At 33.3% G+C, this 102447-nt stretch overlaps 3 protein-coding genes across 5 annotated transcripts; all 3 read left to right on the top strand.

Annotated features, from left to right (window-relative positions):
• The first annotated feature begins 2185 nt into the window (after positions 1-2185).
• LOC139488934 (uncharacterized) lies at positions 2186-18012 on the top strand. The gene is made up of 5 exons (XM_071274916.1): positions 2186-2337; positions 8175-8412; positions 12784-12920; positions 13639-13756; positions 17792-18012. Exons 1-5 carry the CDS (start codon positions 2298-2300, stop codon positions 17934-17936), a joined length of 678 nt encoding a protein of 225 aa, XP_071131017.1. The 5' UTR covers positions 2186-2297; the 3' UTR covers positions 17937-18012.
• Positions 18013-27767: 9755 nt separating this feature from the next.
• On the top strand, positions 27768-55834 carry LOC139488933 (uncharacterized). The gene is made up of 10 exons (XM_071274915.1): positions 27768-28012; positions 30601-30813; positions 34156-34286; positions 36572-36740; positions 37583-37720; positions 40494-40649; positions 43044-43157; positions 45210-45242; positions 53110-53194; positions 55441-55834. The coding sequence occupies exons 1-10, from the start codon at positions 27943-27945 to the stop codon at positions 55793-55795; spliced, it is 1464 nt and encodes a 487-aa protein (XP_071131016.1). The 5' UTR covers positions 27768-27942; the 3' UTR covers positions 55796-55834.
• Positions 55835-72868: 17034 nt separating this feature from the next.
• On the top strand, positions 72869-97855 carry LOC139488932 (uncharacterized). 3 transcript variants are annotated; one of them, XM_071274911.1, is made up of 11 exons: positions 72869-73088; positions 74271-74351; positions 82329-82490; positions 83619-83697; positions 85892-86052; positions 88314-88490; positions 90040-90158; positions 91005-91176; positions 92676-92843; positions 96699-96774; positions 97146-97855. In XM_071274911.1, the coding sequence occupies exons 1-11, from the start codon at positions 73028-73030 to the stop codon at positions 97417-97419; spliced, it is 1530 nt and encodes a 509-aa protein (XP_071131012.1). In that variant the 5' UTR covers positions 72869-73027; the 3' UTR covers positions 97420-97855. The 3 variants fall into 3 exon arrangements, with proteins under 3 accessions (XP_071131012.1, XP_071131014.1, XP_071131013.1); XM_071274913.1 differs by lacking the exon at positions 82329-82490; XM_071274912.1 differs by lacking the exons at positions 72869-73088; positions 74271-74351 and adding an exon at positions 80827-81018.
• Positions 97856-102447: the final 4592 nt, after the last annotated feature.

Here is a 102447-nt window from a genome sequence, read left to right as displayed (position 1 = left end):
AAGAAAGAAAAAAAGCATGGCACTGGACAGGCATACAAAAAAAAAATCCACACACAGACACGTACTACACGGAAAACTAAATATTGTGCAAAACGGAACCTCAAATCATATATTGGAACCAAAGGCTTTGTTTTAATTCGGCTTGCTTCGATGACCAACAAATACGTACATGTTTTAAATATTATTAAAGTATTCAAGAAATACAGTGACCCCCCCCCCCCCCGCCCGCAAAGAGTCGTAGCAGATTTTTGGCAAAATATCCACATGCCTACACCAAGGATTTGTATAGTCTTTCTATACAAATCCTTGCCTACACTATTTGTTTTTGACCATTTTTTTTTTTTATTAAAACATAATGACAACGTTTTCTGTCTATTATACTTATATTGAAATTAAAAAAAAAAATGCAACTTACTTTGGTTCAGATCATTCCAATTTCTACCAACAATTTCTTGAATGAATTTTAACATACTCAGATACTCAAAACCCAGTCATTTTATTAATTATTAGTTACATTACATGATTTGTGTATTAGGTGTTATTTAGTCGACTTTTCTCTAGCTTTTTACTTAGTTTTCATCCGACCTTCATGAAACACTTGCAAAAAGTGGTGCGTCACTGATGAACAAGTGCGCATCCAAGTCCGGTTACAATGCGGACATTAAATCAGATGCCTTGTTTAGAGAGAATGCCACGCTTTCTGTACGTCAATAGATATAAGAATATGCGATATGAATTTCAATGGGACAACTCTCCATCCAGGTCACAATTTAGAAAGGTAAAAAAGTGAGAATGGAAATGGGGAATTTGTCTAACAGACAACAACCCGACCATATAACAGACAACAGCAGTAAACCATTATAGGTCAAAGTACGGTCCGCAACACTTGAAACAACTCTTTGAGGGGTCTGTAGATGGTTCTGTTGAAAAGGGAAAATGATTGTCCCTGTCCAAAAAAAACCGATTTTCAAATGGCATTCCAAATTACTAGACCTTCATCCTGGAAGACTCCCGTTACAAGACTTACCTGTTGAATTTATTGTACAAAGTTTAATTGTGTGGTAAAACATGAATGAACTGTTTGCCACTGGAAATTTAGCAAATAATCAACCAATCAACTAGCTTTTAGATCCGGCTACATAGTTATTTGAATTCCTAGTATGAGCAGTACCAAACTTTTCGAAACGAAATGTGTGTGTAGATAAAAAAAATACCTATAGATTGACGATTATAAAATGCGGTACTTTATCAGTGAGGTGTATATATAATTGTCAAATTATTAAAATTGTTCGATCTTTTCTTTGTGTATAATAAATGTTAATCTTTTTGAAGTTAAAATACAATATTTAGAAAAAAAAATTATGCTTAAAACCGTTTTTCGTCGGGCAAAGTCACCATGTACCCCTACCCAGTATCGGCCTAAAGTGATTCCGTATTATATACCAGCCACTGGAACCGCAATTAGGGCCAATACTTTGTTGGATACCTTATACGTATCTACGTACAGAACACTAGCATGCACATTTTTTTTGGGGGGGGGGGGGGGGGGGGGGCACTGACTATCTAAGAGGAGGACCGCTCAAGTCAAAACTATCAGAAATATATGATTAGGTCAAAAAAGTTTCCATAACTTCTTCGTCTGTCATTTTTCTTGGAATTCCCGGCTGTTTTTATCAACCAAATTTTCTCTTTTGTCACCTTGGTATGAATTCCACTCTTACATTACAGACGGCCATAACTTCACATAAAAATCATACAATATGGGAAAAGATTACATTTTTACCTAAGCAATATAAGAAAAGGTATACATACATTTTTAAAATCTAAACAATATGAAAAGGGCGGGGCAACAGAATCCTAGCGGCACCCCTATCAATTAAGTATTTATTCTACATATGGAGGGAAACACACAGTGCTAATTAAGTTTGGGGCAATATATTTTGTAAACATGACTTTACGGAACAACCATTTAAAACTTCAAGAAGGGGACGGGGGTATGATTTTTCTTAAAAAAATATATTCTGCTCTCCAATTTGATGAATAAAAAAATAACTAAACATGTCCTTAATCAGACAAATACCCCCATACGCCTATCTTTATTATCAAGTTCAATAATTACTCCCTGAGTGGTACACCGCCATTATTTTTTTACGTACATGAACGTCGTTCCGTGACGTTTTTTCTTTTTCTGAAAACCACAAGATTTGCAACGTCATAATCAAAATACGCCACAAACAAAAGAAACAAGGAAAATAGCTGACCACGCACCTTCATTTCAACCATAAGCTGATCTAAGAATGTTGTTGTTATTGGTATTATCACTTTTGCTATTGGAAGGTAAGTAGATTTATTTATTGAAATGCATTTACATGTACTAATTCATGTAATTCTCTTGATTCTTGTCTAACATATCATATGACAAATCAAGTTGGTGTTCACTGACTTGACTTAATTGTGTGCACTTGTCTACTTTCTAGGAGAAGAATGTGTACATAAAGTTCAAATAATTATGACGTCTTGAAAGGCTATTATATTTTGTTTGTTTGACGCCTTACATCAAGGGGTCACATTATAGACAACATGAACCGATCATACACATTCTGATGGGGTCACTGATTTACCATTCTTTCGCGGATAAAGAAATTGGCCGCAAATCTGATTGTTACCTTCCGTCTAAATTCTGATATATACAAACTAATAATTTTATGAAATAAAAGTTTGTTATGAATGTATTCACACAATATTATCCAATGATTGGTTTTATCAGTTGAATGAAGTGAAGTCAAAAGTCTTAAGGTGCGCGGATACACCGGACTGCCCCGTAAAGAAAATATTTCAACTCTCACACTCCCACATTGGCATCGACTCCCTTTGTCTTTATCTTGTTGAACTAAATTCAGATGATCATGAAACGATATTTTATGACATTGAAGTTTATCGTTAGAAACATCGAACTACACAAAACGTGTGTGCAGGTGTTTGAAAACCAATGCGTGTGCAACAACAAGCTTGTGTGGATTACTTTTCCCTTTGTAGAGTTACTGAAACAAAGGTTCACACCCTACTCCAGGCATTGATCCAGCCATTTAAAAAAAAAAGAGTGGAGGTCCTACCAAAGAATAATAGGATCAAATAATGTCCCCATTCAAATGGATTGATCGTCCAAAACAAAAAAGAACGACTTTTAACCACCGGACCCACCACCCTGGACCCACCACTGCTTTATCAGTGCTCAATTGTAATAACCCTTGTTATTTTCTATACACCGGTTTTCCGTTTATAGGACGTATTATCTGTCCGTCACCAATTATCATGAAACCGTAGTGACTTGCTTATATCTATTGACGTAAGCGAGGACATATGCCCCTATTCGATTTTTGAAAAAAATCTATTCGAAATTTCTAAGTTATGAGATTGTATTCGTATTTGAATGGAGAATGTGTTAATGGACGAAGATGAAGCCCAAGCTTGCATTAACGTTGTAAAAGGACGTAACTCAAGAACAGTAACTAAGTGAAGCCAACAATTCGAATTTGATCCGAAATTTGTGGTCATAAGCATTATTTATAAGATTAAACACATTTAAGTTAGAGAATAGAAACCAGTTTCGGGACATACATGTACGTACAGACTTAGAATTTATCGTCATATCGAGCATACAGACGGACAGACGACATACGCATAGACATACATATGACATCATATCTCTTTTACATCATATCTAATTTTATAGTATATACTTAATTCATATTTAATTTTAGATTTTCATTATTGGTTCATGGAAATAAAGTTTGAGTTTGTTTTTCCATTTGAACAGAAATGGTTTAACTAGTAAGAAGTATTTCATAAACAAATGAATTCTTGGGCTTCTTTGATATGCTGATTCTATCAAACTTTTATTTTGGATATTGGACCATAATAGGTAAATGTTCCATTTCAAATTTTTCGACCACATTTATTTCGTGTCACAAACCCATGATATATAAAAAATTCAATCAAAATTCAAATGCAGAGCTGTTTTAATCTTAAATATGTTGTCTATACTTGCTCAACTGTTCAGGGTTCGACCTCTGCAGGAAAATCCGATTTGCTGTCTCTCTGACAACCTCTTGTTAATTGTTTGCCTTTGAACCCATAAGGAACAAAATTAAAACATCTCAATGGTTTCCTATCATTTTTTATTTGAGGAAATCATCATTTTCATCTTTGTTTACATATACATGTATTCTATGATCACTAGCACCAGTCATGACAAAATCACCAGCACAGAACTTTCCCTCGCAAACCAACCTTACCCCCGTCCCGTGAATTAGTAACTACTATGAAAGTGATATACACGGGGACTGATAGTCCGCTGAAAAAAGTTTCGGCCCTGCTGCCGGTGGTAGTTACATAATGTTTTGTTCTTTTGTTGGTTTTTTCTGTATGATGTATTGTAAAATTATTATGTTGATTTATGTATGTCTTCAACCCATTATTCGATGCCTTTTATTGCAGCGGATATATTAATTGATTGATTACTGGATTTTTAAAAGTTCAGTGGCAAATATTTCATGCTCGTTCAGGACGACAAGTAATCAATAAAAATGTCCTTTAATAGGGGCCGTTCCGGAATGAATGACTGGAAATTTATACTGCCACTGTAAAATGAGGATACGTTCTTTGCAAAAGATCACCTTGGGACCAATCAAAGTGTTTTAACGTGTGGAGTGCATTTCATAAATTCGACATGAGGCATCAGAAATTTACGTCCCTATTATAAACTGATGTGACTGCGTATTTATACATCTCGCAAGCCAACACGGACCCCAACTTTGGCAAGGTTTTTACTGCCGGTAGGAAAATGACCAAGGATATAAAAAAAAAAAGAAGATATGGTATGATTGCCAATGAGACAACTCTCCACAACTTGCAAGAGACCAAAATAACACAGAAATTAACAACTAATAGGTCACCGTGTTTCCGTATTTTTATTCTCCTCTCTGACACCCTTATGATGTTTTGTGTGTGTGTGTGTAAAAAAATAAGGGGAGGGCAGATATAACAAGGTTAATAAAAACATATATAGAAGAGAGCATACATGATACAGAAAGAATAAGAAATCTTGGAATGAAAGAGATGCTTCTTCATAAAAATGAGGAAGAGATCGGTCACTATCATGTTTAACCCTGCTACATTCTGAGTAACCCCAAGGGTGACTGGGGTATAGAAATATGGTCACTTGGTCTTCTCCCGACCGGCAGTAAAACGCTTGCTGAAGTGGGGCGTCCGTTTGGCTGTGCGGGATGTATTAAGTTCGCAGTCACGTCCGTCAGAAGGGGACGTTAAATCCGATGCCTCGTGTAAAGAGAGTGTCACGCTCTTTGCACGTTAAGAACCCATGCAACAACTCTTTGAGGGGTCCGTAGGTGGCCTGTTGCAAGGCAAAATTTCTGTCCCTATCCAATATACCCTCATTTTCCAGTGGCAGTCCAAATTTCCCCGACCATCATCCTAGATGGCCTCTATTACAACAACCTACCTATTGTATTTATTGTGAACTTGTTCTCGTCCTGAATATGCATGAAATATTTGCCACTGGACGTTAAGCAACCAACAATCAATCAATCAATCAATCATTCTGAGTAAGCGAGATTTTCCCAAGTCAGGAGACTGTAATTTAGTGGTTATCGTTAGCTCTCTCAATGCGTTTAACATTGTTGAAGGCCACAAAAAGACATGTAGTTGCTTAAATTTACGTTTTTTGGTCTCTGGTGAATAGTAGTCTCGTGGGCAAACATACCACACGCGACATATCAGAAACAGGAGCGATGAGAGATCGGTTTTTAATTAGATTGGAGGGACGAAAGATACCTAAGGGACAGTCAAACTCATAAATCTAAAACAAACTGACAACGCCATGGCTAAAAATGAAAAAGACAAACAGAAAAACAATAGTAAACATGACACAACATAGAAAACTAAAGCATAAACAACACGAACCCCACCAAAAACTAGGGGTGATCTCAGGTGCTCCGGAAGGGTAAGCATATCCTGCTCCACATGTGGCACCCGTCGTGTTGCTTATGTGATTACAAATCCGGTAAATAGTCTAATTCGGTAGGTCACATTCATGAAAGGGAAGGGGGTTTTAGTTACGACGTAAGGAACATATCCGATATCATTTGTGAAACGGTTATTCCATAACGTTCAACCAACTCGTGATGGCGTCCGTAATAAAAATAGACGGCCACTGTAAATGTGTAAACAATCTAAATTGGGCTTATCAAATCTGTGTTGGAAATATTGGAAAAGTTTTGTGCAAATTGTTTCATCTGCATACCATATTTTAGTCGTCTATTGAGGTATGGTGGTGAAAAAAAAATGATGTATCACTAGCATGTTCGTTGTTATTAATATTTATATAAAATCTTTTTTTAATCAAAATCTGCAGCTATCATCCTTGAATGAAGTATTTTACAGTTACGATTTTTTTTTAAGTGATTTGTCCACAAGTTACCATTATCTTTTTTTAGGTTTTTAGGAGTTGGGTTTTATCTTCCTTAAATTTTCGATGATTAGTATTTCGATAACGAGATCATATATGATATTGACAAGAAACACGCACAACAAACCAATTACAGATAAACCCAGCGGCTGAGTAATTCTTGAAGCAATACGTTTACACGGAGAAATGTATAGCAGACAACGATTTTATCTATTTCTACCTCCGCCATATTTGGATCGTGGTAACTGTGTAGTGATTTCAGCTTAAACTTTTATTAACAAATCATTTTCAAATCATTCCATGCAAAATTCTAAGTAAACCATTCATTAAGAAATTACGTTAGACATACAAATAAATTGCTCAAAAATCATACAATGGAAGTAAATCCCAAAGAAATCAGTTTTGGAGAATTTCGTGAATTTTGATTTGTATATATATGATTTTTTTAAACAATTGTAATCAGTAGTGTTTTGAAAAACGTAGTTAGTAAATATGCAATTTTTGTTGAACAAAATTATGAACAGAAATTTCGTTCATTACTTCATTGTTTGGATAAAATTGCAGTTCGAAAGATGAATTGATAACGTCATTTTTTAAAAGTGTTCAAATCATGTTGTATACACTGAAATCCTGGTTTTCCCCTTTACCAATGGATGATTGCCTTTAACCAACGCAAAAAAAGAAAGGTCAACCAACTCTGTTTGGCATGTTTTGCACCTTTTGATTTTGCCTTTGTTCCAACCATAACAGTGTGTTTTGGCAATTATGCGAGTGACACTTTTATATTTTTTCTGTAGCCGATTATTTGGCTTTTAAGTTTATGGTTAACATTTATGGCATGCATCTATGTGCAATAGCATTCGGCATTTTGATTGACAGTTGCCATTGAGGTCGTAAACATGTCTCGCAAATGACGTTGCGTTATCAAATTTATTCTAATATTGACGTTGCATTGACACTACATTTTGATCTACCTGGTCATTGATGGTCAGCAACAAATCCCGTATGCCGGTATCGTTGTCGGGGGACAGTAAGATGAGTTTTATCGTCAAATTGTCAGGTTGCAGCACGTTCACGTTTTCCTATTTGCAAAATTCTTATGCGCTAATTCATTTTTTTATTCCTCAGTCTTGTCTATATGGAGAGGCAACATGGTTTAACCGATTTACGTGTGGCCATGGATTGAAAGAACTGTTTCACGGAGAGAGAAAAAACAAAAAAACATATTTTATGCCTTGGGTTCAAAATTTCTTGCGACTTCAATAATCCGCTATGATAAATAACCACAGAATAGTCACATGTTCATTTTATAAAGTGGAAGAAGTGTGGTAAGCATGAATAATAGTGGTATGAGGATCAATCGTGATTTGGTAAAAAAAATTTAAAAAAAAAACGAGTGATGCGTTTTTTAAGTCAGTCAGTATATATCATTATGTCGAACCTAGGACTGGTTGAGTGGTCTCGTGCGCCGGACAAAGTACCTGGCGATTGGGTGCCACGATATCTTAGTGTCAGTGGCATGAGTTCGAATTCCGGCCAGGGAAGAACAAAAATGGCCATACACTTCTGTATATATAAACACACGTTGTTCATAGGTTACTTAAATTGACTTTTTTTTATTTTGATATCATAGTATACATTTATGTCCATTTCTGGATAAAGTATAATAGAATTGCTTTTATTGTAGGGCAAGCAAGAAGCCCAATGAGTGCAAGATATTTTAATGATGGTATCCCATCATTTCCGAATCCAGAAAAATGTGAAATATATTTGAATAAAGCTTTCGAATGTAAGGAGCGACCTTCAATAGGAAAGTACATAAACACTCAGGGTGCGAATGGTGAAAAATTGGGAACTACATTCCTGGATCTTGTCAATGCTCGAAAAACTACCATAGAAAAAGCAATTGTAGCAGATATGTGCAGGTATGGAATTCCACATTTTAGAGGATTTCCGACTTTTGACTCCGGAATGTATATTTTTCGACAGGTTAGCTTCTTTGTGGTTAGACATCCTGGTACTCGGTTAAGCAAGAGAAATGTAAATAAGTAAATTCAAGATTTTCATTGGTACCATTTTGAAGGAAGATTACTATCTAACACTTTCTATAAATGACTTAGAATCATTCGAAAGCCTTTAGGTTTTAACTTTCCCGCCAAATTGTACCGTTTATATTTTTGATGTTACTTCTTTTGGTTGCACGTAGTTGACCGATTTCCAGGATGTTTTACCACAGAGTATGTAACCTGTCGAGAAAATATAGAACCCGGAGTCAAAAGTTGATTATATGAAAATAGACTATTTTAATAGTTATCAGATAGGACAGAGCTGGAGGCTGTTTATTCCTTAAAATATCTAAGAAATAATACTAACATGCTATGCTCTATAGATATTATACGTTTGCTTTGTGTAGAATATCAACAAATATATTTCTAAGAGTGTTAAGATAAATATTTAGCATGGCATTATAAAATTATTTCGATTCTGATAGGAAAATTTTCGCGATTTTATAATTATTGCCTTTCAGTTGAAAGGTTTGATTTGGATTCGCGTGTATTTTTTTTTCGCGATAATAAACCAACAGCGAAATTCGTGAAAATAAGTACAATTACAGTATACGGTTCGCTACTAACCCCCTACGGATCTATAGACGGTTAGTACAATCCATAGGGGTGATGCCGGAGGCCGAATCCCCTATGGATTTTATTCACCCTCTATGGATCCGTAGTGGTCAGTTAGTCAGTAGTTAACCGTATAACGAATTTATCATATATACTTAGACTAAATAACATATGATTTTTACCATATGATTAGATAATAGCATTAAAATTACGTAAATTCCATATTTTTCGAATTGGTGCCTAGCGGGCTGATATGAAAAGTTGATCATATGCTTCGACTTTTATCACATGCCTTTCCGTAACGTTATTGCATGGCATTCTGGTAATACTCGGCAAATTCCGGACAATACACCTCAATGGTACGTTTTCAGTGTAAAGCATTACAAGGTAGGGTACAAAACAATTATTTGGATACTGGAAAGTATATTGTGTAAAATGAAGAAAAAAAAACCCCACAAAAAACAAACAAATGATAAAATAAATGCATTTTTAAAAGTTTCAAACAGAAAGTTACTTTAAAAATGTTGACTTTTCCAAACAGTGAGTGTTCATTATGCATGTTGTTGAATTATTTTTTTTATCGTTCTTATTAAAAACTATATTACTGCTGTTTTTCTTCTCTGTTCGTGAACTTTTCACTCTTTGAACTTCTATTTGAGAACCACGTAAAAAGATATGAAATTAAACATTAATCTGCTATTTTTCTTCAATAATGAAGCATAATTATGCGGCTCTTGGACTGATAGCGAACCTAGGGTTGATACATGTAAAACATGCGATATGAAAAATGCCATGTTATAGTCTGATAATATTATGTATTATGTTAAACTTATTAAACGATTTATTTTAATTTCCTAGCGTCTAGTGAGCAACATCAACGAAAGTGTTCATCTCCGGCGGTAAAAAAAAACCCCAACTTGGTGACGCGAATCACGAGCAACCAATGTTTTATTGTTAGACGAATTTGTTTCCAAAGTGGAAGAAGTCTTCTTCGAACTCCCATACAATGTATCAGAATTTCCGTCCAAATACAAAATAAATAGATAATTATATAATTTATAGATCTATCATTTATGTTTTTTTTAAACCAGATGCATTTTCTCATTCTCATCTCATCGGAGAGATGAGACGAGAACGAGAAAAAACACAGTGTTTTAAAAACAAATGATATATTTATCGCAATTGTGTGTATTTTCATACAAATTACAGCAAACAATATATCTTATACATAATTGAATGCATTTTCTTCCTTTTTTGACACTTTTTTTCGAGCAGGCTTTATATAAATTTTACATATAATAAGTCACATAAAGACTTTCACAGATTTGAAAATGGCTTTTGAAGTGATCATCTCAGGAGTCGATTCAGCCATTTAAAAAAAAGGGGGGAGGGGTCCAACCATATGTCCACATTCAAATGCATTGATCATCCAAAAAAAAGCAGGTGGGTAACCGTTTTAATCGAATCGAGTCGAGTGAGAATGAAAATTATCACATAAAAAGATCAAAGGAAAAATACACATAATGATGCTATTAAGGAGGTTTGCTATTTCATTTTCAAAATAACAAGCTTTTTCAGAACACTAGTATATATATTGATAGGGGATTAATAAAGTAACCGAAAAAGCAAAGAAAAATATATAGGTCAATGTACTTGTTTTCGCGATATTAGCCATTGAAATTTTGCTAGGAAAATGTTCTCTCTTGATTTTTCATAGATTTATCATTGACAAGTTTAAGTTCTCAAAAACTATTAAAAAATAACAAGGATTAAAAAATTAGAAAATACAAGTAAAAGATATATAAACAGAAAAATGTGGATCAATGGACAAAAATTGTTAAGGCATTCAAATGGATAAAACCAGAGGATTCCGAAAATCTGACAAATCATAAAACATGACAAGCATACATCCTTAAAAGTACTATTATATCATATATATCTATTATTTGTATTTAGCAAATTCATATAATAATACAAAGTTATATGAGAATACACATATTGAGGTGTTGGTCAAAGAAACACCAAACCCAAGTCACAAAATCATATGTTCTTTGCCCAGATTTAGAGTGAATATAAATGTTAAAATTTATAAGAATATCTAGTTTTAACAATATGCTTGCAGGGTCAGTAAATGCCATATGGCGGTGAGAGCCAGCGAAACTCAGGCCAATCATGCGTTTATTTATGCTGAAACCGTATATATTTACTGCACACTTTGGAAGATAATATTAGTTGCATAGTGTGCCAATCTAATTAAAAACCAATCTCTCATCGCTCCCGTTTTCTGATATGTCGCGTGGGAGATCTAACGAAACCCGTTTTGAGGTCACATGTGAGTGACCTCGTAGGTGTGTCTTTTTCGACCAATGAAAATGAGTCTTCCACGATTTTGGAAGTTTATCGTGAGGTAAAGGGATGTAACTCATTTTATTTACGAAGAAACCGTCAGTCAAAAGCATTCATAAACTTTTTTGATTGGCTTATTGATAGGTCGTCAACTCATTTGCATATCATTATAAATTCATAACTTCTAGTTCACTCACATGTGACCTCAAAGCGGGTTTCGTTAGATCTCCCACGCGGCATATCAGAAAACGGGAGCGATGAGAGATCGGTTTTTAATTAGATTGATAGTGTGCTAGTGACCTAATACGGTATATAAGAGGTCAGTAAATTCCATATGTCAGGATTGAGAGCAAAACTCGAATCCACATATGGAATTTACTGACCCCCTATATATACCGTATTACGTCACTAGCACACTATGTAACGAATTTATCTTACCGACTATTTTAACGTGTATAATTTAGACTGGTGACCTATCAAAATGAGCAAGTCTTCACTGTTAGCATTAGGAAACTACTTCTATTGATGCTACACAAACAGATACCAACAATAACAACTTGTTAGGTTTAAATGTGTTTTGTGAATTTATATCCATCTTAATCATCATTTTCTTCGTCTGTTGAAACCTTTAAAAAAAATTCTCAGTACCGTTTTGTTTTTATAAAGGGACGTAACACCACTACTAACTGTGTGTGAAATAAGCCACGCCTCCCTTAATTCTTACCTTATTTGGGATATAAAGGGAAGTAACACCACTACTAACCGTGTATGAAATAAGCCCCGCCTCCCTACTAACCTAATATGAAATATACACAGTCTCCACGCGGACGCTTTTAACCAATCATACTCCTAGAAATGTATAGGAGGTAAGATTATTGTTCTTACCTGATTATCTTTTAGTAATTTAAACGTAGTTGTAAAAAAAAATCAGTTGTTGTTGTAATAATTAATAGGTGTCAAAACCAGTACATGATTTTGTTTAAAAGCTTGAAGATTGGAATATAAAATTCGTATGTTTACAATTCGTATGCTAAGACCAACACCGTGTTATTTCTGTAAAGGAACGTAACTCTAGACTAAGTTACTAACTTCCTTTTTTTTTTACCACGAATCTAACATTTGAAATAAACCACGCACACTGACCTAATATTACATTTACACGGTTCCGATTTTGTAAACTTTTAACCAATGATTTTCCTAGAAGTGTCTAGTAGGGAAGATAAAATCGAATATCCGTGTTCATCTATATCTCCGCTCAACTCACAACTGTTTTTCCCGGCTCTAACAAAACTTGTATTACTATGTTTAAAATCATTATTTGTCTTGCAGTTACTATGTTGGTGTGTCTGCTTGTATGAAGGCTACCATTTATAATTATATTGGAAAATATTGCCCAGCAGCGCGCTATCAGGTTGCAAAGTCATATCAGATCGTTTCCTCGGCGGTTTGTTCCAAAATAGCAGAAGGTAAGCCAATAGAATAATTATAATAAGATTTTATTTCTAGATTAATTTAAAAAAAAAAAGGCCAGAGTCAAGCGCAAAAAAAAAGCGACGGGGTTAAACATGAATACTACTAGTCTATATAGATGTGCGTTTTTTCTTCAAAATACTCATTTGTGGCGCTTAAATACGTAAACTTTACAAAACTTGTGTAGATTTTTTTTGATTTTTTTTTGTTAAATTGGCATTTTAAGGGGAGGTAACTCTAAAACATGAATCTACATGGAACTTTCCTATTTTGTATTTTAGACGGAAAAAACGTACGGTGACCCTATCTATTCATTTGATATTCTCAAAGCATTGTCTGAGAGCTATCTTTTCTTAAAATATGCAAATATTTGTACTTTTTTCACCTCCTTTATAGGAGTACGATGTTTAATATTTAGCCTGGGGTCCTGGCTAATCTTGTCGACACACAGCTAGATTGGACCGGGATGCTCTGACGTCCCACGGCCCCAGCTTGTCTGGCAAAACAGCCGTTGGACGTCAGAGTTATCTGGAACTACCATGTGTGATTACGTCAAATAAATCAAAAAAAAATACTACGTTTTGGCAAAGTACTATGAACGAATTCTATCATTTTTATTTTAGACTCCCATTCCACCTTAATATTAATTACAAATAGCATTCATGTTGCATCTTAGCAGATCTATGTTATTTTGGTGAATCTGGTTCTTTACAGATCTTGAAGAGATGGTTCAATGTGCCAACCACGATAATGGCATTTTAGTTACGTTCGCAAGCTGCATGTATGGAGCATATAGTTTTATAAAGGCACATCCAGGAAGACATCCTGCCAGGTATGAATTTAAAGATTTTACCATATCCTTATCTGATTATAAATTTTTTTTTGTGTACACGAACAAGGCTATATCAAGGTGTTTATCGATAGTTATAGGATTTATAAGAGTGTTGGGCCTGCTCTAAAGATTTTTATCTTAGTAAAAAATCAAACCTTACTCAATAGAGGTTTCATCTACATCATAGAACATGTCTTTGAGGTGTGAAAGTACACCCTAGTTTTCTAATCGTGTTTTACTATGAAGCATTTTATATTTTGTTAATTAAGGTAGTTCAGGGGTATTACCGCAATCTTGAATTGTACAATCACAGTAAATAATCGGTCTAGTTCTTTGCCCAAAGCTGCAAATTTCGATTTTTACTTGTAGCAAGAAAACAAGTTCGGTGACACCATTTCTTATTTTTATTTTCTTAAAATATATTATTAAAATCCGATCTCCTCAATTTTTATTTCAAAATTTTGTCTCAATGATTTCTTTTTATGCACAAAGAGGTGTTTTTCATGAACAATCTTAGCAAATTTTGGCAATTTTGAACGACTCGTACCTTAAAAATAGCGCGGTGAATCATACTTTTTATCATTTAAAAAAAAAAAAAAGCATATGGTAAAATCTTTATTTTGGCAAAGTATAAGAATATTCTGTATTTTTTTTTCTATATCCTTGAACTACCTTGGGTTAAGTAATGTAATCGAGTATCTTTTGTGGATAAGTGATAGTGATTAGTGGAACAGTCATGATGAAGGCAATTTTGGGAAAAAGAGATATATACGTATAGATTAATACATGGCCTTTTCTATATCGCTCCGGTTACCGTATCATCATTAGACCCCCATATCAGCCCGAGGTTTTAGCCGAAGGATGCAACCAGGACCGATAAAATGAAAAGGACATTATATAATCCTTTTATATTCACTACCGATGCACAAACGCACCCAGGCTGATAATCCCATATCAGCCCGACCACGTGGATGTGATTGCATGGCAAGTTTACTTCCCTTTAAATCCACAAATTTCTACACAAAATGTCTGTTCAAGTCAGGAATATGACAGCTTTTTTTCAATTCATCCATTGATACATGTATGTTTAACTTTTTATTTTGCCATTAACAAAATGTCTGTTCAAATCAGGAATAAGACAGCTTTTTTTCAATTCATCCATTGATACATGTATGTTTAACTTTTTATTTTGCCATTAACAAAATGTCTGTTCAAATCAGGAATAAGACAGCTTTTTTTCAATTCATCCATTGATACATATATGTTTAACTTTTTATTTTGCCATTTGATAAAGGCATTTCCGTTTTAAATTTTCATTAGAGTTCGATATTTTTTTTTATATTTTACCTTTTTTGTATATATCTAAATAAACCCACCATAGACACCACGAATTAAATTGTGTATATATAGCATTTGAGATTTCAATATTTTCGTTCCAAAATTAGTATTGAACAGCATGCAGAGATTCATGTATTTATTACATTGGTTGCAATGAATTACATTGATTTCCCAGTTAAATAAAAACCGATAATTTCACATGTGAAATAAACGTGGTTATTTCACTCTCTGAAGTAATGCATCAAAAGGCGTTGTCAAGACGTCGATAACGGCGGAGCAAAACAAATTGTGATTGCGTAGAAAAAGATATAGTTTCTTAGATGTTTTACATTAATTTCTTTAAAAGAAGCCATTTGCCAATGTAATAAGAAAATTACTAATTAAAGAATTCAAATATCGAAAAATATTCAACTCGTGACCGAACAACACTGATAATATACTCATGTCATGCGCTACGCGCATTCACGAATTAATGTGTTGTTCGGTCACTCGTTGAATCATTTTCTCTATTTGAATTCATCAATTTAGTTATTAAATAAATAGTAATCTTTATTACAAAATTACATCCATAAGGGTAAAGCAGTGCAACATGTACAAACAAACAATTATACAATTAAATACAATACAACACAAGACAATACAATGTAGTAAATATATTTTAAGAATTTTATTATCAAATTTATATCATCAAAAAGTCAATTTATTCCTTTCACTGGATTATAGATATAGACGTTTATTATAAAAGTAATATTTCAACTGCAGGAAACAAATAGGAAGTTGAATTGGCAATTTTTTTAACTGTAATTTCATATATATTTGCTCAAAATAAACATGCCGATGAAATAATTGTCTTTCTTTTTTGGCCCAAAGGACTTTTTGATATAAATAATATGTATACTTTCCCTGTTCAATTACTGCATGTCAGGGGCGTAGCTAGAAAGAAACGATGTGGAAGCAACTACCGCCGAGCCTATAATGCAGATTTTTTTTTCGGTTTTCGGTCATAGGACGGTTAAAAGAGGAGCTATATGTAGATAAAAATTTATGAATGTAAAACTATTAAAAAATCTTCTGAATATAGTAATACATAAACAACACATATTTGTGATACAGAATTTACTCAAAATTGTCCAAAACTCTGCTCTTCGGGTCTGGGCAGAAACAAACTTCTCTATTACTTTGTCAACATTCACACTCAAATCCCGATGAATATGCAGTAATGCTATGTAACTTTCGTTGTTCATTGTTGATCGTACATTTGTTTTCAATTACATACGTAGTAAGTTTACCGTGACTGATAGATCTCAGGGCCATCATGGCATGGTAGCACTCGCGAGATGTTATAAACCAGCGTACGTGTTCGGCATCGAGCGACCTCCCAATTGAATTCGTTAAAATTACATGCTAGGTCAGTTTCGTATGTTTCAGACAATATTGAGATTTGTTCGTTTGTGATATTTCCTACAACACGATGAAGCAGGTACAGCACAAAGAAGCGATTTTCTGATATAAACTTGACGCGACTCCACTGTCCAGTTGCCTTATCAAATGGTATATGAACGCAAAAAATAATTAGACTTTCCAATACTGTTTTGGCGTGGTTGCAGGGTGATTGTCTCCGGTAGTCTGTCAACCACATCGCCTCGACATATTTTCAACGATATCGAAGGGATCTGATAATTAATGCCGATTGGTACATCTCATTCCCAACTGATGAACTGTACACTGTAAAATGTGCTCCAAAACTTCATATCTTTATTCTTAGACTGAGTATTACAAATTCAAAAGTAAAAATCTTGTAAAAGATACAAGTAACCTTCCGATTTTGTCATAATCTCAACAAAAAAAAAAATATTTTGAAACCAAATGTCGTTATTTAATGATATTTCATCAATTAAAAAAAAGTGACGACATAGGTGTTTCCTTTAACATTCAATTTATAAATTTTTATTTTGCCATTTCTTTTTTTTGAATACCGAATCAATGTGAACGCAACTTCGGAGCTACGATCTTTTTCTGAATGAACAGCTTCATCAACACTTGTAACTAGGTTGTCAAACTAATATCCGGGATAGACGGAAAAGACACCAACAGTCTCCGATTCCGATTGACCAACTCATCCTTCTCTCTTCTGCTTTTTTTTGTTTTTTTTGTTTGTTTTGTGAAAACGACGTGGATGCACGTACTGTCGTGCCTCCGGGTAGCTACACCCCTGCATGTGACCCTGTGTAGTGTGAATATAACATATCTCGATATTATATGTCAACCATGTTTTCAGGGAACAAAAACATTGTGCACTTATATATATACATCTTTGTGGGATATTCTTCGATGAGATATTCCGAAATACCGTAATCACAACAGTAACCTATACTATTCACTATCTTATTAACAAAATGATTTCACAAGCGACACAGCATTACAATAACCTAATTGGTACTCATAAAATCCATGTTAAACCCATTGTTATACTGTATATTAGTAGATGGTTACAAAAATGTAAAAGTTGTCTCCCTTTGACCATAAAAAAAACCTCAGAATCCAATGAATATTTGATTTTCCTTATACAATGTTGAAGAAAACCTCTGAATGTTCAACCATGTTACATTTAAACACCAAGTTAAATGAGTTATTGTATATATAAGGCCTAATAAAACAACAAAAACATAATATCATTCTGGATTTTTTTATTTACAGTATGATTGATCGGTATCGGGATTGTTTCTACCAGTTTGAAAGCTGTCCAAAGCAGATGATGACATGGGATACGATTAACATGTTTAATGAATACCATAATGATATTAGTTTTTTGTTGAGCGCCGGTTTGGGAATACAAATATGAATATAAATATAATAATCAAAATATCAATTGTATCCACCATATTTTAGTTATTGGTATTACAATGAAATACACTGCTGTTTTGAATTTTTTTCTACTTGTAAAGTTGATGAATGTTTATCAACTGTTTATGTTATTTTTATGCAGTGCAACATGTACAAACAAACAATTATACAATTAAATACAATACAACACAAGACAATACAATGTAGTAAAATATATTTTAAGAATTTTATTATCAAATTTATATCATCAAAAAGTCAATTTATTCCTTTCACTGGATTATAGATATAGACGTTTATTATAAAAGTAATATTTCAACTGCAGGAAACAAATAGGAAGTTGAATTGGCAATTTTTTTAACTGTAATTTCATATATATTTGCTCAAAATAAACATGCCGATGAAATAATTGTCTTTTTTTTTTGGCCCAAAGGACTTTTTGATATAAATAATATGTATACTTTCCCTGTTCAATTACTGCATGTGACCCTGTGTAGTGTGAATATATTAACATATCTCGATATAATATATGTCAACCATGTTTTCAGGGAACAAAAACATTGTGCACTTATATATATACATCTTTGTGGGATATTCTTCGATGAGATATTCCGAAATACCGTAATCACAACAGTAACCTATACTATTCACTATCTTATTAACAAAATGATTTCACAAGCGACACAGCATTACAATAACCTTATTGGTACTCATAAAATCCATGTTAAACCTATTGTTATACTGTATATTAGTAGAGGGTTACAAAAATGTAAAAGTTGTCTCCCTTTGACCATAAAAAAACCCTCAGAATCCAATGAATATTTGATTTTCCTTATGCAATGTTGAAGAAAACCTCTGAATGTTCAACCATGTCACATTTAAACACCAAGTTAAATGAGTTATTGTATAAATAAAGGCTTATAAAACAACAAAAACATTATACTATCATTCTTGATTTTTTTATTTACAGTATGATTGATCGGTATCGGGATTGTTTCTACCAGTTTGAAAGCTGTCCAAAGCAGATGATGACATGGGATACGATTAACATGTTTAATGAATACCATAATGATATTAGTTTTTTGTTGAGCGCCGGTTTGGGAATACAAATATGAATTTAAATATAATAATCAAAATATCAATTGTATCCACCATATTTTAGTTATTGGTATTACAATGAAATACACTGCTGTTTTGAATTTTTTTCTACTTGTAAAGTTGATAAATATTCATCAACTGTTTATGTTATTAAATACACAAAATTAAGAAATATATGCTATTTACATGATATACATTTATAGTATAAGCCACAGCTTGTAGCTATTTCAAGACTGTTAATCTGATCAAACAAAATATAGCTTTTAGTAGATCGCAGTATGTTAATAATCAATAAAAGATAAAATCTAACGTGCTTTTTAAGCCAGAGTTTATTCTGAGTGTGTATCGCAACAATTAAAATGATCACTGCTGAGTGAAAGACAATGAACATAATGAACATAAAAAGATGTTTACAAACAACTTGTCCTGGGTACACAAACATTGATTACGTTTTTGACAATTAAAACTATAAATATGTAAATCTTTTCTATACAGTTATACAACTAAACATGAACACTTTCTGTTGATACAATGCAATTTATATTTTGGCATTGCAAAAGGCCAAGGTTTTTTTACATACAGTTGATGACATCTTAATAATAAATCTGTTTTGTTGTGTACTGATCATTGAAATACACATGTATGAAAGTCTAGGTACTTCAATCTTGTTACTCAGGATTTTTTTCAGTTTTCATTTGTAGTTTCGATAACTACGAGTTTATATCGGTATTTCATGTCTTTGTCTTTTGTTATTTGTTTTTTAAGCTACACAGAAAATGCGTGATATGGAATTGAAATTTACGGTGTATTTAAACACAGATGAAAAACCAATACAATATGGTTCTTTGAAGAAAAAAAATATGTAAAATATTCTCGGATACAAATTTCAAAAAGCGGAAGTCAATAAAAAATCAATTGTAAAAAAAAAAAAAAAAAAAAGTTCTTTGACTTGGGTGTGTTTTGTGTCTGGGAAACAACAGATGTTATCATTCTAGGCATGCGCTGAAATATCACTCGAAGTGCGCATTTTCCACACACATTTTGCAAATGTAAAGATTCATTTTTTTTCAAGTGGACATTTTTAACAAGTCTCAATACATTTGACGCACAGTACTTTTCTATTTGATGGAAAGTCCATAAGCAAATGACAATACCAAAAGCTCTAACACATCAAACGACTGGATAACAACTGTCAAGCCTGAAAGTTGTTATCCAGTCGTTTGATGTGTAAGAGCCATTATACATGCATGTTTTTGTATGAAGAAAATGGTGGATTAAACCTTGTTTATATCACTAGTAGCAAGTTTTAATACCTCTAAATAATCCGATTCTCAACAACTTGAATCTCCCTTCTGTGTTACTGAATTCTCCATGAAAAGCTTTAGCAGCAATCTCATTCCCTACAAACTATTGAAAGCCTAACACTCTTTATTTCCTGTGAACTTTTGAAAGCGTAAAGACTTCGGCGCTAACATAGTGTTTTTGGCAACCCAATGTATCTGTAGAATCTGTAACATTAGTCAGAATGCTTTGGTCTTATAAATATCGGTCTCGAACTTAATTGTGCGTATTAATATTTTTCTGTTAGTTTAGTTATTCCACACGGGCTTGCGTATTGCTGTTAGGTTGGTTAATCCACATGGGTTAGCGTATTGCTTTAAATGTACATTTAGTTATTTCACATGGGTTAGCGTATTGCTGTTAGTTTCGTTATTTCACATGGGTTAGCGTATTGCTGTTATTTTCGTTATTTCACATGGGTAAGCGTATTGCTGTTAGTTTCGTTATTTCACATGGGCTAGCGTATTGCTGTTAGTTTCGTTATTTCACATGGGCTAGCATATTGCTGTTGGTCTTTGTTAGCTTTGCATGTTTTTTTTCAATTCTGGTTCATTAATATGTTTGGAAGTGTAGTGTGACGTCAATTTTTTCTAAGTTACTATACATTATTGTTTAGGGGCAGCTCAAGCCGTTGCCGGTTGTGGTCTGAACAGATGGCTCATATTTAGGTATTTCAAAATTTCAGTGCTTCTTTATTTAGGGTATATACGGATGTTTATGTACTAGTATACGTTTTCTGAAAGGACCGGAAAAATGTCTGGAAGCAGAAACTTTAAAAAAAGGAAAAAATAGTTTTGGTAAAAGTTCAAGTATTGTTTGCTCTATGGTCGGGTTGTTGTCGCTTTGACATATTCACAATTTCCTTTCTCAATTTTATTATAAGACTTGTTCTGTATAAAACATTATACACTTATATATAACGATATGATAGATGTGTGGTATACATATTTGAGATAGCAACACGACAAAATGCAATCAGCAATCATCAGGTGAATGCTACTCTTCTTCAATGAAGGTACGGAATCGGCCGAGTTGTGACGAATGCGACAAAATGTTCATCTTCTTTTACGATATCTTAAAAAACTATGTTTTGTATAAATAAAAAGATGCAGTATGAGTGTCAATGGGAAGACTTTTCATCTAAGTCACAATAGAAAGAGAACAATTATACATCAAAGTGCGGCCTTCAACATGGAGCACTGTTTTATACAGAACAAGCTATAAACTTTTAAGGCACCCTTAAAAAAGAGGAAACAAATCAAACAGGAAAACCAACGTGCTGCATGGTATAAAATACAAGAAACTAGAAACTCCAAAAAACCACACCAACAAACGACAACTACTGAACAACCAGCTCTTGATCTATATATCTAAAATTATAAGAGACTATTAAAATGCATAGATATAATACACAATATGAAATAAAATACTATTTACAAAATATAAAATTTCTACGCCTTTTTAAAATCAAATGACAGGTTTTGGCACACACACGTATCATTTTTATATCTGAGAATAAAAACACTAACTTTTGGTTATCATCTAAAGTATTAAAACTATCTGTTAGTTTCAGCAACATAATATAAATGGTTTCTAAAATCGTCATAAAGAGGACATCTTAAGGGCATACGATACAGTTTTGAACCTGTATTTACAAGTTGATGAAAATTTGCATATAGGCTATTATTTATCTGATTAAATCAAATATGTAATAAAAAATATACCTTCATGTGCTACTTTTTGAGTAAAATGAGGTCGAAATTTTGTATATTTGCTCAAAAAATTTCTTTTTCGAAAGAAAGACAGAACTTTTTTGTTTTAAAAGATAAACACAAATTGTTTTTTGTTAAATAATCGGTAATTTCTGTATTTTATAAGTATCATTAAAAATTATGCTATTTTTATTCCGAGATAACTCTATATTTATCAAATCTTCATGAATAGAGGAAAAAACGTAATTTTTTGCTGCATGTTTATCAAAATTAAAAAAAATGCGCTATTTACAGTTTTATAAAATTTGGGTCACATAATCTCCTTGCAAAATGAAACAAATTGCTATTTTAAAAAATAGGGGTCCATGCAATCGTTTTCAAATTAAAACAGTTTGAATGATGAAAATCAGTCGAAATATGCATCTTTTCCCGATATGTCATAGTTTGACGTCGCGAAAATAACATTTTACGTCTCCCTGTTTCAATCTTAGCGGAGCAACACCACATTTAAATTTGGCGAAAGAACTTCTGTGACTGAAGAGTAAAGCTATTTTGCAGTATTCTTCCGGTTCAAAATTTTCTTTAAGCAGTCTGTACGTTCGTAGCTTATTGCCACCTCTACCCGATATAGATTTATCAGAATGTAAAACAGCATGCCAATCAGGGGCGTAGCTAGCATGTGAATGAAGTGGAAGCACAAACCGAAGGGCGAGGGGTCTGGGGGCCGCTAAAGGCCCCCAGTGGGTCAAGGGCAAAGCCCTGGTAGGGGGGCCGGGGGGCGAAGCCCCCCTGACGCTCCGCAGATTTAGCGTTTTAAAACAGTAATGACCTTATTAAAATTTGTATACTTTTGTTGTGTTTTTTTTGGTCAATTATTTATTTAACTTCGAAATGTTCGAATCAAATGAACACTTTACACGTTTTTTTGTACGCCGTGAGATCTTTTAAAAATCACGGAGGTTTGTTCCATATATATATATGTATTTGGATATTTGTATTTGTATTGAGCAAAGAAGATATAAAAATAAGGAGGTGTGGTATGATTGCCGAGGAGACAACTATCCACCAAAGTTTAAATGAAGTGTATGTAAGTGAATATGTATATAAAAAAAACAATAATGAAAAACATAAACACAAACACAATACTACATTTGTATATTATGTGGAGTTTCTGTTAGACATATCAAAACAATTATTCAATCTTTTGAATTTTTAACTTCAAGTCAAATTAATTTTGGTCGGAAAAAAGGAATCCCAAACGACGTTTCTTCTTTACAGCAAATGTGTCAATGACTTTTTCAGTATCAATTTCCCAATGTTTGTATGCATGCAGTATGGAGAGACTAGAAAGTCTTTCTGTATGCATTGTAGAGCGGACATAAGTTTTCACTCTTCTCATAACGCTAAAACTCCTCTCTGCTGTTGCTGTTGTCACCGGCATTGTCACTAGAATAAGCAGACAAATGTAAATGTTTGGGTATAGGTCACAGTTTGTCACTGGCAGAGTTTCCGAAAGAGTGGATGGCTTTGGGTCCGCTGCTATATCCCACCTAACAATCCATCGTTCAACTTCCTCGCGAAATTGTGCAACATCGTTAATATCAAGGTCATCTCTAAATGTCTCAAATAAAGTATTGATAACTTCTTGATTAATCCCATTTAGCTTTGTTGGTATCAAATACTGGGCAGAAAACCGATCTTCGTTGGAAACCAATCTGCGTGTAAGTTCTTATATCAGGTGATCAAGAAATGGCAGAAACATTGCACGTTTCCAGTACTGACTGGGCGTTTCAGCTGGTACATTTACGCGATGACGCTGTCTACCGGCAGCTCTCGGCATGGTAGGAACCTCCTCCACGGTATCGGCTACTTGTACTGCTTTCTCAAACAACTCATCCCAGGCTTCTATGCTGTTCCGTTTTCTGTTCAACTGTTCTATTACAACTTTACTCTCAGACACAGCTTCAATGAGATCAACAGATTTCCTTTGTAACATTTCAGAAAGGGGAACTAAGGGTTGCAAAATAGACTGTGCCGCAACCAAAGTGATAATAAAGTCAAATTTCTTGATTGAACAAGCATAGCTACGAGCTTTTGAGTCACCATGTTGCTCTAGGTTCTCTAGGGAATCAACTATAACTTTAAACGCAGTAAGAAAAGTATATAACGATTCTGATCGACTGGCCCAACGGGTTTCACAAAGGGTTTTCAGTTTCTGACGTCTATCCATTTCTTCTCTTACTACTGCATTATGTTCCAGGCTTTCTTTAAAAAAGAGGACTCTTTTTGCTGAGTAATCGAATGCGAAAGCAATAGCCTGTACAGTGTTCATAAGATTTCTAATTAATGGTTCTTCACTAGCATGTACTATTGACAAATTCAGGTTATGGGCTTTGCAATGTATGTAACTTGCTCCAGGTCACGGGGGGGTAAGTTCCTATTATTTGGTATACGGGGATGTGCCAAAAATATGGGTCATAATTTTGCGAGATTTTATATAAAAATGACCCTCCTTTTTAATGACATCCTATATTAAAATGCATTTACGTTTGATAACTGTATATTGATTTGGGGTATGATCTACATATCATATATAAATATGCTATTGAGAATCCATGCGTATATATAACGATAAAATATATGTGCACCAAACGATGTCAATTCATATATAAAAACTTAAGGGTAGCTTGTATATTTATGAATTATGAGTGATGATGAGTTAGTGCTTATATAAGCATGGGTCATATTTTAAATATTGTATATAAGTATAGGTCATTCTTTCTTAAATATTTATATAACTATAGGTACTGAATTTCAGTGAATGTTATATTAAAATGGGTACGTTTTTAAACGCAAAAATGGCACACCCCTACCAAAAAAATATTGAAGTTACCCCCCCGTGCTCCAGGTATTCTTTCTTTTATTCTCGATTGGACGTCTCTATGTATACCAGACATATTAGCAGCCCCGTCGTAACCCTGAGCACGCATATGATCAACATCGATCCCTTTCAATTCTAGTTGTTCCAGAAAAAGTTCAGCCAATGCCTCTCCTGTTGTTCGGGATGCTTCCGCGAAGCCAAGAAATTCCTCTCGAATTGACTTTGTCGTCTTGTCAAAAAATCTTACACAGATAGACGCCTGTTCTTTGGTTGCACAGTCAGTCGCCTCGTCGGACATGAAACCAAAATATTTTGAATCATTACAATCCTGGACCAATGTCGAAATAATCTGATCTGCACATATTTCAATGAGTTCATTCTGGATATCTGGTGATGTATACTTTTTCTGTGGATCAGCAAAAGCAAGATGATCTGCAAGTACGATGTTATCCTTGGCTCTCATGTGAAGGAGAGCAATTAAATTGCTATGTTTTTCCTCGTGACCTCTGATTGCAAGATTTTGTTTACCGCATAACAAAATAGCGTCAATAATACAAGAAAGAACTTCTCGGTTTCTCTTGATTCTAGCATTGAAACTCTCCGACATTGACTCCAATATATCGGACTTTTCTCCGGATTTTATCCGAAGAAATTCAGTTGCTGCAAGCACGTTGTCGTGATGCTTACTTTTTTCATTAATATGCCGTGAGACGCATCGACTAAGATTTCCCCAATCTGTGACGGGAGATGACAGTGAAAAAGTCTTTTCCTTTGTATCTTGTCTCTGTGGCCCAAACAAAACACAAGGTGCACAATAGACAGCATCATTCACAACAGAATACCTCATCCAAGAGTATTTTTCAAGCCAACTCCACTGCAGCGATCTGTTGACATTTCTAATGGTCCTACAAATTAAATATTAATACAATATTTTTTCCTATTTTGAAACGATTTCTAGGTGAATTTTAGAGATATAACAAAAAAAACCACTTGAAAATAATTAAAGAAGGTGCCTGGGGACATGAATGTGCCTGAGGAAACGAATGCCCCCGCTCAAGCCTTGCAATTTTCCAAGATATAAAGGGGCATTACTTTAAATGAATCACTGTCTAAATTCAAATGTGTGTTTCGGTCGAGGGTAACTTAATTTTCCATTCGACTAGCGGCAGGGGCATTCAAATGTGTCTCATCAAATCGATAACCCATACTTTGTCTTTTTATTTTTTAGCCATTGTGTTGTCAGTTTATTTGCAATCTATCCCTATGGTATACAAAATCGACAACTGTGAGCTATTGCTAATAGCTATGAATTTATGAAATATTGAAATAAGAAGATGTATCATTGCCAATGAGACATATCTCCAAAAATGCCACCACATCTTCCATGTCTGACCATAAGTACGAAATAAAAAAAGGTCGTGAAACAGGAGGAGTAATTTGCTGTGATGAATAGATTAGTTGCTGAGAAAAATGATTGTTGTTACGGACGGACGCACGGACAGTCAGAGGTACACATGAACCAGTTTACAACGTACTCAATTGGGCAAGGAACGGGAGGATAAATAAGTGCAGTATGTGGCAATTAAACCAGCCTTTACCGTTTTTACAGGTGGTGGGCTGGCTTATCTTTTTACGTAATAAATACATTCGGCATATATATTGTTCAATTTCTAAATAATAATTTTTAATTTCTTTTGTTTGCAAAATTATGAATTACCTCAAAGGAAACTTGTATTTAGCAACATGTTCCCAAGATGTATTTGTCAGCAAATCTAGTTTCACTCTGTCTTGTTGTGAACATTCTATGGTGATATTACCAATATCTGGATAAGGAGGGTGGTTAGATGAAGACGGAGTCAACGAGTCAGTTAGTGACGGTGTTGGGGGATCATCAATCTTTGTGGAGGTGTGATCATCTGAGCCTGTTCCTTCAGGACGCGAATCAGATGAGTTTGGGTTCGGTTTGAAATAAGAAAATATCTTTTTCTGCATGACAGCTTCATCAACACTAATCTTGTAACTATGTTGTCAAACTAATATCCGGGAAAGACGGAAAAGATACCAACAGTCTCCGAACGTTAAACAAATATCATAATCATATTAGTCTTAGATGATTATACATGCATCACTCTGTTCTGTCGATTCGTATTGAGCAATTCATCTCTCTCGCTCTCTCTCATTATGTTTTTTTTTTTTTTTTTTTTTTTTTTTTTGGTGAAAACGACGTGGATGCACGTGCTGTCGTGCCTCCGGGTAGCTACGCCCCTGCCAATTATGTATCATTAAGACAAAATCAGGTTTTGAATCTAAAATGGTCTAGTACATTCAAATAGATATCATCATTTGAAACTTGATCTTAAGTGTATCATATAGTCTAGTAAAATATTTTTTTTTATAATCAAAGGTGATCGTGAAGGATCAGGCAACGCTTTAATTTTGATCGTGAATGACAAGGCGTGATCAGACTAATTGATAAAAAATACAATAATTTACCAATTGGTATACGCTTTATTGGTGATAGCCTGTAATTACTTACAAAAAACGTATATCTAATAATGCTTTCATTTTTGCTTGTTTGTGATATATACATATTCTGTGATGTATATAATACATAATTTACGTGATTTTCAACGCAAGTTTTGAAAATATTTCAATAAAATATTTGTTTCATTTGTGAGAAAAATAGGCCACTCATTGTATAAGTTTTTATAAAGGATGAATCATTTATCGTAATTTTTAATTTCCCACGACTACTTTGTATTGTTACCAAATATCCTCGATCAGATGGCGAATTTAAAGTGCCTTTTAAAACACTTCCTGATAGGATAGAAATAAGACACTTAGGAGTAGTGACAAGTTAAATATATAATGTATATACATAGATACATGATACACTGTGTGAGTGTACATGTGTGTTTCAGAAAGATAGATTCATCGCATATATATGATTAATATGAGTGTTATTTAAACTTAAAATGAATTATATTAATTTATTACATTTGATATTGTTTATTATGACAACATGGACAAGGGATGCATCAACTGGTAAGTAAAATTTTAAATTATTATTGAATTTATTATTTTGTAAACTAATAAGAAATAATTTCTAGTATTTATTCAATTTCGTCCCTTGTAATCTGTACGCACCTGGGTAGGGGGTTGGAGGTACTTGGGGACAGTATAATGCCTTCTTATATGATAAAGTATAGACAGACGATCCCCCGGATTAAATTACTTATTCATTATATATCTGTAATATATCTATATGGTGTAGTTTCACCAAGGTTTCTATATATAAATGTGTTATGAATTTTCATCTTCCAATTATACATATATGTAGTACATACTTTTATTGAGACTTCTAAAATAATATTAAGGCAATAATTGTTGTCAAAGATTGTTTATGGGTCAATATTTTGTAAATGTATATGGCTCGAAATTTTACTCACGCGTATGACAAAAGTGTAGTGTTAAAATTTGTTGATTACATTATTAATTGTTCACATTTTAGAGAAGAGAGAAGAGAGAAGTAAATTTATAAATCGAAATTTTAGTATAAGGCCAAATATTTTATTATTTACTGAAATTATGTCGTCTACAAATAGGACAGATCTCATTAATTTATGTAAGTTTATACGAATTATAAACAAGCGAGTGTGTCCTCCTGAATAAGTTCTTTTTGTCTTTGTTGTTGTTGTATATATTGTATATTTATGTTTATGTAGTTAATATTATATTGTATTATACATGCATGTCTTCTCTGTACCTATGTATTTGGTGATGAGAATAAAGATATATATATGTCTGACTAAATCAATTTGATCGAATTTCATCAATATTATATATAGGATAGAATTTGATAATATGTTTTTCTGTGCGGAATCTGTTGAAGTTTAAACCGATGAAGTGTGAAGTGCATGTAGTGAAAGGGGGGGGGGGGGCACGGGGGTTCCAATAACAACAAAACAGTAAATTGATTTGGCTTAATACAGATGATAAGGAATTGAAAAGGGAAAATAACAGATAACAGTAAATGAAATCTTAAAATACAGTAGATCTTATTATATGACTGGTTGTATTGACCTACCTAGGCATTAAAAAGATTATAATAATTGACACACACATATATATATATATATATACATTTTAATTATGATCCTCATCAGGTATCCTTGGCCATATGTTTTCCTTTTTGTTATTTTAATAATTGATTTGAATTTCATATACAGGTACGCCTGGGGGTACAAAATACATTATCCCCATATATACGTAAAATTGAAATTCGAACAACTCTCACGAAAAAGGAAAACATATGGCTAGGATAAGCCTAGGTCCATACGACCTTAACAGAAACACCTTTTATATATATTGTGTACAAGTTTTGATTTTATACAAATTTAATATGATTTGTACCAAAAAAATGTACAAATTATAATTTGTATTTTTACTTTATACAAATTGTAATTCATACACAAAATGCATGAACGAATTTAATTTTTGTGGTTTTCTTTTTTTCTTCTTTAATTTTCAAGAAAAAAGAAGCCAGTGATATAATTTATTTGATATTTATATAAAACTTTTTTCTTCTTCTGAAAAGCAATTTTCTCGTATTGAGTCTGTTATAAAAAAACATTGATGCACTATAGAATTTTTATCCAATGGCCACATAATAAACCTTACTTATAAAATACAACAATACCTAGCTGGAAACAGGAAATATAATTGATACATGCATACAGTAAATTATGATAATATAATAGAAATTGGCCCGATGTATAATTTGGATTACACCAAGTGTAAGAAAAATCATGCATCCTATGTGAAAGTATTGACTATTTGTTGTTATGTACTGTTATACCACTGTCCCTGGTTGAGGAGAGGGTTGGGAACCCGCTTTCATGTTTAACCCCCCAAATGATGTATGTACTTGCCCGTCTCAAGTCAGGAGCCTGTAATTCAGTGGTTGTTTGATAGCCTGATAGTGCTTTCTTAGAACATTACACACAAAGGAGATGTGGTATCATTGCCAATGAGACAAATCTCCCAAAGAGACCAAAATGACACAGAAATGTACATTTATTGGTCATCGTACGGCCTTGAACTATAATCAAAAACTATACTGCATAGTCATCTATACAAGGTACCGATATCACAAAAGTAAAACAATTCAAACGAGACATTTAACGGCCTGATCAATTTACCAAAAAAATATCGAAAATCAAATATGTAACACAGCAATAAACCACAACAACTGAATTACATGTACAGGCTCCTGACTTAGGATAAGCAGTGTAAAGCACATACATACAGAATGTGGCGGGGTTAAACATGTTAGCGGGATCTTCCTTAACCTGGAACAGTGGCGTAACAGTAAAACATAAGAACGAACAATAAAATCATTTGAAAAATACATATACGTACTTTCTACGATTATGCCTGATGATATAATTTCACTCCAAGCCATCCGTTCTTTTGTAATAACATAAACGTATGGGTATCATTTCATTGAAATTCGCTGTATTTGAAATTTGAAATTACGAGATGTATTTCTCGTATTTTGAAGATATCCGAAAATTCATCAAATATCAATATTTATACTTCAGAAACATCACAGCATGTTAATTTCTTTTTAGATTCATTGATTGCACACTCCAAGAGGACAACATGGCTAGAATCTTTTGAATCTTGCAGAGACGGATTTGGCGGTTCTGCAATTTTCGAACACTGTCAACCGAGTACCTGCAATGCATCTAATGCTATTGGCAAAATAGCAAATATATCATCAAACAAGGATGAGTACTGGATAAATGGTTTTGTGCAGAGGTCACCTGTTGTAGTTTACGAAGGTAAGATCATAATGATAAAAAAAACATCGATAGGTACATGTTTACAATATGAGGTCAATGTCAGAATCCAATACACATTTTTCGTTAGGATAAAGAAACAGGCGAAGGGCGAGGTTCGAGCCCTTCATAAGATTTTTTCCGAATACAAAAAAGTAAACGTTTTTTATGACATTGACCTTACATTGTATTTATACATGTACTGCAACTTTAATCAATAATATACGGCTATTTAAATTGTATTCTATATTTTAAACTTATTTCCATCCTTTAATGGGAAAACAAAGTTATTTGAATTGTTTTACATTGTCTTATCGGGGCCTTTTATAGCAGACTATGCGGTATGGGCTTTGCTCATTGTTGAAGGCCGTACGGTGACCCATAGTTGTAAATGTCTGTGTCAATTTGGTCTCTTGTGGACAGTTGTCTTATTGGCAATCATACCACATCTTCTTTTTTATATTACATTGCACAAACTATAGCTGTATTGCTATATTCAAGAAATAAACACATCTAATTTCAATATAATATGTAATAATTTAAGTGGCAAATAATAACAGGTATCAACCATGGTTAACGCTTTACTTTTTTCGTATAAAAGTATTTGTCAAATGTATTGCCAATAGAGTTGTTTCTTCGTCGCATGGTAAATGTAGCTGGTGATTTTGTTTGTCCTCTGCGAGTTTATTTGAAGAGTGGTGTGTTTTACGATGTTTTTGGACAATGGAATTAATATAAAATAATGAAGTATACCGTATATGATTGCCGATGAGACACAGATCCTCAGTTGACCATAAATAATGTAAAACATATCATTTATCGGTCAACGTGCGTCAATTTGGAGATTGTTTGTTTTTCGTCTGAAGACTATGCATTGTCATATCAGCAGGCGCTTAATTCAAAGTTTTAACAGTCCGTCTTTATCTAAGTTTCAACCCACCATTTTTTTCTTAAAGTATCCTGTGCCCAGTCAGGAACATGGCCATTGTTATATTATAGTTCGTTGCTGTGTGTGTTACATTTTAATGTTGTGTTTCTGTTGTGTCGTAGTTTTCCTCTTATATTTGATGCTTTTCGCTCAGTTTTAGTTTGTAATTGTTTTTTTTGTCAATCGATTTAGGAATTTCGAACAGCGGTATACTACTGTTTTAAGTACTATATCTATGTTAATGTAGATTATATATTAGTATTAGAAAGAACTTCAAATATACAGTGTATGATGGATGTCTAGAATATTGCTGTTTGTATTGCAATACCAAAGACTTACAGTTAAGGACATCATATTAAATAAATGCTTAACACTGAACACTTTTTTTTTCATTCCATGATTCTACCTTATGATGTTAAGAGTCATTCGAAAAACTCCTCAGTACACTTTATTAAAAAAAACCATTCATGTATGGACATTAACTTCTAAGGCTTAACCAAAGCATGTGGGACATGATATCAGACGTGGTATGATTGCCAATAAGACAACTCTTCAAAAGAGATCTAGACCAACATGACACATATATCAAAACAAATATAGGTCACCATACGGCCTTAAACAATGAATTAAGTCCATACAGCATGTTCAGCTATAGATTTCAAATATATTGTATCTAATGATTTAAACGAAATAAACAACGGCCTACTATATGAACGAAAATCAAATATGCAATTCAGCAACAAGCGACAACCACTGCATTACAGACTCTTGACATGGGACAGACCCATACACGATGTGACGGGTTAAATTAGCTTGAAGGCGTCACCCCTTCCTCTGACCTTGGACATTGGTGTAACAGTACATGTATGTCATGAACAAAATATACATATTAAATAAAAATGGCTTAACTCATCAGATGGATACATCTAACAAAAAAAAAAAAATACCGAGTGGACGTGGCCAGGTGAATGTACATCCCAAAAAAACCAAAATGAAACCAAACACAAATCTGAGAGTACTGGCATTTACAGACGGCAGTAAGTAAGTAATTTTTATTGGTTTAAAATCCAAAATTACTGGATTGATACCAAGACAATACACATTGGTTATACGCCAACATATATAGCATACCAAATTCATAAACATTATATGAGGAGGTGGTACCACAAAGTTATTTTGTACTTCTAGAAATGTACATGTCGCTTATAAATTTAAAAATAATTCTAATTATAATAGTCTCACCACACGTATACAAAAATGTAAATCTTGCTTCATTAGTCATATTTAAAAAAGAGGGAACTATTTTACTAATTTTGGAAAACAGTTGGTCTCTAATTATATTTAGTTTTTTACATTTTAAAGTGAAATGAAATTCATCTTCTACTTCTAAGAGACACAAAGGACAAATTCTTTCTTCTACAGGGGTTTTAGTGTGACGCCCTTGTTCAATTATAAGAACACTATTACTAATGCAGTATACAAATGTGTACAGTATACTATTCTATATAAATCTTTAAACATAAATTATTATTTCTCTTTGTAAAAACGATAATGATTTTTCTATCAAATCCTATATAAAGAAAAAGAAATGAGCGAATATTTCATGTGTTTCAACTACAAAAAAATTGTAGTATTTAATGACTACTAACTTTTTGTAAAAGAGGGGCGAATGATACCGATTAGACAGTCAAACTCATAGATAAAAAATAAACTGACAACGCCATGGCTAGAAAATATATAGACAAACACAACATCGAAAACTAAAGACTAAATGAGTAATTATTGATAGAAGGTAAATTCAATGAGAAAACAACGGAATATATCTACCGAAAATAACCACAAGACATCAAGAAGTAACGGTTCAGTATTACCTAATAGACAGCCTGTATCTTAAGGTTTATTCTAATTAAACATACATATATGTACATAGCTAATAATAATGGTGCTGTATACGGTGCAGGAAGTGTTTTCCCTTCCGGATCACCTGATTTCACTCCCGGGTTTTAGTGGAGTTCGTGTTGTTTCTCATTTATTATGTATATCTGTTGATGTAAATGTCCTTTGGTTTTTTGAGTCTTTGTTTACTCCTTGGTTTTGATTGTTATTGTCTGATATTTCAATTAGGTCTTAACGAAAAGAAACTAAATAAAATGAGATTAGATATTTACTGAGATCACCCCTAGTTTTTGGTGGGGTTCGTGTTGTTTATTCTTTAGTTTTCTATGTTGTGTCATGTGTACTATTGTTTTTCTGTTTGTCTTTTTCATTTTTAGCCATGGCGTTGTCAGTTTGTTTTAGATTTATGACTTTGACTGTCCCTTTGGTATCTTTCGTCCCTCTTTTAAGGTGCATGGTATTTCTATCTGATATTTCACAGGCTACATGTATAATTATGTTTTGTTTCATTTCTATTTTAGGTTGTTATTATATACAAACAGCTACCGTAAACAAAATTGATCGTGGACAATTTAGTTTGTCTGAAAACTCAGTATTTTCATGTTCCCATAGGTGTCCTTCTCTTACTCAAGGAAGCTTCATATTTATGAACGTAAGTCTACGAAACTGCATGGAATGTCAACCTGCATAAATAATTATAAATATAAAGATGAATTTCTCAAACTATGCCAGGGCAATTATAAAATGTCTAACTTGTACTTTAAAAGTTATTAGTTCTTAATATAGTCATGGGACAAAAGTGAGTTCTCACTAAAATAATTTCCTATCATTTCAACTAAAATCGATATTTTTCAAAAAAATATTACCAAGTAACTGTATGAACGATTTTTGTAAAATAGATACCAAAAGATGTAACATGTATATTAATATGGATACGTCGATAAAGATAAAACTTGGTCGTTCTCTTTGTAAGCTGAATGCTCTAGCTTAAACGTATTCAGATGTTTTCGAAAAGCGTATTCCGATCAGAGTATGTTTTTTTTTCATACTTTTTGTATATTTTACATTTTAAATTGGAATTCAGTTGGATCCAGAAATTAAATTGAACTTTCAGTATCTATTTGTAGAATTTAAAATTATGTTTAAGCTTTTTAAAATTAAATACAGATTAAAAGTCCGACAATGACAATCCAATAAAAATGAAAATTCAGATAATAAAAAACCCCAAAAATAATAATTTGGAAATTATGTATTATATATCTACTACCAGAAGTTGGGATATCAAAATTGTACATGAAGATAAATTATTACATGTATTAAGAGACAAACAAATAGAACTATTTTGATTTCCTTCTAAATGATATATAAGCACAATTTCAAAATTGGAAGGTTGTAACAACATTTTAGTGTATTCTGAAACAACAATTTCATCCCATAATAATGAATAAGTGGTTTGAAATTTGATTTTGATGACATTGTGTGAAATTATTCAAAAACAATTAAGAAAACTTAAAACAAAACAAAATTGTCCATATATTTTTATAATATGTATATACAACTCGTCTAAACATCAACCCAACAATGTTAGATCTGTAAATTTGCTTTCTCAAATTTTTGGTTCTTCCCTCGCCGGGATTCGAACCCATGCTACTGTGATATCGTGACACCAAATCGCCTGCACTGCAGCCGTCCCGCTAGACCACACGACCACCTGGGCTCTCAATAAAAAGAGCTTTCGCTGGCCGTGTGTTACCTTTCCACGTCAGTTTTAATCTAGCGGCGTACTGCAGTACATGATATATAAGGCATGAAGATGTTATTGTTACAGATCAGCTAAATTATCTATAGTAAAGGATCCTACAAATGAATGTAAGATACAGTCACAGAAAAAAATTATATTTATAAGTACGTCTGAGTCAGTGACAACCCTACAACAGATGTATCCATCGGATCGCCATCAATATATATATATATTCATTCACATAATTATGTTACATTATTTTGCTAATAATGTTATAACTTTGATATTGTCATCAACAGCAACATAGGTTGTTGAAGTAAACGAGTCATTAGCAAACTTGTCCTATGTATTCAGGACGTTAACGTATAGGCAAATGATACGATACTAGGCAGGTTCGTCCAACATAATCAAATAATGTGGCTGATATGGAGGGCTTATAATAATTAAGACTGCTCTGGAAATTGTTTAACGACCACATAAACAAAAAATTAAAGGTTCTTAAACAAATTTAGTACATGAAAATACACTTGTCATAGATACCAGGATTACATTTTGTAATAACGCCTACAAAAGATTCACCAGTGACGCCCGAATCCAATAAAGTTAAAAGGGCAAAATAAAGTAAATACACGATTCACGATTTTCCTTTTTAACTTGACCTGACTTATAAGTTAATTAATACTAAACACAGAAAAAGTTACTTAGCACTTTAACACGATTTGTTTTCTCAATATTTGGTAAATAGGCCAAAAAAAACCCAGCATTTTTTATTTAACAGCAGCAATCGACTGATTACAGTTTGGCGAATTTCAAAACTTCCATCATCGATATATATATATACTGAGGCAAAAAAGTTTAGCAACACTTTTATTTTAATTTTTTTGTTGTTGTTTCTGGAAAAAAAAAATATTCAAACATCATTGATATAATCCTTAGTTTTACCTGTAATTTAAAACAGACGTACTTTTTTCCTGGTGATTGATTTCGCGCCATTTCAGCTTTGCACGTGTAATTGACGTTTTAGTTATCAAAAGTACCAGGATTATAATTTAGTACGCCAGACGCGCGTTTCGTCTACATAAGACTCATCAGTGACGCTCAAATCGAAATATTTATAAAAGTACAAAGTATAATATACATGTACATGTTCATCCGAATTTCCAGTCGCGAACACTAACTTTTATGTTATTATTTAGAATGTAGATTGTCTGTGTGTGCCAAAAGAGAAATATACTACGATTAACAAAAGCTCGCGATTATCAGTCAAACATTGCAAAAATGTGTGTCCTGGAAATAAAAAAGACTTCTGTGGAGGAAAACGAACAAGCAACGTTACTTTTTTCAGTGGATATATGATCCAAGTGGGTAAGTTTAAGATAACAGTCCTTCGATTATAAGAGAGTGAACCGTGGAAAGATAACGTTTAAATGTTTTTTAAACAGGTTGTCTGTAAAATATTTCCTACATTTGAGACGTTTGCAATCCCTATTCTGTTCATATAAACTGATGTGACAAGGAGTGTTACTTGGATAATTTACAGGTTTATTTTCAATCTATGAGTTTGACTGTCCCTCATGTATCTGTACGAAAATAATAATTAATCACGAATTAAAATATGATACTTAATTATAGGAAAATTTAATGACTTGACCATGAATTAACAAAAGAGATTCATTTTCCTTACATTTTTCTCGGTGGGCATATTGCATTTGCATTAAACTGTATAATAAACTAGCGAACTCTCACCTAACTTGACATTTTCATGTTTTTGTTTAATATTAACATATTCAACAAGTTCTTGATCACAAGTGCGCATCAATTTAATAAGGTTTGGTAAAGAACTTAATATCAAGACTGGTCATTACGACATTTAAGTTTTGATATGGGAATGAATTAATAGGCGATCTTTTTAAAATCATTTCGATAGCGAATCACTTCTTACTGATTGTAATCCTAATCCTCAAACAGTGGTTACATGTACGTCGTTTCTGCTGCGATGCGTAGACTTAGCAAAGCAACACAAACGCTGTTGCGGAGATTATCATAGATACAGATGTATTTTTTAGTGTTCATATACCAACATTACCTTGAAACTCTCATGCAAAGTATCAGTTTTTGCGATTATCCTAAAAGTTTAAAGATTTGTTTTGTTGTTAGATGAGACTGCTTCAGTACTAGTACCGTTAGTTAGTGTTTGTTTTATTTAGCTGACCAGTCAAGTGACCAGTTCAAAAATGACATTGGAAGGACTTGTGGTACAACTAGAAATGGAAAACTCATTTATGATTTCTGCTATAAAAGGAACAAGGCTGTGTGCGCAGACATCAACGCGATCAATGAAACAGGTGAGTCAGTTTAATCATGATATGAGTCGGGGGTTACCTGTGAAATATGACAAATCCGCATATATTATTATTAGAATGCATTTCAGCAAATTTTAACCTCTGTTGATAAAAAAAAACCATTTCGGTCCTGAGTGTTGTTTTTTTTTTAAAGAAGTTTAGTTTTTGCCGTCATTTTTAAATTTAACAAAGAAACATCATCATCAGGTAACGTTTTTTTTTTAAAATAAACGAATTATTTAATTAGAAATGTTATCATTTGACGGAGATTCGACATAGGTGAAGTCTGAATGGATATTACAGAGTAAAGGGAATGATGGGCAAAATGTGTAAAATGAGTAAAGGGCTAAAAAATAAAGAATATAACAATTTGGGCAAAAAAAAAAGGTGAATAATGGAGGACTGAAATATAAAGAATCGAGCATTACAGGCAAGATTTATATTAGTACAGGAAAAGCATACAATATTAAAAAAACAGAAATGAAGGACACCAACTCACACCCTCAAAGTTAGCTTGTTATCTCATCAGCTACTTATATCTCATTTATCTGACTGGTTGATTATTTTTCAAAAGAGAAGACATTTTGTTTGTTATGAAATCGAAAGTTTGTTAAGCTCTAGACTCATCGTTTTAAAAATGAAGGAACTAATTTTAATTCAAATTTCAAATATTAACTGCACATAGTCTTTCAGTTATCAAAAAAAAAAAAAAAATTTGGGAAACAATAATGATGCTATTTTCTATTTTTTACACAACGTCCCATAACCAACGAGACACGAAGGGAGAATCTATACCGAGAAGAATTCTGTGCAAATGCAAGAAACTGCTAAAAAATGTTTCCACATAATAATACGAAATCATCTAAATGAAATTTATTTTTTTAGAAGCAAATTACGTTTTTTTGGTTACGATGCAATTTTTACCGGATCCTGAGTATTTGCAAATCTCTGTTATTCAGTGTTCTATGTTGAACTAAGTTGAACAATGTAATTGATGAAATACAAACACAAAAACTGTTTGTTTTTTTTTATTATTTGTTTTATGATAATTTGTTCTTTTCCGAAAAAAATTAAACAACACTTTATAAATGTCATAGTATACGCGGTGTGGTTGGTTCTTGTTTTTGACTAATCAATATATATATATATATATATAAATATATATATAAGTTTTCAACTAACTAATATTTTAGAAGGGAACTTTATTCAGGTAATCATGTACGATTAGATGAGAAACTATGTATATAGTGAAGTGTTTTTTTAATATTTTTGGTTGTTTTATTTCTACGCGAGACGTAAAGTTTTCAAAACCAAACTATGCAAGACTAGCCGAGTGTTTCAAATATTAAAATTTTTACTGTCGATAGTGAGGAGATATCGTATTTGACGATATTTGGTGGAAGAAACTGATCTGCTGATGGTCAGACGAAATCTAAACAAATGAGTCCTTCTTCATTGATCTGCCAAAGAATATGTTCTTTCTTCGTTATGTCATTAGATGTGGTCATCTTTTTGTGGCATCGGAATAGAAAGTCAAAAGAGGACAGGGACATATTAGTTTAATTTTTACCAATGTATAAATCAGTACAAATTAAACGAACCACAGGTTGATCTAATACCAAAAACCAACAGGTTAGGAAAAAAATTAGGATGAGAGAAATGTATATTACAGTGAAATTGGTTTATTCAAATTCAAGAACAGTATGAACACTTTTCAGTCTCTGTTAAAGACAAATATGTATGAGCACCTAATAATAACAAAAAGACAACTTTGTAATACATTACATACAGAACGTAAGAAACATATATCATATTGCTATGCATAAACTTGTTATGCTTCTAATTACTGACAGCTTAACTGACAAACATATGTTTTAAATTGTGCTTTACAGTAATTAATTAGTGGCGAATATAATCCATCGTAGAATATAATTTGTATATTGCACTGGTAAACATATCCTTTACAAAACAATTATATTATGTGGTAGCAGCACTTTATATTCGTATACTATACAGAGTTCCAAAGTCTGCTTCCTCAATCTACCTCGGATATACAAAAGAACAGATATAAACCTGGACGTTTCCCTTTAACAAAAAACGTTTATCCAATGGATGTGAAATATACAGTTATGTTATGCTATTTTGTTTGTGGTTCTTTCTTAAATATCCGTTTGTTTTTATTGTGATTAAGATTATACCACAATGTTGACCGTTGTACCCTTATTTTTGATGTTTTAGCATTTTTTGTATGCTTGTTTTGTTCTCGCATCTTTGTCAATATAATGAAATTTGATGCGTCAGTCATACAATTCAGAGGTTCATCTACCTTTAAAACCAAGTTCAATCCACCAGTTTCTACATACGAAAATGCCTGTATCATGTCAGGAATATGACAGTAGTTATCCATTCGTTTAATGCGTATGACCTTTTGATTTTGCTATTTGATTAGGTTCCTTTCCGTTTTTAAATTTTCCTCGTAGTTCAGTATTTTTAATGATTTCACATTTTATATTCATATCCTTTTTTTCTCTTCATCGATTATGTTATTGCCAAATGCGACTAAGTCGCATGATATGAGTAAAATCACGGATGAAACCAGACGCATAGGAACTACTCTCGCTTTATGAGCACTTGCTTCCATTTCCACGTTTTGTTGGGGTTAGTGTTTCTCAGTTAACAGTTTTCCATGTAGTGATTTGTTTATGTTGTTGTTTTGACTTATTTTCTTTTAAACAATGGCGTTGTCTATTTTATTGTCCAATGTTATCAATTTTAGAATCGTGTATTGGCTCTGAGTATTCTTGGTTCGATTCCCAGATGGCGTGTATAAATGAAGATAGAGTTCTTTCATCAACCATAGGAACACATACTTGTACGAACGATAGTGTTTGGAATGGGAAGCATTCCGCAGAGGTTATTACATGGGGAAATTGTGAGTATGAATAAATTTGAGACATGTGTCAACTAATTGACCGTCACTATTAGAATATGTTTATTAAACTCTGTTTTCATTTTATTTGAAAGGAACTCATGTAAACCTAACATGTACTGCTCATTTAGTTTTTTTAAGAACAATGTTTGAGTTCTTACACAATTATATATTTTGTCTGCAACAAGACGTCACCAGATCTCATTCATTAGTGTGAAACTTTTCCATTGTGTTGTCATTTATAAAAGATATTCGGCCCTGCGTACAATAATGACATTATTGAAATTGATGAAATCATTTCCCATCATTCATGTCATTATTTGCTTTTGAATTGAGTGGATGTCGGAAAAGTTAAAAGACTGTTCGAATTTATATTATTGAAATTTTATATGTGAACTCGTCTGTCTTTGTTACAAATTAATTATACATTTACTATCCTAACACCTACCACTTTCAAATTGATAATCAAATATATATATACATGTTTATATATTGTGTTTCTAAGAATAGCATTCAATCTTTTTAGGCGTGGTTCTACTTGTGAAAATAAACTGATAGAGTTACTGAATTGAAATTATATAAATGTCTTTGAATATAACTTAAGGTAAATTCATGGTATACCGCCATCTTGGATTGTACTATCGCAGTACACAATAAGTCTAGTTATCTGCCAAAATCTGCAAATTTGCAGACCGAATGCAATTTTATTGGTTAAACTGTTTATTTACATGAAGAAAACTTGCTGATTTATCGTATTATCCAAAATATTTAAACAAATACCAACATTTATGTTTTAGAATATTTTTTTCAACGAAGCTATTTAAGGGGAAATAACTCTTTAAGTCAAAAACTGGATTGATAGGGAATTTTTTTATTTTCATTTGTAGCAAGATAACATTTTCGGTAACACCATATTTTGCTTTTTATTTTCTAAAAACATATTATAAAACCGGTCTTCTCACAATTCATTTCAAAATTCTATATCATAGATTTCTTGTTATGCACAAAAATGTGTATTTGCATGACCATTCTAAGCAAATTTAGGCAATTTTCAACGACTCATAGCTTGAAAAATAGCACGGTGACCCATCCTTTTTTTTTTATATTTTTGGAAAGAGCATACCAACATCTTCATTTTAGCAAAGTATAAAAAAAATCGATATCGGGAAAGTTATACTTATATTTCACCTAAACAAGCTGATTGATTCATAAAAAAACGTTCTATAAATTTCTAATTAGAAATACGCAATATTTCGCTGGACAAACTAGATTCATGAGGCGTGTGCATCTGTCAAGATGAAATCGGATGCATAACAACAACCGTTTTTGTAGCTTAAACTACACAAAGTTTGGGTAAGAGTTTAACATATCAATTGATGTTCTATACAAAACTAATTATATATTTTAATAGCTTTAACTACGCAAGATTGAGGGACAGTTTAACATATTTATTGATGTTCTATAAATTGTATGAATATCAAGATTACTGTTTTGATTTGTTTTTTTAAATCGTTTTTCGCTTCTCTCATTAAATCCATCAGATTCAAAGTTGGTAACTGGTGCATCCAAAATCTCATGACATACACTTAACCCTCTAGACATCCTTTTCACTAATGATAGGTGGATAATAAATCTATACTTTCATAAGTACCTATTAATGACAACAGTTTTAAATCAAAAATTCAACAGAGAGAAAACAATAGGTTCTTCGACCATTAAAAAAACGAAAGAAAAATACTAAACTCTTCTATGTAAAGAGTAAAAAGATAAAATTGATATAATACACGAGAAATTTCACCATAAAAGGCCGACCAATACGCAGCAATCAAAATAAGGCATGTAAACCTAAGAAGATGTTAAATCACACTGTAATATGGCAATACAAAAACACCTTGATTCTAGACGAATTATAGAGAGTTGATCAGATATATATTAATATACTGCAAACATTTTTCAATTGTCAATATGATATTCAATAACATATTTACTCTACCAGATAAAAATTAAAACAATTTGTGTATTTTGAGTGATTCCCATGACTGATACATTACATTGTCCAAATACAAATTGTCGACAAAATTTTTTTTAAAAATAAAAGGGAAAGAAAAATTTATCTCAAATTGTAAAGACATTCACACTTTCTTATTAAGTTTAACAGTGTAAATTAATCATCTGCATATATGTATGTTTTTTTGTATGTCTTCTATAAAGTTGAAAGTCTGAATTTATCGGTGCTCAAAATCTCAAGCTTTCTAACAATGTCTAATGTCACTGCAGTATAGAATAGAATACGACCACATATAATTGGTATGGTTTTGTTTGTAGGTTAGGTACTGGACTTCAGTAACTGATATCAAAATTAAAGATACTAGTATATATATTTAGCTTATTTTTCAGTTAACGAATTGTCCAATCCCGAACTTTGTTTAAGAGTAGAGGTATGGGGAACTACAAAGATACAATATAGATTAAAAGCTGGGGATTGTAGTGAAAAACTACAACCTATATGTGGTAAGATTATCTTGTTAAACTTATGAGACAATCGAAATACATACATTTATCAACTTTTTATTCGGGCTTCGGTTGTGTATCTTTCGTAGACTTCTACCGTACTCAAATTGTCAGATTGTTTTCCCTTGTAGCCATGGCGTGGCCAGTTTATTTTCATTGGGGTATCTAGTTTGAAAAATGTGTCCGGTGACCCGGCCAACCAACCAAGATGGCCGCCATGGCTAAAAATAGAACATAGGAGTTAAATGCAGTTTTTGGCTTATAACTCAAAAACCAAAGCATTTAGAGCAAATCTGACATGGGTAAAATTGTTTATCAGGTCAAGATCTATCTGCCCTGAAATTTTCAGACGAATCAAACAACCCGTTGTTAAAATAGTAAAACAATTATCCCCCTCTCTGTCAAATTATGTGTTGTGTCGTATCGTTTTTAGTCCAAATACTTAGAAAATTGCCTCATATTACTGTCTTTGTTATATTCTCGACTGCTATACTGAATTTGATAGACTGTGTTGTTTTTCGTTGATTGGATATGTTCGTTGTTGTACTATGGTTTGCATGAAGTATCGACTAATAATGTTTGTTTGTGCGTTTCGCTGATCTGAATGGTCTTGCATATGCTTGTGCTGTATTCATGTCACGTTGTGTTCAAGCGATATTTTTTAAACATTGTTATAAAATGTGTAACACGGGATGTTTTGCATGCCATTAAACCAAGTTCAACCAATATTTTTTTCTTGAAATGTCCAGTACCAAGTCTCGAATGCGGCAGTTGTTATCCAATTGTTCGTTTTTATTTGTGTTAGTGTTTTTTTTTGTTGCACTTTGGTGTTCCTGTTGTTCCTTTATTTTTCTCTTTTTTGGTTGGTAGTCCGGATTTGTTTTCTGTCAATCGATTTTCGAATTTCGAACACCGATATACTACTGTTACCTTTATTTAAGATGTCTCATTTGCAGTCATAACTAATTTTCTTATTTATCGAGATTTTTGGCGAATGTACAAACATGATATTAATAATTGCAAATTTAGAAAAATCTGAAGTAAAAGCTGTACAAGTCTATCTTATAAGACATCATGAAATGGAATCGAAAGATGATAATTTTATGTAGTTTAATAAAACTCACGTCTCTATATGCAAAATATTATATTATATTAACAAGTTCTTATCGGTCGGAACAGTATATTGATCTATCCAATATATGGTACAAAAAAATGTACATGCATTTTTTTAAGTATGTGTATGAAAAAAATCTCCATTTTTATTATTTTTTTCGTCGGTTTGCGTTATTTTCGAATTATAAGGTCTAATTGTACAGAAGACACATATTGTATAATATTCGAAATTGCTTGTCGTATACAATTTCATTATATTGGCATCAATATATGAACAAAATAAAAAGACTTATATAGCTGACATTGCGGTATTGGCTTTGCTCATTGTTGAAGCCGTACGGTGACCTATAGTTGTTAATTTGTTTGCCATTTTGGTCTCACATTGTTCCTGAAAAAGCTAAACTCAATAGACAACATTCGAGTTCGATGCATTTCCGTCAAAAACTTGGGTTTTAATGAACATTATTCGTGCTTTTAGGGGCGTCGTCACTTCCGTTCCAAGGTTGAGCGAATGGTTGGAAACTATACAGCTATATTGCACGAATTATTCGGCAAATTCAATTCTCATAATTGTCTTTCAGCACTGCTGTCATTATGGAATTGTGATTTAGGACCTACAGATCAAATATTATTTCTAGTTAATCCTGCACAATGACGATCACTAAGACGCTTGATGCACGTTAAGAGTGTAGGGATGCAGACGATCCCCTCTATTTGGTAAATGACGTCATAAAAGCGCATAATTGACAAGTTTTTTTTCTGGTGACGGACAAACTCGAAAGTGGTCTGTTGTTTTACATTATCATTCCTTTTATAGCTGACTATGCGGTATTACATTCAAAGAGAAATTAAAAGACACTTTATTGACACTATAGTTTATATAGTGTACTACATATCATCATTATCCTTAAAAGCAATTATAATATTACATATTTGTAGTGCTAAAAGACGAAGCTAGCAATACACGCACATGTAAGTATTGAATAAACACAGTTACTGTAATGATTGCTATTTTCCATCAACAAATAATTTAGATAGTGATTTAAGGTATTGCAATCGATTTACGACACTCTGTATATACAAATAAAATAAAAGATATATGGAAAAATATTGAATCCATAAAATTTGTGTAAACCTCACTTATTATCTTATTTCATTTTTAGCTCACCTGGCCCGAAGGGCCAAGTGAGCTTTTCTCACCACTTGGCGTCCGTCGTCCGTCGTCGTCGTCCGTCGTCCGTCGTCGTCCGTCGTCGTCGTCGTTAACAATTTACATTTTGAACTTCTTCTAGAGAACCACTGAATGGAATGGAACCAAACATGGCATGAATGTTCCTTATGAGGTGCTGACCAAGTGTTGTTACTTTGTAGCCGATCCATAATCCAAGATGGCCGCCAGCGGGGGACTTAGTTTAACATAGGACCCTATGGGAAATGCATACAAATGACTTCTTTTAGAGAACCACTGAATGGAATGAAACCAAACATGGCATGAATGTTCCTTATGAGGTACTGACCAAGTGTTGTTACTTTGTTGCCGATCCATCATCCAAGATGGCTGCTAGCCGGGGACTTAGTTTAACATAGGACCCTATGGGAAATGCATACAAATGACTTCTTTTAGAGAACCACTGAATGGAATAAAACCAAACATAGCATGAATGTTCCTTATGAGGTGCTGACCAAGTGTTGTTACTTTGTAGCCGATCCATCATCCAAGATGGCCGCCAGCAGGGGACTTAGTTTAACATAGGACCCTATGGGAAATGCATACAAATGACTTCTTTTAGAGAACCACTGAATTGAATGAAACCAAACATGGCATGAATGTTCCTTATGAGGTGCTGACCAAGTGTTGTTACTTTATTGCCGATCCATCATCCAAGATGGCCGCCAGCGGGGGACTTAGTTTAACATAGGACCCTATGGGAAATGCATACAAATGACTTCCTCTAGAGAACCACTGAATGGAATGAAACCAAACATGGCATGAATGTTCCTTATGAGGTGCTGACCAAGTGTTGTTACTTTGTTGCCGATCCATCATCCAAGATGGCCGCCAGCCGGGAACTTAGTTTAACATAGGACCCTATGGGAAATGCATACAAATGACTTCTTTTAGAGAACCACTGAATGGAATAAAACCAAACATAGCATGAATGTTCCTTATGGGGTGCTGACCAAGTGTTGTTACTTTGTAGCCGATCCATCATCCAAGATGGCCGCCAGCGGGGGACTTAGTTTAACATAGGACCCTATGGGAAATGCATACAAATGACTTCTTCTAGAGAACCACTAAATGGAATGAAACCAAACATAGCATGAATGTTCCTTATGGAGTGCTGACCAAGTGTTGTTACTTTGTAGCCGATCCATCATCCAAGATGGCCGCCAGCGGGGGACTTAGTTTAACATAGGACCCAAAGGGAAATGCATACAAATGACTTCTTCTAGAGAACCACTAAATGGAATGAAACCAAACATAGCATGAATGTTCCTTATGGAGTGCTGACCAAGTGTTGTTACTTTGTAGCCAATCCATCATCCAAGATGGCCGCCAGCAGGGGACTTAGTTTAACATAGGACCCTATGGGAAATGCATACAAATGACTTCTTTTAGAGAACCACTGAATGGAATGAAATCAACATGGCATGAATGTTCCTAATGTGGTGCTGACCAAGTGTTGTTACTTTGTAGCCGATCCAATATCCAAGATGGACGCCAGCGGGGGACTTAGTTTAACATAGGACCCTATGGGAAATGCATACAAATAACTTCTTTTAGAGAACAACTGAATGGAATGAAACCAAACATTGCATGAATGTTCCTTATGCCGTGCTGACCATGTGTTGTTTCTTTGTAGCCCATCCATCATCCAAGATGGCCGCCAGCATGGGACTTAGTTTAACATAGGACCCTATGGGAAATGCATACAAATGACTTCTTTTAGAGAACCACTGAATGGAATGAAATCAAACATGGCATGAATGTTCCTAATGTGGTGCTGACCAAGTGTTGTTACTTTGTAGCCCATCCATCATCCAAGATGGCCGCCAGCATGGGACTTAGTTTAACATAGGACCCTATGGGAAATGCATACAAATGACTTCTTTTAGAGAACCACTGAATGGAATGAAATCAAACATGGCATGAATGTTCCTAATGTGGTGCTGACCAAGTGTTGTTACTTTGTAGCCGATCCATTATCCAAGATGGCCGCCAGCATGGGACTTAGTTTAACATAGGACCCTATGGGAAATGCATACAAATGACTTCTTTTAGAGAACCACTGAATGGAATGAAATCAAACATGGCATGAATGTTCCTAATGTGGTGCTGACCAAGTGTTGTTACTTTGTAGCCGATCCATTATCCAAGATGGCCGCCAGCATGGGACTTAGTTTAACATAGGACCCTATGGGAAATGCATACAAATGACTTCTTTTAGAGAACCACTGAATGGAATGAAATCAACATGGCATGAATGTTCCTAATGTGGTGCTGACCAAGTGTTGTTACTTTGTAGCCGATCCAATATCCAAGATGGACGCCAGCGGGGGACTTAGTTTAACATAGGACCCTATGGGAAATGCATACAAATAACTTCTTTTAGAGAACAACTGAATGGAATGAAACCAAACATTGCATGAATGTTCCTTATGCCGTGCTGACCATGTGTTGTTTCTTTGTAGCCCATCCATCATCCAAGATGGCCGCCAGCATGGGACTTAGTTTAACATAGGACCCTATGGGAAATGCATACAAATGACTTCTTTTAGAGAACCACTGAATGGAATGAAATCAAACATGGCATGAATGTTCCTAATGTGGTGCTGACCAAGTGTTGTTACTTTGTAGCCCATCCATCATCCAAGATGGCCGCCAGCATGGGACTTAGTTTAACATAGGACCCTATGGGAAATGCATACAAATGACTTCTTTTAGAGAACCACTGAATGGAATGAAATCAAACATGGCATGAATGTTCCTAATGTGGTGCTGACCAAGTGTTGTTACTTTGTAGCCGATCCATTATCCAAGATGGCCGCCAGCATGGGACTTAGTTTAACATAGGACCCTATGGGAAATGCATACAAATGACTTCTTTTAGAGAACAACTGAATGGAATGAAACCAAACATTGCATGAATGTTCCTTATGCCGTGCTGACCATGTGTTGTTTCTTTGTAGCCCATCCATCATCCAAGATGGCCGCCAGCATGGGACTTAGTTTAACATAGGACCCTATGGGAAATGCATACAAATGACTTCTTTTAGAGAAGCACTGAATGGAATAAAACTAAACATTGCATGAATGTTCCTTATGAGGTGCTGACCAAGTGTTGTTACTTTGTAGCAGATCCATCATCCAAGATGGCCACCAGCAGGGGACTTAGTTTAACATAGAACCCTATGGGAAATGCATATAAATGACTTCTTTTAGAGAACCACTGAATGGAATAAAACCAAACATGGCATGAATGTTCCTTATGAGGTGCTGACCAAGTGTTGTTACTTCGTAGCCGATCCGCCATCCAATATGGCCGCCAGTGGGGGACTTTTGAATGAAATTAAACATGTTCCTTTCCTGATCAATGAGGTTGTGTTGTCACTTTTAGCCAAATTTTATATTTTTATGCCCCACCTACGATAGTAGAGGGGCATTATGTTTTCTGGTCTGTGCGTCCGTTAGTTCGTCCGTTCGTTCCTTCGTCCGTTCGTTCCTTCGTTCGTTCGTCCGTCTGTCCCGCTTCAGGTTAAAGTTTTAGTTCGAGGTAGTTTTTGATGAAGTTCCCTATGATATGATCGTTCTAATTTTAATACCAAATTAGAGATTTTACCCCAATTTCACGGTCCACTGAACATAGAAAATGATAGTGCGAGTGGGGCATTCGTGTACTGAGGACACATTCTTGTTTCATATGATTTCAAAAACCCAAGTAGAATCAGGTGAGCGATACAGGCTCTTGAGAGCCTCTAGTTAATATACAATATAATTTGTTTTGCTTTGAGACGCTTGAGACACATTTACATGCATAACAAGAGGCAAAATGTGTAATGGTTGCTAAAGAACAATGGTAACATGATCAATATAATTGAGAGTATAAATTCCACATTTTGACTAATTGCGTTATAAAAAGTTCATAACTTTGATATTGTAAAATGAATGAAGCCCGTCCATTTTTTCGACACACGAATACCTGTTGTAATATTCTGATATATGCTTGTTTCATATATTTAACAAAAACATATTCGCACCCAAATAGATATATTTTGTAGTGAAATGCATTTCCAACTAACAAGCAGCAGAAATGTCACCATCTTTCATTTCAAGGAGTCTCATACACACGGGTAGTAAGGTCGTCATATCGAGGAGCGTTTAGTACAGTGATTTTGTCATAGTTTGGATAAGTTTGACATGACGGTGTTAAGTCTTTTTGATGACAATCAATGCAAAAATGTAAACATTGGGATATTTTGTAAACGGAGCTTCTGATCATTAATTCAAGCTGGAAAGTACTTTTGTATAAAGTAAATATGTTAGTACATCACAAGTTTTATCATATGGTTAATGATTTAACACAGAACAAAGCTTGCGTATGTCAAAATTTAAAAGTTGCTAATTGGTTTATTATGCATAAAAAACGTTATTTTCTTACAGACTGTTACATCACATATATCTTCGTGATATAACACTGTGGTCAATTATTCTGAAAAATACCTACTTTTACAACCAATTCAAAATTACTGAAATATCTGTGTCATGGTTTGGTTCATTCATGTCATGGTTAAGTTTATGTTCGACATGGTTCAGTTATGTAATTCTTGTCTTGTATAATGAAGAGTTACTATCAAAATTAACAAAAATCGTTCCATTTGAAACACAAAAGGACATAAAAACGCACATACAATGTAGTAATATGTTTATATAAGTAGATGCATATGATTGCCAATGAGATAACTATCCACCTGAGATCAAATGACGTAGATGTTAGCAGCTTTTTGTCATCAAAAGGCCTTCAACATTCAACAATGAGCAAAACCATATTTCTTAGCAAGATATAAAAGGCTGCGACAAAATTCAATGTATAGAATTCCAATTAGAAAATCATCAGCCTAATTTCTGTCCAAAATAAAAAGCAAAATATGATACACAGTCACATACGATATTCATGGCATTACAGACACTTAACTTGAGACAGTATATACACAATACTGCGTAGTAAAACATGTTTGATGGCTCCCCAACCTCCTCTTCGCCTTAACCATGCAACACATGTAAACTCACCAGATCGGGTTTAAACAAGAAAATCAAGTAACAGAAACTCTAAAGACACAAATAAAGTACTGATATTTAGTGGGACCTAGTTTTAAACAAATAACAAATGATAAAAAGTCATGATTCTAAGATAGCTTCTTTTAAATTTCAGGATGTAATTCTGCTGCCAATATTTACGCTATACTGAGAATAGTTTGATGGTTTCGGATCTCTGGTTGTCTCTGTTCAATTTATTTACCCATTTTATAGAAACCAGCAGATATAGAGTTTTGCCTATTTAATTCATCCTATTGTTGAAGAATTCATGTTTGTGTTGTTGGTTTGCTGTCTCATTTATGTATTACCCACGTCATCTTACATTTGATATTACCTAGTAAATTGAAAATCAAATAAGCAAAAATGATAAACGGCAAATATAGATAGCACAAAAATATCATTGAATGTTCTAAGAAGTTGAAATGAAGTGTACTTGTAATATATATCAACGAACTTACCATCTGTTTTATCTTCGTCCATCTTATAATGCGTTCTGTCCTATTACAAACGATGATTTCTTGTCTATCCAGGTCAAAATTAGGGTCGTACACGGTTTAAGGGGACGACCATTTGATATTCGGGGGAGGGGGCGGGCAAGAGGATTTTGAAAATAAAAAACTCAGCCTTGATAATCACAAAAATAAATGGTTTGTTCTGTGGTAGTTTGAAAATAGATTACCTGACTTGCAATGTATTGAAAATAAATAACTCAGCCGGTCTAATCGAAAGCATGAGATAGCACCAGATTCTTCATAAGTTCATCTTTTTCCCAAAAAAAGACGGGAAACACTTCCCAAATTTTTAATAATAACATCATAAATGTTATTTAAATATACTTGAAATGTCTGAAAATTGGGTTCATTGAACTTGAGGTATATTGTCTCAGGAAACCTTACCTCACATTTATTTTAACAGGGCCTTAACTTCATTGAGGCAAATGCCTCATGTAGGAAATTTCAAAACCAAACGTCTTTCTCCATATCTAATTGTGTTCAAAGCGAGTGCCTTGCAAGAAGTAAGTTCTGATTTCCCTCATACGTAGCCCTGATTTTTTTTGTCTTTTGTTCATTGATTGCCCTTCTGTATTCTGTTAGTGTTGCATTCACTTTGTAATCTAGTAATTTTGTTATGAACTTGATCTTGAGTTTACAAAAAACAGCATCCACAGACTTAACTATGTGAATTCCAATTTTGCTTTATCATGCACATTGGTCTTTTGATATTGTCCCTAGAAACTTAAGTCTTGCACTGAATTTATACATTTTGCTTCGAGACCAAAATATTGTCAAAAAATTATTAAAACAAAACTTGCATTTCCAGATTATTAAAGGGTCTTTGGAACACCCAGAAAGCATGATTTTGCATCATTTGTTCTATAGCTTCTTGGGCCTTCAGTGGCTCCAAAACCCTTCAAAAAAAAAAAGTTTGCCTCGCTCCGCTCGGCAAAATTTGTTAGCCAATATTTTTAATAGAGTCAAGTTACAACCAAACTTTGATACTATGTATGTATGCAGTTGGGAATATAAAAGATTCATTTCTGCAAAGGATGATGAATAATTATGATTAAATGGTACATAATGACTTGACTATACATGTATTATTTATAATAAACAAATCATCTAAAAATTGTATGTTTTTGAATATCATAAATATAGTTGTGAAAATGAATAATCAGTCTCTTGCTTTAATGAAAATCAAAAATCTTGCTTCAACAGTGCACAAAATGAATAATCTGTCCTCTTAGTTTACAAAAATAAATAACCGATCAAAAACAAATCCTCTTGTGATACCGCTTATGATATCCCCGGTATTATAGAGTCAATATATATGGAGAAAAGATTATATGTGAAACATAAGTAACGCTTTGTCTTTTTTTTTTGTAAAATTATATCGAAAGGTAATTTAAAAGAGCAGTGACTTTTAAATTGATAATGTAGAAAACTTAAGAAAAGTAACATGACATGTTTAACTTACGCTTTGACGATTACACCCGCTATATTTGGTTAAACAGGCTTTTTTTTCTTCTCAGGCAGTTAATATATAGTGTAACTTCGTTCAATAACAGGCGCTATCAATCAAATTTTCAGTATTAAAGTGAAACACATATATTTTTATTTCGATCTAAACCATGACAATCTTGACCAAAACCATGACGAATTTCTATACTCTTAACCGAACCATGTCAATCGCTTAACCAAACCATAGCAATTCCGATATCTTGCTTATTCTGCGTTAATTTCGTGAAACAACAATTCCAATATAGATCGTTTGACCTCCAATACAGATTCAAGCATTTTATTTGCTTTTTATCAGCTCGTGTGAATAGAACTGAGGCAAAAATTTAGGGAAGCAACATAAATTAACCATGTCAAACTTATCCAAACTATGACAAAATCACTGTACTAAACGCTCCTCGATATGACGACCTTACTACCCGGATACATACTTCCTGTTTCTATTTGGATTTTGTTTATCATTAATCATTAATAATAGTTAATAACATTAATCTTTTGTGTATTCCAGATGATATTTTGTATGGGTCAATTGGTGGAATTGTAGGATTTTTAGCTGTTTTAGCAATAGTCGTTATAGTAGTCATATTGCGATAGTAAGTATCAATTTATGAATGTTTGGTTTAAATTTTGTCATATTATATATCAATTTTATTCAAATCAAATATAATGCCATTACACTACATATGTGTATAGTATCTGACACAACATAACAAAATAAAAACAATCAGTATTATCAAGATCATTAATCTTCATGATATACATCATAAAAGTAAATATTTCGAGAATCCCCTGATATCATTTGTATAGACTGTTCGAGAAAGGATTCGTGGGTTTTTAACTGAATCTGAGATCTTGGATTGAGTATATAATGTAATAGTATCAACTATTTCGTTTAAATTTGTAAAGTGCATATTATCATCTATAAAAATTTCAAAAAAGACTTTCTTTTGATATTGTTACTATCACAATATAAAAAGAAATTAAATTCTTCAATTGTCCTTATGCCATAACAACAATACCCTTCCCTTTTCGAGAATGTATTCTACCGAATTAGACTAATAACCGGATTTGAATAACATAGGCAACACGACGGATGCCTCATGTGGAGCAGAAACTGCTTACCCTTTCGGAGCACATGAGATCACTCCCAGTTTTTGATGGGGTTCGTGTTGCTTAGGCTTTGGTTTTCAATGTTGTGTCTTCTGTACTGTTGTTTGTCTGTTTGTCTCTTTATTTTTAGCCATGGCGTTGTCAGTTTGTTTTCAATCTATGAGTTTGACTGTCCCTCTGGTACTGTTCGTTCCTCTTTTTTGGTCTCTTGACGACAGTTGTCTTTTTGGAAATCATACCAAATCTTCTTTTTGATATTTCATGTTAGTGTTTTTAGGTTGAAAGTGTTAATTTGATGTCTGTTCTTGTATCTTCAGTGTAAATGTGATCTTCAATATTCTCCAAATTTGGACATTCGGACATCCAACCCACGTCAATAAACTATTTTATCAAGTTCTTTCTAAGACAAAGAATATATCCTTGAGCATTGTAGACTGATATTTTATTCTTCCAATCTATTTATTTTGCACATTGCTAAATAAAAATACTCATTAAAGATTCACGAGATCATTCGATTTTGCTTATGACGTATGTATGGTAAATCGTTTGCATGTGTACTGATTTATAATTTAGTCTGGAGAACATAATTGGTTTAATATTTATTGTGATTGGCTATGGACTAGCTTTCAATAACTGCAAGTACTCTCTTGGGTCGTTTTGTTAGTTGCTTTGTGTCTGGTACCGATCCTTTTGGTTGAACCAATTGAAACTGCTTTTCACAGTTTCTTTTTATGTCGTCCTGTTACACTACTATCCCGAATTTGGAGAGGTTTGAGTGCTCACACATATGGCTTCAAGATTTAATTTCGCCACATTTTGTATATGACTCCCAATTTATTAACCTTTAGTTTAGTGGTTGATATTTTCTTTGTCTATCATTGTTATTTGGTAAATGTTTTTCTATAAGTAAGGCCGGTAGTTTTCTAATTTAAATAGTTCACATTTTCCTGTCGGGTCTTTTATAGCTAACAATACGGTATCTCTCATTGTTGAAGGCGGTACATTTGCCTGTAACATCTTATATCTACTTCATGTATTCCTTACTGGATAGTTGTTTTATTGGCTAGCATACCAAGTCTTTTTTTTGACAAAGTTCAAAGAAAAGGCGGAAGAAGAACCTAAGTATTTCTAGTAATCCAACATTTACATTATATAAGCAGAAACGACCTTGATAATCAAAAGTTTCGATTGCACACACTTTAAAACACTTTTGGAAGAACGTGTCCTGTTTTTAAATTGCTGAGCTATAAACAGTTTTATATTATAACCAACAGGTAAATGTAAATTCAGTGGCATTCGGTTTACGATGTGAAATCTTATCTTATTCTTTTAATGATATAAAGAAAATAAGTCTTTCAATTTTATATCTTGATGATTCATTTCTTCTAATATTAAATGTACCTGATATCATCCCCAACCTCAATATTTTTCAGTCATTAGTTTTAGACAAATGTATCTAGTGCTTTGTGAACTGATTTAACATTTTCTAATTTCTGCCATGACATTGTTATTTTATCTCGGTTTATGAGTTTTTAGAGAAGAGAAACCAAAGGAACATGTATTCAAACTCATACGTCAAAAACAAACTGACAACGCCATGGCAAAAAGAACAACAAAAAAGACAAGGCAAACCACACTAGACAAAACACAATCCAGAAAACTAAAGACTAAACAATTCAATACTTTTTTTAAAACAAATTAGCGATCGTATATTTGCTTTTGTTTTCAGCAAATCAAAGATATCAAAGACTTTACAGAAACGACCTGGGTACTATTCAGAACCAACTGTGCCGAATTTTCCTAAAGAGACACATTCATTGGTTAACGTCACCGAAGAGGGTGTTTATAACCACTTAGGTGATACGCACGAGAAGTTTACCACAAAAAGTTCAGGCCCTGTGTATGACGTTTTTGGTAATGTGGATGTTTTATATGACGTTAGCATAACAAATAACAGGAATCAGGAAAACATTGGGGATCTCTATGACTCCTCGCGTGCTGTCGAAGTGTATGATACGATACACGGCCGGGAAATCAAAACACGTTCAGAATCAGACACATATAATATAGTCAGCACACGGTGATTAAGATGAATAATTATTAAAGGAACTTTAAACAATTGTCTTTAGAATTTTATTTGCTAAATATTTTACCTCGAGAAAAGGCTTGAAGGAATTTAAAGAATGTTAAAGGGTTGTCATATCCGTTTTTGACGATTTAGATTGTATAATTAGTTATCAAAGGTACCCGGATTATCTAGTTATAAACACACAATCACATATTAATGATAATATATTTGGTTTGTTTCATGTGGTCAACCGGCGTACAAAACTTCTATGACAAAATAAGACGTGATAATAACATGAATAAGTTAACTATCCCCCAAAGACCAAATGACGTACATTAAAGCAACCATAGGTCACAATACGGCCTTTTATAACTAGCGAACCCACTCGATCTTTGTTAAAACCAAGAACCACAAGTCAAGTTATTACTTTTGAATGTTTCTTCCACCAGAGTTTAACAAACCCAGTTAGATATCTTGTACTCCAAAAAATATAATTATTACAATCATTTCCTGTAAATACTGTCATTAAGCCTTAGATAAACTTGATGTGAAAGCCCTGGAAAAGATGGCTTAATGTTAAGTCTGGTATCTTAAATTACGGCAAATTCATTTACTTACCATCAATTTAAGTTATATCACGCGTCGTACTTGTTACACTCCAAATACACAAACGAATAATATAAGTGTATATAGTACACGATTAGTCACCGGGCTTCCTTTTTGAAATAAATTTGGCAAAATATGACATTTTGACTGAGTGTGAACTTGCATGTCGGGGTGATGCTACATGTCTGGTGAAGGTGATGTTCACCCTACTTAACATGTTCCGCAAATTCCTGTCTGACCCTAGATTAGTATCGGCCTTATCGATTAACAAGACTTGAAACCTCTAGAACTACTTTCGTCTGAAAGTATAGTAATGCTTGTGGTCATTAAAACCATAGCACACTATAAAATTCATAAAGTAACCCCCCATAAAAGGAGCTAAAATCCGAAATGAAAACATCAAAGACTGATGTTATTCTGACACAAGAGAAATATCAACAGACTAGGGTAATACGTGGGAAACATTTATTTAATGGACGGAAAACTCGGGAAAACAATTGATTGATAATGATTTATGTAATGATAATACATGCATATGAGATACAGTGCTTATTTTAGCATTTCAACATGTCGGTTAAACTTAAGATTGTGTTGATGAGGCGTAACAAGCGATAACAGAGAATTTACATCCATGCCAACAAATGATTATAGAATAAATAAGAACTATATAAATAATAGATAAACAAAACATATGAACAGAGGGACAAAGATCATGAATTTTATATCTGTCTCCCTGAACAACATCACTGGAGAGAAAACTATATAAATATCGATACACGGCTCATAAGGCAAACTATTACATTACTTTAGAACAAATAAAGAAACACAGTCATAAAGCTGACGTATTCTGTTTTCATTTCATTACTACCCCTCCGAAATTACCAAAATATTTCGTATCACGCTGAAGACACCTAACATCCTTTCATTCGAATATCCATTCAGATTCTGAATACAAAAAAAAACACCTTATTTTGAAATTCCATATACATGATATACATAGCATTAAGATGTAATTTCTATATGACGTTCTTCAAACGAATATATTGTTTGAACTGTTCCGATCAGTCTCCCACGTCGTTTCCTTGTTTTAATGATCGAGCTGCCTGACATTGGGGGATGTCGTATGGATAAGCATTTTACAAAAAAGTGCACGATTATGAAACCGAAAATCATGACAACAAAGAAACGTAATTAAACAATAATAAATTAAGTTATAGTTATCATTTACAAGAAAAGACCATATTTTTCTTTACCTAGAGCAATCTGATTAAAAAGAATTACTGTAATTTTGTACTATTATACTAGATATAAAACATGGGGACTTGAATGTATACTGATATTGTGTTGCTCGTGGTAAAATATTTGTCATAAAGGACCAATCATTGGCAAAATCTGTATAATTCAAGCCCCTATGAAACAATTATTAATTATATTATACTTAGTTATTAAGGTTATAATTTAGTACGCCAGACGCGCGTATCGTTTACATAAGACTCATCAGTGACGCTCATATACATGTTATAATATAATGATAAAATGATGAATTACTAGAATTTTTATTGTTTACATCAATTCTACACTGGTTTAGTGTTTCTGCGTTTTGTATTATATTCTCACTATATAGTTACAAAACTGTTGTCAGGTCAGTATTTTTGCTTGAATATAGATTCACTTATATGATCATTTCATCTGAAATAAACATATAAGTTTTTTAAAACCAGTTGTTGGTAAGATACCGGTTATGTTCTTCACATATTTTTTATGATGGTATGATACTTAACTCCTAATGAAAGGGATTGTGCTTGATATTCATATAACGAAGACATAATATTTCAATCAGCTTAGATGAGGTCTGAAGCTGGTATGTCAGTAGCTGATAGTAGTTCTTTATTAAAAATGGAGGGGGAAAATGATACTAGAGTGTCAGTCAAACTCATAGATCCAAAATAAACTGACATCGCCAAGGCTAAAAATAACAAGGCAAATAGACAAACAAATAGTACACTAGACACAACATATGTATCATTTTCATTTTGTTTAGTTTCGTTTGTTACCTATTCTGACCTCGGACTCGGACTTAAACTGAGTTTAACTATCTATCTTTATGTGTGAATGTTTTTTCTACAGTGGCTAAAGGTATATGGGGAGGGTTGAGACCTTAAATAACCCCGCTGTATTTAAGCACTGTCCTAAGTCAAGTGCCCCTGGCTTTTCTTTTATTTGTATTATTTTTAATTTTAGTTAATTTATATATTTAGGAGTTTAGTTTGACATCCATTTTCACTGAACTAGTACACAATTTTATTTAGGTGCCAGCTAAGGACACCCCCGGGTAAAGGATTTTCTCGCTGCGTTGAAGACCCATTGGTGGCCTTTGGCTGTTGTCGATCGGTTGTCGGGTTGTTGACTCTTTTACATATTGCCATTTTCATTCTCAATTTACATTCCTTAATCTTCGTCGTACAAGCTGACATAGTAGACACGTGTTTGCAAAATTCATGAAGGGCGAGGTCATCAGATACACCAGAACTACAAATAATCATGATAATTTAAACCTTTGTCGTGACCGTCCAGATTTAACTTAAACAAAAGAGGATATAAAGTGATTGAAATCCAACAGTACATAAATGAGACATTATTAAGTGATCTACTTGATTTAATTAAAAAGGGGCCAAAACACATACGAGGAAATTCCACTAGTATTATTAATACTAAACATGATAAAGTTTGGTAAAACCAATAACAGCTTATAAAAAGCATATATAGCTTGATTGAACGATATAAATATATGTAGGAAGATTTATGAGTTCAAATGAAACTACTCTTCATCCAAGTTACAATGAATATAAGGTTGACTATTGTAGGTCCAACTACTGACTTCAGCACGGGGCCTTTGCTCACACATAATTGTAAGATAAAACAGTCGTCTAAGAAAGACTAGACGACTTGTGTAAAAAGTAAAATCACAAAAATACTGACCTCCGAGGAAAATTCAAAACGGATAATCCCTAATCAAATGGCAAAACCAAAAAGCACAAACATCAAACAAATCGATAACAACTGTTATAATCCTGAATTGGTACAGACATTTTTTTATGTAGAAAATGATGGATTGAATTTAAAATGAATTGTACTTGAACTGCAAAATTTGATCTGTAAAACTTGAACTGCAAAATTTGAACTGTAAAACTTGAACTGAAAACAATTTAAACAAAAGAGAAACGCGAAACAGCAATGAACCACGTCAACTTACGACAACCACTCAACAATCGGCTTCTAATTTGGGACAGGTGCAGAAGTTCTAGTTACAGTCACTGTTAATATAAAAATTGAATTATGTGACTTTGCAAGATTATTTTAATTTTCTGTTTGGATTCTGCTTCGTATGAACACAAACAATAAATCGGGTTATGGGGTGAATACTAACTATTGATTAGAATAACGACTGGCGGATGACATATCAATCAATCTAATTCACCAAATGCGTATTCAATCAAAAGGTCCAGGAATTTAATTAAATCAACTTCGATATTGTTATAATCAGTGTAAATCTTTGCCAGCTTGTTTTTGCATTACCTATATTTCTGAAAGCCATCTTCCACGCTAGAAATATTTTTTTCGCGCCCGCTATTAGGTTGTTTAGGTATCCCGTATAAGTACAGGATATTTTAAATGTCCTATTCTTAAGTCATTTACAAAGAAAGACGAAAGATACCGAAAATATTTTTAAATTTCAAGTCGAAGTTTAACTGACACCGCAAATGTATAACAGAAAATACATACAAAAAACAAAAAACAAAAAACAAAGCTAATGAAACGAACCCGACCAAAATCGGAGATTATCATAAGACATCGAAAATGAGGCTAAATGCGGCGGATACTCATGATATGTTGTGACTTCTGTTTTCAAAACTACATAAACGATCGTGTTTCAAAGAGTTTATCTTCAGTTGAATACACTTGCCAAGAAGTATTACAAAAGGTAAAAATCTGCAGTAATACTATTTACTGAGTATTTAGGTGCATGATCTCAACAATACAGTCATCTCTTTGTTGTTCAACGTAGGGCATAACATGTATCTGTAATGTATTATTGGAATTAACTGAAATATCTTGACGATCTATATATCTGTTTATTAACATGATTTAAGTAAAGGGAGTGAACAGATTTTTTTTTATATTGATGAGGTAACGGATCTTCAAATATCTCTACAAGAAGGATTTCAGTTTGAGTACGAAAACAGAATAAGTCAATCTATATTTGTAAAGATAAAAGAAAACTGTGTTGTACAAATAATGACTGAGGCAATTGTACGTTTTTGCAGCCAAACTGTTTATCAACTGAAAAATGAGAGTCCCACTTCTAATCGAGGTAATTCGGGTGCTTTACAACGATAAAACTATATAATAGTAACACGTTAAATTCTAAAGTACGCGATGTAAGGTCTTTTATGAAAAAAATCACAAAGATTGGACATTGTTTCGACAACAAACAGAGGATCGAGTGTATGATGAGGTAAATGTACTAGTGAAGTTTTATCACTCAATCTCTCTCAGCCAATGAATATATTGTATGTAAAGATTCAGCCCTATGGTTTGGCGCCTACAGAAAATATCTCGTTCATTAGAAACCTTTCAGAAGATCTTACAGATTAAACTAATTTAACTTTTTCATTGTGTAGTACGATGCTGTGATTTTGAAAACTATCCGTTTACAACATAGGTGTATGAACCTAAGGTTTGATCCTTGTCATCGTTTTGTTTTAAAAAAAAAAGCATGTAAGTTATTCAGAGAATCAATTTGTCATTATGGATTTTTACGGGTTTTTTTTCTTAATTTCTATGGTTTTGTTATTTTGTGCTAATGCATATGTGTTGGGCAAATTCATATGATGAATATTAAAATGGTCCTATAAAGCTTACAACGATTAAGTCATGAAGTCCTTTAAAAATAATTTGCCAGTAGGAATTAAAATATTATTTTTTAATAATTTATAAATCTATGAATTGAAATTTTAGAAAAGTAAGTTAGAAATTTCATACGAACCTTATGAGATACATTTACACTTTCTGAGTGATCTTGTACAACAAATAACTTGTTTTGCAGAAGAAGGATGTGATGTACTCGTAACTTCTTCGTTTTATTTTTAAAATGAACGTGTCCTCCTGAGATGTCCGTAAAGTTCTCAATGATTCGTGCGGAGACATTGGTTATTATTATTTTGTACTCAGTTAAAATAAATTGTAAGTATATATACTCAGTATTTTTTCCCGACTGAAATCGACGCTGCGTATATGTTATGATCATAATCAGCCTCCTGTTCACACATATGATGTGTTTGTGTAATACCAAATCATAAATCACACTAGGTTTATCATTTACAACGCCAGCCACTTGTGTTGTTCAAAAAAGACTTCACTGTGACTTGATATTAATAAAAACAACAGGAAGGTTCTTGAGCAGCCGGTATGTAAATATTTACACCGTAAAACATGAAAGGACGACATACTAAAGTATTTTTCTTGGTCATTTATTTACAAAATGACAAGGTCAAAGCAAATAACAAATTAAAAACCCAATTTGAAATGTGGTCCCTCTAAACTATATGAAAGCAATTGGATAACAAACATATAGTAAGTGCCTTTTTTTTAAAATTCCATTTAAGATTAATTTCCATCATCAAATCATTGGAAATGTGTTGAATAATTTAAAGCACATACAAAGTGCTTAATCCTCTGTGTGTACTAGCTCACTTACATATTCATTACTTTCTTTGCTTTGAAGCTTTTGCATTTTCAACGGACGTGGCTGAGTTTGAGAATGCTAAAACACTGTGTTCTTCCGACTACCAAGTTGCAGGTAAAGATCTTTTTAACAGCTGTCAACCTGAAAATTGTTGAAAAATAGATTTAAAGGTGCATACAATCAACCGCTCCATGTTTGATGACACAACGAAAATTTTATGGATTAACGCATACGTGGTACGTTCACCAGTTATGGAATATAAAGGTAAATATGATTACCAACATTGTAGTGATTTAATTAGGGGACACGTAATTTATCTATTTCTTGCGATTTTAAAAACAGGAAACAGAGTTTGCCTGTAACGTTTCCTATTTTCGATACACCAAGGAAGAGTTATTTTAAATAAAGTTGTTAAACAAGCCGCTCGTATACTCAGTCGCACGGTAAAACGCTAAATATAATAATTCCAATAAAAAAATCAATAAAGATATAAAACTATCAAACACGAGTTTTGTCTACATAATACTCATAAACAGCGGACGTATATGTAACAGTATGTTTAACGGGGCCACATGTTGAGCAGGATCTGCTTACCCTTCCGGAGCATCTGAGATCACCCCTAGTTTTGGTGGGGTTCGTGTTATTTATTCTTTAGTTTTTTATGTAGTGTCATGTGCACTATTGTTTGTCTGTTTGTCTTTTTCATTTTTAGCCATGGTGTGTCAGTTTATTTTCGATTTATGAGGTTGACTGTCCCTCTGGTATCTTTCGTCCCTCTTTTGGATTGATAAAAACAAAGAAATTCACCCGAAGATGTATATATGCTATATATACTCTCTAAAAGAACCATTCACCCCTCTTTATGTCATATTAAGTGGTATGGTCCAATGCAGTGAAATGAAAAAAAAAAACCGGTCTGTATATTTGTTCCAATAACTTAGCTAAGTGTGGTCTTAGTTTTGCGTCAATAGTCTATTTGTCACTTCGCGTCATTGACTCTGTATGTAGATATTTATTTTTAGTTGTCCCCTTCTAAAGGGACATACTTTTTATTTGACAAACTTTTAGCAAGGTACCAGATACATGAAATAATTCTGCATTATATGTGTAACCTTTAAGTTAACTTATTTTCTATTTAAGAATGCACTTAGGTGAAAGAAAAACAATCAAGAATTTAAAATTGAACTATAAGTCAGAAGATCATTAATTAGTTAAGGAACAAAATAAGCTAAAAATATTGATAGTTCATGGAGCACCTTTTTGAGATATTCGATTTTTAAAATATGCGGGAAAAAGCTGACTCGGACTTTTACCTTGTACTACCAACGTAAATATTTGGGTCTCAAATCCCCCAAAAAATGAAGAATTTGCTAAAATCTTGACAAATAACCTTTCATTAGCCATTAAAGAAAAGGGACGAAAGATACCAAAGGGGAAGTCAAACTCAGAAATCTAAAATAAACTGACAACGCCATGGCTAAAAATGAAACAGACAAAAAGACAACCAATAGTACACATGACACAACATAGAAAACTAAAGAATAAACAACACGAACCCCACCAAAAACTAATGGTGATCTCAGGTGCTCCGGAAGGGTAAGCAGATTCTGCTCCACATGTGGCACCCGTCGTGTTGCTTATGTGATAACAAATCCGATAAATAGTCTAATTCGGTAGGTCACATTCATGAAAGGGAAGAGGATTGTAGTTACGACGTAAGGAACATATCCGATATCATTTGTGAAACGGTTATTCCATGACGGTCAACCAACTGTTGATGGCGTCCGTAAAATTTACGAAGGGATGATTTCAACTTCACCATTTGGAACTCTTGATTTAATAGCTTCATTGTGAGCCGCAACCCTCTATCAAGAAAATCATGATAGGAAATGCAAGCACGGAAAAATCCTATCAATTGGGAGATATATATCCCGTATGCAGGTTGCTACTTAGAAATGGAAAGTTCACAATTGGAAAGCTGAATTTATCTTTTTTGTCGGAAAGTTTTGTTTTCAACCGACCCTCATTGTCAATTTCTAGATGTAGGTCAAGATAAAGATAAATTGTTGTTATTAGGCAAAATATTTTTTATTGAATTGTATGGAAAAAAGCCAAGAATCTGTACATCTGACATAAATTCCAAAACCTCACCTAATTAACATGTCTAATAACTTTTAATTTTTGATAAGCATAAAAAACCGTGGTAATTTCTGCAAAAATTTGTCTGAGACGTTTTGTTATCTTTTTTTAATTTTTTTACTAAATATAAAAATTCTTTATTCTTCAAATTGCTTGTTTCAGTTTTACTTCATTGTCCAAACATCAATAACGTATCCCTGTGAAATACTTTCTGAGTATCCAGGAAAATACACATAATATAATGAAATGTAAACATTATTTTTTTTCCATCAATTAGATCAATCTTTTTAACTTTATAAAAAATACATTTTGAGATACTGTTTTGTTCTCATTCAGACGTTTTTTTTTATCACTTTCAACATATCATGCTTTGCATGGCAGAAACCCATTCTAGTGCGGTATAGAATCAGTCTACAATTGACAAAAAAGAGTTTTATAAAATATGTTTAATAAAAGGATCAAATCGTTAAAAGAAATTGAAGAACATTAATAAACCTAAACCTGTTAAAAATACATTTTCAATTCATTTTTGAATATCAAAACAGCAAATGCTTATTGATATGGCTTTAGACTAAACATGTTTTTATTGTTGTATCAATAAAAAAAAAAGTAGCGTAGATTGATTTAACTTTTCATTTCGTAGTTAATATAAGTAAATACAATACTGCCAAACGTTAGGCTAGCTATTAATTACTTGAGAAGATATGATTATGTCAGATGTTAAATTAACTATCAAAACATTGAGCTGATTGGTTAATAAGTCATCATAGACATTTGTCTTTCATAAAATAGTAAAAAAATTCTAGACCAGTCATATCTATTAATCTAGCTATGATGTTGATAGTGCTTAATCCTTGTACTTAAATTATTAACAAAATTTCTAGCAATACGTTGTTCTTTTGAAACTGATCACTATAACAGTGACGTTATTGTTTCCGACCTAATTTCCTATCAAGTTATATAAAATATTTTTTTATTAAAGTTGTTATCCAGTTTTTTTACTGAAGTCCCGGTCACAACAGATCGTACGTTTTTTTGTCGTGGAAGATTTGTAAAATAGTTTTCGTGGCGCTGCCATCGAAAAAGTATAAAAAAAATTCATTCACATCAGATACGACATGTCCACGATGGTTCGACGATGGTTACAAGACAGAACAAAACAATTTAATTGTATTGTCGTGTGTGTGTCGCAAGTCGGTCGTGTGTCAGTCGTGTGATAATCGTACAACAATCGTGAGTTGTTTTGAGCTATTTTTCAAGTTTTCATGTCATGGGATGCGCGTGTTACAGTTCTATCACTATCGTGCTACTGACGAACGACTGTCGTGCCACTGTGATGCGACTCTCAACAAAATCTCTTGAAACATGCAAGGCTATATACGAATGAATCCAACGAAATTGCCGGCAGATTCCAGCTCTTACTCCTACATCAGTGTACTATTCTATCCAAACATCAGGCGACGTTCGATCAATGGCCTAACCCACCAACGTCGGGCGTTTCGCTGGTTCCTATATTGTTCACGGGCTCAAGTCAACTCTAACAGGACCAAAATTTTCTCTTGTTGTAGTCCGCCAAGGCGCCTATTCAGCAGGGCGAATCATAGTTGTCGTCTTGTTTAAATGGTAGACGGTACGATTTTCCAAACATTCATTCCCGTAGAATTTTGCTCTTCTAAATACAACGAAAACATGTTGCACGACGAACCTACCACTGTCGTACGACAGACAATCAATGTTGTGCGATCATCGTTCGAAATTTGTTATTCGTAAGACAATCGTGAGACTGTATCACGAGTGTCTTGTGACAGTCGTGAGATTGTCGTTCGACAGCCATGCGACGATTGTTTGATTAAAATCCATTAAATTGATACCCACGACAATGTGTTTATCGCACTACGATTGTAAGACACCTTCACGACAGCTACCAGACAGTGTCCGATAAAAAATCGTAGAGCAAAAAAGGTGCATGTCCAATTTTCGTCCCAAGACACACGCCAGCGCCACGATGCTCAAAATATCGTGCGACTGTCGTCCGATTGTCTTACGACGACCACAGATGACTAACGATTTGACCAAATTTCATGTCGTGGCGCTGTATAGATGTGTCGTAGGTTCGTTGTGACCAGGCCTTAAGTATCTATTTAAATATGACCCTATATCCAAGACGATTTCTTCTTGGACTACAATTATAACATTTGTATTAAAGATCGAGCCAACAATTTAATTAGGGCCTCGCCTTTAGGCGGGTCGCCCTATAGTAATCAGTCTGTCCGTCCGTCCGTCCATAACACTTTAACTTTGTGTCCGCTCCATATCTAGAGAACCATTATGATTTCATTCTTTATACTTTACATGTTTATTAACCACCACCAGAGGGCGTGTCATGATGTATGTACAACTTCCTAGGTCAAAGGTCAAGGTAAAAAAAACTTTGGATTCAGTTGACCACCCTGTGTACTGTGGTGAAGATCGTGTCCGCTCTATATCTTGAGAACCGTTATGATTTCAAAGTTTATACTTGACATCCGTTTTAACCAACACCAGAGGGTGTGTCATGATGTGTGTACAACTTCCTAGGTCAAAGTTCAAGGTCAAAAACTTTGGTTTCAGTTGACAACCCCGTGTCCTGTGGTGAAGATCGTGTCCGCTCCATATCTAGATAACCATTATGATTTTATACTTAATACTTAACATGTGTATTAACCAACACCAGAGGGTGTGTCATGATGTATGTAAAACTTCCTAGGTCAAAGGTCAAGGTCAAAAACTTTGGTTTCAGTTGACAACCCCGTGTCCTGTGGTGAAGATCGTGTCCGCTCCATATCTAGATAACCGTTATGATTTCAAAGTTTATACTTGACATCCATTTTAACCACCACCAGAGGGCGTGTCATGATGTATGTACAACTTCCTAGGTCAAAGGTCAAGGTAAAAAAAACTTTGATTTCAGTTGACAACCCCGTGTCCTGTGGTGAAGATCATGTCCGCTCTATATCTTGAGAACCGTTATGATTTCAAATATTATACTTGACATCCATTTTAACAAACACCAGAGGGTGTGTCATGATGTATGTACAACTTCCTAGGTCAAAGGTCTGTCTGTCTGATGTAATAACTTCAAATAATGCTTCATATCAGATTATCCATACAACTTATTTACCCCACGTTATTGACAGCGGGGCCCACAGAGATGGCTCCCATCTGAATGGTATCTAGTTTATACAACACATACATGAAAAAGCAAGGATCAGTTCAATTTCATCCAAAGTATAAAGGAACGTTTCCTATTCAATGGAAATGTGAGCTCAGAAACAAGTGTTTATGCAAACGTTTTTCTAAAGAAAAACCAATTTCTGTGTTTCTTGCAGTTATTTGTAATATGTGTTTTTCATATCATGAAGCAAACTAAACGGAGAATCACAAAAAAATGAAACAGGATCAAATGATTAAAAATTTGATAGATTCGGAAAAGTGTTATTGTATATTTCTAGTTTATAAAATCCTAAATATTGTTTTTGTTTAAGTCGATGATTGTTTAATGCTGTTATTTTAAGACACATCCAAATGTAGAAAAAAATATATTTTAAATATAAATTTCATTTTCAGCTCAAAAACTGTTTTACTAAATGGAATCGTATTATGGTTCCAAAATTTCGATCTTGACCTGGACTCTGTTAAGTCATGTTTGGTTACCGTAAACTAAATATAACGCTACACCAGCTTAAAAAGTTCGGGTTACAACAAGTAAACAAAAGCGAATCCTTTATAATGAGATGATCTAAGGTATCTTAGAAAAAATAAATGGTACTGATAAACAATTAAAAAAAAACGAAATTGTATATAAATATCACTAAATGGACTTAAGGAATTCGAAACATTCTTTACTATTGAAATCAAATCAAATCTGTTTATTATGCTTTTGAACAAAAACACACCTTTCATTCAACGAAAACGAATCGGAGGCCATTTTACATGTTGTTATTTTGAATTTTGGTTTAAAAATACCATTGGAATGTTTTAGGTTGTTATAAAGTAAAAGTACCAACTAAAACCATCCACAAGCTGAACCAACAGCAGATTGATACATATAATGATGTACCGAAATGTTCAAGGTTTTGTAAAAGTAAAGGTTGTGTACAAAGAGGATATGATATTTTACTTCAGGTAAATATTTTGTTCCTACATTTCAAAACCTACGAATCATATTGTAATGAAAGTCTTCCGATAATTAGTACATATTTCCGAATTGATATTCCCGGGCTTGTTTTTCTAGCATGATTTCATTGATAGAGGATTGCTACAAGGATCGAAGCTATAAAAAAAATATTTCCAAATTGTAAAGTTGAAATCATCTTTTCGTAAATTTTACGGACGCCATCACGAGTTGTTCCTTATTTCGTAACAACAATACCCTTCCCTTTTCACGAGTGTGACCTACGGAATTAGACCCGATTTGTAATAACATAAGCAACACGACGGAGCACACTACAAACTGCTCAGGGTCTGAATTGACCAGTTTTTGTGCTCGACCAGTGAAACTGAGCACACATTGTCTCGACTGTACTTAATTGTACTTAAGTGTACTCGACTAGGTCTCGACTTTACGTAATAAGTCTGATTCAATACTTAATTATCTTTGTGTAATCTGAAATGGTCTTGACAAGGCTGTCTCGACCTGTCTTGACTAGTCTCGACCTGTCTCGATTAGTCTTGACCTTCAAATTAGTTTTGACTGGTGTAAATCAGCCCATCTAACTAACTTAAATATTGATCTTACAAAATTCAAGCTTATTAGGTAGTTTGATTTATTGCTGTGAAATGAATGAATTTAATTTTACAATAGGTAAAAATAAAAATTATTATAAAAATTCAGATAGGCATCTTTATTTTGTTTATAACTTTTCCAAATCAACTTGGATTTTCATCACACTATGCAGTTATTTTAGATATATATTAAGCTTACTGAATCCCATGTCATTCAGTTTTTTTGTTGTATTGCTGCAAAATTTAAGAATTAAAGTAATCTTGGTAAAAAAGCTAGGATTTGCAATTCGGACAAAATAGAGATTGTACACCTTAATCTTTTAAACATCTTTTTCAAATCAACTTGGATTTTCATCAAATTGTGCAGATATAAATTAAGCTTACTGAATCGCAGGTCATTTTGATTTTTGTTGTATTGCTGTCAAATTCAGAGAATTAAATTAATCTAGGTAAAAAAAGCGAGAATTTGTAGTTCGAACAAAATAGAGATAGTACACTTTAAATTTTTAATAACTTTTTCAAATCAACTTGGATTTTCATCAAACTATACAGCTACCTTGGTGATGTATTAATTTTACTGAATCTCAGGTTGTTATGAAGTTTGGTGTATTGCTGTTATATTTAAGAAATAATTTAATCTAGGTAAAAAAAGCTAGGATTTGCAGTTTTGCCAAAATAGAGATAATACACTTTAATTTTTTTTCAAATCCTTTTCAACTCAACTTAGATTTTTATCAAACTCTACCTATCTTTTAAATATATTGATCTTACTGAATCATAGGTAGTTATTTAGTTTGGTGTATTTCTGTCAAATTTAAGAATTTAATTAATCTAGGTTAAAAAAGCTACGATATTAGAAATATATCTTTTCTCATTATTTGGGAAAAAGTATATATAAAATAGTTATATAATTCCTTCAAAAATTAATGTTTTATTCCTTTTGATATATATTATATAAATATATCAAAAAGGGATGAAACACTAAAGAAATTATTAAAATAGTTCTTCAGATTTGTGGTGATTTATAAAGCAATACCTTCTGCTTGGGGCAAACTTATTAAAAGATCACATCTACCAGAGAGTTTTAAATTCTAAATAACATTTATTCAAAGTTACAACATCCTCTTAAATCTAAATCGCAAGGCTTTTTTAATTCACTAGATAAGTAATACACGAGTTTAAGAAAAGTAGGGTTTCTTTCTACCTGTAAAACTCATGTGTACTGATCATGCTGATGTAATTAAACCATTTATAGTGCCATGTCATTAAATTTGACAAAAAACCCCACTTTTCTTTTTTTTAAAGGTTATCAAGGATTGTTATGAAAGTTCATGAAATTAAATTTTTGTTTTCACAAAAAAGGTGTATATTTTGTTAAAGCTGAGTTGAAAAAGTTATGAAATTTTAAAAAAAGACACCGTTTTTTTTGTTAATACAATCATTTGATATTTGAGGAAAGATATATTTCTAATATCGTAGCTTTTTGACCTGGATAAATTAAATTCTTAAATGTGACAGAAATACACCAAACTAAATAGCAACATATGATTCAGTAAGATCCATATATTGCAAAGATAGTGGTAGAGTTTGAAGAAAATTTAAGATGATTTTAAAAAGATATGAAAACATTAAAGCGTACTATCTCTATTTTGTCAAAACTGCAAAACCTAGCTTTTTTTTTACCTAGATTAAATTAATTCTTAAATTTGACAGAAATACACCAAACTTCATAACAACCTGGGATTCAGTAAGAGTAATACATCTCCAAGGTCGCTGTATAGTTGAAGAAAATCCAAGTTGATTTGAAAAAGTTTAAAAAAAAATTATAGTGTACTATCTCTATTTTGTTCGAACTGCAAATTCTAGCTTTTTTTACCTAGATTAATTTAATTCTTAAATATGACAGATATATAACAAAAAATAAAACAACCTGGGATTTAGTTAGCTTTATGTATATCTAAGATAGCTTTATAGTTTGATGACAATCCAAGTTGATTTGAAAAAGTTCTTAAAAAAAGCAAAGTGTACTATCTCTATTTTGTCCGAATTGCAAATCCTAGCTTTTTTTTTTACCACGATTACTTCAATTCTTAAATTTGACAGCAATACAACAATACACAAAATGACCTAGGATTCAGTCAGCTTAATATTTATACTTAATTAAGATGCTGCATAGTTTGATAAAATCAAAGTTGATTTGAAAAAGTTATTTGAAAAATTAAGGATGCCTATCTGAATTTATATAATAATTTTTATTTTTACCTATTGTAAAATTAAATTCTTTCATTTCACGCCAACAAATCAAACTTCCTAATAAGCTTGAATTTTGTAAGATCAATATTAAATTTAGTTATATTGGCTGGTTTACACCAGTGAAAACTAGATTTGAGGTCAAGACTAGTTGAGACAGGTCGAGACTGGTTGAAACTGAGTCGAGACTAGTCAAGACAGGTCGAGACAGGTCGAGCCTTGGTCAAGACCATTTCAGACTACACAAAGATCATCAGGTCCTGAATCAGACTAATTAAGTAAAGTCAAGACCTAGTCGAGTACACTTAAGTACAGTTAAGTACAGTCGCGATAATGTCGAGAATAGTCGAGTAAAATATGTGCTCGGTTTTACTGGTCGAGCACAAAAACTGGTCAATTCAGACTCTGAGCAGTTTGTAGTGGCACCTGATATCACGCCTAGGATTTGGTGGGGTTCGTGTTGCTTAGACTTTTGTTTTTTATGTTGTGTCTTTTGTACTATATATTATTTGTATGTTTGTCTTTTAATTTTTAGCAATGGCGTTGTTAGTATATGTTCAATCAATGAGTTTGACTGTTCCTCTGTTATCTTGTGTCCCTTCTTTTAAAAAGTAGTTGTTTTTGTATATATGTTTTTGCTGATAACAATCGAAAAAAAGGTTAACAAAGGATGTACTTTATATATGAATTTTTGCGAAATGTGTCAGGTGTTCGGACTTGTTTTTTTTCCCAAAGATACAAGATAATTATTGGGTCCCATAACAATAATTATTTGGTCACATAACAATAATTTTACCTTTCATAAAAAAACTCTGGTAACTCATTCAAGGTCTTTTCTTTTCTTTCGATTTGAGACCCAAAATAAAACCAATACAAATGTAAGGTAAGAGTCCGAGTCAGACCTAATATGAAGCTTAACTTATTATTAGTCGATTTTTAAATATTTCACTTTCAATGTCATCAACATTTTTATGGTTAATATTATAATGCTTTGTATGAGATGTCGCTTATCATGTCATATGTATGATCAAGAAAAAAGTTTAAAAAGAAATAGTTAAATGGAATAAATAAATAGGAAAAATACCACGTGTGTTTAATATAATTAGATTCGGTGAAGTTAAATAGCATAACACCATTCATTTTTCACTTTCTGTCAGCCAAGAAAACCACTAACCCCAGAACAATTTACCAGATGAGTTATGTCGCTTTCTACGACAAACACCATAGTTACTTGCGCCAGTAGATACGAGGGCAAATCTACTGATATAGTTTTATCATTATTGTAGACCATTGCGATCGATGCATTAAAAGTGTCTCATTGTACCTTGATTATAAAAACTTTTGTGACTTGAATACTAATGTTCTGTTGAATGCATTTCTAAAAAGTTATTATAATTAGACGTCATTTTAAATATTAAAAAGAGATATACAAAATAGAATTAACTTTTAATTTTGTGATTTGTAAAGAATGTAATGCGTTTCGCGTAAATCAGGTAAAGAATGTATCCGGTCCTAATGGAGAAAATGTTGTCACCCATGTGATGAACGTATAAAGCCAATACACGACACATATCGCTTCAATGAATACAAATCTATTGACATACGTTATACTTAAAATCATAAGAATTCAAAATGTAACCTTTTAGATAAGTGTGTATAAACATATCTTCGTATATGAGCTATTGATGTAATAAAGATAATAAATCAACATAGTGTAAAAGAAACAATATCATCAAGTCGCTTATGTCGCATCTAATGTTTGGAGTGTATTTGGTATTAATTTGTTTCCCAGCATATACCAGTGGTAAGATCCGTATTTTTATATTCATACTTAATTGTGTTATCTATTTATGACATTTAGTTCATTATCAACTTTTGACATTTAGTTTCCATATCAAACTCATCATTTCCTGTTTCAATACACCTAATCGCTATTTATTCCATTCCGGATAAGTTCTAAAATTACACAACTTTTTCATCCAGTTGAAGCTATCTGGGACCCTGTTTAAACAATTCACCATGCATGATACTTTTGAATGAGACCTGTTTAAACTACCGTAAATTCTTCAAACAAAATATTTGTTTACTTTAAATTTAATTTCGAAAAAAGTGGATCATACTTTATCAAAGTTTCTTGATGATCACTTTCTAAAGTTTTTTCTCCCTCAGCTCACTACTGATGACCTCCATTGTTCGGTCGGTGACCCAAACAGGAAGTTGTATAAATGACTGTTTTTCCCGGAATGGACAAAATAGCGATCAGGTGTATTGTAATATAGACCCTAAGTTGGAATGGCGGATCCAGAAATGTTCATAAGTGGGGGCCCACTGACCGCCTTAGAGGGGGGCCCGCTCCTTTCATGCTTCAGTGATTATCAATATAATCAACACAATTTGTTCCAGAAAAGGGGGAAGGGCTCTCATATTATCTGAGGTTCTTTTTAAATGACTCAAGTATTCAAGAAAACCCACTCTTTGACAAAAAATGTTAAAAGTTTTAATCTAATTTCTATCAAATGCTCCTAGTAAATCATGGTTGTTCCAAAGGACTTCATACTGGAACGACAATGACCGACGGGACTGTCAGTTCATCCAGAGTGGTATCTATGTTTATGGAAGCCTTTTGACTCTAACAAATGACTAAGCCAAACCATCAGGATTTTATTATGTATACTAATATCATTATCAACATCAATCTCCATTTTTTCCCAAGATTCTCATATCGACACGAGGAGTCATTCGAGGATTTGATGGAGCTTATTCGTTAGAAAATTGATATGCAATGACTCTTTATCGTTTATTTCAGGTGAAATACAAGAAATTCCCACTAAAATGTCCGTTTAATTTCAAACTAACATTCTATTTAAATACAGAGTTTAGCCGCATATTATATTATTATATATGTCATGGTTGCTTCCGGGAATTAGTTAAAGTATATGCATTAACGCTAAAAAGCAATCTAGAAGTTTCTTTTGTAAATAAATAGCTGTGGCATGTGGTGTAAAGACAGTTGGTGGCACGAATTTAGGAGGAGGGACATACACGAACTGGGATAACACTACAACTGGTAAATGAGATTTATTATTATATAGTTGTTTTGTGATGTTCTGCTTCATTTTCTGACTGTATATGAACTGTAATTTAAATATATCATATTGTCCATCTTGGTATGTAAAAATGTGGACAATAAAACAACTACTTTACAAACAAGCAACAGAATTGGTAAAGAAGTTATTCCATTTATGTTAAACATAAACATTAAAATTCCTTACCATTTCTTCCGGGTTTATAAAGAAGACGACGATTAAAAAACACAAAGTAATCAAATTATTTCCAGCACCAGAGTGATGAGGCACAAACTTGACCTCTAGATTTTTCTGTATAAATACACTTACATTCCAGCTCCTTGTTCTAACAGGAGTGATCTGAACCGGATCATCCCTACCAGATCACCCCAGTTTGATTTTCTTTGTTATGTATGCTTTCCTTTTTACTGTAACATTTTGACGGGAATGTCAAATCCCCTATAAAACATATAATTAATTATACGGAAAAGACTATCTATCAAAATTCACTTAGAAAAAATTCAGTGTATATGCTGGGATTTGAACTCAAGACTGTTAGCAAATTAAGCCACGACACGTACCACTACACCATGATGACTAGATACAAATTAATAGTAATTTGACATACTTAAAGGAAGCAAGATCTTTTTATAAGTGGGACGAGTTGTCAGACCTTTATTCAGTGGGGTCTAAAAATTTCGTTAATAAGTGAGTTTTCAGACTGATTGTTCAATTTGATTTTACACTTTTTCAAAAGTGGGGCGAAACGGTAAACAAGAGTGGGGCGATTTTTTTATAAAGTGGCAATATAGTGTGGGCCGATTGGCAAGTGGGGCGAGTTGACATTGTTTGATATCTACTCATCGTGTTTGGGGGTCATAAAGGCTATACATCATATAGTAGTGTTGTGTTTCAGTTATGGGCGTTTATACTAATGGCTACAAACCTTGAACTATCTGTATATAGTCACTAAATCAGTCACTTAACTTCGTTGTCTTCGAAGTACCAAGATATTAGCACGTCTTGTTGGATTGAACTCTAGCATCGAAGGGGGGTTTCCGGTCTTGCTCATTGTGACGTAGTTGTACCTCCGTAATCGGAGCACCTTGATATTGGACTTTACCACACTCCACTCCATTTTCTTTGGGAAAGTTTTATATTATTAATTGAAACCTGATCCTAAATTTTGATCCTAAATTTGTAGCAATAAAGTTGATAATTAATCTGATTTATGAAATGATTGTTTCAGTAGTTAATGCTAATGAAAATCCATCAGTGGTTAAAATACTATTTCAGCAAATACTTCAACTGTAACTCAACATTTATTCACTTTATACATCAACTTCACGCCAACTATATTCCGAGTCAAGGACTCAATATAAAATTCAGTAGTCGTCGACTCCTGTTCCAGATAAAATCCTTGGCTATTGAAAACCAGAAAAACTCCCGGTGAATTTCATTAGAACAAGAAAATTAGATATAAAAATATACGCAAAATCACTCTTAGGACAGAGTAAATATAAAAAGTTTCTTCATCTAACGAAATAAACATATATATGTACACAAATAAAGTCAGTTCCTCATCTCTACTCCCTCTTTCCATATATGTTTTGTGTATTGGAAAATGTAGTTTCGAAGACTTGCTCCACTGGAATGTTTAATAATTTGGAGATTTCCTCTATTACAAAGTTGACTATATATGGATTTGGGATTTGATTTTCTTTATATTTAATATACGGAACATCTGATTCCAAAACTAGACGATCAATTTCATTTTCTTTCATAATTTCGCGAATATTTGGATAACGATTGCCAAAAATAAAGGGGGTGATGTCAAAAACTAAATTGATGAAATGTCCCGAATCTGTTAAATACATTTCTTAAGATAAAGTGAAGCAATGCCAGTGGATCTTCTGTTCTTTTGACCAGCAGTTTACAAGAGAGGTAAGTAAAGTTAGATGAAGGGCATCATTTCCACGGCAATGTATGACGACTGGTAGACTATTTTTTTACGGCGAGTTGTAGTTGCTTCTCAAGATACTCAATCTGTTTAGATAAATTAACGTTTCTATCTGAAGTCTCAAGTCCTCACTCTTCAATGGCCACAGTCCTGGAGGACTTGACAAGGTACTCTAAATTTGTCAGATGTCTATGTAGATTTGACGATGAGGATAAATTAACAGTGCGTGAGTGGATACCGAAACTGAAATGGACGAATGGTGTTTTGCGCAATTTTGTTCTTTGTGATGAAGTTTGCCAGGATGAAGGAAAACAGAAATTAGCCATCATAAACATCATGCACGTTTTGTAGTAGTACCGAGTTCCAAAGTCGGACAGCTAATGGAAACCAGAACAACCGGTACGAACCAAGAGCGTGTCCAAATGGAAATGGGAGTCAGCAATTGAAATTGGTCCGGAAAGTTTGATTGCTAAAGGTCCTAATGAAATTCCTGCTTCAGATTTATATTCGTCAAAGGTTTTAATCCAAATTGAATGTTGTTGGTCGGACTGTAAATTTGAGATGACAATAACCAAAACTTTCCAGTGGATTAAGGAATGAAGGCTGTAGACAGACTTCGATTTTAATTTCTTTCCTTGAAGAGCCGGATAATCTAGAGACAGTTCTTGTTCTGTGAAATTTTTATTTGTTTTCACCTCTGCCATTATTTCAATTACATGTTTCATTAATCCTTAAGGGTACTCAACGTTATTCACCACTGCCAATTCCCTAAATAATCCGTTCATAAGTTGAACCCAACTTTCCCCGTACTCATCTTCATCCAACAGAAATTTTTCCTCAGCTGTATGGTGTTCCTTGCCATGGTAATCTAGTCTTCGTTCTTGCTTGCTTCAGCTCCAGCATGCCGTCTGCGGACTAAAGTAGCAAGGAAGGTGTTTATCCAATGCATGTCTGGCTGGGTGTCTGGCCTTCAATGGACACAGTATACATTGCGGAGCCTTCGGATCTTTCATTTCATGCAGCACTTCCATCTCCTCCCCCATGATCACAACTGTCCTATTCCCTTCTAACTCAATCTCCTCCCTTACATCATATTCCAACTCACGTTCAATGGACGCAAATCTACTTATAAAGCTGCAAATAAACAATTATCACATTAAATAATATTTTTACACAGTTACAACCAACACAAAATATTTACACACACAATTTTCAATTAATCGTCAAACATCGTAACATAATTATCCAGATATCACGGACGATTCCTCATACAACCGACATACTCGCTTTCTTCTGAATCCTCTACTCCATAGAGAAAGGTTTAATCTAAATCTCTTTCACTAAATGAGTCGTTTAAATCTTATACAACCCTATAATGATGTTCACACTCCTTTTTACCAGCACTGCCGGTTACGCAAAAGGGGCGAGAACTAATAGCTTCAGCATCAACAACAGAGCTATGAATACTCCCTTGGGGTATCTATAACCTGGTTATTCACATCAGCATCTTGGACAGGACTTCCATTAGTGATCTGACCATAATTTCCAGAACTACCGGAGCATATCATGGTCAGATCATTGTCTGGAATTTCGTCTGGGAATAACACCCAGAGATCGTGGCCAATATCTGGATCTTTTATCATAATATCTACTAAGGAACACCTAGTGAATGTCTAGCATATTTAAGTCATTTTGGTAAAACTCTGTCCTCACAGGGTTTCAATTTATCATGGTGTACAACGAGAGCTTTCTTGCGCTTTTGGATTATGTACAAAACAGGAGATATGACTTTGATGACTAGATATGGCCCCTGTCAAGGTGATCTTAGCTTTTGACTCTCCCCTACTTTAGTATCGGAATCTATTCTATAAACAGCATATCCGACATCATAGTATATTCTCCCTGACAATTGAGTGTACCTCTTCCATAACTTGCTTTAGATCTTTAATATATTCCGATGGTTGCTTATTGTTACCACTAGCGTGTGAGGTGCCCATTAGCAAATCCACAGGATGCTGAACTTATCGTCCAAATATTAGCATGTTAGGGGAATACCCTGTATTTCTGTTTTCAGTTGATCTAATGGCTCCTGCTAACAACTGTAAGTTTCGATCCCAGTCTCTGTGCTTCCCTTTTAAAAAACAACGAATACATTGAATGATGGTTCTGTTGTATCTTTCTACCTGACATTTGCAGCAAGGACGATATGAGGTGGTTCTTGTTTTATGGAATTTCAAGAAGACTACAGAGTTCACGAAAAATATTTCCATCTAGATTTTTACCCTGATCTGAATGTATCATGGACGGACACCCAACTCTTGATATGAAATTATCTGTTAATGTTGTAGCAACAGGTTGAGCATTCTGTTTAGGTAAAGCATAACATTCGACTCATTTTGTGAACTGGTATATTACAACAAGTATACATTTGTTTCCTTTTGCACTTTCTCTAAGTAACTAAAAAGTCTATATGAATTCGTTCCATGGGGGAACCAGCATGGAACTGTCCAAGAGCTCCTTTTGCTTTTCTATTCGGCTTCTTATTGATGTTACATACCTCGCAAGTTCTAACATGAATCAATGCATCTTGTGTCATACCATGCCACATGAATCTTGACTTAAGCTTGTTGTAAGTTTTCTGCTGTCCAAAATGTCCAGCTATTTTTGTATCGTGACAATTTACCAAGACCTCTTGTTTCATTGATTAAGGAACCATGACAAATACTTTTTTAGTTGGTCTTCTCCACAAATACGGTTTCCTCTTGTTCAAACTTCTTCTCTAAGGATTCCATCAGATCTTTCATTTCCCGTCTTTCTATTTGTAACATATCCATATGTTCCTTTTGCTCTTCAAGTTTTTCCAGTTTGTCTTGCTCAACCTTGATCAGTAATTTTTCCTTCTCCTGTTGACTGAACTCCTGCAGGGCTAATGACTCCAATGCGTACTTCTGTTTTGTTTCTTCTATCAAATTAGCATACTCATTCTTTTCTTCTGTTTCCTCCTACCAATGCATCTTGCAATTCTTTTATTTTATGTTTTATTCATGTTGTATGGTTGTCTTTTTTTAGTTCCAATTAACAACCGTGTGTCAAAATTTGTTTTGAACTTTTTTCATTTACTGTTCAGCATTTTCATTTTGTTTGACAGGTCTTGTTTTCAACTTCTCAATTAGTTTTTTCTGGTCGGCACTTTCATCAACTTCTTTTGTTTTTTCAAAAATAATTCGACCTGCTGCTACAAGAGGGTCTCACATGGTATTCGGAAGACCTTGAATTAACTTCAAATCCTCAAGTGTTAATTTTCCCTTAACTGTCCTTGCATCAATAATAAGTTTAGCTCTTGCCTCCCCAATATCCTTAATTGTAATTAGTTCCTCTTTACTTGCCGTGTTTATATTCACTTCTTTTGACATGATTGCTCTATCTGTATGATGTCAATATCCGGCTTAGTTTACACGCGATATATGGATGCAAATTGTTTAAGGTGTGTATCGATAATCTAGAACGACAAATGTAATATTGACCAGATCTCCCGGTATAAAATATTACACCTGTGCAGCAATAATAAATTAAAGGACAAAGGTAATATTGACCAGATCTCCCGGTATAAAATATTACACCTGTGCAGCAATAATATAGGACAAATGTAATATTGACCAGATCTCTCGGTATAAAATATTACACCTGTGCAGCAATAATAAAGGACAAAGGTAATATTGACCAGATCTCCCGGTTTAACATATTACACCTGTTCAGCAATAATATAGGACAAATGTAAATATTAACCAGATCTACCGGTATAAAATATTACACCTGTGCCACAACAATATTCAAAAATGGCTCTGTGGGCGTTTTTTTTATTGTTTATTATTTATGTTACTGTTTAATGCACCTGTAATTTCAATCCAGATCACCCGGAAAATGAAAAAGTACCAAATTAAATGCAGTTAACAAAAATGTATTTTTGTACACACAAGTATAATTCAATCCACACCAACCGGAAAATTGATTTATATTAATGTTATGCCAGTTAAACTTACTGTATGCTATAAAAACAAATATTAACTTGAAGAAATTTAAGTGTGACTGAGCAAAATTGAAATGAACGCTTTATTTCAATATTATTATTTTTTACAAGTTACAACTTCTTCTCCCTGTAATTACAAAACATACAAGTACAACACATGTAATAAACAGTAAGTATATGTTCATTCAGCGTTCACATCTGACACTAATGTTGTGTTTCGGCTATGGGCGTTTAAATTATACCCATGGCTACATTTTGGACTTTACCACAGTAGTATATAAAGTATATTGTAATGGTTGTGTTGCGTTCTAAACTAGATTTTATGACTTGCAAATGGTTTTTCGTCTAATCTAAAACAGCTGGGATGTAAAATAGTTATCCTACTCGGACTTGGTGTGTCATTGTGGGATAACTATTAAAGCCACTTCCTATCGGAATGGGGTATTTAATCCCTTGCAGTTAGACTGTCACGATCTCTACACATTAATTCTCGAAGGGCTCTAGAGGTGATCTGGTGCAAAGCAAAATTTCTGTCCCTTTCTAACATTCTCTCATTTTCAGTGGCAGTCCAAATTTCCGACGGTTTCTGTGTTTTAAGAACCTTTCCATGATATGTTAAAACTGTTTGTTTTCGTCCTGATTACACATGAACTACTAATGGGGTGTTTTGTTCTCTTAAATGGTAAGATTTTATTTAGCCCTTGATTTTGCTTATTTGTTTTAAAAACGTCAATGCGTAGTTTTACTCCATATACTGATTTGTCTTTCCGTGCATCAGCAACTACGAAATCTTAGTTTTTAGACACATAACTTCATCTGGGTTTGCAATACAGTGTGGCACAATTTCAGTGTCATCTATTCTCCACCTTGTGCGCCGGAAACTAATATATATTTAGAATTTTAGGCAGGTACTAGTATACAAAATATTCGTCATTTTCAATTGATAACATTTGGTGAAAGTTAACTTAAAGTGAAGGAGAAAGGATAACATCCGATTTAAAAAAAATAGTAACAGCCAATCACAATGACAAAAAAAAAGAAGAAGAAAACCCCAAGAAAACTAGATGTGTCAAAGCGACACGAATGGCCCGTCCCAAAAAGTTTTAAAATCTGCAATTTAAATAACACATGTGGACACAAACATGATGGTAGTATCGCATATCAAAAATCTGCAGAAAATCTGGAGGCGTATATATATCTTAATAATCATTGAATAAACAATGTCCTACTGATAATACAAATATATATCTATATATGCGTGAAAACATTTCAAATATACAAGCATCTAAATCCAGGGGGGAGGGGTTCTTTACCTAAACTAATTTAAGCTGCCTTACTGAACGGTATACGAGCTTCGAATGACAATATATATTTTAAATTACTCAAACAAGACAACCTATTCGCGCTTTAAAAATTCCCGTGCTATTTACATAAAAAATATCATACTCAATATATTTATGCAATGCGATAAATATTGCAGATGACCACTATGCGGACACACAATCACGTGTGATTGTTTACATAATAGAAAACACGTGTATGCTCAACTTCAATAATAATTTAATGTCCATGTGAATTACGAGGCATTAAACGTGATCTGTAACTCATCATGGTTAACTCACATACCAAAAATTAGCCCAATATCTGAAGGCGTTTAGAAAAAAAACTCCGTATAATGGTTTATTGCTGAATGACGGAATGACGGAATGACGGAATTACGGAATTACGGAATTTCGGAATTACGGAATCACGGAATTTCGGACAAGGGTAAACTATACATGATATATGGCACCGACAACTTTGTTGCGGGGCCATAACAATAAAAAAAAATTACAGAAAATTGAACAACACAAACTTTTAATAGGACAATAGCACACTGTATGTCGTGATACCCTTTAACCCTTTTGAATATATTTTTTTTAGTCACGAAAAGTCCGGTATGTATAACATATTTAGTTATCTCAGTGTAAATTGTTGCGATTATCTTTATAGGAGCTGGATATTTAGCAAAAGCCTACATTCTAGATTGCTGTGGGCTTTTGAGTGGATTCAACGTGGAAATAGCTGGACTGGGCACAATATACCTTCAAATATGGCGTAATTCCGTGTCAACATATAAACTGGTTCACTCTTCACAATATACTTTCAGTACTGGTGAGAGAACATTAAAATGTTCTTTCGTTTATATGAAGAATGAAAAATTATATTACTAGTATTCATATATATTTTAACAATAAATTATTAAAAAATATTTAAAAAAAAAGATAAGAAGGGGTTTAGGTTTTCTATATGAAGTGACAGGCGACACATGTTTTGCATTAGATAAAGTTTGAAATAATCGACAAAATTCAAGACGCAGATATGAAAGCTACTTTATTAAAAGCATTGTTTTCATTTTTAAAGAAAACACTCTTTTTTGAAGATGTTGAATATGGAAATACAAGCAGTTCATTATATAATTTTTTATTAAAGCACAAATTACACCCATAAGAGGGCCAGTTATTGTACAGATTCCTGTTTTTTGTATGAATGAGTTAGTTGTTTGTTGTTTTTATCTCAAAGACGACAAAACACATAACAATAGCGTTCATAAAAAAAATGAGGAGGAGAATATGTTTTATGTGCAAACAAAATGTTTGGTCAAGAAAAAAGTGTGAATGTTACAACGACTTTAAATACAAACCAGTGAATATTAGAGGCAATTATATAATAATTGAGTTTAAACAGTTTTAGCTAAAACACCTTAAAGGGGATAACATTTTGTTTTTAAATTCAAATACAGAAACATATGAAAATACGTGCACGAGGGATGGGAGTATAAATATATAGAACAACACGTTTAATAATTTATTTCGTCCGAAGCGTTTTTCTGGATTTACCTTCATCAGGAACGCTCAAAGCCAAACATTTGAAATCCGAAGATGTATAAGTACCGAAAATCGTTGAAGAGCTATATGCTAAAAATACCTAAAATAAATAGCCAAATTCATCTAAAGCCAACTTTGCCTGAGGGAGTTGAAACCTTAGTTTCATAATCATTTCAAAATTTATAAACGGACAATTTTAGTAAAGTTTGTTTAATCATGTCAGTACCGAACCTTCTTGTATCTATTTCGATTCTTACGTGTTCTATCTTTGTCTTTAGTCATATTTAACTGTATATATCAATCAATCTTTTTTTTGATGGTAGAATCCTATGTGTGGGATATGTTCCTGTATACATTTACCTAATAATTATAATAATGAAATGAAAATATGTATATGATATTTTTATTTTTTCAGCTGATGCACTCACAGTTCACTATCTACCAATAGATGACGCAGATCAACCAACTATATTAGAGAACGACATGCTAGGATGGTAAGATTCACTATTAAAAAAATAATAAGCTTCACTTTATGATAGGATTTGAACTTTAACTCTACGATATGATGTTAAGCTTTCATATATGATAGGACAATAAGCTTTTCTATATTATAGGATGGTAAGTAAGCTTTACTAAATGATGGGACGGTAAACTTCACTATCTGATAGGATGTCAAGCGTCACTATCTGAAAGAATGTTAAGCTTCACTATCTGATAGGATGTCAAGCTTCACTATCTGATAGGATGTCAAGCGTCACTATCTGAAAAGATGTCAAGCGTCACTATCTGATAGGATGTCAAGCGTCATTGTCTGATAGGATGTCAAGCGTCATTGTCTGATAGGATGTCAAGCGTCACTATCTGATAGGATGACAAGCGTCACTATCTGATAGGATGACAAGCGTCACTATCTGATAGAATGTCAAGCTTCACTATCTGATAGGATGTCAAGCGTCACTATCTGAAAGGATGGTAAGCGTCATTGTCTGATAAGATGTCAAGCTTCACTATCTGATAGGATGTCAAGCGTCACTATCTGAAAGGATGTCAAGCGTCACTATCTGATAGGATGTCAAGCGTCATTGTCTGATAGGATGTCAAGCGTCACTATCTGATAGGATGTCAAGCGTCACTATCTGATAGAATGTCAAGCTTCACTATCTGATAGGATGTCAAGCGTCACTATCTGATAGGATGGTAAGCGTCATTGTCTAATAGGATGTCAAGCGTCACTATCTGATAGGATTGTAAGCGTCATTGTCTGATAGGATGTCAATTGTCACTATCTGATAGGATGTCAAGCGTCATTGTCTGATAGGATGTCAAGCGTCACTGTCTGATAGGATGTCAAGCGTCACTATCTGATAGAATGTCAAGCTTCACTATCTGATAGGATGTCAAGCGTCACTATCTGATAGGATAGTAAGCGTCATTGTCTAATAGGATGTCAAGCGTCACTATCTGATAGGATTGTAAGCGTCATTGTCTAATAGGATGTCAAGCGTCACTATCTGATAGAATGTCAAGCGTCACTATCTGATAGGATGGTAAACTTCTCTATCTGATAGAATGATAAACTTCACTATCTGATAGGATGTCAAGCGTCACTATCTGATAGGATGTCAAGCGTCACTTTCTGATAGGATGTCAAGCGTCACTATCTGATAGGATGTCAAGCGTCACTATCTGAAAGGATGGTAAACGTCATTTTCTGATAGGATGTCGAGCGTGACTATCTGATAAGATGGTAAGCGTCATTGTCTGATAGGATGGTAAGCGTCATTATCTGATAGGATGGTATGTATTACTATCTGATAGGATGGTACGCTTCATTATCTGATAGGATGGTAAGCTTCACTATCTGATAGGATGGTATGTATTACTATCTGATAGGATGGTAAGCTTCACTATCTGATAGGGTGTCAAGCGTCACTATCTGACAGGATGATAAGCTTCACTATCTGATAGGATGGTAAGCGTCATTGTCTGATCGGATGATAAGCTTCACTATCTGATAGGATGGTATGCTTTACTATCTGATAGGATGGTATGCTTTACTATCTGATAGGATGGTAAGCTTTACTATCTGATAGGATGGTAAACGTCACTATCTGACAGGATGATAAGCTTCACTATCTGATAGGATGGTAAGCGACATTATCTGATAGGATTGTAAGCTTCGTTATCTGATAGGATGATAAGCTAGATTATTGAATGGTGAATTTCTCTTCATGATAGGGAGGTAGGCCTAAACAATTCTGTGGTCTATGCTTGGAGCTAGAAATATTATTTTTATGTATTATTGTTGTTTCTGACTACCCAATATTGGTTTTGTTCATTGTTAAAGGCCTTAATGTGACATATATTGGTTATAGGAAAGGCATCGGATGAATAGTTGTCTCACTGGCAATCATTTCACATCTTCATATTTTTATATTTTAGAAATATTTTGTAAAAACTAGTACAAGAAATATGTGGAAAAAATAATGATAAATATTTTCCAAGGAAAAACATCCAGCGAAAAAAAGTAACACACTTATGTATTGTGAAAGATCTTTGATCTGAGATCACGTCAGAAGTCAGAAAGGGGCTCCTTAAACCTTAAAAATTAAACAAGTAAACGTTATCATTTTAGCTATTAAGAATATTGCATGCTGACTTACATATAGGATGTTTCTATTATTAAAGGTATACTAGTGGAACGGACATGGTACCATACGACAATGGAGCAGGAGCCGTAAATCAAAATTACCGAGTAGATGCCGGTTCAGCATCTGGTCCAACACCCTTTAATTCGGGGTCTCTTTTAAGTGGAAGATCATATGCCATCAATTTTGTAACCGCTGTTAGTGAGTATCTATAATACTAAAATTACGAGGTCCAATTTGTCAGCCGTCATCGGGTAAAAACGACAAATCAAAGAATTCAACTCTATATATAACTAATATAGGACAATGGTGTAGATTAAAAATTACACCACTCCAGACCCTTTTGTTTTCCACATAATTAATATTGCCAATAATTAACAAGTTCCGGGTCGAATCCGATACCGATACCAATAGTATATTCACCTGTTAGCTATTACCTTATCTGTACGTTCCGCATTTGACAGGCGCACCACCAAACGGTGTATTTAGGATTTTGCAATATACACGGGTCATAATCAAAGGGCTGACACTACTAAATTCAATCATTGTCAAATTGTTCCCTTTTGTAGTTTTATTCAGCAATCAGCAAGACTTTCTAAGATAACCAATATAGGACAATGCTGTTGATTAAAAAATACTCCATTCCTGGATAGCCAGGACCTTTTGTTTTCCAAATAATTAATATTACCAATAATTGATAAGTTCCAGGTCGACGGGTTCAAACAGAAAGATTTGAAAGCAGAGAAAACTGTGTATCTTATAATCGAGATGACTTTATCAGATGACAATACCAATTACTAAAACAAGGCGTAGGCATAGTTATATACTTTACTCAGTCACGGACCCGCGATATCACGGGTGTGTACTTGTATATATGTATTGTTTGTAATATCAACAATACCCCCAAGATCGTGTAGGACCCGCCAGTCTTTAATCTTCAGGCTTTTTGGCAGGACAGTTTTCATCAAAGCTACCTGAACATTTATTCATTAATCATTTATGGTAAATAATACTAAATAATGTACAGTCTTAAAACAATAAACTGTTTGAAAACTATAAATAATAAAAAATGATCCACGTGTCGCACTTTGCTTTACTAGATATGACTTTAAATGACAAAAAAAGAATAAAAAATATATATACGCCAGTACTTTAAATTATTTAATCCTTGTTGCTGGAATCCGACATTTTTGTGTACTTTCTGATGACGTTATGAAATTACCTGAGCATACACAGGGCGCTTTACTTTCTGCAAATTCTGGGCTTCTATTACATGAAATACACAGAGGACCATACAAGAGGCACAAAAATGACTTGGGCGAGCTTCCATTTCATTTGATAAAACTGTAACGTGATCAATTTCCAATGTTAGTTCAAGGTCTTTGAAATCGGCCCCTTGAAACTATCAATCATTTTATTTATTTTACAAATTTTATATACCATGTGTCTTACTCATTAACATATTTAAACAAACTCATCCTTCGGATTCGTTTGTTTAACTATGTTAACTCTAAATAAATATGTTTAAACTAACCATGGTAGCCCCCCCTTCCCCAAATGGACGGGTACATGATTGTTATATTATAAAGACACACTATTCTAACACCGAACCCAGCGGTATTTGACTTTAGTTATAAATGCCTGCCTGCATAGGTGAGAAGCAGCATATGCCAATTTTCAAGTCTGTTTATATATGACCCGGCGATGGAAGACACCCGAAATCTCCTGGACATGTAGATCAATTAAACATGATCTGTTACCAATGTTTCTTGATCTCTTGATCTTTCAATCAATTAAATAACAAAAGGCAGAACGAAGAACGCAAAATAAAAAAGTTCAATTAGAAAATACTAGATAAAACTTTATTGAAGAATGCTGTCATTGATACATGATAGGTTGAACGAATTACTTAAAATTGAGAAAGGAAATGGGTAATGTGTCAAAGCGACAACAACCCGACCATAGAGCAGACAACAGCCGAAGGCCACCAATGGGTCTTCAATGTAGCGAGAATTCCCGCACCCGTAGGTGTCCTTCAGCTGGCCCCTAAAAAATATGTATACTAGTACAGTGATAATGGACGTCATACTAAACTCCGAATTATACACAAAAAACTAAAATTAAAAATCATACAAGACTAACAAAGACCAGAGGCTCCTTACTTGGGACAGGCGCAAAATTGCGGCGAGTTTAACATATTTATGAGCTCTCAACTCCCCCTATACCTCTAGCCAATGTAGAAAGTAGACGCATAACAATACTCACATTAAAATTCAGTTCAAGAGAAGTCCGAGTCCGATGTCTGAGCCTACATTGTACGTTGTGACAAGAATGTCATGGCAACATCGTTGTCATGTTCATATTACATATCCACAATATTTCTATATTTCAATAGAAAAAGACATATTACTTTGTGTAAATATCAGCGAAATGAGACTGTTACATATCCTCCCATATTTCAGATTCAGCACCGTTTTTTACGAACGGGGGTACAAAGGTTTCATTTTTGGACACAAAAACTGTATCATTAGGGATAACATTATACCAGATGAGTGTTACAGACGACAACAAAGATGATACCGCTTTAACAGTTGAAATGACAAACGCGGCAGACACTACATTTATAAGTGACCTAAGACGTAAGTTATGTAATCGATTTAATGCACATCCATTACTACAGAAGTAAAATGTATTTTACTCCATTGGTTACTTTTATATTTTACGAATGGACACACATGATATGGTCTGAAACTGTGGACACATTTATCAACATGAAATAGAGTTAAAAAAAAAGCTGGTCAACCTACAATACATTCTTAAACAATAGATATCTATGTCGGCATACAATACAGCCTTAAACAATAGACAGCAGGCTAACATACAATACAGTCTTAAACAATAGACAGCTGGCTAACATACAATACAGTCTAAAACAATAGACAGCTGGCTAACATACAATACAGTATTAAACAATTAATAGACAGCTGGCTAACGTACAATACAGTCTTAAACAATATACAGCTGGCTAACATACAATACAGTCTTAAACAATAGACAGCTGGCTAACATACAATATTATACAGTCTTAAACAAAAGACAGCTGGCTAACATACAATACAGTATTAAACAATAGACAGCTTGCTAACATACAATACAGTCTTAAACAATAGACAGCTGGCTAACATACAATACAGTCTTAAACAATAGACAGCTGGCTAACATACAATACAATATTAAACAATAGACAGCTGGCCAACGTACAACACAGTCTTAAACAATAGACAGCTGGCTAACATACAATACAGTCTTAAACAATAGACAGCTGGCTAACATACAATACAGTATTAAACAATAGATAGCTGGCTAACATACAATACAGTCTTAAACAATAGACAGCTGGCTAATATACAATACAGTATTAAACAATAGACAGCTGGCTAATGTACAATACAGTCTTAAACAATAGACAGCTGGCTAACATACAATACAGTCTTAAACAATAGACAGCTGGCTAACATACAATACAGTCTTGAACAATAGACAGCTGGCTTATATAAAATACAGTCTTAAACAATAGAAAGCTAGCTAACATACAATACAGTCTTAAACAATAGACAGCTGGCTAACATACAATACAGTCTTAAACAATAGACAGCTGGCTAATATACAATACAGTCTTAAACAATAGACAGCTGGCTAACATACAATACAGTCTTAAACAATAGACAGCTGGCTAACATACAATACAGTCTTAAACAATATATATCTAGGTCAGCATACAATACAATCTTAAGCAATAGACAATAGCCTGTTGTTTTCACGAAATAATTAGCATCTAAGTAACTCTGGACAACACAAGCTACATTTGAGAAAAATGACTGAAAAGATTTATGTCTGCGACCTATTTGGATCGTCGTAATTCAGGTTACAATTATCGGTTGAACACCAGGGAATATACGGGGAAAAGATTTGTATTTGATACTTGGTGCTTCATTAGTTTTCTCCAAATTTTCAATGTTTCTTATAAACTTTTTTTTTAAGATTTCAAGATATTTATTATAACTAAAACATGCCCTGGAATATAAAAAGGAAAAAAAAAAGAAAGACTATGAATGATCATCTATGCTTAGATTAGTGAATTCTCAAATCGCATTACACTGACAATGTTACTTCAATGTCTTTGTTTAGATCGGATTAAGTCATCAGCAGCAGACTGGAAAGTTGGAGAGTATACACTAGAATACAGCGTGAAGGACCAGTGTTTGAATGAGGGTACTACATATGTAATAGTTGGTGTTAACAATACGGTTGGTAACTTAGCCATAGCAAATGGAAGATTTTATGGTATAATTAAAAGTTAATTGATTATTTACAAATAAGATAATATGGTTTAAAATAGTAGATCTCGGGAAAGGTTGATAAGTCTTTTAATAGTAATACATATGTAACAGTCACTTTCAACAATGTATTTGAATAAGCCTTCAACAATGTTCAATTAATTCAGAATTTGAAAATACTTGGTTTAGCACAAGATAGGAAATGATGGAAGTTATTGACAGCGTGAAACGTTGCATTGCTTTTGAAGCGTTAATTCTCAAACCTGGTCATATCTTTTAAATGTAACTACTAGACTACGAAGCTCAATACAATCGAATCCTCGTTTTGCAATGATACGATATTGAGCTTTCAATCTTGTGTTTTACGCTTAAAACTGTCAATGTCATTGTCATAGGCTAGGCGGGCCAAAAGAGGGTGGGCTGAGGTGTCCGGGCTTCCCCTTTCGTGGGATAATTTGGTTAATTATACATGAAGGGAAACATCGAAGCGTGACTGGAGCGACTCCCCCTTTAAGGCAAGTCAACGAGCCCCCTTACAAAAGCTATGAATCCTCCAATAATTGTAATGTTTTTGTTAAGAACGAATAAAGTCGGGTACAACCAACTCGAAATGTTCTGTACAGTCAAATGTGTGTTTGTATTTTTATTAAATTGCTAGATTTATAGAGACATTTATTTAGCCCTAAAAAATGTAGAAGAACAAAAAACAAATACGATGGCTGTTACAAAATAATGATAAATTGCATGTAGCATTTCTAAAATGAAATTATACTATTACAAAAGAAACGTCATAAGTATTTATTGAAACGTTTCAAGGCACCAGAGATAAGGAATACTGTGATATCTTATAACATAAAAGAAAATAACAATGACGAAACCCAAATTATGTCGCTAACGGTGACAGATAAACAGACCTACAGGTGTAACCTTGGAACAGTCAGTCCGAATGATGGGATATTTATCATCAAACAACCAACTGAAACTGATCGTGAGTTGTTTAAAATTTAAAAACAGAATGTTTATTAAGGTGGTACCTAACACTACAAGGAGATAAAGATCAAGAACAATATTCTCAAAATCAGACTATAATTGTTAGCATGATAGTTGAAGAAAACAAAAATGATTTGTTTTAAAAAGGAATAACATGATTAGAAATACAGAGGATGGTGCTCAGAAAATTACTAAAGATTCACTTATTAAATAAATAAAGTAATTGCTGGACCAATTCGTGATAGCGCCAGTTAGGATTACAATATCTATCTAGGTACAGCATTTGAGATCTCGTCATTGAATATCTATCTAGGTACCGCATTTGAGATCTCGTCATTGAATATCTATCTAGATACAGCATTTGAGATCTCGTCATTGAATATCTATCTAGGTACAGCATTTGAGATCTTGTCATTGAATATCCATCTAGGTACACCGTTTGAGATCTCGTCATTGAATATCTATCCAGGGACACCGTTTGAGATCTCGTTATTGAATGTCTAGCTAGGTAAAACATTTGAGATCTCGTCATTGAATATCTATCTAGGTACAGCATTTGAGATCTCGTCATTGAATATCTATCTAGGTACACCGTTTTAGATCTCGTCATTGAATTTCTATCTAGGAACACCGTTTGAGATCTCGCGATGGAATAACTATCTAGGGACACCGTGTGTGATCCGTTATTGAATGTTTATCTAGGTTAAACATTCGAGATCTCGTCATTGAATATCTATCTAGGTACATCGTTTGAGATCTCGTCATTGAATATTTATCAAGGTACAGCATTTGAGATCTCGTCATTGAATATCTATCTAGGTACAGCATTTGAGATCTCGTCATTGAATATCTATCTAGGTACAGCATTTGATATCTCGTCATTGAATAACTATCTAGGTACACTGTTTGAGATCTCGTCGTTGAATATCTATCTAGGTACACCGTTTGAGATCTCGTTATTGAATGTCTAGCTAGGTAAAACATTAGAGATCTCGTCATTAAATATCTATCGTACAGCATTTGAGATCTTGTCATTGAATATCTATCTAGGTACACCGTTTGAGATCTCGTCATTGAATATCTATCTAAATACACCGTTTGAGTTCTCGACATTGAATATCTATCTAGGGACAGCATTTGAGATCTCGTCATTGAATATCCATCTAGTTACAGCATTTGAGATCTCGTCATTCAATATCTATCTAGGTACATCGTTTGAGATCTCGTTATTGAATATCTATCTAGGGACACCGTTTGAGATCTCGTTATTGAATGTCTAGCTATGTACAACATTCGAGATCTCGTTATTGTATATCTATCTATATACATGTATGTACAGCATTTGACATTAAACACATCACAATAAACGGTAGTGACATTTTATGTTGAAAAGGTAATTTCATAATCTGTGACATAATTTTTAATATATAACGCCTTTCATATATTGCTTTTCATGCCACGTTAGAAACGTCAATAATACTTTTACTATGATTTCAGCTTTTAATCTTTATCTGAAGGGAGGTTCAATGAAAGATATTGACTATGATGCCAAACCTCAGTATACAGTTACTGCAGTGTGTACAGATGACTACGGACTAGCAACAGAAAAAATATTTTATGTCAATGTTGAGAAAAATATTGAACCCGTCATAGATGTTTTGCCAAGTAAGTATTGTTGAAGTTTTATTTTTTTTTACTATTCACACGTATTACTATCGATGGTGTGAACATACCAAACCTTTACAGTGAAAGTTAATCAACATAGCAAATACACCTTATCGCTAATCCCGGCTGACCCGGCCGCTTGAACTTTTGACGTCAACAACAATCACTTTATCATTGTGGCGTCGGATATTTTGTTTTATGGCGTCAAAATTTTATGGGAACCTGTGTAATATCCAGTAATGGCGGACAAATAGTGATAAGGTGTATATTCAATCAATCGTATTTACATAACAAAGTTAATAAGCCAAAATCAACAATTAATCAATGTAGGATTTGTTTTATCGATCGCATGAACACCAAAACTAACAAAGTATATTATATATCACTAGTTAATCGATATAGGATATATTCTATCAATTGTGTGATCCATACCAATACCAAAACAAACAAAGTATTATATATCACTTGTAAATATGAAAAAATGTTAAATTACCAAATTAAAAACATTTATTTTCAAAGCAAATGCAAATGATTAAAAGAATCTGACCAAATTAGAAAGTTGGAAAAGAACGCGATATTGTTTGATTGATTGATTAATTGTTGGTGATTTAACGCCACTTTTAAGCGCATTTTTTTCGTGGAGATCAGTTTTTATAGGTGGAGGAAACCACCGAACTTTTATAGGAAAACTGTCAATCCTAGTCAACTAAGATTGGAGTCGAGTGCACCCCGAGTTATTGAACACACGAATCAATTTTTGTTGCAGTAAATGATGACAAAAGTCGGCACCTAATTTTGGAAATGAGAATTAAGTATATTAATATCTGCAGAGACATTCAAAGTTTTAAGCAGGCGTTTTGAAGTTTAAAGTTTAAGTTTTAATACAACGTTTTAAAATTTTTTGGGTGTAAATACCAATTAGAAATAACAAAAGTTCCAACCATAAATTCCAGTTTTTGCCTTTAATCCATGGTTAAAATAGCACTCTGTAAAAATTAGACCAATAATTATATACCTCGGTACAGTGTATCTAATAGTATTATATATTGGAAATACAGTGCCTTGTACGTGTTGTATCGTTTCTTTTGTTGACTAGTTTATCTTGCTTTGTGAAGGTGTTTCATTAAATTTTCTTTTAACTAAGTTTTCCATGTTCTTATCCATATAAACTTAAAATGAAAACACGATTTACAAACACATCAAAAGTATTTCCTGAACTGACACATATACTATCAGAAAATAAGTTTCGATATGAGTTTAATTGGTTCAATTCTTTTTTTAATGCTAACGTAATATAATCACGGGTGTCATTCGGTTTTGTGCTTTTTTTGTAAAATTGATTGTTAAAAGATTGTAACACAGTGATGACTGCTGTACCAATATTTTGACTATTTTATTTATTATGCCTTTTGTTCACGCATTGTTGTAAATATAACGGAAATTAATGAGACTGTTGTACAAGTGAGAAGTTTAGCGCTATTAAACCAGGTTCAATTCATCATTTTCTACATTTGAAAATGCCTGTACCAAGTCCGGAGTATGACAGCTGTTGTCCATTCGTTTAATGTGCTTGTCATTTGATTTTGCCATGTGTTTATGGACTTTCCGATTGAATGTCCTCGAAGTTCAGTATTTGTGTGATTTTACTTTTTTTTCGAGAGAAATTATTGTGAAAGAATATCTAGCGGTGGTCAAGTATTTGCGAGACGATTGTGATTTTCAAAGCTCTTGTACCTAATCGTGAAAGAAATCTAATCAAGAATATGAAAGGTCATTAAACAATATAGTTTAATTAATTACACAGACAAATTAATACTGCCTATCAAAATGGTTTAACATTATGATCAGTTTGTGAGAAAATCCAGTTTTAAAATTAAATATAATTTACAAAACAAACAAAAGGCTTCTCCACATTTCAATGACATCAAAATTGTAAACAAACTTTTTTTTACAAATTCGAATCAAGTAAACTATTTTCTCCGCAATTTGTTTTTAAAGAATTAAATGGTTCTCATAGTTTTATTGTATAAACATAATCTGAAACTTGGTAAAAATGAAATATTATCACATAAAACATATTTCGGATCGTCAAAGATCACATACCGTTTTATGAAGATCGTGAAAGATATGATGGTACGTAGACGTTCAAATTATTCCTCAAATATATGATAATTAATATTGAAACTTTTGTTTAAATATGGACCTCGAAGAAGAGAAAAAATGAACTGTTACGCAAAAGGAAAATCCATATTATCACTTACTCAAGATATAAGTGGGTTAACAGTAGATTTTATGTATACAAGGACAAATGATGACAATATTTGAGCGTATTTGACACTCTAGTAAAACCCTTGATATTACAGACGTTCAACAAAGAAGTAGGTTCAGTAAGACCCCTTTTTGGCCCCAAAATATAGCAGTTTTAGAAAATTGTGAAAATATAATTGTTAAGCTTTATTTTGGAATTTAAAATGCTTCTGCTAAATAAATATGAGCTGTTTTTGACAATACAATGCACAAATATCGCGTTCTACCTTAAAATTTTTAGCATTTTGTTTAAATTTTAGACGGTTTCCGTCTAAATGAAAGTGGCCGCATTCGTGTTCATTCATAATATTGAAATGTAAGTTGTATTTGATGATAATACAAAATATATATAAAGGTTGCGGATGAACACGGATGCGGACACTTTCATTTTTGACAAAAACCATCTGAAAAGTGACGTTTTTTGGCATATTTGATAAATTTTTCATATTAAAGCTTGAATCAGAGCGTTTTAAATGATTAAATCGGTTAAAATCTTTCACAGAAAGTAATCGAATCAATTGAATTAGACACTTAATTGTTTAAAAAGAGTCCAAAATCTGCTTCGTTGTATATAGAGATACTTATAACTTAAGAAAGTAATGTTGTACAAAATGTTGGTGATCGTTCAATCTCAAATTGTTTATGAAAGATGCTGTTTTTGCTATAAGTTTTTGGTTGATGGTAAACATTTTGGTTAACATGTTGCATACCCATATTATTGGCGGTCTGTCTGACTTGTACTAGACCAAATCTCAGAACTGAATTTTTTTACACTGATTTAAACTTTTCTTTTTTAGTTATCTTTTTAACCTTCGAAGTGAAATGTTAATCTTGAGAAAAAATGATCGCTTCAATATTCGTTCTTTTCACAATAGGTATATCAAGTGGTAAAAGAAGTATTGATTTCTGATTATTAAGTCTGGTCACGCATTATCTTTAACGATCAAAATAATTGGTTGCCTGATCAAGTTTGATGAAAAATCCACAAGATTTCCATAAACAAATGAACGGTTTTTATGGGAAAACATACCTGGATTTTACTGTTCTATCGGACACACCAAAGATTTAATTCAAAATATATCATGAATAATTGAAATATGACCATTACAGCTACAAAATCGTTTTTTTTTTAATTAATTCCATAGACATGCATCATGTGCATTGCGCCTTTTGTGTTTTTTCATAAAAGACTGCATATTTTCTTTATCATATTGCATAGTTATGTTGAGGAAATTGAATCATTTTGACAGACATATTTTTTTTCGGATTTGATCCGCGTTTCGAAAATTCCGTCATTTTATCACAGATTCTGCGGTAAAATTTGCATTTAATTACATTCACGATCCGGTACCAGAACTTTCACGATCGTTCGCAATACTTGACCACCGTTAGATATTCTTTCACGATCATTTCTCTCGATGAACCGAATGACACATTTATCCTTCTTTATTTGTTATCTATTATAAATTAAATTACTTGACTAATAATTTTGGTTCCTTATGAATAATACAATATTGGTATGCACATTATTTCGAGGTGTTATTACAGATGCTGTCATATTTGGATCAGTTGGTGGAGTTACAGGATTATTATTTGTTGTTGCACTCGTCATTGTGTTCATCAAGTAAGACATATTTCAATGAACTATATACAAGCATATTATCACACATTGAAAATTAAATAGCATGTACAAACACTGTGAAATATGCATACTTAATCATTGTCAGTAGAATAAATTAAAGGCGCGTCATTCAAGCAAGGTGTACAGCAATTATCTTGTAAAGAACAAATAATATCAAATGAGTGTCTTATGTACTAAGTACTAACAATGAGTAAGATAAAAGTTTGGAAAAAGAGAAAAACGCGCGTCAGACGTATCATAACTATCAACCTGGTTACTTAAATAAGTTTATAAAGCGTCAACTCTTTTACTACGATTTTATATTGATATTTCAGTTTCTTTTTTTTTAAATTATTTTGTAACATTGTTTTCAGGCGATCGTCGATTTTAAAGATGATCCAGGAAAGTACTCAACAAAGCAATTCGCCATTGTATGAAAATGATATTGGATTACAGCAACAAGTCTATCAGGATCTTAATCCATTCAGAGAAGACATTAATTCACCATATGATGTTATGCATACAAATAATTCGCCATTGCATGAACATGATATAGGATTGGAGAACCAAGTCTATCAGGATCTGACTCCAGACAGAGAAGACAACAATACCCCGTATGATGAACTCCACATAAAAAATACGTTATAGGAATCAACACATGAAATCCTGAGGATATACTGAAGAAATTAACGATACATTAGAACTTAAAAAATTGTTGTGACTTTATTCTATTATTGAACCCGTTCATTATTTCAGTGATTGAACTATAATTTACATGTAACGGGGACCGCCTTGGGACTTCTGGTTCATGTTAGGCATTTGTTTTGAAGTGTCCAGATTACATTTAAATCAATCAACATTGTTACAGAAAATCCGCCTACCCTTTCAAATAAATCTGCATTCAGTTACAGGATTAGTGTAATGATAACACTACACCATTTTATGTAAAAATTATACATTTATTTTAAGAACTACATTCGTGGTTACTGGACTGGTTGCCGTAACCGGGATTCTATTTCTGTCAGACTATTTTGTTTCCAAGACTTAAAACTGCACTTTTAGAATAAAGATATACATCTCAGTAGTTATTGTGCAATGTTTTATTAAGTTTGATCGAACAGTTACGGAATTATTGATCCTTATCTATAACATCTCAAATATCATAAAATTGATCGGATAACATCATAAAATCATGGAGAAAATATGCTTTAAATCAGCAAAGCTTTTTTTTTATTTCAAGAGATATTTACATTCTGTAAATTGCATAAGGTAGATAAATTTAATCTTTGTATGGAAAATATGTTTGAAACGAAAAGTAAATTAATAACAAGTATTTTTTAATTAAAAACAAATATTTCCTTATTTTTTGTTTTTAAAGAATAATATATGCAAAAAGACATACCCCATAACGAGGGTATAAAATATGAGACAAAGTATTTAAAAGGTCTGCTAAGTTCAATTAAAATACAATGTAAGAGGCTAGATGCAAAGAAGTTCTCACTTGTAGCTTAAATCAGTTAAGCATGTTAAGACGGCACCTCCTATAGTTTAACAGATGTGGAGGGAAATCCTGGATCTTCCTAACCGCTTAATGCTACTGGGCGTTGTTGTACGTTTGACTGCTCTAAATATCCCACTAGTTCATACTTGTGTTCTTGTGGACACTCAAACTGTTGGTGGCTGAGATCCATTACCTTTGGTCCTAATAAGTTCACCAACCTGAATATGGATAACAAAGACCAATGAATAATGAAAACTATTAAAAATGAAACTTAGGGTAAAAGCATTAGTGAAAACAAAATTTAAACAGTGAATCTGTTAAAACAACACCTAAATGTTTCCTAAACCAGAAGCTGTTCTTTACAAGTTGAAAAAATACCTTTTTAAAATTTCATAAATTTTAATTTCATTTTAATTTAAAATGTTAAATATTCAAATTTTAGAAATAACTACACCATTGTTTTCCTTATTTAATTTTGAACTCTCTAACCAAATGTTATTCATGAAACTTTGATAATAAGCTTACAATTGCAGATTGAAGTGTTCAAATCATGCTCTCTGACAGGAACGGGGACCCAACTAATTGCCCTATTGAAACACATTGGGATTTCTGGTTCATGTTAGGCATTCGTTTTGAAGTGTCTAAGTACAATATCAGTGCCTCATGACCGGCATTCCGTTGCAAAATGTTGTTTTTATTGACAACAGAGTCAGTCTGTCTACTTCAGGAGAAGAATAAAGGCTAAAATTTAGGCAATTTACTCTCTGTACTGACGCCAGATTAAATTTTGAAAACAAGTTATATATTGTTTTAAGAACTACATTCTTTGGTACCGGACTGGTTGCCGTAATTGAGATCCTATTCCACATGTAGGAAACAATTATACTTACTTTAACTGTCCAATATGTTTTAAGAATAACTCTGCTCTGTCTTAAAATTATTGGACAGCTGAAGGTTACACTTATTTTCAGCATATGAAATAAAAGATATAAAGAAAAAACAAATCACGCTTGCACAAAACATTCTAATACAATAATTTGTTTGCTCATCAAGACGTCTTTTTCTTTTTTTTAATAAAACCCAATTTCGCTTACTATTTACACTGCCCATACTTATTACACGGCCATTTTTCTCATGTTTCGATTTGTATTCTTAGCACCAATTATGTTGATATACTCGTTGTACGTTTTGTTTGTGTTGCTTAATGTATTTCTTTTACAAGTATTAGCAAACGATTTATTCTCGTCCGTCGATTGATAAAAAAAATCGACCCCAGGTGTTGTTCTAGTTATTCTTAACATAAGTTCATCCACAATAAAAAAAATATAAATAATTCTTTTAACGGTATTTATTATGCTGCAATACAAGGACCACCATATAATGGTATTATCAAAATCAAGAAACAATAGTTCATTAGAAGCAGCGTTTTATACCACGTGTTGAAGTGCATCATTGGACGAAATAGTTAATTAAGAATTTGATAAACAATGAATTGAACCTGATCTTCAATTTATAGATGTACAAAGTGCAAATAGAAACTTCATGAACTAGGTGACTACAATAGTAATGATTTAATTTTTAATTTTCAGATGTCGTTGTTGTTTTACAATGTTTTTTTTTCCCAAATCTGATATTATTGCCTGTTTAGGACTAAAGCATGTATAATGCAAAACTTCGTTTCACAACGACAATGATTATGAGAAGCAGAACAAAGAAACACGTTATAACAGGTTGAACTGTAAAACACATCCATAATTTTGCCGATTCTCACTTATGTTTTTTTTTTTTAAATTGATGTTCTCTCTTGAAAATAAATAAACGTAAGTGTCACAGCTTATCATATGTATGTTAAATACATTTTAGACATTTTGTGATTGTGTTATATAAATTTGAACATTAAACCCTTTCTTGAATTGAATTGATTGAATAAGGAGGAATTGATATAAGTGTGTTTATATATTAATTATATAACATCAAAATACGAATTACAGTTGTTTCATACCAATGTGTGTACAGATATGTACATCTACAATGATTTTGATTTGAAAGAAAAAAAGAAAGCGTAATTTCAGAAGGAAATCGCAAGACAAAATTATATTTCGATTACCTGACAAACCACAAGGGACATCAATAAAACAATACACGAAAGAAAAAAAAGGGTACACGAACCTTGAACATTAAAATATATGAAAAAAGATGATATTCAAATTGTACCGTTCGGGTAGACAATAACCGCCTCGTGTAAGGCAGCCGCTGTGTTGATAAAAATTTTGGTGAACGAAGAAGGAAAGTCGGGGCCTGCGACATAGTGTCATACGTGAACATCTTTTATCTATTTAATTTACATGTATAAAAGGTGAAATGATTTGATCGGTTTATTGATCTCCGAACATTTCATATCGACGAATTTTGAAATTATAGTATAAATATATTTTTATAGATAAAAACAATTTATAACTTTTGGATCACAATTCTGTTAAAATTCATTGAATTAATATAAGATGGCAAATTCCTGATGAACAACAAAAGAATTTGAATTGACTGCATGCTTGTTATCTCTCCATTAGTGCTCATTTGTAATTTTTGAGAATGTTATATTTGAAATTGCGGTGCACTCGATAAACCTAAAATGTTTTTTTTACTCTCATTCCTTATGAGAGATAAACCCCAGAGGGAATTAGGCAGTAATAGGAGAGGATAAATAAATGTCGTATAAAACTGGCAATAATTAGCTGCTGTAACTGTATCATCTTATTTGTCCGCACTGAAATCGGATATATCTGTAAACATATTTGATTTGTATCCAAAGTATGAAACAACACAATCATTTATTACGATATCCCTTTGTTCTATTTGTACATTAAGAATATACATTCATAGTCTTCATACATTTGATAACACAAAACGCATGTTACGGTATTCACGGAAAATATATAAAGTAATCATAGCGCACGTATGAAGTATGAAACATTTTCACAACGGGACCGTGTAAGTCAACACCAGGGGAGACATATTGATTATGGCAATTTGGTTAAGATCTATGATGACGATGATGATATTGCTGATGATGATCGCTTTGGCATGTTTGACCTATAAAGGTTTATTCTTACACATTTTGACTTAGATGGAGAGCTGTCTCCAAGGCATGATTCATACAACATCTTCTTAGTTCCTCCCTCTTCCCCCTCCCAAAGTTGTTGATATTCCTTTTAGGCATTCTTTGCATCCCTTTAATAACAGAATTGTTCTTGTATTTTCATGAATGATAGAATATTGCCAAACTCCTTAAGGATCAGTGCACATTCCATGTTATTGAATTGTTTATAACACTTATAATTACAGTTCTTTGATTATAATTCTATATGAACAAAACAATCATTGTATTTTTCTAGATTTCGATATTTCTGTCTAACAGAATAAGTTTTACATGTTTTATAGGAATAAACTCACCATAGGTAGCAGGATTACAATTTTATATTTACGCCAGACTCGCCTTTCGTCTACAAAAGACTCATCAGTGATGCTCGAATAAAAATATGTTTAAAAGGCTAAATAAAGAAGACTCTTTACGTTGGATGAGATAATGTTTCGTTCCTCATTATTGACTTCCCTATCTTAGACAGTGATGTTCCTTTTCACCCTGCCTCCTGTGTGTAAATTTACCAACTGGTTCGCCTTGCTCTTGTATGTAGTGACGTCGTATGATTCAGTGAATGTAATTCATATGTAAGTGGTAAGATATTAAGTCAGAGATGTTGGTACCACCACTTACATCACACTTTTATTTTATTTGTTCAAAGATACAAATATTTGGTTTTGAACTTTGACTGCATCTTTAAAAATCTTACTCCAAAACGAGATACAACACTTTTTGTTACGATGTACCGAAACCGTGTAAGAGCTATACTTCAAAAATGCCTAAAATAAATAGCCAAATTCATCTAAAGGCAACTTTGCCTGAGGGAGTTGAAACCTTAGTTCTTAATAATTTCAAAATTTATAAACAAACAATTTTAGTAAAGTTTGTTATATCATGTCAGTACCGAAGTACTAACTACTGAGCTGATGATACCCTCGGGGACTGATAGTCCACCAGCAGATGTATCGACAAAGTAAAAAAATGAAAACAACACGTTTAGTAATTTCTTGCGTCCGAAGCGATGTTCTGGACTTGG

Source organism: Mytilus edulis, chromosome 9 (assembly GCF_963676685.1).
Source record: "Mytilus edulis chromosome 9, xbMytEdul2.2, whole genome shotgun sequence".
In the NCBI taxonomy this organism is placed as follows: domain Eukaryota; kingdom Metazoa; phylum Mollusca; class Bivalvia; order Mytilida; family Mytilidae; genus Mytilus; species Mytilus edulis.
This window is presented reverse-complemented; position numbering and strand designations above follow the sequence as displayed.

Excerpts from the sequence above, each read along its gene's own strand:
- LOC139488934 (XM_071274916.1), top strand. The coding sequence starts at position 2,298 with ATGTTGTTGTTATTGGTATTATCACTTTTGCTATTGGAAG. Across the intron at positions 8,413-12,783 it reads ATTGTAGCAGATATGTGCAG|TTACTATGTTGGTGTGTCTG; the intron begins GTATGGAATTCC and ends TTTGTCTTGCAG. Across the intron at positions 12,921-13,638 it reads TTGTTCCAAAATAGCAGAAG|ATCTTGAAGAGATGGTTCAA; the intron begins GTAAGCCAATAG and ends GGTTCTTTACAG.
- LOC139488933 (XM_071274915.1), top strand. The coding sequence starts at position 27,943 with ATGAATTATATTAATTTATTACATTTGATATTGTTTATTATGACAACA. Across the intron at positions 34,287-36,571 it reads GAAGCTTCATATTTATGAAC|AATGTAGATTGTCTGTGTGT; the intron begins GTAAGTCTACGA and ends GTTATTATTTAG. Across the intron at positions 40,650-43,043 it reads GGTTATTACATGGGGAAATT|TTAACGAATTGTCCAATCCC; the intron begins GTGAGTATGAAT and ends CTTATTTTTCAG.
- LOC139488932 (XM_071274911.1), top strand. The coding sequence starts at position 73,028 with ATGTCGCATCTAATGTTTGGAGTGTATTTGGTATTAATTTGTTTCCCA. Across the intron at positions 88,491-90,039 it reads ATTTATAAGTGACCTAAGAC|ATCGGATTAAGTCATCAGCA; the intron begins GTAAGTTATGTA and ends GTCTTTGTTTAG. Across the intron at positions 91,177-92,675 it reads ACAACCAACTGAAACTGATC|CTTTTAATCTTTATCTGAAG; the intron begins GTGAGTTGTTTA and ends CTATGATTTCAG.